The 118,089-nt window shown below is 36.7% G+C and overlaps 7 protein-coding genes and 3 pseudogenes across 10 annotated transcripts; 7 read left to right on the forward strand and 3 right to left on the reverse strand.

The window, feature by feature from the left end:
* Window positions 1-16,295: 16,295 nt before the first annotated feature.
* On the forward strand, window positions 16,296-17,421 carry LOC125203686 (benzyl alcohol O-benzoyltransferase pseudogene; annotated as a pseudogene).
* Window positions 17,422-29,287: 11,866 nt separating this feature from the next.
* Window positions 29,288-33,988, forward strand: LOC125206707 (benzyl alcohol O-benzoyltransferase pseudogene; annotated as a pseudogene).
* A 7,922-nt stretch (window positions 33,989-41,910) lies between these two features.
* On the forward strand, window positions 41,911-44,916 carry LOC125208220 (sucrose transport protein-like). Its single transcript, XM_048107799.2, has 4 exons — window positions 41,911-42,404; window positions 43,041-43,875; window positions 44,520-44,563; window positions 44,645-44,916. The coding sequence occupies exons 1-4, from the start codon at window positions 41,937-41,939 to the stop codon at window positions 44,816-44,818; spliced, it is 1,521 nt and encodes a 506-aa protein (XP_047963756.1). The 5' UTR covers window positions 41,911-41,936; the 3' UTR covers window positions 44,819-44,916.
* Window positions 44,917-46,000: 1,084 nt separating this feature from the next.
* LOC125207414 (uncharacterized) lies at window positions 46,001-51,141 on the forward strand. Of its 2 annotated transcripts, XM_048106742.2 has the most exons (14): window positions 46,002-46,413; window positions 46,704-46,793; window positions 47,122-47,183; window positions 47,729-47,829; window positions 48,285-48,374; window positions 48,584-48,706; window positions 48,780-48,857; window positions 49,121-49,206; window positions 49,418-49,466; window positions 49,706-49,762; window positions 49,880-50,010; window positions 50,089-50,172; window positions 50,325-50,394; window positions 50,595-51,141. In XM_048106742.2, the coding sequence occupies exons 1-14, from the start codon at window positions 46,154-46,156 to the stop codon at window positions 51,012-51,014; spliced, it is 1,701 nt and encodes a 566-aa protein (XP_047962699.1). In that variant the 5' UTR covers window positions 46,002-46,153; the 3' UTR covers window positions 51,015-51,141. The 2 variants fall into 2 exon arrangements, with proteins under 2 accessions (XP_047962700.1, XP_047962699.1); XM_048106743.2 differs by lacking the exon at window positions 50,089-50,172 and having other exon boundaries at window positions 46,001-46,413.
* Window positions 51,142-51,152: 11 nt separating this feature from the next.
* Window positions 51,153-52,659, reverse strand: LOC125207415 (GRAS family protein RAM1-like). The gene has a single exon (XM_048106744.2). The coding sequence runs from the start codon at window positions 52,601-52,603 to the stop codon at window positions 51,245-51,247; it is 1,359 nt and encodes a 452-aa protein (XP_047962701.1). The 5' UTR covers window positions 52,604-52,659; the 3' UTR covers window positions 51,153-51,244.
* A 4,089-nt stretch (window positions 52,660-56,748) lies between these two features.
* Window positions 56,749-59,748, reverse strand: LOC125203935 (putative phosphopantothenoylcysteine decarboxylase). 3 transcript variants are annotated; one of them, XM_048102451.1, is made up of 4 exons: window positions 59,600-59,748; window positions 57,894-58,241; window positions 57,382-57,447; window positions 56,749-57,273 (listed from the first exon to the last, which is right to left on the reverse strand). In XM_048102451.1, exons 2-4 carry the CDS (start codon window positions 58,236-58,238, stop codon window positions 56,983-56,985), a joined length of 702 nt encoding a protein of 233 aa, XP_047958408.1. In that variant the 5' UTR covers window positions 58,239-58,241; window positions 59,600-59,748; the 3' UTR covers window positions 56,749-56,982. The 3 variants fall into 3 exon arrangements, with proteins under 3 accessions (XP_047958408.1, XP_047958409.1, XP_047958410.1); XM_048102452.2 differs by lacking the exon at window positions 59,600-59,748 and adding an exon at window positions 59,099-59,234; XM_048102453.1 differs by lacking the exon at window positions 57,382-57,447.
* Window positions 59,749-61,903: 2,155 nt separating this feature from the next.
* On the forward strand, window positions 61,904-72,851 carry LOC125204773 (uncharacterized). Its single transcript, XM_089061256.1, has 5 exons — window positions 61,904-62,721; window positions 63,320-63,391; window positions 64,586-64,657; window positions 70,140-72,131; window positions 72,251-72,851. The coding sequence occupies exons 1-5, from the start codon at window positions 61,941-61,943 to the stop codon at window positions 72,634-72,636; spliced, it is 3,303 nt and encodes a 1,100-aa protein (XP_088917382.1). The 5' UTR covers window positions 61,904-61,940; the 3' UTR covers window positions 72,637-72,851.
* A 6,251-nt stretch (window positions 72,852-79,102) lies between these two features.
* Window positions 79,103-79,690, reverse strand: LOC125206708 (UDP-glycosyltransferase 75C1 pseudogene; annotated as a pseudogene).
* A 1,885-nt stretch (window positions 79,691-81,575) lies between these two features.
* Window positions 81,576-86,156, forward strand: LOC125204501 (uncharacterized). Its single transcript, XM_048103177.2, has 4 exons — window positions 81,576-82,470; window positions 82,788-82,862; window positions 83,462-85,450; window positions 85,562-86,156. The coding sequence occupies exons 1-4, from the start codon at window positions 81,615-81,617 to the stop codon at window positions 85,945-85,947; spliced, it is 3,306 nt and encodes a 1,101-aa protein (XP_047959134.1). The 5' UTR covers window positions 81,576-81,614; the 3' UTR covers window positions 85,948-86,156.
* Window positions 86,157-110,759: 24,603 nt separating this feature from the next.
* LOC148923703 (uncharacterized) lies at window positions 110,760-114,919 on the forward strand. The gene is made up of 4 exons (XM_089061588.1): window positions 110,760-110,765; window positions 112,366-112,506; window positions 113,085-113,535; window positions 114,237-114,919. The coding sequence occupies exons 1-4, from the start codon at window positions 110,760-110,762 to the stop codon at window positions 114,917-114,919; spliced, it is 1,281 nt and encodes a 426-aa protein (XP_088917714.1).
* Window positions 114,920-118,089: the final 3,170 nt, after the last annotated feature.

Below are 118,089 nucleotides of genomic sequence, written 5' to 3' on the forward strand. Positions count from 1 at the left end.
AGTAAACTTTAACTAAGAAAGCAATTAAGATTGTTTGTGCCACTCCGGGCGATAATACTACTACACTGCTACGATAACTGGCTGGAACGACGGACTGATGACTTCTCCGGCAAACTCTGGACGTCAAGTGACCATGGCTGTGGCGAGGAACGAGAGGTAAGATAATGCTGAAGGATGGATCTTCTAGAGAGAATTCTACTAAGTGTGATTGTCAAACTCCGAACCGAACTCCTTCTCTCTCTCCAAATGGCTCCTTTTATAGGGAGGCTTGCCCTTGCTTTTAGGGTAGACTTCTCCCGCATTTTGACCTTTTTGCCCCTTGTAAATTAATCATCCCAGCTATCCTCCTTCTCCATCTCGAGCCTTTTCTCTGGCATGCATTCTGGTCAGTATCGCACCCTTCTAGTGCCCTTTTTCACTTGCGTCACACGAATCGCCACCTACTGGCTTGGATCCTTCAATCCTGCACACTTAAGCAACTGTTTTGCAGATAATACATGTAATTCACGACATACTGACCAGTAACCAAGGCTTAGAATACGACTTATCACTTACAATTCACATATCAATACCGAGAATATCCAATGTCAACAACTCGTATTAAAATGTCAAAAACTAACAAATAACACTTACAATTCACATATCAATACCGAAAATATTGAATGTCAACAACTAACAAATAACACTTACAATTCACATATCAATACAGAATATCGAATGTCAACAACTCGTATTAAAATGTCAACTAACAAATAACACTTATAATTCACATATCAATAGCCAGAATATCAAATGTCAACAACTCGTATTAAAATGTCAACAATTACAAAATAACACTTATAATTCACATATCAACAACCAGAATATCAAATGTCAACGACTTACAGCAAAATGTCAACAGGTTTCACTAAAATAAATTCTCCACTTTCTGGAAAAAGGAAACACGCATGGGATGTTTACAAGATAAAGCATTAACTGACCACTACTGTGCGAGCTTTGGATTCCATACTGATGAGCAACAACGTTAAAAAAAAAGTAAGCTCATGAATTCTTCACAAAATCCAACTGATATAATGCGCTACTCAAAGAATATAAAAACACAAGAAATTTACAGCAAATTAAAAATATCTTAATTGACAAAACAATCACATATTGTTGGTGTTGGGGTTTGGTGCCCCTTGCACAGTGGAAGACTTGTACAAAACAAATAAATCAGATACGGATCTATTTGACCGATTATGCGATTAATCAACTCACATGTTAAACAGATAATTGCATGCTAGAACGCAAATAATTCATGCTTAAAGAAAGTAAATCCTAAACATGAATACTACGGTTTAAAGTTACCGATTTGATTCTCCAAAGAATCGACGATTGCTTGCGCCTTCTCCACGTGATGATTTTCAATCCTAGACCACGGATCTTCTGACTGGTTCCCGAACTGTATCTCGATATCAGGGTGGGCTGATCTTATCAAAATACTAGGACTTAAATAAAGAAGACAGAAGAAATCCTTTTGGGAAAAGGAGTGGAATTCGAAAATTCCTACAGCTGGGGAAGCTGAAATTTTCGAAAATTACAAATACTGAAATTGTGATAATTCTGTCTCCTTTATTCTCCTATTTATATTAAGTTCCTTTTGGGCCCAGACAGGGATCTATGGAAGGTTTTGGATATGGGCTCGCCCAATTAGCTTTTTACTAATTAAGTTCCTTTTGGGCCCAGACAGGGAGAACTGTGTGCATTCGGGCTTCTGGCTAGGGCTTCTTCTTCGGCCGGACAATTTCTGACATTGGCTTCCAACTGGTCAGTAGCTTCTTTGTGGCTTCGCCACCCTTATTCCTTCTTCTCCTTTCTCTTTTGTGGTCAAGTATCTGCGACCATTTTCTTCAATTTTTCTTTCTGTGGCTTCGCCACCCTTATTCCTTCTTCTATTTTTTTGGATCTGGAAACTTCAGATCGATTTTCTGCTTCTTTCTTTGCTTTTCCCTTCTTCAGCCGGTTCCTTTTTGTATGTCCTCCTGGTCAGTTGCCTCCTTGCCTCATGCCTTGCACGCACACAGTTCCAGTGGCTGATGGTTTATTTCGGGGTATAAATCAGGCTAGAAAGTGGGGTTCTAAGGGTAGTTTTTTTTTTTTTTTTTTTTTGGGGGGGGGGGGTTTCCTACTGCCTTCAGGGTTTGCTACACGCGGTCACCTTGCCCTAGACATCATGTGGTAGCCTCTCTTCTTTTTTTTCAGTATTTAGTGGAAAGTGGTTCCACCTTAGGCCTTTAACTCACCTTTTAAGAGGGCTTTCGTGTCTGACCTAAGAGTTGGGTTTTTCCTTCATACTCGCATCATCTATACTGACTAGGGGTTACTGGAGGGGGTGGTTTCCGTTTTTCGGCATGTCTTATCTCCCTCAATTCCCCTCACCGTCAGTTCGAGGCAGTTGAGTTTTAAGCCCATTCATAAAACATAACACATAATTCCTAGACCTAACAAACCCTAAAAAGAAACTAACATGCACTGACTCAATAACACATATATACATGTCATACTGGCCATTAGCTCCCCCCTCTCACTTCACAAGTGTCTGCCCCAGATACGGGCTGTGAAGTGAAAAGTGGGAATGGCTAGTATGACGGACACACACTTATAACAAACACATATTATATCTAAAAACTTCTCACACTTAGACTATGCAATAGGCTAAGTGGGAGAGTTTCAAATATAAACATAGATGTACAAAACAGAACAAAATATTTACAAACATGAAATATAAACATATAACCTCCTCACACTTAGACTACGCAGTAGGCTAAGTGTGAGGTAACATGCTCACGACTAAACACAAAGAAAAACATAAAAACCATAGCAAACCCTTTACTTCTCACACTTAGACTATTGAATAGGCTAAGTGTTATGAATGGGGTTTGCATACAATTAAAACACATAAATCTACCTATTTAATAAAAGTACGTAAACATAAACAAAAGAAAGACTTAAAAAAATAAAAAGAAAACTAACTGGTCAGTTGGGGGTGGTTCGGTCAGATGTTCCTCCTGCTCCTTCTTGGGGCAGGGTTCTGTGCAGGTTGGTCCGTTGGTTGTCATCGTCCTCCTCTTGCTCATCACTTTCTTTTTCCTCAGGTCCGGTGGTTCCAGCTTCTTGTCCTCCATGTCCGCTTGGTCCAGCTTCATTGCTTGCCTTTCCTCTTGCCAACTCCTTTAGTACGCTCTCCATTAGGGCTGTCAATTTCGCCATCTCTGCCCGCGATTGTCTATTCTCTCAGCCAGCTCAGTCACTGCCCTCTCCAGATTCTCTTGTCTCAGCCACTGCGCTTGGTCGATCGGGGCAGCTTGCACCTCCTGGGGTACTCCTTCTCTATAATATACCAAGTTGGTGCGGACAAAGAAGGGTACATCAAATAGGCCAGGAGCGTCGACCATGTACATTGGGGGCAGGTCCTCTGCCTCTGTTATGATGATGTTGTTGCGCACGAAAGCTCCTAGGATGTTGCAGAGGGACAAGTTTCTGGCTGGGTAGGTGGCTATTAGATGGCATTGGTAGGCTGTCCAGAATCCCAAGTGTAGTTTTCTTCCACGCTTAGCACACCACACTAGGTACAATTCTGTCATGGACGTTCTGGCGGCTGAGTTACTCTGCCCCAGCAGGTTGTAGCCTAAGTAGAGCTGCACCAACCGTAGCATGGAATTGTTGAAGTGGGTGGATCTGGATTTTGTGGATGCGAACTGGCCAGCATTGGGGTGGGTTAACTCCTCCCAGGCTTCCTGGGGCTCAAACTCTATATGACGCCTCGGCACCCCCCTCTCACGGCTTCTCCAGTCCGGCCCTATAGCCTCCTCCAGGCTACACATTCCCATTCTGACAGTCCACTCTATCAAACTCATCGACAGTTCACCACCGAATATCCTAAAGGAGATTGACACCTCGTCTAGGTCTGTGGTTACTTGGAACCTAAACGTGGTGAAGAACTCCTTCGCTAATCTCACAGATATCTCTGGGTCCCTATTCTCTAGCAGCCATTCAAAACCCAATGCTTCTATACTAGCCAGGAAGGAATCACGAACAGACAACTCATCCAAAGAGGGTATATGGAGTACCTTTCCGCATTTGACTTGCTTGCTACTGTCATCCTTGTCGTCAAATGCGTCCTGAAGCTTTTGGGTGTCGAAGTGTTTCATGTCCTCCATAAGCTCATCAGTGAGCGTTACCCTCCACCGCCGGTATACAATCCTCTCTACCGGAGGGTGGACTAGTTCAAAGTGGTTGTCTGGGAGCTGCTGCTCGTGATAGTCTTCTCCTTCCAGAGAGATATCACTCTCTAAGTCAGAATCCTCGCTGGAAGTGTAGTCTGTGTCGCTTGATCTCTCTTTCTTTTCTGGCTCTCTAATCACTATGCTTGCATTGGCAGTGCGCTGCTTCTTCTTTACTTGTTTCTTCTTGACAGGGGCTTTCCCCTTCCTCTTCCTTTCTTGAATGTACTTAGTCTCTTCGACATCCATTGCCTCTGCTTCCTCGTCGACTTGTGTTGAAATGTCCTCCTGGGCGGTAGGCTCGGCCGCCATGCGGGTACTAGTATCACTCCTTGCTGCCTCCTCCCGACCTACTGACTCTGATGCGAGGTCCAGACCCTCAGCCACCTTATCAGTATTTTCCTCCTGGTCAGTCGGCGTTGTTGATACTGTCCCTATTGCCAATTGGGTGTCCTCCTGGCTAGCATTCGAGGGCTCCTCCCCAGGTTTTGTAGGAGTAGTTTTCTCGGCATCACTCGAAATCTCCACTGCATCTGCGGCGGTGTTTGCTCCTGCCTTGTTGGACGTCCACTTTCCCAAACATCTCTGTGACACTCTTTGGGGTTTCTGCCTTTCCGCCTTGGGGTCGTTCTTCAACACTAGCCTCCTCTTTACTGGTTTGGGTTTAGTCACCACTGAGGCTTCCTCTTGAGTTGTTTCTGGTTCTCGTCTCTCCTCTTCAAGTTGTTCGGCTCTTTTCGGTTGTTCGTCTGTTTTCTCCTCTACTGACTGGTGGGCTACCTCTTCCGACCTTTCCGCTTTCTTTGTTGCCTCCTCATTCCCTACTGCCTGGGATGCGAGGTCCAGTACCTCAGCCACCCCTTCAGGGTTCACCACGATTCGATCCCCTTTACCCAAAACCGCTTGAAATTCTTCCTCTGTCATTATCCCTTGCTTCCTGGCCGTTTCGTTCAGATCTATCTCCTCCTTCTCTGCATCGATATCTGCTTCAGTGGCCCTAATCTCCTCTGCTTCATCCTTCTTGCTCTCGCTTGCCTTCCCTCCACCTTCCTTATCTTCCGTTTCTCCCCAGTTGGGATCTTGATAGGCGGAAAGAGGGCTGACGTCCAGCGGCTCTGTTTGTTGTGTGGGAGAAGGGTGTGAGGGTTCTGCTTGTGCAGCAATTGTTGGGGAAATATTTTCGGACGTCGGAATTAAGGTTTTTGGGGTGGTGGTGGGTGGATTTTCTGTGGTTATGGTTGGGGTAGGGTTTGATGCCGCCGGTACTCCTCCGATTAAGCCAAATCCGGCTAGGGTTGCTGCCCAGTCTCTGTTGGGGTCCTGTTGGCTTAAAAACGCTGCCAATGCGTCTAAAGAAACCATCGCCGAAGTTTGTGTCGTCGGCGGTGGTTGTGCTTGTTGTGGGCTTGGCGGCCTTGATTCGGCTGCTGTCTGGGGTTCAGACGAGGCCCCGCCGGCGGTAGATGCTCGGTTGACGGTTGCTTTTTTCCTTGCCATGGTTGTGCCGGTGTGGTTTGCGGTAGTTTCTGTAGTGGGTGGTGGTTTTTCGGAGTGGGTGTGGTGGTTGTGAGAGAGAGAGTGCAGGTAAGGGTTTGTAAAGTGAAGGGGAGTAGGCGGTGGGGTGTTTTATAGAGGGGTGGGCAGTTGAGGGTTTTGACCGGTTGTAGGCGGTCGCTCGGTTGAGACGCTTCGTGTGGGAGGCGGTTGTGCTTGCTGACAGCCGATTGGACGTTGCTTGTCACGTCCTTGCCTCACGCGCCTCCCAGCCTCTGCACTCGCCTGCAAAGCTGCAACACAGCCAAAATTCAAACTTTACTCAACTCTCTCTTCTCAATTAGCTAGAAATAGAAAAGGTAGATAAATGGCTCTTTAATATAATTCAGAGTTTCACCCAAGTGGCATTCTCGTGGTCAGTACGAACTCCGAATTAATATTTAAGATTCGAAAAAAATCTTTTTGTTGTTTTTCTTTTTTTTGACTTAAACTAAAATAACAATTATTTACAATATTTACATCCTTACTAAGGGTATTTGAAATTTTACCTGGTCAGTAAGTACAATACTATGCTGCTGACCAAGTGAAACTTCAAATCCCTTTCCTACTGGTCATTTAGATGCTCTTAAAATGTAGTGGAATTTCTTCCACTACACACACCTCTTCATTTTCCCTATATATTTTCAATCTATGTCCATTAACGACAAAAGGTTCGGAGTTAGGGATACTACCTGAAATCTCGACCGCTCCATTAGCACGTAATGCAGTGATAATATAAGGTCCTGCCCATTTTGATTTGAGCTTCCCAGGCATCAGCTTCAATCTTGACTAGAAGAGTAGTACTTTCTGGCCAACTTGGAGATCCTTGGTTCTCAGATTTTTGTCGTGCCACATCTTTGTTTTCTCCTTGTACCACATGGCTGAGTCGAATGACTCTAATCTGAGCTCTTCCAGCTCCTGTAGTTGTAGCTTCCTTTCCTCTTCACAGGCCTTAGCATCCACATTAACCTGTTGTACTGCCCAGTATGCTCGGTGCTCAATTCCCACTGGCAAGTGACACATCTTCCCAAAGACGATGCGGTAGGGGACATCCCTATAGGAGCTTTGTATGTTGTCCGATATGCCCACAGAGCGTCTTCCAACCTCATGCTCCAATCTTTTCTGGAGGGGTTGACTGTCTTCTCTAAAATGCTCTTTATTTCCCTGTTTGAGATCTCTGTCTGCCCATTGACTTGGGGGTGGTAAGGACTGGATAGGCGGTGATGAACTCCGTACTTCTTCATCAATACTTCGACCGTTCGGTTGCAAAAGTGAGTCCCTTGATCAGAGATGATTGCTCTTGGTATCCCAAACCGGCTGAATATATGACTCTTGAGGAACTTGGTGACTTCTTTGGATTCACAAGTGTTTGTGGCCTTGGCCTCTATCCATTTCGACACGTAGTCAACTGCCACTAAGATGTAGGAGTTTCCATAAGATGAGGGAAAAGGACCCATGAAGTCCATACCCCTGATGTCAAACACCTCACAAACTATCACTGGAACTTGCGGCATTTCATCCCTTGCGGAGATTCCACCGGTCAGTTGGCAACGGTCACAACCCTTGCAGAACTCGTATGCATCTCTATTCAGGGTTGTCCAGTAGAATCCGCTATCTAGCACTTTCCTAGCAGTCTTCCTAGGTCCGAAATGCCCTCCACATGCCAAGGAGTGGCAATGCGTCAGTACATCTCGTTGCTCCCAGTCAGGAACACATCTTCTAATGACCTGGTCTGCTCCTGTCTTCCACAAGTATGGGTCATCCCAGAAATAATACCTTGCCTCGCTCTTGATCTTCATCCTCTGAGCCTTTGTTACGTTTGGTACCATTGGCAGCTCTCCTGTTACCAAGTAGTTTGCCAAGTCCGCATACCAGGGTTCCTGTCCCACTTTCTCCATACCCTTGGTTGTTGCGTCCTGACCAGTAAGTCTCATCACTTCTTCCCAATTGATCTTCCTTGCGGAGAAAATTACTTCGCATAAATGCTCTTCCGGGAATCGATCCCTTACATCTTCACTGTTCCCTTCTTGTATTATTCTGCTCAAGTGGTCCGCTACCTTGTTCTCAACTCTCTTCTTGTCTTCTACCTCCCAGTCGAATTCTTGTAAAAGCAGCACCCATCTGATTAGTCGAGGTTTTGACTCCTTCTTCGCAATGAGATACTTGATCGCCGCATGATCAGTATAGACGATGACTCTGGATCCCAGTAGGTACTGCCTGAACTTCTCGAATGAATAGACAACCGCTAACATCTCCTTCTCGGTGGTGTCATAATTCCGTTGGGCTTGATTCAGGGTTTTTGATGCATAGAATATCACGTACCTTTTTCCGTCTATCTTCTGACCCAGCACGGCCCCCACTGCATAGTCACTAGCATCGCACATCACCTCGAAGGGGTGATCCCAGTCAGGAGCCTGAATGATTGGTGCAGAAATCAACTTTTCCTTAAGGAGGTTAAAAGCAGCCTTGCAATGCTCATCGAAGACGAATTCCACCTCGTTCTGGAGAAGTCTGGTGAGTGGTTGGGCAATCTTGGCGAAATCCTTGATGAATCTTCGATAAAATCCCGCATGGCCAAGGAAACCTCTTATTCCTTTCTGATCAGTAGGGAAGGGTAGTTTGGATATGACATCCACCTTAGCTTGGTCCACCTGGATCCCTTTTTTCCGACACCACGTGTCCTAGGACAATTCCTTCTATAACCATAAAGTGGCATTTCTCAAAGTTCAAGACCAAACTCTTTGCTTGACACCTTCCTAGCACCATATCCAAATGTCGCAAGCACGAGTCGAAAGAGTCTCCATAGACGGTGAAATCATCCATAAAGATCTCTATACAATCTTCAACCAAGTCCGAGAATATGCTCATCATGCACCGCTGGAAAGTACCGGGGGCGTTGCATAAGCCAAATGGCATACGCCTATACGCATAGGTTCCAAACGGGCACGTGAATGTGGTCTTATCCTGGTCCTCCGGGTCCACATAGATTTGAAAGTATCCACTGTACCAATCCAAAAAGCAGAAGTACTTCCTCCCAGCCAGTCGCTCCAGCATTTGATCGATGAATGGCAGGGGGAAGTGGTCCTTCCTGGTTGCAGCGTTCAACCTTCGGTAATCTATACACATTCGCCAACCAGTAACTAGTCTGGTGGGCACTAGTTCATTTCTCTCATTCTTAATCACCTGGATCCCTGACTTCTTGGGGACCATATGGATTGGGCTAACCCATTCACTGTCTGGCACCGAGTATATAATGCCCAGTGAGAGCAACTTCAAGATTTCCTTCAGTATCTCTTCTCGCATGTTTGGGTTCACCTTTCTTTGAGCGTCCCTATGCGCCTTGGCTCCATCCTCTAGCCTAATGTGGTGCATGTAGACGTCCGGGCTTATACCTATCAGGTCCGTAAGGCTCCATCCAATAGCCTTCTTGTTTTTGCTCAGCACGGTCAGTAGTCTTGCCTCTTGTTCTTCAGTCAACCCGCTGTTGATGATTACCGGGAATGAGTCTTCCTCCCCTAGGTAGGCATACTTAAGGGTTGCCGGCAATTTTTTCAACTCCACTTGCGGGGGTAGTGTGTCTGTAGGTAAAGGGTTCTTCTTTGAATCCTCCTCTTGTTCCTGTTCAGCATCTGATTTTTCCTCCATATTGGCCGGTACCACGTCCCCTACGGATCCTGCTAGCTCTGACTTCTGACAGAATTCCATAATTGCTTCCTCGATCTCTTCGTCAGTCAACCCTCGGCCACTGATCAGATCACACCATGCGGCTGCTTCCACGTCAGCCTGGGCATACACATCCAAGGCTTGGAGCTTTTCCTGCAATAATTCGGTCTCAAGAAATTCTTGGACTAGGGGGTCAATTACATCAACATAACATAGATTTTCAGAGTCTATTGGTCTCTTCATGGCTTCGTTGATGTCAAAGACAAATTTCTCACCATTAAAGTCAATGCATATTGTCCCTTCAGCCATATCCACAATTGTCTTAACCGTTCTTAAAAATGGTCTTCCTAACAATATCCCGCTAGACTCCCTAGCTTCTGCTTCACTCATTTTAATGACATAAAAATCAGCGGGATAAGTAAAGTTCTGTATCCTGACCAGCACATTTTCTAACACACCCTCAGGATTGATACATGACCTATCAGCCAATTGGATTAACACCCTAGTATTCGACAATTTTACCCCCTTTAACCGATTATAAATGGATAATGGCATAACATTGATAGATGCTCCTAAATCACACATTGCATGCTCGATTTTCACATCTCCAATCGTTATGGGCAGGGTAAACATACCTGGGTCGGCTCTCTTGGGTGGTAGCTTCTCCTGTACAATGGCCGATGCTATTCCCTCCACCATGATCTTTCCATCTTCCTGAGCCTTCCCGGCTATGAACTCCTTTATAAACTTCCCCAGAGGGGGCAGTCTCACGGCTTGGAGGAATGGTATAGTGACATCCAGCTTCCCAAAGATCGACATGAAATCCACCGGGTTTTCTTTCTTCCTTTTCGTCACAAACCGATATGGGAACGGTTTTTCTCCCTTAGCCTCTCCAGTCAGTCCTTGTGGAATTCCCTTTGGCTCCTCCTGGGCTTGAGGTTCCGATGTGGGCATTACTCCTCCCGGTTGCTCATTCCCAGGTTGTGTTCCTTCCTCCTTTCGTTCCATGGTAGGCTTCTCGCTTAGAAAAAACGGATCCTCCATCTGAGGCAGAGGCCTCTTGAGCTCTTCCGCTGGAATGACGTCGCTCAGCACCCTTTCTCCATTAGACTCCCCAACAGGGTTCTTGAGCTGAGGTCCATTATAGGCTGTCCCGCACCGCAGTGTAATCTTGCTCACATTTGCCTTCTCAGGTACATGGACTGTAGATGGGAGATTCCCTGAGTTCCCCTTCATTTCGCCCACTGAGTTAGCGAGCTGGGCCAACTGCCTGTTCATCATATCCATATTTGCCCTATGCTCCTTCTGGGCACTTTGCATTCCTTGCATTGTTTCATTACTGGACTGCAAGTCATTTTTAATGCTTTGCTGCGAGGCAAGCATTTCTCCCATCATGTCCTCCACGGACTTCCTCGACCTGTTTGGGTGATGGAATTGGCTCGAGCTCTGATGCTGGTTATACTGAGGTGGTGGGTTTGACTGGTAGCCTGAGAAATTCTGTTGGTTTTGGTTCGGTGGGTACTGGTTATACTGGGCAGGAAGGTTATACTGGTCATTGTTGTGCTGGTACTGACCTTGGTTTTGGTGGTGGGTGTTATGTTGAGGCCCTGGGTTAAATTGGTGCTGGTTCTGGTTTTGATTGTGGTTTTGGTTTTGGTAGTTTCGCTGATGGGGTGGCACATAGGTAGGGTTCGGGTTCTGGTTTTGAGAGTTTTGGTTCTGAGGATGCTGGTTTCTTCCTACCCAGTTAGACTGGTAGTCAGGGTTTGTTGGTCCGCGGTTGGGATATTGGTTCGGCTTGGGGTTGGGTTGATTTGGAGCTTGATTTTGATTCTAATTCTGATTCCCATCTCTCCATCGGAAATTTTGGTGGTCCCTCCACGGTGCATCTCTTTGTTTCCCCGGAATCCAATTGCCGTTGGAATTGTAGTAACCTGCGGCATTCGCTTGCTCCACATCCGGCGAGTTGTCCGGCTGATCATACGGTAGTGCTGGGGCTTCTTGGCCTCTAGTTGGAGAAGGTGGTGGAGTGTTCTGCTTGATTGCAGTCAGCAGTTCCTTCTTCAATTCCTCCATCTTCAAGTCCATCCGTTTCTCCTGGTCAGTAGCCGAAGCACTCGCTACCCTTTCTCTGCTGTACCCATCTCTCGCGTTGTCGTACGTCTTCTTTGCATTCAACAGCTTGCGTAGCACCTTTTTGGCTTCACTCACTCTCAACTGGGTGAAATCTCCTCCAGATGATGAATTCGCCAGATCCTTGGTTTCCTTGTTCATCCCCTCATAGAAGGTGTGGTGCACCTCTATCTTCTTCATGCGATGGTTGGGGCATGACTCCAGAAGGCTCATGTACTTCTCCCAGTACTCGCTCAGGGTTTCATCATATTCTTGCCTTATGCACGATATTTTCCTCTTCAATGCACTTGTCTTCGAAGATGGGAAAAATTCGGCTAGGGATGCGGACTTGAAGTCGGCCCATGTATTGATGGAGTCGGCTGGCAGGCGCATGAACCAAGTGTTGGCCTCTCCTTATAGGACAAAAGGCAGGGCCTTCAGTCTGTAATCGTCCTCGCTCGCTCCTGCTGGCCGCCTCTGTGCCTTACAGATTTTGCAGAACTCATTTAAGAATTCGTAGGGTCCTTCATAACTCTTCCCACAGTAAGTCGGTAGGATTGCAATCACGAGGGGTTTCACATCACAGGCGGTCTGGCCTGGGGTGACCACTATGGCTTGTGGGGGATCTCCGTCAGCATGTGCGGTAAGTGTCGCGAGCTCGGGATCGTCCTCACCATGGTCAGCCATCCTCACTAGTGTCCTTACTGGTTGGAGTGGAAGCTCCGGGAGCTGGTACTCTAGCTCCTCTTTTTCTTCGTCGCTACTCGTGCCCAGGTTGGACAGTGCTGTCGACAGGCCAGAACGAGTAGTAACGAGTATTGTTCCTCTGGGAAGTATCCTTGGTCTCCACTGGCCAGGAGCCGAGCCACTTCTCATAAACTGAAAACAAAAAGAAAAGAAAAATTATAATCAGTATGTACACCAAAAAGATCACACACAATAACAGGTATGAACGCCATCCATCCCCGGCAACGGCGCCATTTTGAAAGGGTGTCAAGTCTGGGTCTTATGTCCTCGATGGTTTCGCATATGGAATTGGAGTGTATCCTACTGATCAGGAAGAGATTCCCGACCTAGCTGAGTCGTTGATACGACGACCGAGACCTGACTTCAAACAAATTTCCTCAACCCACTTTTACTAATTAGTATAGCGGAGGTAAGGGTCGAATCTCACGAGGATGGACACGTTTAGATAACTGTGGTGACTTTCCTGGGTGTTTGGTTAGCTACCACGCTTGGATTGAGATTTACCTAGACAGGAAATAAGGTAGTACTCTACTGACTAGTAGGCGGGAAAATAACAGACATGTGGGAGTGTTCGTGAAAGTAGGGGACAAGGTGTATCAGAGACATGTGGAAAGTAGACAGTTACTAAAAGAGGAAAGTTAGAGAACAAAGTGTATCTGATGGTTGGGGGCTTTCTGACAAGTCTGGATAGTACCTCTGAAAAGTAGGGAACAAAAGTAAAAAGTAACTTAAAAGCAAAAGTAGACCAAATAAAGTTGATTTTGACGTTTTCTTCCTCACCAAGTATTGACGAAAATCATATGAACACAGACACCATAACTAAACTTCAGATTCATGCATTCAAACTCAAGATCCATCGATTAAAATGCTTAAACTTAAATTAAACGGTAACTGCAACTTTACTTCTACTGGCTGACATGCAAGGTGATAATCACGGCGCAGAAAGGAAACTCATGCACGAAAATTTGACTAACTTAGCTACAACTTCAAATCAACAACTCCCGAATAGAAAACACTTAGAAATTGAAAGCAATAACTAAATCTAACTTCCCTAGGCAGAATGAAGCAAACTCAAACCAAAGTGACATGGAAACTTCATAACGTAAATGTTGGAAAATAACAAAGTACTTCAAAAGAGCAACAACGATGAGTGTTTGCAGAATAACTAGTTGATGAAAACAAGTAAACTTTAACTAAGAAAGCGATTAAGATTGTTTGTGCCACTCCGGGCGATAATACTACTACACTGCTACGATAACTGGCTGGAACGACGGACTGATGACTTCTCCGGCAAGCTCTGGACGTCAAGTGACCATGGCTGTGGCGAGGAACGAGAGGTAAGATAATGCTGAAGGATGGATCTTCTAGAGAGAATTCTACTAAGTGTGATTGTCAAACTCCGAACCGAACTCCTTCTCTCTCTCCAAATGGCTCCTTTTATAGGGAGGCTTGCCCTTGCTTTTAGGGTAGACTTCTCCTGCATTTTGACCTTTTTGCCCCTTGTAAATTAATCATCCCAGCTATCCTCCTTCTCCATCTCGAGCCTTTTCTCTGGCATGCATTCTGGTCAGTATCGCACCCTTCTAGTGCCCTTTTTCACTTGCGTCACACGAATCGCCACCTACTGGCTTGGATCCTTCAATCCTGCACACTTAAGCAACTGTTTTGCAGATAATACATGTAATTCACGACATACTGACCAGTAACCAAGGCTTAGAATACGACTTATCACTTACAATTCACATATCAATACCGAGAATATCCAATGTCAACAACTCATATTAAAATGTCAAAAACTAACAAATAACACTTACAATTCACATATCAATACCGAAAATATTGAATGTCAACAACTAACAAATAACACTTACAATTCACATATCAATACAGAATATCGAATGTCAACAACTCGTATTAAAATGTCAACTAACAAATAACACTTATAATTCACATATCAATAGCCAGAATATCAAATGTCAACAACTCGTATTAAAATGTCAACAATTACAAAATAACACTTATAATTCACATATCAACAACCAGAATATCAAATGTCAACGACTTACAGCAAAATGTCAACAGGTTTCACTAAAATAAATTCTCCACTTTCTGGAAAAAGGAAACACGCATGGGATGTTTACAAGATAAAGCATTAACTGACCACTACTGCGCGAGCTTTGGATTCCATACTGATGAGCAACAACGTTAAAAAAAAAGTAAGCTCATGAATTCTTCACAAAATCCAACTGATATAATGCGCTACTCAAAGAATATAAAAACACAAGAAATTTACAGCAAATTAAAAATATCTTAATTGACAAAACAATCACATATTGTTGGTGTTGGGGTTTGGTGCCCCTTGCACAGCGGAAGACTTGTACAAAACAAATAAATCAGATACGGATCTATTTGACCGATTATGCGATTAATCAACTCACATGTTAAACAGATAATTGCATGCTAGAACGCAAATAATTCATGCTTAAAGAAAGTAAATCCTAAACATGAATACTACGGTTTAAAGTTACCGATTTGATTCTCCAAAGAATCGACGATTGCTTGCGCCTTCTCCACGTGATGATCTTCAATCCTAGACCACGGATCTTCTGACTGGTTCCCGAACTGTATCTCGATATCAGGGTGGGCTGATCTTATCAAAATACTAGGACTTAAATAAAGAAGACAGAAGAAATCCTTTTGGGAAAAGGAGTGGAATTCGAAAATTCCTACAGCTGGGGAAGCTGAAATTTTCGAAAATTACAAATACTGAAATTGTGATAATTCTGTCTCCTTTATTCTCCTATTTATATTAAGTTCCTTTTGGGCCCAGACAGGGATCTATGGAAGGTTTTGGATATGGGCTCGCCCAATTAGCTTTTTACTAATTAAATTGAACCCACAATTTAATACAAGCTTATATTGGAATATTACGAGCAGCCACTACAGAAGTAATATTGCACTCCCCATCCAAATCCGAAATTACAAGTAATCCGGGTTTCCATTATTTATATTATATATTTCCCGCGCTTAATATATAAATGTCCATTAATTAATTAATGTCTGCTATGGACTTAATTAATTAACATCTTATTAATTCCAAGAGTGGACTTAGCAAGAAACACTTATTTATTATTCATAGAGTAATAAAACTCCAACTGGCCAGTTTCCGAATAATAAAACCTTGTTCAAGCTCCTCTTGAGGACATTATCAAACGAGACTCACCTCGCGTACGATTCAACATAATAGCAATTCTAGCACCGCTAGATATTAATCACCACTACCCAATATATCAGGATTATTGGGTTGCGAAAAACCCGCACCATTTGATAAGTCAAAGTAGTGCATAATCAATACTGTATGCTCAATGCTAACGTATGTAGATTAAGAAATAGTTATTTATCAAGACCTAGTCTTTCAGTAGATAGCATAAAGACACGTCTTGCTGTTAGATCCATTCAGTGCTATACCACACCAACGTCATCTTATTTCAGTAAGGCTTAGAAATAATCGGACTGACATTGCAACCTTTCACGATAGGTAGTCTAAGCCTATCTGGGTTGTGAAATTCTTCTTTTTCTTTTGCAAAGCATTGCATAGAACCGACTGTGTTACCTTAAAGTGGACGACGCCCACAACCAGTCTACTAAGCAAAAGACTTAGACTTTGTTTGCTTCTTATACATTTAAATGCTTATAAAACATCTTATAAATGCATAAGCAAACACAATGTAATAATATACTGATTCTATTCATGCGAAACTGCTCGAATAATACTGAATCGGGTTAAAAGTGGATTATAGAGTTTTACGTATACAAGCAAGATTCTATTCGAGCGAAACTGCTCGAAACATGCTTTTCAGTATACCAAACCTAACAGTTGGAATAGTGAACTTAGACATATCTTAGATGATTTAGTTGCTTCTAATCATGAAGATCATCAACTCCACATTACCATCATGGTAATTGATCGAATAAAACTGTTTCAATCACACAATGTGCGACGGTATCGGCCTTTCCCAATTTATGTCCGCTGTGGGTGAACTTACTCGCGGGGCGTCGGCCCCTTCTATTCGACCAGTTTGGGACCGACATCTTCTCAGCATCGCCCAGCCGCCGCACGTGTCGTTCGCACATCGTGAATATGATGTCGCAACTGGTACAAGTGGCAGAGCCCACGTCCCGCTCGATCAGATGGTGGAATGCTCCTTCTTTTTCGGCTCCACCGAAATCTCCGCCCTACGCCGCAGCCTACCTCAGCATCTCCAGTGCTGCTCCAAATTTGATATCGTGGCAGGCTGCACGTGGCGCTGCCGGACAATCGCTCTCTCTCCCGAACCCGACGAAGAGATTAGATTCATAGGCATTATGGATAACTGGAAGCAAATACAGCCACCGCTTCCGGTGGGGTACTATGGAAACGTTTTAGCATTTCCGGTGGCAGTGACAACTGCTGCTGAGCTGTCAAACAATCCGCTGCACTACGCGGTGGAGTTGGTGACGAAGGCGAAACGTGTAGCTACAACTTATGAGTACTTGAGATCCGTGGCTAGTCTGATGGTGATGCGAGATCGCCCTAATTTGACGGAGACGAACACTTACATGGTGTCGAATATTATGCACTTAAAAATAAAGCAAATGGACGTTGGGTGGGGCACAGTGGCGTACGGCAGGATCTCTAAAGGAATTTTGTGGCTTACCGTTAATATGCAAGCAGCTTGGTACATTGGCTATAAGGATGGTTTCGTGGTTCCGGTTAGCCTACCGCTCAAATCCATGAAAGTCTTCGAGAAACATCTTCGAGTGATGATGACTACCGCTCCAACACCTTCGTCTTTGTGATACGCCAACAGCTCAAGCGTCCTCAACATGGCCCGTGTCTCGGCCCCAAGCGCCTTATATGTTATTTCTGAGTTGGTTAGGTTATTTTATCTTATAATTTGTAGTTGAATCATCATATTGAGTCGAAAGTAATTATAAGAGTCGGTTCTTTCCCGGATCATAAAAGAGAGTGGAACTGCATAGGGTCAAAAATAAATACTATATAAATATGTACTCCCTCTACTGTGCACTTTTGTCATTTTCGTTCGTCCCCCATTAATTATCCACTTTCACTTTTAATCATATATGGTAAGTAGGTCACATATTCCACTAACTCATTTCACTCACATTTTATTATAAAACTAATATATAAGAGTGAAACTTATATTCCACTAACTTTTTCAACCAACTTTTCTTTACATTTCTTAAAACCCACGTCAGAACTAAAATGGACAATCAAGGGGGGACTGAGAGAGTAGATATTTCTGAATTTACTTCTATTATGGTGCTAAATAAATATTTACTTCTATTATGGTGCTAACTAAATACTCCCTCCGTTCCGCGTTAGTAGAGGCGTTTCATTTCGGCACGGGATTTAAGAAAAACTGTGTTATGTGGGTTAAATAAAGGAAGAATAAAGTAAAAAGTGAAAAAAGTAGAGAGATGAAGAAAGAATAAATTGGGAGAGAGTAAAGTAAGAGATAAGACTCAACTACTATGGAACGTATCGAAATTACAAAATGACTTAACTACCGCGGAACGGAGGGAGTATAAAAGTACTCCCTCAGTCCCCCATTAATTGTCCACTTGGGTTCCGGTACGGATATTAAGAAATGTGAAGGAAAGTGGGCTTAAAAGTTAGTGGAATAGGGGTCTCACTTTTACTTATTGGTTTTATAGTAAAATGTGAGTGTAATAAGTTAGTGGAATGTGAGGCTTACTTACCTTTTATAATAAAAGTGAAGAGGAACAATTAATGAGGGATAGACGAAAATGGCAAAAGTGGACAATTAATGAAGGACGGAGGGAGTAACACTTTTATCTCTGACTTTTCTCATTCCTGTTACAAAGGTTCTGCCACCGCCTTCACTAAGGACAACCTCTTGTTGCCCTTCCCCCATCTTATCATTCTCCGTCGATACCCGTTGACACATTTTCCCAATTTTATTTTACTATAAAATTTATAGGAATATATAAAAATGGCTCCACATTCTATAATAAAAATTGTATATAAAAATGTTCCACGTTCTAATACTCCCACCGTCCTGCTTTAGCAGTCCCGGTCTTCTCTACATTATCCTCTCACTAAATTTTACCATTTCTCCACTTTTACTATTTATTATCATTTCTATAAAACGAGTGCACAAAAATAACTGGGACTATTAAAGCAGGACGGATGAAGTAACTTTTCACTCATTTATTTATACAGTCAAACAATTTCATAAAACTATTATCGAGTCAAAAGACTCAAAACATATCTTTAAATGGTGAAAAAAGTTGTGATGGGATTTGATTGGAGAATCCAGATACTTAAATGACATTAAAATTAATTATACGGGTATAGATACCCTACGAGTCCTCTTTTAACTGAGACCATTGGATTAAAAAATGGTGTAGATCTATTCTTTTGGTGTATCACCTGGTAGTTACGAGAGCAAGAAAATATTATATCATGTCAATATATTTTTGAAAAATAACATAGTAGTGTCTTTTTAACGGATATTGTAAATTGCTGTGATTCTCATTAAAATTACGAATTTTTACCTGATATTGATGTTAAAGAGAATTAATATGTTTTACATTATAAACTAATATGATTTGATTAACATTCACAATTAGCTCCTATTATTTATTTTCCAGCGATTGTGTGACCCTTATTTAATAGAGTGACATTAATATATTTCAGATATACTGATCATGTGTCAAGGTCATTGCATTTTCCATCTCCGCTTTAATTTGAAAAATAAATAGCGCTTTAAATCATAATTGTCCCACTTAATCAGCGCAAATAATTTGTATTGAACAATTGTGAATGTTACTATTTCCTCCATTTGATATAGGGGTGTGCATTCAGGTTTCGGTTCGGTTTATCTCTCAAACCGAACCGAAACCGAAAAACCGAAAACCGAACTAAAAAATCGAATTGAACCGAAAAAAACGAAGAGAGATTTTAAATAAAAAACCGAAAAGCCGAAATTTTAAGAGAATTAAAAAAACCAAAAAAACAAGAAAATCGTAAAAGCATTTTCATGATATCTAATAAATCCTCAGCAAACTATAACAAGTTAAATCCTTAATATCCATTCAATACTTCCAACTTCTAAGTTTCAACCACTAATTGGGATTTCACTACAAGTCTTCAATCTTGAATAACTTCCAAGTTTCAATTCTTGCTCAACTTTGGCTCAATCTTTTGTCCATAGTTAAATCTGAAATATAAAATAATCTCATAAGTTATTGATAATGAGATGAAGAATTCATGAATTTCCAAGAAAATGGTATAATAATAAAGACTAAAGGGCAGAAGGGTTCAAAAAATTTAAATATCAAAAATTTAAAATATGGGGCAGGGACGGCCGATCTGGATTGTTTAATACAATGATAATTATCAATTCCACCACATATGGAATGCATCTTCACTGATTGAATATCTGATTAATACTTTCGATACTCATTTTCAAATAGTTTAATCGTTGGAAAATAAATAGTATTAACGTGCATATTAATGACTAAATACAAGAATTTTGGACATATTTCAATTTTGCACACTAAATTGAGAGCTTTGAAGAAATACACAAACTTAAATGAAAAAATCCTAATGCAATTTTGTAATACAGTAAGTAGGAATTAAAAAGATGAGTTGAGTTGTTACCTTCTTAGGGTGTCTCCGGTGGTGCCCCTCCCACTAGGACTCCACTAGCCCTTCCCACAAAAACTGTCTGCCACGTCAGCACTAGCCCTTCCCATTCCACTGCCACATCACTAGCCCTTCCCACTGCACTAGCCCTTCCCACTAGCCCTTCCCACAATTAAATTAATTCACAATTAAATTTAAAATTCACGGAATTAAAATTCGAAACGAGTACGAACGGGAAATACGAATATTTCATTAAAAAAAAAACATACATCATTTGAAAAAAAAAAATTGCATAGTAGATAGAAAAAAAAAACCACATCAACGTGCACCCCTCCGCTTCCAAACCTCTTCGATGATATCCTCCTGAAGTCGAATATGGGCATTTCTTTGCTGCATGTCGGCAAATGTGCGCAACCGCTCAACCTCTCCATGAGGTACCCCCATGTTCACATTCGCGGTGGCCATGCCGTGGCTTGGACCGGCACCTGTGTCATCTTCGCTGGTCCACTGAGTTAGTTCGTCCCCTTCACTTTCGACAATCATGTTGTGCAAAATGATACACGCGTACATGATGTCGCCGATGTTGGGAATATACCACTGCCGTGCCGGACCCCTCACCACCGCCCATCGACTCTGGAGCGCACCAAATGCGCGCTCAACATCCTTGCGCGCTGCCTCCTGTCGGGTCGCGAAGTAGGACTTCTTTGGCCTGATCGCATGCTTGATCGTCTTCACAAAGACGGGCCAGTTTGGGTATATCTCATCCACCAAATAGTATCTCATGTTGTGCTGGTTGCCGTTGGCGACGAAACTGATGGCTAGACCAACTCCATTGCACTGATCGTTGAACAGGGGCGACGACTGGAGGATGTTGATGTCGTTGTTCGACCCGGCCACTCCAAAATAAGCATGTCATATCCACAGCCGGTAGTCAGCTACAGCTTCAAGGATCATCGTGGGATGCTTGGCTTTGAAGCCGGAAGTGTGTATCCCCTTCCAGGCGTCGGGGCATTTCCTCCACTCCCAATGCATACAATCGATGCTGCCCAACATCCCAGGGAACCCGTGCACCGACCCGTGCATATTAATCAGCCGCTGGGAGTCTTCAGGGCTCGGACGCCGAAGATACTAATCCCCGAATATCGCTCTAACGCCCGCGCAAAACTCCAACAGACACTCGACGGCTGAAGACTCCCCAATGTGGAGGTACTCGTCGAACATGTCGGTCGGGCCTCCGTACGCCAGTTGCATGATTGCGGCCATACACTTCTGTATTGGCGTGTGTCCGGGTTTGCCAGCCGCATCCTCCCTAATCCTGAAAAACTCGTACCTTCTCTCTAATGCACCAACGATATGCATAAACAGAGGACGATGCATCCTAAAACGTTGGCAGAATAAGGCATCCCCAAAACGCGGCTGCGGAGCAAAGTAGTCCTCATACAACCGAATATGTGCAGCAATGTGGTCCCGGGGTACATGCCGTCGGCGATGGATCGGCCGAGGTACCGCCGCCGCCGCCTGCTGCCGCCGCTGCCTCTGCCGGAGCAATCGATCAATCGCCTCTGGCACAGCGAAATCCAATTCATCATCACTATAACCGTCATTATCACTAGCGCCTCCGCCACTACCACCCGCACGACTACTCGCCATTATACGTAATTGAAAAAAGAGGTTAAGAGAGAGAAACTTGTCAACACAAGTGGTGTGAATGAAATGAAGTTGGGAGAGCCCTATTTATAGAGTTTTTTTTTATAAAAAAAAATTAAAAATGTTGGACGTCCGACCTTCGCCACAGTGGCAGACGTCCGGTCGGACGTCGACGCGAGGGGCGAGCCCATCGCAAGGGCACTCGGGACGGGCGTGGGCGGACGTCCCGCTCACTACGGTGGACGTCCGGTCGGACGTCGCCGACGGGCGAACGGGACGGCCGCCGGTGGAGACACCCTTATGGAGGCGGCGTGGATGGCTGGAGGGCGGAGGCGACGACGACTGCTAGAGGGCTGGAATACCGCTGGAGGCGACGGGCTGGAGCACGGGCTGTACGGCTGGAGGGAGGAGGCAGTGGGATGGATTAGAGATAGGAGATGGGTTGTAGGCTTGCTGGCTTGGAGAGAATGAGAATGGAGGCAGGAGGAATTCTTCTAGGGTTAGAGATTGAAGAAGGAGAGAAAGAGGCAGATTCTTTTAGGGTTACAAATTGGGAGTATATATATGGAGTATAATATTATATTAAAATAAAATTCGGTTTTTTAGTTTTTTTTCCCTGCCGAACCGAACAAAACCGAAAAACCGAAATTTTCATAATTTTAAAACCGAACTGAACCGAAAAACCAAAAAAACCAAACCGAATTTAAATTTTCGGTTTGGTTCGGTTCGGATATTCGGTTTTCGGTTTTTTTTCTCACCCCTAATTTCATAGTAGTAGTCTAGTAGAGTCATTTTTCATTTGCATTCCATAGTAGTAAAGTCATTTCCTTTTTAGCAAAAGGTACTCCCTCCGTCCCACAAGAATATTCATTTTTACTTTTGAGTCCGTCCAATAAGAATATGTCATTTCTAATTTTGGAAAGTCTTTTCTCTTGGGACTCATTCTCCACTAACAATATTTTAATTACTTTTTCTCTGTACCTCTTTCTTACTTTACCAATTTTACATTAGGGTGTCCACAATAGTTTGGACACTCCAAGGCCAAGCCACATTTTTTTGTCCACATCCACAAAAAAAGTTGTCCACCCCAATATTGGACAAGCCACAACCGCAAATCACATTATTTTTTTCAATTATTGGTATATTTTAATTCATATAGAATAAAAATTATCGGACTATAATAATTAGAAAAAACCGCATAATTTAATAAAAAAAATTTAAAACTAAATCTTCGTTGTTTATAGATAGGGGAAAATTATCGACATCACACAAATAACACCGTGAACGCATATCATGATGTGCCCCCTCCCCTACGTGCCCAGATCTCTTCAACCAAATCCGCCTGGAGTGTCGTATGTGTTGTTTCCTTCCGCATGTCAGTGAACCGTTGAATCAAGTATTGATTAGTACGTGGTACACCCTCTTCCGGTGCCTAGTGCTCTGCAGCAAACCCTTCATCATCTATTATCATGTTGTTCAATATGATACAAGCATACATGACGTCAGCGATATCATTTTCGTGCCAAACTCATGCCAGGCTGTATAATGGACCCATCGCACTTGGAGCACACCAAAAACTCGCTCAACATCCTTCCTAGCAGCCTCTTGATGTCGCGCGAAATAGGATTTCTTCGGACCAACCGGTTTCCAGATTGTCTAGACAACCACAGGCCAACGAGGGTATATCCCATATGCCAAGTAGTATGACATGTTGTACTGCGTGTTGTTGGCCATGGATCTAACCTCCAGACCATCGCTCGTCCACTCGTCATTGAAGAGATGTGACGACTGTAGAACATTGATGTCGTTGGGCGACCCTGCGACACCGAAATACGCATGCCAGATCTGCAACCAGTAGTCAGCAACGGCTTCGAGTATCATCGAGGGGTGTTTGCCTTTGAATCTAGAAGTGAACTGCCCCTTCCAAGCCACCGCACAGTTCCTCCCATTCCCGGTACATGCAATCGATGCTGCTCAGCATCCCTGGGAAACCGTGCACCCTCCCGTGCATATCTATCAGTCTCTAGCATTCCACGGCACTTCTGGTACGTCGACAGTCCGAGCCAACTGTTGGCATCACGTCGGAGGGTCAAGCACCTGTACCGCCCCGCCGATGACATCGCTATTTGGATGAAGAGCCGTTGCGTCATTCTGAATCATCGACGGAAACTTTTCGGCAGATAACGGAGGTTATCGCCAAAGTAGTCTTCCATTAGCTGTTGGTGTGCCTAGCATGGTGACGCCGGATTGTTCGCCGATGATGGATCGGGCAAGGGACCGCCGCCGCCTCCTGCTCCGCTTCCTCCTCAGTCCGGCTGCACCACTTCAACCAGTGCATCAAACGCCCCATCGATCAATTGTTGATACTCCTCGTCGCTATCCATTTCTTTAAAGTGGAATAGAGAAAAATTTAGAAGAATGGAAATTGGAATGGTGTGAAAATAATGAGAGGAATGAGTATATTTATAGAAAAAAAATATGAAAATTCAAAAAAAAAATGATTTATAGGGAGTCGCGGGCAGAGCTGCGGCCATACACCCTCCCCCCAGCCTTCGGTTTCCACCCCTATACGGAGCCGCGGCTCCCTATTGTGGACACTCATAAAATCTGTGCCGTATCCAAAGTACATATTCTTTGCGGACGGAGGGAGTAATACATTTTCTCATTCTTATTTTTCCATCTCTCTTACTCTATTCTCTCTACTTTTTCCCCCCTTCTACTACTTTATTATCTTTTTATTTAATACATTACATATTTTTCTTGAACTTCGTGCTTAAAGAAATGTCACCATTACTTGGGAATGTGGAAGTATATATTTTGGTTTAATTCATCAAATTTAAAAGTTGTGGAATAAATGTTTTGGTTTAAATGATAATTATCCCTAAATAATAAAGTAACAATTTAACAATCTTGAATTTTGGAACAATTTACTCAATTATTAAGAACAAATACTCCCTCCGTTTGCGAATAGGAGTCTTGTTTTTTTTTATTTTAGTCTGTCCGCAATTAGGAGTCCCGGTTCACTTTTACCATAAAAGGGTCTCACCTTCGACTAACTCATTTCACTCACATTTCATTAAAACTAATATATATATATATATATATATATATAAGTGGAACCCTTATTCTCCTAACTTTATTTCACCCACTTTTTTAACATTTATTCTAATCCGTGTCGCAAAAAGTGTGATTCCTAATAACGGACGGATGGAGTATAACTGAAGAATAAAAATACACATTAATGGGTGTGGTTCTTTTCATGCGTTAGTTTACATTTTAGGAAATTGCTCTTTGTTGATATTTGAAGATATGTTCAATTGTAATTGTAGACTAAACATATTATACTTATTTTGGGAAATCTCCCCCAATTTCTCTATAAAACCCCTTATTCTCCCTCTACTCCTACATATTCTCAACTTACCACATTGAAAGAAAAGAAGTTTATCAGATCTTATTCATCAAAGAGTGATTGACTCGAAATTTATATTCGTTTGTTTTGACTTCACATTTTTTATACTATTTGACTAATCACTTGTAAATGTCTCAACAACCTCAAATGAATCCAGTCAAATTAATTTAGTAATGCTTAGCGTGTATAAATGAATCCATTTCTATGTGACGAAGGCCGGTAGGTTTCTAGCCGAAGATGGCATTCCAGAGGCCGGAAACAAAAAATCATCATGCATGAACCAAATTTATAAGGAAAATCAATAAAAAAATTAATTAATGTTGAATGAATGTTATACTACCGGGTCTTTAATGATTTTCCTGTTTCTTTATTTGGACATATATCCATTATATTGTTTTCATTTTATAGAATAATATCGAGTGATTTCTGATTTACGAAAAAATAGTATTTAATTAGTTCCTAGGTTGAAATAAAATATGACTTCATCTTGCGTTAGTAATAAGTAATACTCCCTCCATCACCGTTTAAAGACTCTTTGACTTGACACGAATTTTAAAAATATACTTGATTTTATGAAAAAAAAAAGTAAAGGAGAAAGCAAATGGAACGTGAGACTCACTTAAAGTATTAGTTTTATATTGAATTGTGAGTGGAAAGAGTTGGTGGAATATGAAGTCCGCATACTGAAAGTGAAATAAAGTAAATAATTTTATAAATCGTGGACATCCAAACAAAATAGTTCTTTAAATGGTGGAGAGTAGGGCTGGCAATTTTTGGCACGACACGATAACACGACACGAACCCGCACGAAATTAATGAGCATGTGTCAAAGCTTATTGGGTTTGTGTACCTATCGTGTCGACACGATAACGACACGAAAATTTCGTGTCGTGTTCGTGTTACACGTTAAGTATATTATAATATTATTTCGTGTCATGTTCGTATCACACGTTAAGTATATTATAATATTATTTTTATTTATTTTAAAAAATTTAAAATTTAAAATTTCATATTAAAAATAATATTAATATATTATAATAATATTATTATAGTGTCGTTATTGTGTTGTGTCATATATGTGTTGTTATCGTGTCGTGTTGACCCGGAGTGGTTCTATCGTTAATGGGTTCGTGTCGTGTTAGTGGCGTGTTCGTGTCTGAGGGTAGTGGGTCGTGTTTGTGTTCGTGTTCGTGTTTGGAGTTTTCTTAACGGGTCGTGTTCGTGTTTTTTGTTATCGTGTCGTGTCGTTATCGTGTCGACACGATAACGACACAATACGCACGATTTGCCACCCCTAGTGGAGAGGGGGAGTACCCCTATGGTTTTTTAAATAGTGGAGAGAGAGAGTACTCCCTATGTATCTAATCTCTTGTTTTTAGTTAAACAACCTCTTTTTGAGTAATTTATGGTTGTTCGGTTTGTAAGACAAAATAATCAGGAAATTTATTCTTGGATTAAGGTGTGCAACAAAATAAAATTATATAAAATCTCGTGCCGAAAAATAAACTTTTCATATTTAATGTGACGGAGGTAGTAGATCCTGATCTACAGATAAGTAGATCCTGTGTGTGTAAGTTGGTCAAGCGGTAGAGAGGTTAATGCCTGAATCCAAAGGTCTCATGTTCGAGTCATCCATGGCGCGACCTTTAAATTAAAAGTTATTTAACCATCAAAAAAAAAAAGTAGATCCTAATTCCTAGGCATGTTCCTATGGATCAGGATTACCTATAATCCTTTATAAGTTTAACTTCTTTTAGTTTAATGAGGACAAGGCATGTTGGTTCCGGAGGGTAGAGTTGCAAGAAACACTTTTATTTCTATTTAATTCTCTCTAATTTAAACATAAAATTAATTTGTACTCTCTCCGTCCCACTTAAGATGACGCGTTTCCTTTTTAGTTTGTTCCAAATAAGATGACACATTTCCTATTAAAATATACATATCTTTTTCTCTCTCTATTTTACTCCATCCGCCCCATAGAAATAGGTCATATTACCTTTTTCGTCCGTCCCATAGAAATAGTCCATATCTATTTATGAACACTTTTTTCTCCTTTTTCCTTTATCATTTATAAGCCCCACAATTCACTATACAATTTCAACTACTATTTCTACTTCTCTCTTATTTTACCAATTATACATTAAAATTCGTGCCGATCCCAAATGGCTTATTTTTATGGGACGGAGGGAGTAATACTTACATCCATATTTTCTATATTCAATTAAACACATTAACCAATAACTTCTAAAATCTGGTGTCGGCCAAGAAATATTTTATCTTAGCCGGGACGGAAGAAGTATAAAATAACATGACTCACAATGAAGGGGTCAATCTTCCTTGGGATAGAGGAAGTATATTGAAGTTTAAAACTCTTGCTTTTTATTCTAAATATATATGCTTTGATTCATTTCTTAATAATCTAAATTAAATTTTGGGTTCTCTGATCGAAGATGCATAGAAAAATTATCGAAATGGTACTGTTAAATTTCAAATGATTAATAGCAGATATGTATTGGTGGAAAAATAGATACTCCTTCCGTACCTTAAGAAAGAAATTTTTGAAACGACGCTGATTTTAATGTAAAATCGGTAAAATAAGAAAGAGATGAAAAAAATAGTGTGTTTGTTGAAAATGGGTCTCACGTTATTTAAGAGAAAATTTTTTTCTCAAATATAAAATTTCTATTTTTAGGGAACAAACAAAAAAAAGAAATAGTTTTTATTTTTAAGTGATAAAAGGAGTATTATATTGTATATTTGGTATTTTAATGTGTTTTATTCGTAAAGGAAGAGTATTAATAATTAATACCCGTAATATATGACGCCAACATTGTCATTTCTTGATATTGCCGATTCTTTTGATACTAACATTGCTTCTACATATAATCATGCTATGTATCTGGTTCAGAGCCTTTGTTCTAGTGGCAAGAAACTTAGACATTATTGTACGAGGTGTCGAGTTCGAGCTCTCTATTTAAAAAAAAATGTAATGCAATACGGAAAAAAAACCATGCTATGTATCTCTAGCTAGTTTTGTTCGTCATTATCTAGCTAATTTAATCCTTCGCACCCATTCATTAATGCTGCAGTATCAAAAGCCCCACTTCGCCACTTATGGGTACCAATAGGACTGTCTATATATATATCAACTTTCATTGTCTACTATTCTACTAAGCTAAATTAATTGTCTCTCGTGTAATCAGCATATATAAGGTTGGCAAAAAACGGCCATTAAAAATTTCAAAATGGAAATTATCTACTGTCAATAATGTCCATTTTGAAGCATCATTGTCAAACCTAAGCACGTCCAATATTAATTACTTTATCCGTTCCACGAGTCATTTCATTTTCTGCACTCGTTTTCAGAAAACGATACTCCACTAATAATTAGTTAATGTGGAGAGAGAGTAAAGTTAGTAAGAGATTAATATAGAGAAGAGTTTTATCTACCGTATTTTCTTTCCTCATTTTAACTATTTATAATTATTTTTTTAAAACGAGTTCAGAAAATGAAATGAGGTAACAGCCGTTGTTATAAACTAGAATTATTTGCTCAAATTATATTAATAAAAGAAGAAACCATAATATCTTATGAATTAACATAATTATGACCAAGATAAGTAAAAATTTTAAAAAAACTAGAACAAACAGTTCATTATAAATTTATTTGAATTGCAAGCATAATTGCAGAGAATTTAAATTTGAAACTCAAATCTTAATTTTTTTTAATGATTTAACTATGAATACGTCTAAATTCAAATTACCCGATTTAATAAAGAAAGAAACATGAAATAGGGGTATAATCGAATGAAAACTCTAAATATTGTACAAACTCCAAACTATTATCTTGACCATTGGAAAATGTCAACTGATGACCAAATCATAGCAACAAAAAATGTTAACATAGTATCAACAGTTGATGTTGTGATATTGTGTTGAAACTGTATTGACATTTTTTGTTGCAGTTATTTTGTCATCTGTTGACATTTTCTAGCGGTCCAGATCAATGTTTGGAGTTTGTACGATATTTAGAGTTTGTATTTTATCACTATCCACATGAAATAACATTAAAATATTTAGAGCTGACAATTTTCGCACGCCATGAACATACACAAAATTAATATATCTATATGTATAAAAATGAGGTAGCTAGGGCATTTGCCCTTCTCATCATACACTAGCTCCAACCTATAAATATGCTTATTATGTTGGTTTGTTCCAATGCATAGACATGTAATAATGGTTTTTACCAGAAAAACACCCGAGCTTCTTTGTCCAGCAGAGACCACACCGCATGAATTCAAATTTCTCTCTGATATAGATGATCAGACCATCCTCCGATTGTATGTCACAACAATAAATTTCTACAAAAAGAGTCCATCCATGGAAGGGAAGGATCCAGTGAAAATTATTCGTGAGGCTATTGCCAAAGCCTTGGACTTTTACTACCCGTTGGCCGGGCGGTTGAGGGAACACACTGGTCGGAAGCTCGTGGTCGAATGCACTGGCCAAGGGGTAATGTTTACCGAGGCCGATGCGGATGTGACGCTACAACATTTCGAAGAGGATGGCCTTTATCCTCCCTTTCCTAACTTGGATGCCATTACTCTTGATGTGCCAAACAACCAAGGAATGTTGTTTGATATTCCACTTATTTCATTCAGGTAAAATAATTACTCCCTCCATTCCACAAAAAGAGTTACTCCCTCAGTCCGCGAATAGAAGTCCCGTTTTTTCATTTTTGTCTGTCCACGAATAGGAGTCCAGTTCACTTTTACCATAAATGATAATATGGTCTCATCTTCCACCCACTAATTCATTCCACTGACATTTTATTTAAAACTAATATATATAAGTGAGACCCTTATTCCACTAACTTTTTTCCATCCACTTTTCTTAATATTTCTTAAAACCGTGCCGTCCATAAATGGGGCTCTTAATGCCGGATGAAGGGAGTATAGTTTATCATTTCTATCCGGCCCATACCAAGAGCCCTATTTCACTTTTATCATAAATACCCTTTGTCCACTTTTTTCATTTTTGTTTGTCCCCTATTAATTGTCCTCTTTCACTTTTGCCATAAATAGTAATAGATCTAACATTCCACTGATTTATTGGGTAAAGATAAATTAACAAAAATTATATATACAAAATACCCTTTAATTTAGTTCTATTTTTTAGGATATAATTTTATGACTAATTTATCCTTATTAATGTTGGATATATTTTTAACTCTATCAGTTTAGTAAAGTATCATTGATTTAGATTATGAATTATTTATGGTAATACTAATTAACACACTACATAATTAAAGTACTATATTTAATTGTTACTAGTACTATATAATTTATTAAAGTACGATATATTTTTAAAAAAAAATTATATTCGATCATTTTTATACTTTAGTATCTAGTTCTTTTGTCATTTGTATTATATTTTCATAACTTGTTTGATTATTTTTTGTTAATTTTTTTATTTCAAATGATCATACGATATAAATCATCAATGTTGTGACAGTAAAATAATTTAATATACGAAAAAAATAAATTAAAATAATAAAGCATTTCCATATTTGATACGTGGACAACATGAGAAAATATTATACCAATACTGATTTAACATTTCTTGCAATATCTTTTAATTTTTATATTATTTTTCTTTAATACTATTTTTCCTTAGCTTGTTCCCTTTTTTATTATATATCCAAAAGCAGATATATGAATACTTTTTATTTTAATTTGCTTTTAGTGTTGAGTATTTTTATATTAAAGAAATATTAATTATTATTTCTTTCTTAACTAACACGAAGGGTGTTTATAGTAGAAATTAAGTACATATACAAGTAGTTGCATTTATATTTTATAATTTTAAGAATTATTCAATCATGAAATAGTTTGATGCCTATAAATTTTTTTAACTTATTTTTTAATATCATATCTATTTTAATTTCATTGCATGATTTTTTATTCTGGACGTAGAGAATGAAATGAAAAACGACTTAATGATAATTAATTTGTTGAATGACGGTACTCATAAATTAAGTACATATTCTTATACTACTATAATTTTTATAGTTTATAGTTTTTATTGTAGTCATTTTACGATTTACAAATTTTCGATTCGAATGACTAATATAGCTTTAGTGTATTTTTCAGTAGTATATATTGAATTTATTTATGTCTCATGTTTTTAAATAATGTTGAGTCACTAGAAAATTGATTTAATGATTATCGGTTAGACGGATGACAATAAAAGATTAAATATATATATCCATATAATTTTAGAATTATTCAATAATAAATTAGTTGAATGTGAATGACTATTATTGTTTCAATTTAATTTTTATAATATTTACATATAAAAGTTAATTTTATTTCATGATTTTTTAGCCAAGAAGAGTACATAAGTAAACTGACTTTATTATCATTAATTGGTTGGATGCTATCACTAAAAAATTAAGTATATGTATATTGTAGTTATTTTTATAATTTACAATTTAAGAATCATTCGATTTGAATTATTTTATTGTTTTAATTTATTTATTACTATTACGTATCAAAATTATCTCTATTCATGATTTTTTAGTCAAGATGTAGAGTATGCAAATAATTCGACGTATTGATCGTCAATTAGTTGGATGATAGTACTAAAACAAACTATATACATGTAGTATTTTTATAATTTACAATTATTATAATTATTATAGTTGAATGCGAATGATTATTATTTATTTTTATTATTTTAATGTAATTTTTGTTAATTTTTTATGGTTTTGAGTCTAAGATATTGAATATACAAAAAAATCAATTTAATGATCATTAACTAGTTTGATGGAAATAATAGGAAATTAGGTAAATATACATGTGGTTGTTTTGTAAATTACAATTTTACAATTTTACGATTTACTAATAAGAGTATTAAAATAGTAGGATACGAATGACTGTTAGTATTTGTTAGTTAATATTTACTTTTTACTGTTTTATATTCATTTCATAATTTTCGAGTAAGGATATACAATACTCAAAGAATTCGACGTAATGATATTTAATTAGTTGGATGATAATCGTACTAATTAATTAAGTATATTTACAAATAGTTGTTTTTATAATTTATGTAATTTTTATTACACAATGAAATAGTTTGTTTTGAATAAATATTAATTATTTTAGTTTATTTTTTATTACTGATTAATTGTAATAATAATTTTCAATTAGGTGGATGACAATACTAAAGTCTAAAACTTTAAATACATTATGTGACTTTTTTTAGTATAACTACTAGTAACATTTTACATGTTAATGTATTCATTAGATTTTATTGCATATGGTATTTGAGTGTCGGGAAAATAAAGAAATTTAATATTCTTCAAATACTTACCCATTATTTATAAAAACGTACGGTGAAGAATGTGATAAATTCAACTTTTTAGTTTTGATTTATCTATAATTACGTAGCTTTATGAAAGAATGAATATCTTTCCTAAACGTGCAATCTTCCTAAATAGTTATAAAAGGGTAAATATGTAATGTATAAACTATTGTGAATGGAAAATATCTAAAATGTCCAATTTTGTATATACAATTTTTGTTAATTTATCATTATTCCTAATTTATTTCACTCACATTTTATTGTAAACCAATAAATAAAAGTGAGACTCATATTCCACTAACTTTTTTAACCTACTTTCCTTTACATTTCTTAAAATGTGTGTCAGGACCAAAGTGGACAATTAATGGAGGGCGGAGGGAGTATTAAGTAGGTCCCACATTCCACTAACTCACTTCAGTCACCTTTTATTATAAAATCACTATAAAAAAAGTGGATCTCATATTCCACCAACTTTTCCAATATATTATTCTTTACATTTCTTAAAACTCGTGTCCACAATAAATGTGACTAGTATCGTGGGACGGAGAGAGTATCATTTTGATAGGGAGGAGAATGTTGCTACTCCTCTTATCACCAATTGATTTTAGGTCGAAAGTTGCCGTTCTATCATCGTAATTGTCGTTGATTAAATACAAACAATTGAATTTGCAGGTTACAAGACTAAAATGTGGTGGATTTATATTTTCCAACTGTTTCAATCACACCATGAACGACGGTATCGGCCTTTTCCAATTTATGTCCGCCGTGGGCGAACTTGCTCGCGGAGCGACGGCCCCTTCTATTAGACCAGTTTGGGACCGACATCTTCTCAGCGCTACCCAGTCGCCGTGCGTGTCGTTCGCACATCGCGAATATGACGTCGCATCTGGTACAAATGGCGGACCCCACGTCCCGCTAGATCAGATGGTGGAACGCTCCTTCCTTTTCGGCTCGGCCGAAATCTCCGCCCTGCGCCGCAGCCTGCCGCCGCATCTCCAGCGCTGCTCCAAATTCGACATCGTGGCAGGCTGCACGTGGCGCTGCCAGACAATCGCTCTCTCTCCCGAACCTGACGAAGAGATTAGATTCATAGGCATTATGGATAACCGGAAGCAAATAAAGCCACCGCTTCCGGTGGGGTACTATGGCAACGTTTTAGCATTGCCGGTGGCAGTGACAACTGCTGCTGAGTTGTCAAAGAATCCACTGCACTACGCGGTGGAGTTGGTGACGAAGGCGAAACGTGAAGCTACAACTTATGAGTACCTGAGATCCGTGGCGAGTCTGATGGTGATGCGAGATCGCCCTAATTTGACGGAGACGAACACTTACATGGTGTCGAATATGATGCACGTAAATTTAAAGCAAATGGACGTTGGGTGGGGCACAGCGGCGTACGGTGGGATGTCTAAAGGAATTTTGTGGCCGACCGTTAATATACAAGTAGCTTGGTACTGTGGCTATAAGGATGGTTTTGCGGTTCCGGTTAGCCTACCCCTCAAATCCATGAAAGTCTTCGAGAAACATCTTCGAGTGATGATGACTACCGCTCCAACACCTTCGTCTTTGTGATACTCCAACAGCTCAAGCGTCCTCGACATGGCCCGTGTCTCGGCCCCAAGCGCCTTACAAGTTATATCTGAGTCGGTTAGGTTATTTTATCTAATAATTTGTAGTTGAATCATCATAATGAGTTGAGCGTAATTATAATTTATAAGTGTCGGTTCTTTTCCAAATCATAAAAGAGTAATCTTTCAATATGTAATACTCCCTCCATCTGCCAACACCTGACACTACGTTTTGTCGTTTCAGATTGTTCACCATTTAACGACACATTCACATTTTCCTCTATTTTACATAAAATTTATAGGTATATATAAAAATGGCTCCACATTCTACTATAAAATTTGTATATAAAAATGTTCCATATTCTTTCTAATTATATTTTCACCATTTCCTTCGTAGAATTAACCAATTTCTTAAAACTATTACCGAGTGAAAACATATCTTTAATTGGCGACAAAAGTTGTGATGGGATTTTATTGGAGAAACCCTGACCTGAGATACTTAAATGACATTAAAATTATTTATATAGGGCTTAGATACCCTAAGAATGGACGTACTAGTATAACAACTAATTTTAAAGTTACAACTTAGATCCAATCTGGTGCTGCTATGTGTCACAAAAAATGTAATATTGTAAAAACTAAAATGCAATATATATTTGTAGAAGCTATAAATGAATATCGGCAGATTGCATTTTTGTTATATGCAGATTGCATTTTTTATTGTTGAGTTTTGCATTTTAGATATTGACTGTTTAATTTGCATTTTATATATAGACGGATTGCATTTATATATGTGAAAATGCAAAACTTAACAATATAAAATGCAATTTATGTGAAAATGCAAAACTCAGCACTATAAAATGCAATTTACCTACAACTAAATGCAATCCGCAGAAATGCATATATAACTAGATTGCATTTTTGTGTTTAAAATATTGCATATTTTGTGCCACATGGCAGCACCAGATTGGATATACGTTGTGATTCTAAATAAGGGACACCCTAGTGCTCCCCACCCTAAGAATCCTCATTTAAGAGAGCCGTAGAGTGAATCTATTCTTTTATAGTTACGAGAGCAAGAAAATATTGTATTATGTTAATATATTTTTGAAAAATAACATAGTAGTGTCTTGTTATCCGGAAGGGATAAGCTAAGTCATTTTATAAAACATTTGCTGCTGCACTAATACTCCCTCCGTCCCGCTTTAGGAGTCCCGGTTGAGTTGTGCACATGTTTTAAGAAAAAAGTGTTTGAATGTGTAATAAATAAATGTTGTAGTGGATGTTGAGACCCACTTTTAACACTTTTTTATTAGTTGTAGTGGATGTTGGAACCCACTTTTAACACTTTGTAGGTATTTTTTATTAATTTATCTCAACCGAAACTCCTAAAGCGGTACGCCTAAAATTGATCAACCGCATTTGGGCATTTGAACAAGAATTCACGGTCCGATAATCCGTCAAGACTGGTCCAAGACTTTCCAACCAAGGTAATCCCAACACTACGTCGAGGTTACATACATTTAACCCATATAGTGTAGTTTGGGGGACTCCTAAAGCGGGACGGAGGGAGTAATAAATTGACATGTGAACATTCTTTAAAAAAATAAAAAATAAATTAAATCCTGCGTGGCATCTCTTCATCGGTCACTCACTTTCATTTCATCTTCCCTTACAACTCTATGCATCTTCCTCACAAATCTCTTGCTGAATTCAACTTCATTTTGATATCTTCCCCACAAATCTCTCTAAACCCTGCGGTGCACCTGCGGCGGGGAGGGAAGTTGCAGTCCAAGCGTCCAACTTCTAGAGAGCAGACCAAAACTTAAGGGTTGTGATAGATTGGGGATCGGAAGAAGTCGTCGTTGGTGGAGGCGAGGAGGGCGAGCCTCTCAGGTGACTACGGAGGATTCCACGGGGATTCTCGGTGTGATGAAGGGTGCCGGAAGAAAAATCTGAGCAACCAGTTCAGGCGGGTGGTGGGGCGAGCGGCTGCTATTTGGTGGAGATCGAATCGGCGAGACGAATTGCAGGTGATTCGAGAGGTGGTGGTGGACTGGAGGAAGTTATCGGCGGGGAGAACGTAGATTGGAAGGGGGGCGAGAGAGAGGCAGAGGTGGTGGTGCTTTGGCTTTTTACCGGCGGCAATATGATGTTCAAAAGGTTGGAGAGTTGTGGGGAAGTTGAAATGAATGTTGAATTCAGCGAAGTGTGTGACAGGAGGAAGAGATTATTGGTGTAGCAGCAAATGTTTTATAAAATGGCTTAGCTGATCCTTCTGTTTTTCCACAGATATTGTAATTAAATTGTTGTGTTTCTCAATAAAATTACGAATTTTTAGCTGATGTTGATATTAAAGAGAATTAATATGTTTTACATTATAAACTAACTAGTATCATGCCTGTGCTATTGCACAGATTAATATATTTTTAAAATATTAATTTTTAATTATTTTCATTAATTAAAAAATATTATAATTTAATTTTATTAGTAAAAATATGATTAATTCTATTATTAATTATTTTTTATGAGAAAAAAATATCACTGCATACTTAAATTTTATTAAAAAATAATTATTTTAACTTTATTTCGCATAATATAATGTTTAAACATTAAATCATGGAATCATGGAGTAGAAAGATAAATCTTTCACAATAAAGAATTAAATACAATGGATGATTACTCATCATTTTTAAAACTTCTTTATAAACTACATTAACTTTAAAATTAAAATCAATCTCCTCATTTTAAACTAAAACCTTCAATCATTCATAATTCGTCACTCTTCAACAGTTATCATAGGTAAAATAACTCATTTGTCATCTTTAAAGCCGCCCACCTCACCCAAAACTACAATAAAATAAGGAACAAAATCAATTTGCAATGCACAAAATCAATAATGAATATGTATTAAAACGATCATCGGTAGAGCAAAGCATAAGATGAAACCCGTGAATATACACAATCGAACAATTCACACCACATGCATTCGATGAAAGGACAAAAAATATTTTTATTTTTAGAATTCTAACCTAGCCATTGTCGTTGCAGACTCCCTTCACTTCACGTTATTTGTTTCTCCTTACTTCTTCTTCCCTTAATCTTTGTTGAAGAGATTAAGGTTGAAACACATATTTTTTAAATGATGCAAATCACCGATTAATGCGAAGAATCGTCATATGCTCATATAATATGAAGCTTCTTCCAATAGTAAGAATAAAAACACCAATTCTCCATTCTGCATAAAAATATACTATCTGAGTGTATGATTGAATTTGTTGCTACCAAATACTCCGTATCACATATTTATAGCCTATGTAATAATATGAGAGAGTCCCATTTTAAAACCGTTTCACTCCATTTAATCACAACCTCCCACTCACTCCACTAAATCACATGTTTTGGCTTTTAAATTATATATATTTAATTTAATGTAAAATTTAAAATAATTACATTTGAATTATAATTGATTTACATAAATACATCCAAAACTTCCCATTTATATATTGTATAGATAGGATTTGAATTAATATTCACAATTAGATCCTATGATTTATTTTTTGGCGATTGTGTGACGCAATTTAATAGCGTGACATTAATATATTTTAGATTTTAGGTATACTGATGCGTCTAGGTCGATTGCACTGTCCACCTCTGCTTTAATTTGGAAAAAAGAGTTGTGCTTTAAATCATAATTGTCCTACTAAATCAGCGCAAAATAATTTGAATTGAACAATTATAAATGTTACTATTTCCTTTTGTCTGTTTAGTAGTATAGTCATTTTTTCATTTTGGGCAATTCATAGTAATAAAATTATTTTTTTTAGAAAAAGTAACACATTTTTCTTAGTTTTACTTTTTCACGTCTCTTACTTTATCATCTCTATTTTTTCCTCTCTTCTACTATATTATCTTTTTATTTAACACATTACACACCTTTTAATCTTCATGCTAGAAAGAAATGTCTTTACTACATAAAATGAGGAAGTATAAGTTATGGTTTAATTCATCGGATTTACAAGTTATGTAATTGACTCGAAGCCAATTAAATGTTTTGATATAAATAATAATTATCCCTTAATAATAAAGTAACAATATAGCAATCTTGAATTTTGTAACAATTTAATAAATTAGAACAAATATAACTGAAGAATAAAAATACACATTAATGTGTGTGGTTCTTTTCATGCGTTAGTTTACATTTGAGCAAATTGCTTTTTGTTGATATTAGAAGATATGTTCAATTGTAATTGTCGACTAAACATTTATACTTATTTTGGGAAATCTCCCCTAATTTCTCTATAAAAATTTCTAATTTTGTGTATCTCATAAAACCCCTCATTCTCCCTCTACACCTTCATATTCTCAACTTACCACATTGAAAGAAAATAAGTTTATCCGATCTCATTCATCAAAGAGTGATTGACTCGATATTTAAATTCGTTTACTTTGACTTCACATTTTTTATACTACTATTTGACTAATCACTTCTAAATGTCTCAACAACCTCAAATGAATCCTGTAAAATTAATTTAATAATGCTTAGCGTGTACAAATGAATACATTCCTATTAATTTGGCTCAGAAATTGAAAAGACCAAATTAATTAAAGAGGGCTAATTAAAATTTGAAGGTGAATACATATGATGGTGAGATGATAAACTAGTTAGGTACTCAAACTCTTGTTTTGCCAAGGCTGACGTCTAGGCCGACGACAACGAGAGCATGGTCGGGGCCAAAATGCCACTCAAGACGATGGACGTACATCGCTCCGGTGACAAAGGCCGGTAGGTTTATAGCTGAAGATGGCATCCCAAAGGCCGGTAGGTTTATAGCCGAAGATGGCATCCCAGAGGCCGGGAAAGAAACAATATCTTCATGCATGAACCAAATTTATAAGAAAAAAATAATCCAAAAATTAATTAATGTTGAATGTTATACTACCAGGTTTTTAATTACTTGCCCGTTTCTTTATTTGGACATATATCCATTATATTGTTTTCTTTTTTTATGGAATAATAATATCGAGTGATTTACTGTTTTCTGATTTGCAAAATACTATTCCCTCCATCCATTTTAGAAGTCCCGATTTACCGTTTTGGGGTGTCCCACTTTAGGAGTCTCAGTTGGAATATTTCATAAATGGTATTAGGCCCTACATTCCACTAACCTTTTTCCACTCACATTTTATTTCTCCCTCCGTCCCGTCTAAGATGACACATTGCTTAGCCGGCACGGGATTTTAGGAGTTATTGGTTAAAGTGTTTAATTGGAGAGAGATAAGGTGGATGTAAGTATTAAAGTAGAGATATAAAGAAAGATGGATATTTTAATAGAAGTGAGAAAAAGTGGTTGAGTATATTAATTGGAGGAGAAAGTTACCAAAAAATGAAATGTGTCATCTTAGTTGGGACAAACTAAAAAGGAAAACGTAACATCTTAAGCGGGACGGAGGGAGTATAAAACTAATACACCCTCCGTCCTGGCTAAGATGACAAATTGCTTAGCCGGCACGGGATTTTAGGAGTTATTGGTTTAAGTGTTTAATTGGAGAGAAAGAAGGTGGGTGTAAGTATTAAAGTAGAGAGATAAAGAAAGATGAATATTTTAATAGGAGTGAGAAAAAGTGGTTGAGTGTATTAATTGGAGAGAGAAAGTTACCAAAAAAGGAAATGTGTCATCTTAGTTGGGACAAACTAAAAAGGAAAACGTGTCATCTTAAGTGGGACGGAGGGAGTATAAAAAAGTAGGACCTACATTCCAATATCTTTTTTCACCCACTTTCCTTTACATTTCTTAAAACTCGTGCCGAACTCAACCGGGACTCCTAAAGTGGGACGGAGGGAGTAGAGATGCCCAAGGTTTTCGGTTCCGGCGGTTAACCGCGAAACCGTAACCGCCAGTTCCGGTTCCGAACCGGAACCGTGACTTTTTCTTGAACCAGAACTGCCATATTTTGAATCGTGGGCCGGTTCCGGTTTCAAATTTTACGAACCGAAACTGTGCCGGAACCGTCGGTTCGGACGTTCCAAACCGGAACCGTGAAAAACCGTCAGAAAACAGTAAAACCGAGCCGGAACCGCGAAAAACCGCCAGAAACCGGTGGTTCGGGACCGTGAAAAACCGTAAAAAATAACCGAAAAACCGACGGTTCCAATCCGGAACCGGAACCGCCGGTTTTTGAACCGAAACCGGAACCATGAAATAGCCTCACGATTCGGTTCCGGTTCCACATTTCCCGAAACTGGAACTGCCGGTTTACGAACCGTGGGCATGTCTAGGAGGGAGTAGTATTTAATTAGGTCCTAAGAAGGGATGATTGTGGATAAGTTCGAATAAAATCTGACTTCATCTCCTAGTGATAAGTCATACTCCCTCACTCGTCATTTAAATTTTAAAGATTTTTTGAGAGTTTTAAAATATTATAGATTTTATAAAAAAAAATTAAAGAAAAAAGTAAGTGGAATATATGGGATCCAATTAAAATAGTTTTATATTAGATTGTCAGTGTAAAAACGTTGGCTTAATATGAGTCTACATACTAAAAGTGAAATAATTAAATGATTCTATAAATCACGAAAAATTCAAACAAAATGGTTTTTTAAATGATTCCTCCATTTCAAGAACCATTTTGTTATTTGAGACTATCCATAATTTAAAGATTTATTTACTTTTTTTATTTTTAGTATGCGGACTCGCTGCATTAATTTTTACATTTACATACTAAAAATAGTCTCATATTCCACCTTCCGTTTATTTATTTTTATAAAGTTAAGCAATTGCGCAAAACCGTGCCTGAGTCAAAATTACCCATTAAATTGTGAAGGGAAAGAGTACTACCATTATAAACTTCCTATTACTAAATAACAACAATATTATCTTAATTACATTCCATTCCCGCTCTATCTCCATCATTTATCTCATCCAATCCAAATCATGTATACTGTACAATCCTTAATTACTCATAATGATTTCTGGATTAGGATAAACTCTTGGGCATTCATACACAGTATGTAAAAATTTATTTATTAAAAGCAATCAAGATTATTTAATATTCCTTCCTCCGTTCCATAAAAATATAGACAATTGATATGTTACAGAAATTAAAAGAAAATTAGTAAAGTAAGAGAGAGAAAGAGAAGTATAGTTAAAATAATGTTAATGGATAGTATGACCCATATTATTAGTAGTGTATAATAATAGCATAAGTCGTAAATAAATCGATATATGTATATTGATAATAAATTGATAACTTTTAATAAAATGAAATACATATATTTTTATGGAATGGATAAAAGTGGAAAATGCACATAAAAATTAATAAATGGATACGGCCAAGAGGGAAAAATAAGAAAGTAAACTGTCAATATGGATAGCATTCAATTTCATCCAAAAGTATACTCCCTCCGTCCCAGATAATTCGTCTCAGTTTTCCATTTCGGTCCGTCCCACATAATTTGTTTTACTTCATTTTTACCATTTTTGGTAGTGGACCTCATATTCCACTAACTCATTCCTACTAACATTTTATTATAAAACTAATATATAAAGGTCAGACCCACATTCTACTAACTTTTTCAATCTACTTTTCATTACAATTCTTAAAACTCGTACCCGGTCAAAATGACTTTGACCTGAATTATTCGGGACGGAGGGATTAATAAGTAAGAAATTCCTAATTCCAATTTACTAAGCAAATGACAAGATTTGTAACAGTCATCAGATGCTGTCTTTAATTCCAGCTTATCCACAAGTATTCTCTTTTTAACCGTAAATAGATTTCACATTTAATTAAATTTAATTCTTTATCCATTTTCCAATATGTCGTTATCCGCCAAAATCAGTTATAAAACCCCAAATCACAATTCCGTTTCACTCCCATCAGAGCTCACTCTGCATGCATACATAAACATAGAGAGAGAAAACACAATCTAGAGAGAGAAACAGCAGAAAATGGCGACTCAAATCGACGGCGCCGGCCCGTCTTCGCTGGAGATTCAGCAGTCGCCGCCGCAGCAGGGAAAGGCGCCGATCCGAGTGATCATCGCGGTGGCGGCGATAGCGGCCGGAGTCCAATTCGGGTGGGCCCTACAGCTCTCCCTCTTGACCCCTTACGTTCAGCTCCTCGGAGTGCCCCACACTTGGGCCGCGTTCGTGTGGCTCTGCGGCCCGATCTCCGGCCTCCTCGTCCAGCCGATCGCCGGCTACTACAGCGACCACTGCAGATCTCGATTCGGGCGGCGCCGACCTTTTATCGCCGCCGGAGCGGCGCTCGTCGCCGTCGCGGTTTTTCTGATCGGATTTGCGGCGGACATCGGGGTCGCGAGCGGCGACCCACTCGGGAAGGCTCCGAAGCCCCGGGCCACCGCCGTGTTCGTCGTCGGATTCTGGATCCTCGACGTCGCTAACAACATGTTGCAGGTGAATTTTGAATTCCGCAATCGAATTCCCCAATTTCTCCCAATTTTTCAAAAATAGGATGCGTTTGATACCACGGAATATAAGGCAGTGGATTTGGAATTAGAGCCAATTTGCTCCAATTTTTCAAAATTAGGGTGCGTTTGGTACCATGGAATTGAGGGCTTGAAATTGGAATTGGAGTTCCAATTCCAAATCCACTTTTGGACATTACAAAAATATTGGATTTAGAATTGAATTGCAATTCAATTATTCCAATTTCACAATTTGAATTTCATATCATAAAATTTCACTATATATCCACAACACACATTTCATAATTCCAAAATCCAAATAATCATAAAATGTCACTATATATCCACAACACACATTTCACACACTACGCATATTTCACAGCTAGTGTGTAGTGTGTGAAATATGTGAATGTGAAGTGTGTGTAGTATATGTAGTGTGTGAAATATGTGAATATGTAGTGTGTGTATATTTACCAAATATGTTAATTCAATTTCATATCAATTCTTCATTTTACCAAACATAGGATTCTCCAAAGAATTTAAATTTCAATTCAATTCCAATTCTGTGTAACTAACGGAGCCTCAGAGTTTTGTAACTGAAATTTCAATTTTGGAACACACGCAGGGGCCGTGCAGGGCTTTGCTAGCGGATCTCTCGGGCGGAGAAGCGCGGAGGATGAGCACCGCAAACGCGCTCTTCTCCTTCTTCATGGCAGTCGGAAACGTCCTCGGCTACGCCGCCGGCTCCTACACTCATCTCTACAAAATCCTCCCCTTCTCCAAAACCACCGCCTGCGAAGACTACTGCGCCAATCTCAAAACCTGCTTCATCATCGCCATCTGCCTCCTCCTTACCACCACCGTCCTCGCCCTCCTCTTTGTCACCGAATCCCCCCACCAACCCGCAGCAGCCCCAGATCCCGCAAAGAAGAAGCAGATCCCCGTGTTCGGGGAGCTATTCAGCTCGCTGAAGGGGCTCCCCCGGCCAATGTGGATCGTGATGCTCGTCACCGCATTCAATTGGGTCGCCTGGTTCCCTTTCCTCCTCTTCGACACCGATTGGATGGGGAAAGAGGTCTACGGCGGCACAGTAGGTGTGGGCACGCTCTACGATCAGGGCGTCCATGCTGGCGCGTTGGGGCTGATGATCAACTCGGTCGTGCTGGCGTTCGCCTCGCTCGGGGTGCAGTTTTTGTCTAAGGGGTACGTTGGGGTTAAGAAGATTTGGGGTGGGGCTAATTTTCTCCTTGCAATTGGCTTGGCCATGACTGTGGTCGTGACCAAGTCCGCCCAGGGCGCTCGCCATCATGGGCCCGATGGCGTGCTACTGAAGCCGGAGGCTGGGGTTAAGATTGGGGCTTTGGCGATCTTCGGGTTCCTTGGAATCCCTCTGGCGGTCACTTTCAGTATCCCTTTCGCTCTGGCTTCGATTTTCTCTAGCGATTCCGGGTCCGGACAAGGTATGCACTCTAACGATGCGCATGGTCGTAATTTATTATCGTATGATGGTGCATTTTATATTGTTAAGTGATTTAAAATCGCGTGATTGTGTATTAGGTTAATATGTACTGATACACAATCACGCGATTTTAATTCTTCTAAAAATAATTTTTCATGAAAAATATATAGTCATGCATTTGTGCAACAAAATCATTTTTTCTATCTTGGTGCATTGCAAAAAAAATTACATTTACTAGTGAAACCATTCTATTGTATACCCTAAACACAAAATATGTCATTTAGATTGAGAGAATGGATATGTAGATAATGACATGTACTAAATAAAAATAATACTTGTATGAATAAAATATAGAGATCGTAGCTGTTGTAACATCATTATATTTTTAAATATAATAACGTTACACGATATAAAGATATGTATTCTGATTCAATTTCGTGTAACGGTGTAACAGTAATCCAATTACAAGATTACTTGATTTGAATTATTTTTCAAAAAAATTTCCCTGAAGGGTATATTGGTGTATGTTTACACTTCTATTATTTCCAGCTTGGTAATAAATTTTCTTTTATTTTATTGATTTACAATGCCATCCCATTTTTTTTAAACTACATATATATCTAATCAAATCAAATTCTTTTGCAGGTCTATCACTTGGACTTCTAAACCTTGCAATTGTTATTCCACAGGTAACTAATGAAATTAATTATAAATATATGTTGATTACCAAGTTGTTTTCATTAATAGTTTTTGTTCATCCATGTATGCAGATGTTTGTTTCTGTTTTGAGTGGTCCATGGGATGCCCTCTTTGGCGGCGGAAACATACCGGCATTCATCGTCGGAGCAGTGTCCGCAGTCGTGAGCGGTATTTTGGCCTTTACGCTGCTCCCGTCGCCGCCTACCGGTGCCTTGACAAATTTGAGTGGCGGAGGGGGTCACTAGCTACCAAATTCAGCATCTTATGATCCTTATCAATCATCATTCACCTTCAAATTAAATTGGGATTTTTAAATTTTTTTGCCCAAATTAATTTTTTTGGTCCGGATTATTTTGTACACGCTAAGTGTAGTTGTTGTGATTTAACATTTTTTTTTCTATTATCAGTGATGAAGGTGATTGTATGTGATGCGGATGCCTATTATTAAATCTTGGTGTCTTAATTTATCTTTAAATTATGTCTCTCTTTAGTTTTATCAACAATATTGAGTCAATTTCTTTTAATTATCATGGTTTACATAATTACATTCTGCCTTAAATGGCTATATTAGAATCTAAAATATTTAAATTATAGTAGTCATTTTCATTATTAGTTATGGTTTACCTAGTGTTCGACCAAAATATTAGATCCAAATTTATTTTATGGCTCAGTCTCAAATAACTCTATGAGAATCGATATCTTCAATATTAGATCCAAATTTACTTTATGTCTCCCCTTGTGTTCGACCAAAATATTAAACATTTAAGTAGTACAGTACAGTACATATTAAAATTGAGTAAATTTCTGTAAACAAAATTATGCCAAGTAATTGCTAACATTCCATTTCTTTTTCTGAACTAAAATACGTTATAAATTAATTAATATATGAATATGTTTTTCATAACGTTTATGTAATAAAGAAAGAAAAAATCTGAAAGCAATAAAAATGATCCTTAAACTTATCTAATTTTCATTCGTGAAAATTACTCACTTAATTCAACTCAACATCAATCATCATTTTTTCAGGATAGGCTAAACTAAATAATTACTACTACAACCCAAGGAAAAAAAAAGAAGATTAATAGGTATCCATAATAATACGACTATAATGAAAAAAGCTGGTTTATTAGTACTCCCTGTAAAATTGTAAATTAATTTTTGTGAAGATATGTTACGTAACATAACAAATAACAGTACTAGAGTATGGTTATTTGTTTCACTTTTGTGCATAAAATTATAAAAACAAAAACGTAGTATTATAATAATATAATGTACACATTTTAACATTAAAAACTTAATTTTCATATAATTATAATCAGTTCGAAAAATCATCAAATCAAATAATTTGTATACGTAACCTTTTATTCCCCAAGTTGCAATTGTAAACTACTGTAGACAAAGCCACCGCACCAAGACCTCATGTTTATTACCAATCTCACACCGTCAACACTCACCGTCGCAACGCAGAGAACAAAAACGCGACATAAAATCTCAAATTCAGCAAAATAAATCCGACCCACTTCCCCAATTTTATAGAATTCGCTTTTGTTTGATTAAAAATCGTAGCTTTTGTCAGCTCCATGGATTGCTCCGACGCAATTCTGGAAAGTCCAGCTGCTGCTTACGAGCTGCTTCTCAAGTCGGCCATCGCGATTCCCCTGTCGCATTATTTGGCGGCGGCCCTTTTCTCTATCATTGTCTTCTTGTACAATTTCTTGGAATTCCATTTTTTTCACGATTTTCTCACTGGATTTCGTGGGGCCCCCATTTCTTTGACGTACAATTCGAGCTCGGAGATTTATCATGGGGTTGTGTCGAAGTGCCCGACGCTTCACGGGAGGTAGTGTCGAAGAAATTGTATGTTCACATCAAATTTATGATTTTGTAGTGATATTTGAGAGCCTCAAACTATGCTTATTTTGATAAACTAGATAATTGAAGGTAGCATAAAGTAAGAGGGATTAAAAAGGTTGAGTTTTGCCAAAAAGGGAAATGATCTATTTAGCTCGGGACATTCCAAAAAGGAACACGACTCAATTGACTTGGGAATCGGGATGGAGGGAGTGCTTGATTTAGGTTGTTTTTTTTAGCTAATTATCTGCCGTATAATTTCTCTTTGTGCTACAATAGGTACTTGGCTACACCGTGGCTCTCGAGCCCGCATATCCAAACATCTTTTCTGAACTTCTTTGGGAGGCCTCCGGTGTTCACATATAGAAGGTGAGGTTCTTGTAATGTCGATTGTAAAATGTTTTCAGCCATTCACTTTTATAAGTTCATGCGAAGTTATGCTTGACTATGTGGAGAATTGTCATGTTCAAAGTAATATATGTATGATCGGTGGAATTCGGATTTCTTGAGATAAATTGTTATTTTTGAACAGTCCATTTTGTTCCAGTTGCATTCCTTGCTGGAAAAACAGAGCTGTGAAATCATCTGTTACTTCTTCAAAGATTAAATATAATTAGTGGATTAGGGATTTTTGGTTTGTTGATATTGTACATAGATGTGTTATTTTTATTCACCTGATTTTTCTGTGTATCTTCAGGCAGATGTTTCATGCATCTGACGGTGGAACTTTTGCTCTCGATTGGCTGTTGCATTCTGATGGTAAAGATATCACACCGAAGTGATTAAGTGAAATTGGCTGAGGCACGTAGCAAAACATGGCACACACAATAGTTTACTGTAAGAACGTCACGATGAATTTTGTGGATATCCAAAAAACTAAATGGCATATAAAACTTTTATATGAATAGTTCTATCATTACATGTTCCATGTTCAATTACTATGTCTCCTTGAATTGGATTGCTATTTAATCTAAACCCATTTTGGTTTTTGGGAGTTTTGGCTTTTAGTTAGTTACCTCTATGGAATTTAATTACTGCATCCTGCGTTGGACCTTTGGTTATGAAATTTTTCTCTCAAGCATCATCTTCTGAGTAAGGCTATGAATAAACAATGTAAAATACTATAACTATTAGATGATGGAGAAGAACTATCTATTTGTAGCGCATGAAATGCAAGTTTCTTTTTCTTGGAATGTTTCAAAACTTTTGGCTTGTTGGTATGTTTTGGATAAGTGTCTTGTTTCTTCATTTTCGTTGTCGAATTCTGTTCGTCCTTTTTGATATTTTCCTTGCTTTTGTGGCAGTTTCTGGCGTAGCTGTTCAAAATGATAATGTCCTTGCAAAGGACGACGCAACTCCTATTGTTATTATAATTCCTGGACTAACAAGTGATTCGGCTTCTCCTGTAAGCCAACAGTTTTGTTTCCGCAGTTTACAAGAGTCATGCATCCTATTAATCATCTAATTTTCTTTTTATTGTATAAAATCAGTTATTTGAAGTATTGCCTCTGTCTCTGTCTTTGATATGTGAGTATGAATCTTAAAAAAATGTGAAATGAACTCCAATACACAGCAAAAGAAAATGTATCGCATAGCCATACCACACTTGTTTTTGGTTAATTTGTGTCATGTTTGCCTTTAAGTTGAACCTGAATCTATCAACAGAAGTTCAAGATGATATTTTAAGGGGAAAATCGAGCTTTAGCTTGATCATTGCAGTGTGTACATGCTATCCAGAACATTGATATCTTTTGACATCAACTGGGTATTCATATGATAGATTGGGACATTATGAATTGGTAAAGAGTTGTTTTTCTCTACAATTTTTATGTGTAATTAGCTACTCCTCTATGGCTGCAGTACATGAAACATATCGTCTTTGGTACTGCAAAAAATGGATTGAATGTGGTTGTCAGCAATCATCGAGGACTGGGTGGCGTTTCAATTACTGTAAGTACTAAGGATGGAAGAAGTCAGCAAAATAAGCAGAAGAATGACTTTTCAATTGCACTTAATTTCTCGAGCATTTGTTTTTATTATGTTAAAGTGATAGCATGTTTTAATTTAGACATGGGCATATTTCATCTTTGGAAAATCCATCACTGTACATTTGCTCTCAATCATTGTATACCGACTGATATTAATTCGTAACTTAACAGAGTGATTGCTTTTATAATGCTGGTTGGACTGAAGATGTACGTGAAGTTATAAACCACTTACATAAAGAATATTCTGCGGCTCCGTTGTTTGTAGTGGGAACAAGTATCGGTGCAAACATTCTGGTAGAGTTCTGCCTTATGTCTTCATGCTTACAATGGAATGACAATGTTGATCGAGCATGCCCTTTGAACTAAGGTAAAATATCTTGGAGAGGACGGAGAAAATGTTCCGATTGCAGGTGCTGCAGCAGTTTGCTCTCCCTGGGATCTCTTGGTCAGTTGATCTGAACTACGTGTATTTGAACTAAAAATGTTTATTTAACGGCAATTAGACTTGGCCTGAGAGTACTCTGATCAGACAAATTATTGTGATTTTACGCGAAAACTCTATCAACTTTGCTGAGTGAGCTCAAAATCTGCGTATATAATATTTTTCGAACTATATCCTAATAACAGACTCTTTTTCCTGGTGTTAACATTTTGTTTTGGTTATTTAGTTTCATATTCCAATTTTTTTTTCCATTTTCTACATTTCAGATCAGTTCCAGGTTTATATCTCGAAGGCCTATTCAAAAGTTATATGACAGAGCTCTTACTATTGGTCTTCAAGGCTATGCGCAGCTGTATGTTGCATTGCCTTCTTACATAATTCTTTACTAATATAGGCAATTGAATAATTTGGGAATGCCAAAATTGATGGACTTAAAAATTGAAATATGGACGGCTTCCATACTCTTACATCTATTTGTTTTCCATCATGGGTAGGTTTTTCTTTATATGTCGAGGACTGTTATTCTCTTAACTAACTCAAGTATGTTTGCTTGCATTATGCAGACATGAAACTCGTTATACTCGCCTTGCTAATTGGGATGGTATAATAAAGGTTAGTCTTCCACATTCTTGCCTATTTGTGAACTGTACACGTCATATTTTTGTAATAATCATACGAAAATAAGTAACTGTATCGTTCTCAAGCTAGGATCTTAATGAATGTTAATTGAGGCTTGATGCTAGAATCTTACGTAATAATGTTGAACTACTTTTGTTCGAACAGTTTTACATTGAAGTAATTTAGTGTTATTTAGCGTTTTCATTTGCCGATGATACCTTTATTATATGTAGTCACGAACTGTTCGGGATTTTGATACCCATGCCACCTGCCTAGTTGGTAAATACGAGGTACCTCTTGTTCCCCGTTTCTGAATATTTGGAGCTTTTCAAATTTACTCCGTTCCTTCAAACTCGGCATAAATTCTACCTAACTAACGTATTGGAACTTTTTTATGTTTGCTCAAGACTGTGGATACATTCTATAGACGATGTAGCGGTTCTGCTTTTATTGGACAAGTTTCAGTTCCGTTGCTCTGCATAAGTGCATTGGATGATCCAGTCTGCACCAAAGAAGCCATTCCTTGGGACGAATGCCGGTAGAGTTGCTTATATTTTTCCATAATTGCTGACTTCCTTTCTACCGTTTATAGTGCTAAGATGTTTTATTATGGTAGAGCAAATAAAAACGTAGTCTTAGCTACATCTCTGCACGGTGGACATCTCGCGTTCTTTGAAGGCATAACTGTATCTCGCCTATGGTACTTCATTCTAACAATTTATTTTCTGGTCGAGTTATTTATAGCTTCTGAGTTACTGCATATACTAATTGAGAGAATCATAAAATAGCTACAAGAACATCGTCTTGTTCATTAGTGCAGTGTTTTGCATAAAATTCTTCTTCTTTCCACAGGTGGGTGAGAGCCGTTAATGAATTTCTCGGAGTTCTACTCTCGAGTCCATACATGCACAAACAGAACAAGGTGCACGGTCTTTTCGTCCATCTAATAGCTATCTCTGGTGTTTACTTTTGGTGATAAGAAAATAACGTCGTCTAATCAACCACATGCTTCGATAACCCGAGCAAGTTGTGAGCTTTATTGATCATCTGATCTCTCAAACATAAAATATCAATCTTATGATGTCAGTAATCAATCCCCCTAATATGTTCTCATGATTGCAGGCGGAAAGTGCCGGGCCTCATTCTCCTCTTATGCAAACTTCGATCGATCAAGGTCCCTATCTCAACCTGACTGATGGAATGGTGGCTGCAATGGGCAACGAGCACATAGATGGCGAGGAGACGCCTGAAAATCACAGTCAGACTGATCAAACAGTTCCAGTCACCGACAACCACGTCTCTAGTGGAAGGAAATCCCATTTTGCTACCAATGATGCTCAATCCTCTGAAGATGATGGTGGTTCGAAGGGCTCAGGGATCATTCAGAGATGCTTGCACCAACTTTCGCGTCAAAGTAACAAGTCGATCTGGCTGCTTGCTTACATAGCCATCATGTCATCTTGGCCCCTGGCTGGGGCTGCGCTACGTTATCTCCACCGAAAGAAATTGATGAAAAGCTTACCAGGAAGAGGATCGAAATGATCGGACACAGCCGTTGTGCCGCGTCTTTAACAAGTAAAATGTGATCTCCATTTAAAACTTTTTGAAATATGAAACTTAGGCTCTTTATAGTTAAATAAGTTTAAAGGAAAGTTCTCTTCATTTGTTATGTTTATGGTTTTGGCTTCATGTCTTTCATATTTGAAGAAACTTTACACTAAAAAAACAGAAAAAGAAAAGAACTAAAGAATTTCATTTCATACAAGAATCTATCATACACCATTACACCAAGATGAGGCTGTAATAAGAATCCTATCTTGCCATCCTAGGGAGATTGCTTTGCCATTCTCTCTTTCAAAAACTCTAAAACCACCATTTTCTCCATCATATTTTACAGGGCAACAATGGCTTCTGATTTTCAGCAGCAACTTTGCCTGCATCACAGCCCTGCAGCTCTGCTCAACTCCCACAAACCCCCTTCTCTCCATCCTCCCATTCCACGTCTCCATCTTCTCGAACCTTGGACAGCTCTCGCTGTCGTCTCTATCGTAGTTTATAACACTCCTGATCTCCCTCCCTAGATGATCTCTCTCAATGCTCAGCCTCTCACCGCTCTCTAATGGAAGGCAGTCATCTAGTGAATCGAAAATGGCTGCGAATTGATGCAGAGACTCCATGAATCTAGGCAAGAACTTGTTGCTGGTGCACTTGCCTTCGTGCTCAACTAGAACGATGATCGAGGGGTTAAGAGAGTAGACGTAGGATAGAGTTTCGGTGATTTTGGAGAGGGTTTTGAGTGAAGTCAGATGGAATACTAAGTTGATAGCGATTGTCTCGTTCTTCCTCGTCCTCACCTTCGCATTCTTGGATCCTCGAACAAGGCCATGGAACTCGAAAACGAGGTTGGGGAAGCCTTTTGCGAAACTGACCAATCTTGATTCAGTTTCTTGAATCTGTTCCATGTTCCTACCAAAGGCAGTGAGCTTTAGAGAGATCTTGTTTGTTGGGGTGGCGTTTTCTGATAGGGACTGCATGAGGGAGGGCCATTGGAAGCCGTAGGAGACGTCGAAATCGAGCACGTGGAGAGCCCTACCGCCCTCTCTCTCGAATGCTTCGATGATGGCTTGGTTGGCCGTGAAGTGAGCAAATTGGTAGAACGGCGAGACCTTGTAGAGGGACGTGAATGCCAGGAACTCCTCCTCGGGCGAGGGGCCCTTCATGATGGCATCGTAGAAGGGCGATTTCCGGGTGAGGAGGTGGGCGAGGAGGGCGTCGGCGAAGTAGGCCGCAACTCTTTGGACGGAGTCGCCTCTCAAGGAGACGGAACGGTAGAGTTGAGCGAGATTCTCGAGGGCCGAGGCGGCGTGGTTTTCGTTCACGGAGGCGGCGGCGACGAGGAGCGAGTGGATCAAATGGAGGCCTTCGCCTCCGTTTGATCTCTTGTTGTGATCCGTCTTTAGCATTGCCTCCCTCGTTTGGAGGAGGTCGAAGATCTTGCCCTCCTCGGGGATTTCATAAGGCAAACTCGGGATTATAGTCCTTTTCCTCTTTCCCTCGCGGTCGTGGCCCGGGGTTTGGGAGAGTTTGAGGGTCAAGAAGTCCTCTTGGTCCATGATATCCATCTCCAACATGAGAAAGAAAGAGAGAGGTTGGTTTTTTAGAGAGAGAAGGAATAAAAGTAGGAAAGGGAGGGGAATTTCATGGGAGAATATAGACAAGATGATTTAACTTCAAATTTGAATTAGTTCAATACTCATACGTATGGTGATGGAGAAAGAAAAAGAATATCTTTTTGGGCTTAAATTTCAACGTTCAAGGTCAAGAATTGGATTGCATTTTATTCATTTATTTGTTTAATTTTACCAAAATGGTATTTTGTTGTGTTGGGGCAGTTCGGATAAGTCAAGAAATGACATGTATATATTTGCTGTCGACAAATAAAAAATAAAGAAAAATTGAAGCATCTAAATATACTAACCGTCGGCTTCGAGACTTTGTCCAATTTGTACAAAATCTCATGTTCCAACTTCGAGATTCTTTCTTTCCTAAAAGAATTGATAAAAACTAAAAAAACCTTCTAGATTCTATGTCATTTTTATGCAAGTTTATTTGACTTTCCGTCGAGAAAAGAGTAGTTGTCAGAAGACAACAAAAAGAGGTTGGAAAGTGCTACAGAGTTTGGTATTCTCTGTTTGACTATAATGGATATCAAATGGACCTTTTTTTATGCGTTTTTGATATAGCTACTGTTTTTTCCATGCATATAGATGCCAGTTTTGGGGGGCCCACAATGTGGCGGATTTAGGTGGGGTTGAACTCGAGTCGATCGACTTTACCGCCGACTATCTATAAGTTACATCAAATATGACTTCGGTTAGAGTTCACTCTGTTCGTTGTCTGTCATCCATTGTTAGCGACGACTTTCTTCACTGTGTCCGATCCTACAATAAGTGTGGGGTATATATAGAAAATTATTATATTACCTAGTTAATGTGAGCATTATACTGTGGGAAATGTTATTGTTTAATATTCATGATATTAATTGTACAAATTACATAAAACTCAAGAATCGATTTGATCTTTTATTCATTTTTTTGAAGTTATAGAAAATTTGTGTAAATTGAGATTTGATTTTTATGTAATATATACGTAAAATGAACGGCATCAACAATAATTTTTAATATATATTGGAAGCAAACTAAATGGATAAAAAATAATAATAACAACATGGACTAAACTATGTAACATACTATTTGTATACTGTTGTTTTGATACTCAAATATTCGCATGAATATGGAATATGTCTTTGTCATTAGCGTTGAGGGGAGATTGTATTGTAGTTGCATAATATTGATAGAAAATAGTCAAATACTATATAATAAAAGATCCAACTATCCTTTTAACTATAAACTATAAGAGCTCGTGATCCAGCACAATGCTAATTAGAAGTCCAATATAATTATTTGACAATCGAAAGATTCACAACTTTTGGAAGTTAATGTTTCAAATTATGTATTTGGAGTTATATGTATACTTAATATTCTTCACTTATATTTTTGACTATATGCTTAGAAAACAAGCATATATTTGGGCATGTTTCATGTCCGAATTAGAGTGTGTTAATTTTCCATTGACATTCATATATAAACTATATCTAAATTAATTAGTACTACAATTTATTTCAATACTCATTCGATTAATTTACAGTATAAGTAACTAATCAATCCTAGTCATTTGAGAATTGAATATTGTCTTGACATGTAGAATAGAGGGTGGAGCCCGAACTTCCCTTTCTTGCGGGAGAAAATAAATGACGCATTGAGTGAGAGGCTTGAACTGGTGGTATGAAACCACACGGTGTGATCAATGTCGAACTAGTTTTAAAGACTGAACTAGAGATCAAATCTTGTCCAACCATTTTTATTGTAAGGCGGTTGACAAAATGCTTGCCTTGGATTGATGACTTATGGGTCACGAAATTGATTAGTTTAATCACTTATTAAAGGCCTACTTTAAGAAATTATGAACTTTTATCTCATAGTTAATTTATCACAAAATCGATTTTCTATGTAATTGATTATAACTTTATCTTCTGTCAGCATTTATTTATTTTCAAATATCAAGAAAATCTAGAAGAGCAAACGAATACAAATGTTGAATATTCCTTGATCTAAATTGCCGTTTGAATGAAGCAATGCATATAAATAACCTTAAAAAATCAAATGTGAATGCAGCTTCAAGCTCGCACGTGACGTAGATTTCAACGCTATTGAAGATGATTATAGATATTCATGATTTGATGCTGTCGGATTGGAATCGTCGGTTTTGGTTAAGCGAAAGATAGAATTGGACCGGTTTTAAATTTTTATATCGAAATTGAATCACCTAAGTCACGGTTCCAGTTATGGTTTTGAACGAAACCATGATCAACAGTTTGGTTCTCAGCCGAACCGCTGAATCCGGTTAAACGAAAATCTAGGATCTAGTTCCGGTTCAAACCAGCGGTTTTATATGGTTATTCCTCAAAATTTTCTTGATTTTTGCTCTTTTCCGATTTTGAATCGAAATGTCACAAAATTTTAAATTGAATTTTCTAACACCCGATTTACGGTTCTGGTTCTAGTTATGGTTAGACTTGACACGATCAATGGTCTGGTTTCTAGCCGAGCGGTGTAATCCGTTTGAGCCATGCATCTCTATATTCATGCTCAATGCCGGCTATCAAATTATTTGAGAAAATTTATCCGTGTTGTTTGGTATTAATCCGGCATTGACATTTAGGTGAGTTGGTTGTCCCTTTACAAATTCGAGGATCTATAAAATTGCAAAAGAGACAGTGTTTGGTTTAGTGTGGTGTCCCACCTCGGCAACAACTTGAAAATCATTTTAAGAATGTCATATATATGTTCTTTATTAGTTGTGATTAAGGAACTTGGTGTCCAACTTTGTCAGAAAGTGGATAATCTTGGGCAGTGACAGATTCAAGAAACAGAACGCATACTCATGGTGTGTAGCTATTGAACGCAGAGTCGGTGGTGGCCTGATAGATGTTCTTGTGGGCCGACTGGACCGGACCGGCGACCCCACCTCCGTGACCTTGGGTGTAGATGAGGACAAAGTTGTATGATTTGTTGGGGGTATAAATCCTATTACTATATACTCCCTCCGTCCCAAGGAAGATGAGTCCTTTCTTGGGCGGCACGGGATTTTATGCAGTTATATTTTGTGTGGCAAGAGGAAAGAGTAAAGTAAGAGAGAGGGAATAAAGTAGAGATAAAGGTGTTTCCATTTTAAGTAATGGGTCATCTTGATTGGGACAAACCAAAAAGGAAAGTGGATCATCTTCAATGGGACGGAGGGAGTACATGAATAAGACAAACTATATGTTAACCAGTGTCTTAATCACTATAAGCATATATTTCTTTGATTCTTTTCCCTTGGACTAAGAAATGGACATTTGGCAAAGTTCATAATATTCGATGCATGCATGGTTCATATGTATATAAGCCAAAAAAGTTGTTACCTGCAATTACGAAATGCATGTAGATATATAAATATTTGTTGGCGCTGAAAATCTTAGGTATTGCCGAATGCGACTAGTCCTTTAAAGAGTAAAGTAGTTGTAGTAAAAAGTAAGGAAGACACTTAATTGTGAAATGATGAAAAAAAAAAACTTGTGACACTTAATCAAAGGTGGATAGAGGGAGTAATATATAAAGCGAGTTACCTCAATACTTGTTAAAACAGATTTCAACATATGTAAACAAGATTTGAACACAGCACATTTCAACAAGATTTGCAGGAATTTAGGCCTAAAATCAGAGGATTTGGAACAAATTAGTGAATTACAACCAAATTAAATTGATATTACTATGTTATAGTTGCATAAAAATGACAAAAGGGCACATTTTTTTTACAGCAATATGTGAATAAAAACTACTATGTGGGCTGGCCCATTTGTTCATATTGGTACAAAATCTTGAACAGAACATGCTTTGGGTTTTCAAATTATTTGCTTAGGCCAAGAATATAAAGGAAACTTCCATTTTTTTTTTTGTACTAATTTTTAACGACAAAAACCATTCCATATATTTATCCACATTAAGATACAATATCTGGAACAAAACTGCAATACATGCCTATAAAAATATTCAATTTGATGGAAGACATGATAGATAAAAGGTTGCTAAAAATGTTACCTAAGATTCAAATGAACAAATTTATGGAAACTGCATCACAACAGCAGATAGATATGCATCACACATGAAAAGTCATATAAAATCAATCTATGGCCTATGCCTTTTGACAATATGAATCTAAATCTCTCGAATAACTGTGGCAAGTAGAGAACATTATAACAACATACGAGCACGCGATTTCGAATGGCACACACTAAATTCCTAATTAACAGATCACAGTTTTGACAAACCACACTACAAGTAAGAAATTGTTCATGACCTAACAAACTTGAGATGGTATTTCCTCATTGAAATGGATGTGATATATCAGACTAAACATTGCTACCACCTGATTGTTCTCGAGACTCATAGAATAGTCTTACATTGGAGTATATTAGCGAAGGCTCAGCCATTGCGCCATTGCCATAGTCTCCACAGGCCAGCCTCTTCTTCACCGGGGGGATGAGTGAGATACCAAGATCGTCTATCGCCATGAGATGGCGTTCAGTGAAAGGGTTGTCCCACATGAGGGTGTTCATGGCTGGCGCTACGAACATTGGCTTATTGTAGTCCCATGCCCGGACAATGCAGGTCAACAAGTTGTCACATAAACCTCCAGCAATCTATTTAGGATGAAAAGTAAAAAAAAGTCGAACAAAGGTTAGTCAAATAACATCTTTGGGCCAAATTGCAAAAATGGGTTGACCCTCAAAATAATTCAAAAAGCTGACCTTTTGGAAAAGTTGCATCGGGCTCGAAATACTCATGTGGAAGACCCAAAACCAATGTGGAATTATCTGTTCCACCCAAGCATCAAAACGATGGTGATTTCAGGCCTTCCACGTCTAAATATTGAGCCCATAAAATACAGGCTTGGGCTTTAATTGCAACTTTTTCAAAAGGTCTATTTTTGAAATTTGACCAAAGATAGGGACGTAAAATACAATTAACTCTTATAAGAAAGATAACAAATAATAAATAATACTTGTATTCTTAAGAAATATCCATAGCCTACAATGAGCTCCCAAACATTCGAATTGAAAAAGGTCATTTTACTTTTATCAACAAAGTCTATGCAAAACAAGTTAAATCTTTTTCCCAAATGATCATTCAATATGGAAGTAACCGGCTGTTTATCAGTTAAAAAAAATAACAAGTGTAACAAGATTCTTTAAGATATCGTTAGTAATGGATGGGTTGCAATGTTAACAAATAAATTTAAACAGCCTACATCGTGGCTTACCTTGGCAAGTGTATTGGCAGACAAAGGTGCGATGACCATGATATCAGCCCACTTACGCAACTCAATATGGAGCACATTATCACCTATCTTTTTCCAACTCGACCATTCATCCTCATCCGTGTAAAGATCTACATCTTTGGGAAGAGCTACCCTGTCTACAAAATGGAGAGATGCCTGGGTAGCAACAGCTTTCACTTCCGCCCACTCGGAGAAACAATGACAGAGATTAGCAAACTTTATTGAAGCGACACTTCCACTGGCAGCAAGCAGGATATGAGGTCTCCTCACAAAATTATTTACTTGATACAGATTCATGTCTGCATTCTCAGGTTCTACGTGTGCCATATCCTGTTCGACATTGTCATTGAGACATGGCTTGTGTTAGGCAGAAAAATTTAGTCATCACTACAAATACTAAAGATGTATTCACACATTTCTCAGCTGAATAAGGGGCGCCATTTCAATCTCTTATTCATACAGGACGAGAAAAAAAGAAAAACAGTAACAATACAATCTACCTTAGCATAGTCTATTCTATTCGACTAAAAAACACTCTGATAAAGAGATGAACAGATTTTCCATCCAATAAACAGGAAAAATGCCGAGAAAGAAAGATTGCAGACCCTCTCGATGTTTCAACAAAGATAACATACATATCCTGAAATATTGAGAGCTGGTTCTATCATCTGCAATAATCATTTTGAACAGTCCACAACTTCTTATTCTATAAGACTACAAACATTCAAAGAATCAGCAGTCAAGATATGCATTATTTCCTACAAACGAGAAGTGATTTACCAATATTCATAGGTTAAAATTTCTACATTGTGGCAAAGGATTAAGGGATCGCAATATCAAAAACTCCAAACTAATAATTAAACCAACAGATAAACAGTTACACGAAAATAGTAGGTGAATTATGCCATCAGAGAAACCAACAAGAACCACAGTAAACTGAAACTGATAATTCAATGGAATCAAGCTACCGAAACCGCAGAAAAAGTTAATTGACAATTCACCAAACAATTCTCAAATGCATACATCGCCAGATACAATCATACAAGAACCAGAAAAAAAAATTAAAAAAAAAAAAAACAAAAGTCAAACAACCAAATGTTCCAAAAATTCATTTGAACCCAGAAAAAAAAAACCAGCTAGTACAAGAAATCAAGAAATTTTTGCAAAGAAAAAGGAAGTCAAATTACCTAAAATCGAGATGAACTGCGAGAACCCACGGATGAAATGAAAGTGAGGTTGCAAAAGAAGAGGGAAACCGAAGTAGTTGGGTGTATGATTTATAATTCAAAATTAGGCGATATGCATTTAACTCTATTTATTATTTATGAAATAATTTATATGCTTGCTATAATGATTGAGATCGTCTCATAAATCAATTAAAACAGTAATCAACTGTAGCATCAAAGTTTTTTATTCAAAATTGACAATATTCGGTTAAACAGATTCAGCTACAGTTATCCGATTACCATAAATTTTATAAAAAATAATGCGAAAACCTGAACAAGCATTTCATCGAACAAATTATGTTTAGTGAATAGCGATTTCTCAAATACAAATGCAGCAAACAACCAGCACTTTCAAAAATCGACTATAGAATTACTCAGGCAGCCACAATAACTCAAACAACGCTGAAAAACGAATGAAATTCGAGCTCTCTACATTACGAAAATTCGAGGCAAACGACTAACCTGAAGCGCGATCAGTGGCGGTAGCTGAATAGCTGAGTGCGGCGACGGTGGTGGAAACTGGAGGCGCGCCGGGCGTGTCGGATTCGGCGGTGTTCACCGGCGACGGCAGTGCAGTGAATTGAGAGCTCCGTTTCAATGAATCGAATATATCTGTCGGTTATTGGATAGTACCGAACCCGACCCGATCCGGTTTGGGAAATGGAGAATATGGAATATTTAGAGGGCCCAATTTGTAATGGGGCTTGCAAATCTTCAAAGCCCAAAACCTTGATAATAATAATTAATAAGCCTTCTGCAAATTCAATCATGTTTGACTAAAATTGAGAGTTGTATGAGTAATTGTTTTTAGAAATATATAATATGAATGAAAGTGTTGTTGAGATGGAAAAATTGACGGTCTCCCAAACATAGTCCAAGTATGTTTGTTATGTTAAAAAAAATAGTTCATTTTTATTTATAAACATTGTCTTATACTCCCTTCGTTCCATGTTAATAAAGATATTTCTTTTAGCATGGAGTTTAAAAATAGTGTGTTAAGTGGACGGTGAATATAGTAAGAGAGAATAAAGTAAAAGGAATGCTTACACTTTACCAAAAATAAAAATGTACATTCCGGCCCACCCATTTGTGCAGGGTCGTGTTAATGTGAGTGACCCAATTCTAATATGCATTTCATTCACGGCTTAAAGTTTCACTTTGACTTGTGTAAAAAAAATTGAGTTGAAAATTTTAGTTGAATGGAATTTTAATTTTATATATTAGTTTTATAATAGAACGTGAATCTAACTGGGAATATTAACCAAGTGGTACTAGTTTATAAAATTATATTGTTATAATTTACAATAGAGGCCACAATAGTTAGCTCATCACAATCAAGCAATACGGTTGGTCTCGTTGCGGTCATCACACGGCACATATGTGTACTTGTTTTTATGTGAAAATATAATTGTATTTTGATAAATTTGAAAGTTACAAGTTTGGAATCGAATTAAACGCATTTTGTTAATTTAACCAAATTACTATATTTTACATGTATTTTTTATCTTATATTTCTATTTAATATAATCTAATCAGTGAACTTTCTAGTTATTATCAAGACTATAGTTGTACCTAATTAGGGTATAAAATTATTTTTAAGAATTTATTATCACTTTATCAAATAATTTTTTGAAAAGGGTTGAAAAATTCAAAAGTAGGATATATGATTCTGATTTTTTTTTTTCATTTTTTAGAATAATTACTATCAAATATGATGTATTATAATATATAGTAACTTTTCAACGTATATTATGGTCTGAGATAATTAAGTAGTATATATTTCAATTACTATTATGATGTATTATAACAAAAGAATTCAACACAAAATGAGATTGAGATTGATGCAATTGTGTGTGGAGTAGAGCTATATTGAAGTAGTCTTGAAAGCATATAAATTGTATCCATGCATGCCATTGGCTTTGGCTTTGGCTTCACTCTACCCGAAACAGACTCGACCTTTGTTTGTGGAAAATTCATAAAAAAACAAAAGATGATATTATAGCTACCATACATACAACTAAAAGAAGTTGATAGATTGGAAGCTAAATATAAATATTTTCACTCACAATAAATTAGATTAAATTAGTTTTTTTTACTGTACAAATTACTCCCTCTGTCCCATTAGAAATGCAACGCTTTCCTTTTTAGGTTGTCCCACTAAAAATGAAACATTTCTTAAAATGGAAACATCACTCTCTCTACTTTTCTCTCTCTCTTACTTTACTCTCTAAATGTTTCATATTTATTGGGACGGAGGAAGTAGAACTTAAGTACACACCCATTGGTAGGAGTGAATGATCCTACTAACTAAACTACTATTTGTTGTCATAAGATTAATTAGATTTGGGTAGGATACTTGTTCTTTTAACTAATCTAAAATAATTGGACCCATATTTCCTTGAGTATTATTTTTTTACTAAAGTCCAGAATTGGTTTCGTATATTTGTTAAAAAAACTTTTTGGTTCTACACATTAAGTCTGTTCACTTCTGATTCTAATCAATGTGTTTTTCATTCATATTTTACGATTCAGTCAGAAATTAACTGTTCATGTCAATTTTCATTTAATTCTCTTCAATTCTACTCCAATCAACTTTTTGTTTCTAACATCAATATATTCGAATATATTTTCTTTTCACTTAACACCCTAAACAATATCTTCCAAAATCCTGCGGCATTCCCAAATTTGACATCTACTTCGGGATAGAGGGAGTAATTTTTAAAAAAACTTTGAGGCTTCCCTTCTGTATATATATAGTCATTTCCCTACCTACTATTGTTACACAATAAAAAAAAACTCTCACATGAAACCATCCATGAAGATTTGCATGTTTTATTTAGGTGTTTTGTTGTTGATATCAAACTACTTTTCCCTCACCACTTCCAAATCACTCTTCAATCTCACCAATGATCAATATGCTCTCACTGTCTTAAAAAACTCCATTGTTTCCGATCCTAATGCCATCTTGCATACAAATTGGTCAATTCACACTCCCATTTGTGGATGGATTGGTGTCTCTTGTGGCATCAAACACAAAAGAGTAACTGTCCTAGACCTTTCTAGCTTCGAGCTCCAAGGCACCATCCCTCCACATCTCGGAAACCTATCGTTTCTTCGAGTTTTAGACATCAGCTCCAACAGTTTCACGGGCGTCTTACCATCTGAGCTGTCTAAGTTGCGACGTTTACAAGTGATAAATGTCGAAGCTAACAACTTCACCGGAGAGATACCATCTTGGTTCGGAGCCTTATCTCAACTCCGGCACATGTATTTGAATAACAATAGCTTCTTCGGCAGAATCCCTTCTTCTCTATTCAATCTCTCGAGGCTTCAGAGTCTGAATGTGAGCTTCAATACTCTCGATGGAAGCATCCCAAACAACATATGCAATATTACTTCAAGATTAAGAGAATTCAATGCCTTTGGGAACCGACTTGAAGGGGAAATTCCAAGAAATATAGGCAAATGCAAAGAGCTTGAGGTGCTGCAATTGCAAAACAATAGTTTTAACGGCGATATACCAAGTGAAATTGGGAGTTTGAGTATGCTCAAGGGTTTGATTCTATGGAAAAACCAATTCAAAGGTACTATATCGCAATTAATTCTTCAAATACACTCTTTTGTTTCACATAATAATTGACTAAAGGCCATTTGTGGTCCTAAAACATATAACGATTTTACGATTTTAGTCAAAATAAAATTTATTTAAATTATTTCATCCTGAACAAATAAAAACGGTATGATTTAGTCTATTTTGGATGGAGCCGTCAAATTTTTAACGATCAATGACAATTAAGTGAATTTTAACTGGATTAACAACTTTTAATTAGAATATTTAGGACCACAAATGACTCCAGTCTACTTTTAATAAAACAATAACAAATGTTAGGTTATAATATTAAAAGAAAATGGAGGGGTCTCCTACTTCATATTCTAATTAAAAGTAGTTAATCCATCAAAATTCACTTAATTGTCATTGACCATTAAATATTTGATGGCTCCATCCAAAATGGACTAAATCCGGACCATTTTTATTTGTTTAGGATGCATTAATTCAAAAGATAATGTTTTGGACCAAAATCGTAAAATCTTCGTATATTTAGGACCACGGATGACCTTTTAGTTCTATATAATTCAATTGCCATTTCATGCATAAATCGTTTGATGATTTGATGTTTTCAGGTGGAATACCAAAGCAATTTGGCAACCTTACTTCTCTGAGAATGCTACACCTTGGGTATAATCAATTGACAGGCATGTTTTCGAATTGAATAAAACACCAATGACTTCTATTTGATGTTTAATTAAGTATGCATCAGTACCTTTGATATAAAGACTTTTATGTCTTATAAACTTTTTTAAAAACATCTCTTTTTCGCAGCTCAGGTCCTTTTTAAGGGTCTTCACAAAATTACATTTTAAATTTTGAGCATAAATCGAATTTAAAACTATTACAAATCCAATATGTAATTCTCGTAAATATTCATTTAATAGCCAAAGTCACAATATTTTCAGGCAATTAATTGATTTCTTAGGATTTTATGAATCGTTTTTAATGTTTTTTCAGGACTTTATGGATTGGTATTTATTTGTGTTTTCATGATTTTGTAATATTCTAGTTAATCGAAAGTTTTGACTCTACTATTAAGTGAACAATATCTATATACTCCCTCCTCCTATTATAAATAATTAATTTTTGTAAGAATGGAATTTAAGAAAAACAATTTTTATCGAGATTATTAATATTTTTGGTACAAGAGTTAAAAAAAAACAATATTCATTGAGATTATTAATTTTTTTGATACAAGATTTTAAAAAAAACAATATTTATTGTGTTTAGTGGAAAAAAATAAGGTAAGAGAGATAAAAAGAAACTCCCTCCGTCCCATAGATAAAAAGAAACTCTTCTCCGTCCCATAATAGATGACGTACTTAGAAAATATTATATTTATGTCAATGTGAGAGATATTTTTTTTAATAAAAGAAATGTTATATCTTTTGCGGATAAACTAAAAGGAAAGTATGACATTTACTATGAGACCGAAGAAAGTGTTAAATATATAAAATAAAATAAGAGAAAATACAAAGGTTACTTTTTTGCTAAAAATTAAGACTAATCACTTGAACATAAAGAATATATAATCAGAAGGGATCACCTCATACATAGCATAATACATTTTATAATACACTACTAAATATTTGGCAAGTATATCCTATTTTATGGTAAAAAAGTTATTTCTAAAAATTATTTCCTTAACTTTCTCACTGCTACTATATCTAATTAAAATACTTTTGTTGTTTCATGCACTTTTGCTTATTATATTAATCAAAGAGGTTACGTATGTTGTTAAAAATGTTTAATAAGTCAAAATTTATTTATTTCAAAATATTTATATAAAAAGATTAATTTTTTTTCAACCAAATTACAAAATCACCCAACTTTTTCAGGTGGAATATCAAAGCAAGTTGGGAACCTCACTTCTCTGAGAACGCTAATCCTTGCGGATAATCATTTGACAGGTATGTGTTAGTTGAATGAATATAAGAGAAAAGATAAATTAACAATAATTGTATATACAAAATACCCTTTAATTTAGTTTCCATTTTTAGAATATAAATTTATGACTAATTTTTCCTTAGTAGGAGTATTTAATGTTGGTCGTTTTTAATTCTATTAGTTTAGGAAAATCTTGTTGATTTAGATTGTGAATTATTTATGACAGTATTAGTTAACACACTACATATTTAAATTCATGTATTTAATTATAAAATCATTACGATCATATTTAGTAAAGTGCAATATATTTTAAAAAGAAATTTATATTTGGATCATTTTATAATTAATATCTATTCTTTTTTGTCATTTGTATTATGTTTTCATATTTTGTTTGATTTTTGTTTTGAGTCTAAATTAGCATGCCATATAAATCATCAATGTATACGATGCAATAATTTTATATAAGAAAAAATAAATTAAAATAACAAAGTATTTTTATAATTGTAATGTGAACTACAGAAAAAGATATTATAGCCACAATGATTTAGCATTTTTCATTTATTTTTTTATTTTTATGTTATTTTCCTTTATACTATTTTTTTCCCTTAACTTATTCCCTTTTTCATTAAATATTCAAAAACAGATATATGAATGTTTCATAATTTATTTTATTTTTAGTGATGAATATTTTTATATTAAGAAATAACTAATGATATTTTCTTTCTTAACTAACACGAAAGGTGTTTATAGTAGAAATGAAGTATATATAAATGTTGTGGCATTTATATAATTTTTTGGAATTATTTAATCATAAAATAGTTGTTTTTATAACTTAAAACTTTAAATATTATTAAGTAATACTCCTATAATAATTGAATGCGAAGTACTATGTTTATTTCCTCGGACGATTCACATTAACGAATTAAGTTTATATCCACATAGTTGTTTAGCTTTTATAACTCAGAATTCTACGGATTGCTCAGTAAAATAATGGAATGTGTGAATGCCTAATATTATTTTATTGGATGATAACATTAAAAATTTAAGTATATATACATGTAATCATTTTTATAACTTCAAATTTAAGAAATATTTAACTATAAAATAATTGAATGTGAATTACTAATATTATTTCGTTGGACGATAACACTAAGAAATAAGTCATGTACTCATTTTTAGAACTTAAAATTTAAAAAATAATTAAATAATAGTATAATTGGATCTAAATGACTATAATTATTACGTTGGATGAAAACACTAAGAATAGTATATATCACGTTTTTATAACTTAGAATTTTAAAACAACTTAATATTAAAAAATTAAATATGGATGACTATGATTATTTCGTTGGATGATAACACTAAGTATATATGTACATAGTCATTTTATAACATATAAATTTTAAATTATTAATAATAAAATAATTGAATTATAACTACTATGATTATTTCGTTGGACAATAACACTAAGAAATGAGTATATAGATATGCAAGTCTTTTTTATAACTTAGGATTTTAAGAATTATTTAATAATAAATTAATTGGATGTGAATGACAATTATTATTTCGTTGGATGATAATATTAATAAATGAAGTATATATATGTAGTCATTTTTGTAACTCATAATTTTTATAGATTATTTAATATTAATCTAATTAGATGTGAATAACTATAATTATTTCATTGGATGATAGCACCAAGAAATTAAGCATTATAACTTTAGAATTTTAAGAACTATTTAAATAATTGAATGGGTATGACTATAATTATCTGGTTTGATGATAATACTAAGAAATTAAATATAGATAAGCAATCATTTTTATAACTTAGAACTTTATGAATTACAAATAATTGGATGGGAATGGATTATTTCATTAGATGATAACACTAAGAAATTAAGTATATATACATGAATTTATTTTTATTACTTAGAATCCTGAAGATTATTTAATAACGAAATAATTGGATGCAAATAATTGTTATTTTATCATTAGAAAAGGAGTAATACTAAAAAAATAAGTATATATACCTATATTCATTTTTATAATTCAAATTTTTAAAAATTCTTCCCTCCGTCCCAGATAATTCGACACAGTATTCCATTTCGGGCCGTCCCACATAATTTGTCTCATTTCATTTTTACCATTTTTGGTGGTAGACCCCATATTCCACTAACTCATTCCTACTCACATTTTATTATAAAACTAACACTTTAAAAGTAGGACCCACATTACATCAACTTTTTCAACTTACTTTCTATTAGATTTCTTAAAACTCGTGCCGGGTCAAAGTGTCCCAAATTATCTGGGACGGAGGGAGTATTTCATAAAAAATAATTTGGTGACAATGACTATTGGATGAGTGAATTTAAAAATTAGAATTTTATTAATTTTAAGGAAACTCTAACTGTTAATTTAGTGTTTGAATATTATATAAAATTCTCTATTTTAGAAGGTAAGTCAATTCAAATTAATACTAGTACTAGTATTTTACAAATTTGAAGAAAGCCAATCTATAATATCTTACTAAATTATTGTAATTTTAGTATAAAATTTATTTTAATTTATTCTTATTCATGATATTCATCCAAAAATTAAGAAATCATGAACCATATGAATCTAATTTGTAGGGTAAGGGGAGAGTTTAAATTTTGATGAAATGGAGAAAAAATATCCTCAATTCTTGTTAACGGAAAAATAAATTATGCAACGGCAAATCTACAAAATTAATGTAATACATCATTTAAATGGTTGCTTCATATACATTTAAATGTTTATAAAACATCTTATAAATGCACAAGCAAACACAATGTAATAATATACTGATTCTATTCGTGCGAAACTGCTCGAATAATACTGAATCGGGTTAAAAGTGAATTATAGAGTTTTACGTATACAAGCAAGATTCTATTCGAGTGAAACTTGCTCGAAACATGCTTTTCAGTATACCAAACCTAACATGATCAGAATCGAAGGACCCGGCTGTCTATGTCGGTCTCGGCGGGCCCCAACAAGACGTTGCTCCCACCATCTGGGCTCTTGGTAACGGTATGCGATCCAGTGGTCGGCGTGGAGGCTGGTCCTGCAGCCAAGATTGTGATTACGACTGCGAGACCCTGACAGGAGTCGTAATCGCACTCCCGGCATCCGTAAATCTGAACTGTGGAAAGGTAGTCGGGGTAGTCGGCCCTAGGGTTTGTTGAAACCTTGAAGAAAAGGGCGGGAGAGACGTATCCCCGATGAGTGGTCCCACCGATGGAGTGCGTGTGTATGTAAACATCGGCATGGGGTCAGTAGTCCGCGTCGAATAGGGAATAGAGAAGCGCAGCGCCGCCAACGGTCGTATCTGTTTGTTTTATGGAGTTACAAGAGATAACCGGGCGTAATACAACCCAAGAAGGAATACAGAAAAGAACTGAAACGAAAATTACAAACGGAAATCGAAACTATAAACCGTAGGAAAAGGAAATAGCCGAGTCGAGGAGGCCTCTTTCCGCAAGACGAGATACGCCCCGGTAGTGCTCTTCGGATTGGCGTTTCGTCTCCAAAGATAAAAAGGCTGCGTCTCTAGTGAAGCAGCACCGCTATCAACAGATCTCCGGCGAATTGGATGGAGGGGAGAGGGCAGAGCTTCGACAGAAGAACAATGCAGAGGGAGGAGAGAGTGTATGATGCAGAGTGAATTCTAGTTTCTGTGTAGAGAATGCTAGAATGACTAGCCTATTTATAGGCTCAGTCCACTGTAGGGGTCAACGCAGCCTTGATGGCTGTCATCAATGCCAGACCATAACGGTCGTCGGTTACGAGCTGTAACGTTCGGGCGCTACGAGCCGTTACACGCTCAGAGCTAGAGAGGTTGAATCTAGACGCTTTTAGATTCTGTCATGACGTGGACTGTCTGTCACGTGTCAGCCACGTTGGTTTACCTCGTCATACTGTCGAGGTGTCATCCCGCTTGGCTCGCTGACGTGGAAACGGTGGTGATCTAAAAAGAATTAGACCCTAGACCCACTAGCCTTGGGCCAAGCCCACGACCAGGCCCAATGAACAGCCCAAAGACCATCCAAAGATCAATTGCCAAGATCCAAGTCCAAGGACAAGGGCAAGGGCAAGGGCACGGGCACGGACACGAGCACGAGCACGGGCGCGGGTGCAGGCTGGGGCTCGAGGCTCGCGGCTCGCGGCGGCGCGGATGGGGCGCGCGTGTGCGCGCGTGTGGGCTCTCACAGCCCATCTTAGTCCACTATAATTATTACATGTAATAATCCTTCTTATTAAATACTAGTTTAATAAGGTTGTAACTTCCAATGTGGGATAATTAACTCTCTTAATTATTCCCTAAGCTTCTCTCATAGCTCATTAAGTTTTGCAATTTTGCACAACTTTAATCCATTATTTCTCACTCACCGGGAATTGGATTTGAGAAAATAAATATACCACGGTCATCTACTCCGGACGTAGATCGACGCTATATCATTTAATTTCACAAAATTAAATGTCTCGTTGAAATTATAATTTAGTCAAAGTCCATTGACCGGCATAGATTCCAACAGTATCCTGGTTGACGCGTCGCCGAATCCCAAGTCCGGCCCGTCCATCTGTGTCATCAATTCACTGATTGCGGTGGTAAGTTGCTCTAGTTGGGAACAGTCACTGACGGGTCTGGGCCGCCCCCGACAGCAGTGGAACCGTGGTGGTGGCGATCGCCTCAGTGCGGCCAATACCTGAATTGGGTACAACCATCTTCGAGAGAGTCACGGTGGAAGGAAGAGAACAGGTGAAAGCACCCGATGATACGATGGTGTATCGTATCGGTTTGTGGCGACAAGAAATCGCCGGATAAAGGGTAGGTTCGTTCGCGGGATTCCCCCATCGAGCAGCCTAGGGTTTCGGCCAACTAGGGATGGACAAGAAGAGAAAGTGTAGAAAATGAAGATACGGAAAAATTAGGTAAATTCTGATGTATTGAATCTTGAGGTTTCAATGCACAGAATCCTTATTTATAATTCTAAGGACCCTAGGTTTGGTTAGACTCGGTCATTCCGAGAAATAACCAACAAGAAAATCCGAAACGGAGCTTATAATTTTCTCGACTCAAAAGTTCCAAAAATAGACAATCCAACAATAATAATAAAAATAATAAAAGGTAAAAATACTATGCTAACTAGAAACAACCAATTTGGTTTCTTCGGCTGCCTTGAAGATCTTCTCGGTTCCTCCCTTGCGGTGCCTTCCTCGTCGCTACTATCCTCCGGTGGCTCGTCCGTCACCTCCGGTGCCCCTTTGGGTTGGTGCCGTATCAGTCCTACACATTTTAAGTGTGTTAGTTTTTGATTTTGAACATTGTAAAATATGTTTCGGTCTATATCTTATCTCATTAATCAAGTCAAAACCTAGTTAACAATGAAGTTTTGACGAAAATTTTAGATTTTATTAAAGTTAAATTAGCGACTAACATCTCATTCCCATTAAATTTGATGTTTTCAATTATGTGTTATATGGCAGGTAAATTACCAGAAGGACTATTTAATTTCGCTTGGCTGAGTTTGCTTGCTGTTCCAAGGAATTCCCTATCTGATGCTATTCCACCACTCATCTTCAACATATCAACCTTGCAAACATTAGACCTTTCATACAATCAGTTTTCAGGTAACCTTCCTTCAAACATGGGACTATCACTTCCCAATCTCCAAGTCCTTGCTTTACAAAGCAACAAACTTACCGGCCCCATTCCCGCCTCTATCAACAATGCTACTCAGCTTCATATCTTAAACTTGCAAGTGAATTCATTCAGTGGCTCCATTCCCAGTTTTCCTAGTTTAAGGCTCTTAACCATGTTTGTACTCAGCGAAAATAACTTGAGTGCAACCCCGGAAATGAAATTTATCTCTTCATTAACTAATTCCCAGCACCTAAAGGTTATTGAAATATCAGCCAATCCACTATTGGGTTGTGTTCTACCAAATTCCATAGGAAATCTATCCAAGTCCCTTGAGCTTTTCTTGGCGCACAACACAAGTATGAAAGGTGCTATTCCTTCTGAAATAGGAAACTTGACCAATTTGATAGTTTTATTTCTAAGTGAGAATCAGTTGAATGGATCAATTCCTGCAACTATAGGAAATTTGAAGAAACTTGGGAGATTAGACCTTTTTTGGAATCAGTTGCGAGGATCTATCCCCATTGATCTTTGTCAAATGAGTGAGTTAGCAGAGGTGTACATTGGCATCAACGAGCTCGAAGGTCCAATACCAGAATGTTTGGGTGGAATGCAATCGCTGAGAGTGATTCGATTTGACTCAAACAAGTTGAATTCCACCATACCTTCCAATTTCTGGAATCTCAGAGACCTCATCTTTCTAAACTTGTCCACAAACTATTTGAGCGGTCAGATCTCACCCCAAATTGGAAAATTGGAGGTAATCAACAATGTAGATTTCTCGTTTAATCAATTTTCCGGTGATATTCCCAGCTCAATCGACCGTTGCCAATCATTAGAATATCTAAATTTGTCGAATAATAACATCGGTGGTTCCATGCCTCAATCACTGGGAAATATGAAAGGCTTGACAACACTGGAATTATCTAATAACAGTCTTACTGGATTAATACCCAAATCATTACAAGATCTCAAATTCTTGGAGTATTTCAATGTGTCATACAACAGATTGGAAGGGGAAATTCCAAATGGGAGCTGTTTTTCCAGATTTACTGCTCAATCATTTGTGCACAACTCAGCTCTTTGTGGTCCAACAAGATTTGAAGTGCCGCCTTGTCCAGAAGTTGATGGAGGATCAAAATCAAAGGGTGTTGCTCGATTAATGAAGTACATTATGCCTCCTCTCGTTTCAGCTATGGCTGCAGTTATCATTGTAGTTATTCTCATAAGACGATGCAAGCCTGTGAAAGTGAAAATTCCAGTTTCGACTTCGTTGGGTAATCCTTGGAGAAAAATCCCATACATTGAACTATCGAGAGCAACAAATTCCTTTAGTGAGACAAATCTACTTGGGAGAGGAAGCTTTGGCTCGGTGTTTAGAGGGGTATTTGATAATGGACTGAATTTTGCGGTTAAAGTGTTCAATATAGAGTTGGAAGGAGGTAACAAGAGCTTTGAAACTGAAAGTAGAATACTAAGCACCATTCGACACAGGAACTTAGTTCGAGTTATTGGTTGTTGCACCAACATGGATTTCAAGGCTTTGGTTCTTCAGTTCATGCCGAATGAGAGTTTGGAGAAATGGTTATACTCGGATAACTATTGTGGTGATATTGTACAATTGTTGAACATCTCAATCGATGTTGCTTTAGCTCTGGAGTACCTTCATCACGGGAACACGTTCCCCATTGTGCATTGTGATATAAAGCCGGGCAATGTGTTGCTCGATGAAGATATGACTGCTCGTGTTGCTGATTTTGGTATTGCAAAGCTCTTTGATGAAGGGGAGGCCATGGTCCACACTAAAACACTTGCTACAATCGGCTATGCAGCACCAGGTGATGTTTTTAAAAGAATATTAGAAAATGGAGTAATTTTCTTTACTATGTATGTTTGTATATGTGGTAATCTTACATGACATGAAAAAGTTTTTTTATAATTGGAAACTTGTGATTAGAGTACGGATCGGAAGGAAAAGTATCCACGGGTGCTGATGTATACAGTTTTGGGATAATGCTATTGGAAATGTTCACGAGAAAGAAGCCGACAGATGATATGTTTGGTGGGGAAATGAGCTTGAAAGAGTGGGTGAGTGAAGCATTACAAGCCAATGACATCTATAAAGTATTAGCCCCTACTTTGCTTCTGGAACAAGATCGAAATTTCGATATGAAGATGAATTGGCTGACATTAGTGTTTGAATTAGCAATGAAATGTTTGGCCATTTCACCCGATGAAAGAATCAAAATGATTGAAGCAGCAGCCACTCTAAAGAAGATCAAAGCAAAAGTTGTAACAAGGGTGACCAAAAGGTATCATCACCATGCAACTACCATTACTTGAGATGAGGATTTTGTTATTAATGGTTGATGGTAGTCCTTTCTTTTTTTAGTTGTTCTTTGTAAATGAGTCGAGCGTGTCTTAAGCTCCTTCATGGGTTTTTCTTTGTTTGGTTATTTTCCCATGTCGTAGTCTTTGAACCAAATCGGGAGTCTATACAAAGGGATGTATCTTGCAAAAGATTATAATCATTTAGTACAAAATCTCCTTTCTCCCGAGCTCTAGCGTCTCTCGATTACTTAACTTATTATGGAAAGATTATGATTCCTTAGTGTTCCAAGAAGCAATCCAGCATCTCTCTGAAACTGCTCAGATCACCTCATTCCTCTCTGAACTCAAAAAAAGAATCCTTCTATTGCTATGGTGATGAAGAGACTGAATCAAGAACGCGATGAAGTGACGGTATCAATTTCCTTATTTCCTTCAAATTTTTCTTCAGTAATCTCTTAGAATGTTTAGTTTATATTTCCTAGTTTGATTATGTTAGCAATCTCAAATTAGTTAAAATTTTATTCAAAAATTCCGGGCTCATTTTGACAAGCAGGTTATGGGCGATCAGTCTATATAATAGTAACTTCTTATTCTATAAAACTACAACACTAACAACAATCTGCAGTCAATACGTGCATTTTTATCGCAATGAATAAAGCAACCACCATTCTCACAAATCAAGTTTAGCAATTCTCGAGCAAAAGAACACCTGAAAATGAAGTTAATTGGAACTAACCTTAAGCGCGATCAATGGCGGTGACTGAGGAGCTGAGGCTGGTGACGGAAGCGCAGGAAATTGATAGCTCCTTTTTTTTTTTTATTTAAATTTTATCGATTATTATGTGTCGGTTATTGAACTATAATACTCCCTCCGTTCCATAGTAATGGAGACGTTTCTTTTCAGCACGGAGATTAAGAAAAATTGTGTTAGTTGAGTTAAATAAAGGGAGAATAAAGTGGAAAATGAAAAAGGTAGAGCGATGAAGAGAGAAAAAAGTAAGAGAGAGTAAAGCAGGTGTAGAAAAATGTGTTGACTTTTACTAAAAAGGGAAATGACTCTATTATTATGGAACGTACCAAAATGATAAAATGATTCTATTACTATGGAACAGAGGGAGTACCAAATACCAACCATCGAAAAGGGCATAGACGGACCTCGACCCGACCCGGTTGGGCAATATGCTAGTGGAATATTTGGAGGCCCAATTTGGTATTGTTTTGGACTAACTAATCTTCAATGGCAAACTCCTTGTATTTTAACAACTTTGAATAGTTTTATTTTAATATGTTGAAAAAAAGTACAGTTGATATGAAAATTGTGATCGCATGTTTCAAGTAATTGACGCTTCTTGTGATTAATAACATTGCTTTATTAGTGATAAATAATTTTAGTTTATGTGCTTTGTTAAGAAATGGAGTACTTAAGAAATTAAATAAAAATCATATATCCTTACTATTCTTTTTTATTACTCTTCTCTATTTTTATTCTCTCTCACAGAAACTGGTGGGACAAGCTTTAGGTGTAATGGTAATATTTACCAACACTAGTGTCTAGTGATATTAGACCACAAACTTGAGAGGGGGCTGTTACAAATTGTAATGTTTAATAAATTGAGGTCACTTTACATTTCGGAATTCTAGTATGTATATACACAATTTTCTTTAATTTTTGTATTTTCTAAGCTACAAGACGCGTTGACATGGAAGTCTTCTGAGCAGTTTCTTGTATTGATTGTAATAATACATTAATGTATTTATATTTTAATAAAAAATAGTTCATTATAAACACTAGTGCCTTATTATTTTCTTATACATCAATTTATTTATAGGTCTATCATATGATCTAGTACTATTTTTTTCACCAGAAGTACATTTATTAATCATTATTAGAAATATAAAACTATATACAAATTGAGATTCATTCTCTACCCACGAATATATATCTCCTATCCGGCTATTTTTTATTAAAACTCATATTGAATTACATTAAAAATATTTCAAAGGGAATGAAAGAGAATTATTCTATACGTAAAAGCAACTCTTTGGTGGTGGCAATTTGATTTGGACAGAGAGGAGAGACGCATTGACATGGAAGTCGCATGGTCTTGGAGGATTGTAATTTAAATATTTCTCTAATTTATTAATCAATTACTAGTTTATAATATTGTAATTATTTTTATTAGAGGCCAACAATTCTTAATTTCATGTCGTATGCTTTAATCTCATCACGATCAATCAATAAGGACACCGTTGATATCGATACGGTCATCACATGCACGGCATATATGTATTATAGTTTTCAAGAGAAATATAATTTTATTTGGTTATTTGACCATAATTTACACATATATTTTTACCTTTTATTTCTATTTTATTACAATTTAGTTAGTTGAACTTTGTAGTTACCATTATCAATACTTTTATCATACTTATCAGGTCATATAATTATCCCCTTTTTCAAATAAATTTAATTATGAACAGTTCCATTTGATAAAAAAGTGTTAATTAGGTTTGATAATTTCAAAAGTAGGATACATAATTTTAATTCCTTTAATTTTTCAGAATAAGTACTATTAATTATGATGTATTATGATATATTAACTTCTCATCGTATATTGACAAAACAGGCCAACACAAGATTGACGTATTTTGTTTGAAGTAGAGCTATTTTGAAGTAAAAAAAAGGAGAGTTATTTTGAAGTAGTCTTGAAAGTATTTATGCATGTGATTGGCGTTGGCTTCGCTCACTGATACGAGCATATCTCCTAAAATATTCCCCATATCTATTATTTAGTTAGTCATTGATTTCTCATATATTTTCATATATTATTAGAATCTTTATTTTCTTGTTCTAGTTTATAAATAGGAGATATTGTATTCTTCTATGACATTGAAGAAACATAATTATCCTTTTATTTTATATTTATGCTTTTATCGTAACATTCCTGGTTTGATCGACCGGCAAAGCTCCGGCGACTACCTTTTATTTCATAATTTGACGCCGGATTGTTCGACGGGCAAAAGCTCCCGCGACGTTCGACGCGAATTATTCGAGTTAAGGAACTTCATCCTTAACAATTTGGTGCTTTCATCGTGATCTCTTCCTCCGAATCATCGTCAACATGTCGTACACCTACACTGGATATCAACTCCGGCCGGCAGATTACCACCCATGGCAGCCTGCATATCAACCCCCACACCATCCGATCAGAGCGTTAGATCAACAACCACCACATCCACAGGATGGGCGACTCCACCAACAACACAATCCCTACCAAGCCCGTCAGCCCACTTCATGGGATCCGCCATGGCTGCGCCAGGAAACTGCATATCAGCAATCATCGTCCTACGAGCCAGTTCTGTACTCTCCACCACCGCCCACTTGTTGGGACCCGCCGTGGTTGTGCACGCAGCAGGGATTCTCGCCGTATGATCAGCCACTGCCCCTTGACCCTAATTCACGTTGGAATCAGCACTGCATAACACGTGAAACAGCGGCGCAGCCGCACACCTTTGACAGTGGGTGTTCCACTAGACAGCCCACCTCTTGGCAGCCTTGTCCAGCCACCACCACGGCAAATCCGATTCTCACACAACTTCAACAGTTGTTGGAAGCGTGCTACAGGATGGAGTCTCGCCTTGATGCAGCTGACCGACGCATCGACAACATGCTTCCTCCCGAGCAGCCTGAACCTGCCCAGCCCTACGGCTCCCAAACTTTTGGGTCTGGGGACCTCGTTCAGCACCTTCCTCCATCAGGAAATAGCAAGGCTTCGCTCGAGCCGCCATACGCTACGTCGCAAAATACGCTATCAGCACTTCTTCCTTGGCAAGTGGAATATCGCTCGTCGGCTTATGCTCTGTCCAAGACTTCAGATGGGGATGTTTTGGAGTGTAATAAGAAAGAGAATTTGATTCTTAACTGTGATCGAGTCGAGGAAGGATTTGATGATTCTTCGGAGAATATTCTACATTCTTCTTCTCGTTTTTATGGCGTTGAAAAGGTTGATATTGATGGGAATTTGGAAGCACAGGAAGATGATGCGAGGGAATTGAAATCTGTAGAGGGAAAGAAGTCAATTTTGATTACAAAAGATAAATTTGTGCATGTGTGTTGAAGAAGATGAAGCTCCGCCTGATAATGGAGTTTTGAATCCCCTAAAGAATTGGCTCAAGCTACTACCTGATGGGAGTTTGCCAAGCATTAACGTCTGTGCTGCAATTCTGAGGATTTTCTTTGATCTTCTAATTAGTTTGGATTAGTTTGGTCAAAGAGAACAATTGAAGAAAAATGACCTTGGACATTATGTTTTTGTCTAAGCCGACTGAGGAGACCAGAAGCAACCAGAAAATTGCTCAAGAATTGGTTAACACATGGAGCCATCTAATTTTCAACAAGAGTCCTCCCTCGGTGTATTTTTATGGGAATAATGAAGGGAGACCATCAACCATTCGGTATGCGTTTGATCCAGGAGGAGATATCTTGCCGAAGTTGTTGTTTTCGACTCTCTTTGTTGTTTCGTGGTTTCCACCTTGAGGACAAGGTGAATTTCAACCGTGGGGGAGTTGATACGAGCATATCTCCTAAAATATTCCCCATATCTATTATTTAGTTAGTCATTGATTTCCCAGGATCTTTATTTTCTTGTTCCCTAAGTCAGAGTAGTTTATAAATAGGAGATATTGTATTCTTCTATGACATTGAAGAAACATAATTATCCTTTTATTTTATATTTATGCTTTTATCGTAACATTCCTGGTTTGATCGACCGGCAAAGCTCCGGCGACTACCTTTTATTCCATAATTTGACGCCGGATTGTTCGACGGGCAAAAGCTCCCGCGACGTTCGACGCGAATTATTCGAGTTAAGGAACTTCACCAAATTGCCCGCCGGATTGTTAAGGATGAAGTTCCTTAACTCGAATAATTCGCGTCGAATGTCGCGGGAGCTTTTGCCCGTCGAACAATCCGGCGTCAAATTATGGAATAAAAGGTAGTCGCCGGAACTTTGCCGGTCGATCAAACCAGGAATGTTACGATAAAAGCATAAATATAAAATAAAAGGATAATTAATTTCTTAATGTCATAGAAGAATACAATATCTCCTATTTATAAACTACTCTGATTTAGGGAACAAGAAAATAAAGATCCTAATAATATATGAAAATATATGGGAAATCAATGACTAACTAAATAATAGATATGTGGAATATTTTAGGAGATATGCTCGTATCACTCACCCAGTAAAAGACTCGACTTTTGTTTGTGGAAAATTCATGAAAAAACAAACGATGATATTCTAGCTACCATACAACTACTACAAGAAGTTGAATAATAGATTGAGAGCTAAATACGAATATTATTTACTCATATTCTCTCACCGATCCCAATAAATGTCTTATATCTTTTTATTTGAACGGTCCTCAATAATCTCCCATTTAACTTTTAGTCCCTCCGTTCCATAGTAATAGGGACGTTTTTCCATTTCCGTCCATTCCATAGTAATAGAGTCATTTCTCTTTTTAGTAAAAATGTCAACACATTTTTCCACACCTAGTTTACTCTCTCTTACTTTTTTCTATCTTCATCTCTCTACATTTTTCATTTTCCACTTTATTCTCTCTTTACTTAACTCACCTAACATAATTTTTCTTAATATCCGTGCCGAAAAGTTTTGCCTCCATTACTTTGGAACGGATGGAGGACTATTTTAATAAGTGGATTTCACATTATACTATGATAACATTCTCCCAAATCTAGTCAGTCAAAAATGGAACGTTTATTAACAGACATTCTCCCTACTCTCTCTTAGCAATTGGACAACTATCGAAACTTTCCCAAATCGCACTCATTGGCATCTTGGTTAACTCACATTAACTTGTTAGTGAATGTTGGAGGTTTGGCCATGACCTTCTTCAAACAGTGAGTTACAACCCACAAGTTCTATTTTCTTGTGGAATTTAATCCATCAAACTGAACAACATTCGAAATACTACACTTCCATCTTTAATACTCTTTCTGTTCAAAAAAAATAGTTTAATTTGTGGACGACACAAGTTTTAATCGGTGTGTAATCCTTTACACACCGATATTTTAGCGGCGAATATATTGTTACAGTTATATTCTACAAATAATGATTTTTTTGTAGTGAGAGAGAGAAAAAAAAAAGTAGATAAAATATGAAAGAGAAGAGAAAAGGTAGATAAAGTATAAAAGAAAAACTTTCAATTTTTAGAAATGAGATAATTTTTTGGACTAAAGTCCATTTTTGGTCCATAACATATGACGATTTTTTGATTTTGGTCCAAAACATTATCTTTTGAATTATTTAGTCCATCACAAATAAAAATATGTCACATTTAGTCCGAATCTAACAGAACTCTTTAAATTTAACAGTCAACATTTTTTAAATCGATTTTGACTGAATTAAGTTAATAATTATGTTTAATTAATGTCTAATATCTAATTAGGTTAGGGTTAATTAGATATTAGAAATATACCACCGACGACTGCGGTTTCGGATTTCTCAAAGAGGTCGGCGCCGAGCAACTTTTCCTCCGACGGAGCCTCTCCGCCGATGAAGGCGGAGGGAATCAACGGTCCGATTGCGATCAGCTCGTAACGGTCGAACACGGTGAGCGCTTCCGCCTCGAAGGTGTTCATGAGCACCTTGGGCTTGCCCGACTCGGCGTCGAGCAAGTCGAACTGCTCCTTAAACGCCGCAAACGCAAAATTATGCGTTTCCGAGGACGAAGGGAGGAGGAAGGAGGGAAGGTCGGTTTTGGAGAGCAGCGGAGCTCCAGGGATTTGGATTTTCCAACCTGAATTATCCGATTTCTCGGTGATTTCGTCGGAAAATCCGTTGAAATAGTGGTAGTATATGGTGAAGACGGTGGCGGGTTGGATCCAGAGTTCCGCGCTGGGGATGTGGAGCTCACGCGCCACCTTGGTCGCCCAGGGGAGGATGAGCGTGTAGACTAGGCACGTGACGGGGCGGCCCTCCTCCGCTGCGGCGGCGATGGCTTCTCTCAAGGCCTTGGAGCCGTTGCTTCGTATACTAGTCATGAATTTCTTGGTGTCGTAGCTGAGCTTGAAACCGTCGTCGAATCCAAGGAAGGTTAGGCCCTTTGGTGTCTGCCAAGCGCCGGCACACGGAGATGTTGGCGGCGAAGGTGATGTGGATCCCCAATTTTATTAGATAATAGATATTAGACATTAATTAAATATAATTATTAACTTAATCAGATTAAAATTGATTTAAAAATCGTTGACTGTTAAATTTTAATAGTTCTGTCAGATTCGGACTAAATGTGACCCATTTTTATTTGTGATGGACCAAATAATTCAAAAGATAATGTTCTTGACCAAAATAAAAAAATCGTCATATGTTATGGACCAAAAAGGGACTAATCTAACTTTTTTTGGACATCCCAAAATGACATTATTAGACTATTTTTTTACCGATGGAGGGATTATTTAAAAAATATAATTGAACCTAAAAATTGAACCTTTCCTTCTATATATAGTCATTTACAAACCCCTAGTTGTTACCCAAAAAAATCTATCACATGAAACCATCCATACTATGATTCTTTTTATCACTATACATCCTGTTGGCAATCGAAACTAGAAAAATAATATTCTCCCCGTTCCAGAGTAATAGAGGCATTTCGTTTTGAGCTCTCATTTTGAAAAAATGATAATAAATAGTTAAAGTGGAGAAAAAGTAAAGTAAGAGATAGAATAATATAGTGAATAGTCTTATCTACAATATTTTCTCTCTTACTTTACTCTATCTCCGCTTTAACTATTTATTATTATTTTTTCAAAATGAGTGCTCAAAACGAAACTCCTCCGTTACTATGGAACGGAGGAAGTATATAACTGTCCCACATCAGTGTCAAAAGAAAACTGAAACTAATATATAAATCTCATAGGCCACTCCTCCTATCACCAATCAGTTTTAGGATGGAACCCATATATTTCAATCACATCCTTTTAAAATAAAATATACTCCCTCTGTCCCATTAAAAATGCAACGTTTTCCTTTTTTGGTTGTCCCATTAAAAATAAAACGTTTCCTAAAATGGAAACAACTCTATCTCTACTTTTTCATCTCTCTTACTTTACTCTCTCTTCATTAACTCACAAAACAACACTACATAAAATCTCGTGCCGATTTCCAAATGTTGTATTTTAAATGGGACGGAGGGAGTACATCCTTAGTACCTTACTATGATTCTTTTTATTACTCTTCGGTATTTTTATTCTCACTCACATACTCACATATTTGACACAGAAACTAGTGGGACAAGCTTTAATTAGGTGTAATGGTACTAACACTAGTGATATTAGAGCACAAACTTGAGAGGGGGCTGTTGCAAAATGTTTAATAAATTGAGGTCACTTTTACATTTAGGAATTCTAGTGTTTTGTATTTTCTAAGCTACAAGACGCGTTGACATGGAAGTCTTCTGAGCAGTTTCTTGGATTGATTGTAATTGCAAATTTAAATTGTTTCTCTTAATAATAAATTAATGTATTTATTAGAGGCCATAATTCTTGAGTTCATGACTTCACTTCACAATCAATCATTAAGGTTGGTCTCGCTGCGGTCATCACACGGCACATGTATGCTTTAAATTCTGAAATTTGAAAGTTACTAGTTTGGAATCAAATTGATTATTAGAGTTGATAAATTCAAAAGTAGGGTATAGATAATTTATCTCCAACCCTTACCGAACTGATGGCTAAACAATTATAAAGCACTAAAATCCTTATCAAGAATTTATCAACATTCTTTCATGTCACTATTTCAAGACTCAATTTGATTTGATCCATCAACTCAAGCAACCACCAATGTGTAAATTAAAACATGTAAATGCATTTTCATTCAAATTCTACACTTCCACCTTTAATATTAATTTTTTTTTTTTGAACCTTTCCTTCTATAAATAGTCATTTCTATACCCCCAATTGTTACACACACATGAAACCATTAATGGAGATTTACATGTTTTATTTTGGTATTTTGGTGTTGATATCAAACTACTTTTCCCTCACCACTTCCAAATCACCCTTCAATCTAACCACCGATCAATACGCTCTAACTATCTTACAAAACTCCATTATTTCTGATCACCCAAATGCAATTTTGCATAAAAATTGGTCAATTCACACTCCCATCTGTGGATGGATTGGTGTCTCTTGTGGCACCAAACACCAAAGGGTTACTGCCCTTAACCTCTCCAACTTCGAGCTCCGAGGCACCATCCCTCCACATCTTGGAAACTTAACGTTTCTTCGAGTTTTAGACATCCACTCCAACAGTTTCACGGGCGTCTTACCATCTGAGCTGTCTAAGTTGCGACGCTTAGAAGTGATAAATATCGCAGTTAACAATTTCACCGGAGAGATACCATCGTGGTTTGGATCCTTATCCCAACTCCGACACATGTATTTGAATAACAACAGCTTCTCAGGCAGAATCCCTTTTTCTATATTCAATATTTCGAGGCTACAGAGGCTGTATATGAGCTTCAATATTCTCAATGGAAACATCCCAGAGGAGATTGGTGACCTTTCTTCACTGGAAAGAGTTAGTTTACGAGGTAATCAGCTGCGGGGATCCTTACCATATGCGATCTTCAACATTTCTTCGCTAATGACAGTCCATTTTGGAAGAAATATGCTATCAGGAAAGCTCCCAAACAACATATGCAGTAATACTTCAAGACTAAGAGAATTCACTGTTAATTGGAACCAACTTGATGCGGAAATTCCAAGAAATATAGGCGAATGCAGAGAGCTTGAGCTCCTGCAGTTGCAAGTCAACAACTTCAGCGGTATGAATATTTCACAGTTAATTCTTTAAATACATTCTTTTAGTATACTTAGGTGGTGTTCGGTTGTCATGACTAATTATCATGAGACTATCCATCTAGGATTAAGTTGTGGATTATTTTAGTTGGAGGGAGGAAGCTATAACTAATAATCATGAGACTATCCATCTAGGATTAAGTTGTGGGGGTCAATCTTATGAACCAAACATGATACATATTTAATCATGAGATTTAGTCTCGTCAACCGAACACCCCCTTAATATAGTATAAATGTCATTTCATATAGTATATCATTTGGTAATTTGATGATTTGATTTCAGGTAGGATACCAAAAGAAGTTGGGAACCTCACTTCTCTGAGAGGTGGGCTACTCCTTGATCATAATCACTTGACAGGCATGTCTTCTAACCGAACAAAAATCTTATAATTGCATAATGACTGATTAGAACTGTTTTATTTGATCTTGGCCACCATTAGAAACGGCTGGGTTAATAAAAATTGGTAAAGTAAAAGAAAGATAGAACAAAAAAGTATGTTAGTGGAAAATTAGTCTCATCTCATTAGAGAAAGTAAGAGAAAGATAGAACAAAAAAGTATGTTAGTGGAAAATTAGTCTCATCTCATTAGAGAGAATGAAGTTTTCTAAAATGAAAAGTTTTTATTTATAGGGATGGACCAAAAGAAATACAAAATCTGTTTTATATACATTCATAGCATGTTTGGTAGGGATGATTGTATTCTTTAGCTATACTAATTTTACTACTAATATTCAGTAGTGATCCAATATGTATTTATATGTTTAATAACCTGAGTCACAATACTTTTCGGCAATTTATTCATTTTTTGACAATTTATTGGATTCATAATAAATCACCTTGGACATCCAATCTTTTGATAGAAACGTCGTACCAACTAAGTGATATGTTATATAACCTTGCCACTATTCAAATTAATTTTCAAGGAAAAACATTTCCAACACTGTGGTATATGGCAGGCGAATTACCAGAAGAGCTTTCCAATTTGGCATCACTGAGTGTGCTATCTGTGGGTAGTAATTTCCTATCTGGCAGTATCCCACCTCTCATCTTCAACATATCAACTTTGCAAATATTAGACCTTTCATTCAATCAGATTTCTGGTACCCTTCCTTCAAACATGAGACTGTCACTTCCCAATCTAGAACTGCTCTATTTATATAACAACAGACTCGCCGGCCCCATTCCTGCCTCTATCAACAACGCTTCTCAGCTACGTGAATTAATCTTGGAAGCGAATTCATTCACCGGCTCAATTCCCAGTTTTGATAGTTTAAGGCTCCTAACCTTGTTAGCCCTCTCCAACAATAGCTTGAGCGCAACCCATGATATGGAATTTCTTTCTTCATTAACTAATTCTCAGTATCTGCAGTATATTGATATATCAGGAAATCCACTAGGTTGTGTTCTACCTAACTCCATTGGGAATCTATCCCAATATCTCGAGTATTTCTTGGCGCAACAATCCAATATCAGAAGTGCCATTCCATCTCAAATAGGAAACTTAACCAATTTGATTGAAATAGAACTTCTAGACAATCAGTTGAGTGGATCCATTCCGGCAACGCTAGGAAATTTGAAGAAACTTGGGGGATTAGCCCTTTACAATAATCAGCTGCAAGGATCTATCCCCCTAGATCTTTGCATGATGAGCAATTTGGCGGAGTTGTACTTGAACAGAAATGAGCTCGAAGGGGCTATACCAGAATGTTTGGGTGTAATGCTATCGCTGAGAGAGATTCAATTATCCTCAAATAAGTTGAATTCCACCATCCCTTCCAATTTGTGGAACCTCAAAGATCTCGTCTATCTAAACCTGTCATCAAACCATTTCAGCGGTAAAATCTCGCCTCAAATTGGAAACTTGAAGGTTATCAACAGAGTAGATTTATCCGATAATCTATTTTCCGGTGATATTCCCAACTCAACCGATGAATGCCAATCACTAGAATACCTATATTTGTCGAACAACAACTTTGGAGGATCCATCCCTCAATCACTGGGAAATATTAAAGGATTGACTGAACTGGATTTATCTAATAACAGTTTTACTGGATTGATACCCAAATCTCTACAAGATCTCAGATTCTTGGAGTATTTCAATGTGTCATACAACAGATTGGAAGGCGAAATTCCTAATGGGAGCTGTTTTTCAAACTTCACTGCTCTATCATTTTTGCAAAACTCAGCTCTTTGCGGTCCAGCAAGATTTGAAGTGCCACCTTGTCCAAAAGTTGATCAAGGATCAAAATCAAAGAATGTTGCTCGACTAATGAAGTACATTTTGCCTCCTCTCATTGTAGCTATGGTTGTTGTGATCATTGTAGCTATTCTCATAAGACGACGAAAGCTTGTAAAAGTGAGTGTTCCAGCATCGACTTCGCTAGGTAATCCTTGGAGAATAATCTCATACATTGAACTATCACGAGCAACAAATTCCTTTAGTGAGACAAATCTACTTGGGAGAGGAAGCTTTGGCTCAGTGTTTAGAGGGGTATTTGATGATGGACTGGATTTTGCGGTGAAAGTGTTCAATATAGAGTTGGAAGGAGGTAACAAGAGCTTTGAAACTGAAAGTAGAATACTAAGCACCATTCGGCACAGGAACTTAGTTCGAGTTATCGGTTGTTGTACCAACATGGAATTCAGGGCTTTGATTCTTCCGTTCATTCCAAATGGAAGCTTGGATAAATGGTTATACTCCGATAACTATTGTGGAGATATTCTACAATCGTTGAACATCTCAATTGATGTTGCTTTAGCTCTGGAGTACCTTCATCACGGCAATACTTTCCCCATTGTGCATTGCGATATAAAGCCAAGCAATGTGTTGCTCGATGAAGATATGAATGCTCATATTGCTGATTTTGGTATTGCAAAGCTCTTTGATGAAGGGGAGGCCATGATCCACACTAAAACACTAGCTACAATCGGCTACGCAGCACCAGGTGATGTTTTTCAAATTTCATAATAAAATAATTATTTTCTTTACTAAGTACATTTGTTTATATGTATTCTCACATGAATTGTGCTTTTTATAATCGTAAACTTGTGATTAGAGTACGGGTCGGAAGGGAAAGTATCCACGAGTGCTGATGTATACAGCTTTGGGATAATGATATTAGAGATGTTCACCGAAAAGAAGCCGACAGATGACATGTTCGATGGGGAAAAGAGCTTGAAGCAGTGGGTGAGTGAAGCATTGCAAGACAATGAAATCGATCAAGTATTAGGCCCTGCTTTGCTACCAGAACGAGATCGACATTCTGATACGAAGATGAATTGGCTGACATCTGTGTTTGAATTGGCAATGAAATGTTTAGCCAGTTCGCCCGATGAAAGAATCAACATGATTGAAGCGGCAGCCACACTCAAAAAGATCAAAGCAAGAGTTGTAGGAAGAGTGACCACAAGGTATCAACAACATGCAACTACCATTACCTGATATGATGATTTCTATTACATGTACGTCTTTTCGATTTTTTAGTTGTTCAGTATAAGTGAGACTGAGCGTTTTATAGCTCCTTCATGGGTTTTCTTTGTTTGGTTCTTTTCCCATGTCGTAGTCTCTGAACTAAACAGGAAGTGTGTATAAAGGGATGTATCTTGGAAAAGATAGCAATCACTTAATACGAATCTTTCTTTTCTCCTAAACTCTAGCTTCTCTCGATCTCTCTGCCCTATACGCCATCGGCTTTTTCCTTCTTTGTTACGTGCAGGTCTCAAGTTTCGACCATATCCCCTGCCATCAGTTATCAATTTCATTCGGGACCAGGTAGTGTCGAAAGAAATTGAACTGAGACATGTACCTTCAGTGCACCAGATAGCAGTTATATTTATAAAAAAATTAAGCTATCAATTCTTCTCGAAGCTGAGGAATAAGTTGGGAATTTGTCCTCTCTCCCTTCTTGACGTCGATCGTATTTGTCGGTTGGTACCGATCCCGGCCCGACCCGACCCGGTTTTGGAAATGGGCCAAATTTGGAAGTGTTTTGGACTTACAAATTTTCAAAGGCCCAATACATTGATAATGTTAAGCCCACTGCAAATTTTACCACTTTGTACTGTAATTTTATTTATTTATATTTATAGTGCGAAGCACTCTATCTAATTTTGTTCACTAAAAATGAACAGTTGCGTGAGTAATGTTTTTACAACTATAAATATTTTTCTAATGAATAAAAGTGTTGTTTATATGGAGAAATTGACAGTTTCCTAAAAATAGTCTAATTTGACATTTTGATATGTTCACAAAAATTAGTTCATTTTATTCGTAAATTAAACACTGCCCTATAACATTTTCTTTTTAATTCGGAATATTACATGAACTTATTTATAGTTCTATTTCTACCACGTGATTTATTACGTTTTTCACCAATAATATATTTCTTAATCATGAATTATTAAAATTAAAACTATATATGCATTAAGATTCTATCTCTACCCACCAATATATCCCTATTAAATATTCAACTACTTTTATTAACGTAAAATCAACTCTTTGGTGATGGGAACTTGATATATTTGGACAGAGAGATCAAACGCGTCGGCACGGATGTCTTATGTGCAGTTTCATGGATGGATTGTAATTTAAATGCTTCTCTGAATAATTTATTTATTTATCAATCAAGAACTACTTTATAAAATTATAATTACTATTATTGAAGGCCACAATTCGTAAAATTCATGCCGTATGCTTTAATCTAATCGCAAATCAAGCAATAAGGTTGGTCTTGCTACGGTCATCACACGGCATATATGTAGTATTTTGGTTTTATGTGTAATGTATTTTGATTAAATGCTATACATTCGAAAGTTGTAAGTTTGGAATCGAATCAAACGTATTTGGCTATTTTGATCACCCATTTACTACGGAGTATAATTTACTACTCCATAATCTATTTTATATACTTTAATTAGCTGAACTTTGTAGTCATTATTAAGATATTTATTGTACCTAAATAGATAAAAATTGACTATCTAGTGTTGATATGATTTATAATTTTGATATTTTTTCCCCTAAATTACTTGTGATGTATTATGATATAATATATAACTTCTCAACGTATATTTTGGTATGAGAAAAATAAGTGTATATTTTAATTACTACTGATGAATATTATCACAAAAGAGACTAACGTAAAATGATATAGAGATTGATGAATTTACGTGGGTGGAGTAGAGCTAATTTGAAGTATTCTTAATTGAAAGCATATAAATTATCGTATTTATGCATGTGATTGGCGTTGGCCTCACTCACCCGAAAAAAGACTCGACTTTTGTTTGTGGAAAATTCATGAAAAAACAAAGGATGATATTATAGCTACCATACAACTATAAGAAGTTGATAGATTGAAACCTAAAAATGAATATTTATTTACACATAATAAATTAGATTAAATAGTTTTTTTACTTACAAATTAGTAGAATGATCCTACTTAACTAAACCACAATTTGTTGTCATAAGATTAATAATTGTATAGTTATCGCTAATAGATTACGGAGTTAGGCGCGCTTTGAAGGATCCCGGTCCATTCCATCCACGTTTGCTAACCTTATAATCAAGGTGGCTCACTATGAAGGGTTCACGTCAAATTGTCATTTAACTTCTTCAAAGCCTCATTTTCTTGTATATTTTTTCTTGTATATTTTTGAACTTTGAATGTCTTTCCAATCTTTTTCATCTAAATTGGGAGGATGTATAATTTATTATGGTAACATTCCTCGCTCTCTCTTAGCAACTGACAACTTCCAAAACTTTCCCAAATTTGACTCTTCTTGGTCTAAATTACAATAGCTTCTCAGTTGGAGGTTTGGTGACTACTATCTTCAAAAATGAGTTACAATCCATGAGTTATGTTTCCTACATCTGTCTCTGCTCTTACTTGTCATTATCTAAGATTAAGCATTGAGCTCTATCTACTCAAGTGATCGAACAAAATTATTAAGTCTAGAAAGTTGCCCTATTTTCTTAATTTTCAGGGTTCTCTTGACTTTCACTATTTATTTAAAAATTAAACTAATACTTAAATTTATAAATTAAAAAATCAGATTACTTTCTCGTGCATAATCCTAGCAACAATTATGCCCTAACACTAAACTTACAACTTCTCAAGATATGGTTAATTCTAGGACTTATATACTCCTCACGTTCCACTATAAACGATTAATATAATTTTTTGGGACGTACTATAATTAGTCATTCCCTTTTTAGCCAAAACCGCACTTTTATTTATTCTTACCTCGTTCTCTCTCGAACTTTATATTCTTTCTTCGCTTTTCCATGTTCTCTTCTCTTTTACTCCTTCTATCACATGTTAACAGTCACTTTGGTGTGGGCATTTGTTTTAAGAAATGTAAAAAAAATAATGAGTTGGAAAAGTTAGTAGAATATGAGGACCACTTTTTTATATTGGTTTTATAATAAAATGTGAGTGACGTGAGTTAGTGGAATCTGAGTCATACTTACTCCCTCCGCCCCAACTAAGTTGAGTCGTTTCCTTTTTTGACAAAAAAAACATCCAATCACTCTTACTTTATTTTATTACCTTTATCTTTCTTCTTTTTTTAACAAAGTTTCTTAATTTTCATGCTCAAAAGTTGTGACTCAACTTAGTTGGGACGGAGGGAGTACCATTTATGGTAAAGTGAAATGTGACTGGCTCTCCACATAATTCTGTATGTATCTATGAGATCGAGTATATACTATTTTAACAAAAGAATCCAACCCAAAATGAGAGAAAATTCTTTTTTTGTTCTAGGGCACTTTAAACATTCCATGAACGGTGTATTTTCTTATTTAGCTCCCACAAAGGGAGTGACGCATGACGGACATGCGTTTTTAGACTTTCGATAAAAAAACACTTTTTTTTTTATAAAAGACGCATGAGCCACATGCGTCTCTCAACGAAATTAAACAACCTTGCACAGACCAGAACAAATCGCGTAAGAAAAAGAAGCCGCGAGTCTTGGACGATTACTTAAAAAACGCATGATGCTTATGAGTCTTACTTGAAAAACGCATTTTAAAAAATTGTTTTTTGAAGAGACGCATGAAGAAGATGCGTCTTACGGTAAAAACAAACGCATGTCCGTCATGCGTCGCTCCCTTTGTGGGAACTAAATAACAAAATACACCTTTTATGAAATGTTTAAAGTGCCCTAGAAAAAAAAAGAATTTTCTCCCAAATTGATAGACAGATTGATCGATACCCTGTGGAATGTGGAGTAGAGCTATTTTGAAGTGGATTTGAAAGCATGCCATTGGCGTTGCCTTCACTCACCAGACTCGACCTTTGTTTGTGGAAATTTCATGTCAGAACAACCGATGATATTATACAACTAAATGAAGTTGACAGATGGACAGCCTGAAGTTTGATAGATGGAGATGGAGTATGATTTTTTGGACTTAATAATCTTTTAAAAATTAACTTTTGGAGAGCCAGAAGTTGATAAATTTTAGGATTTAAAAAGTATTTCTTTTCAGTAAATAACAGTAATATTAATTTCATACATTAAGTAGTACTCCCTCCGTCCCATAAAAGTTGAGTCGTATTCCTTTTTAGTCCGTCCCAATAAAGTTGAGTCATTTTCTTTTTTAACAAAAGACAAAACATCTAATCACTCTTACTTTATTCCATCATTTATTTTACTCTCTCTTATCTTTCCTACTTTTTTCATCTCTCCTATTTATTTAATATAAATTCTTAATCTCCGTGCCCAAAAGTTTTGTCTCAACTTTTATGGGACGGAAGGAGTATCAAAATAATTAATTTTGTGCTAGGATACGATAAATGAGAGCAATTGGGAATACCGAATCTAATCCGGCAATTAACGAATTATGATTTGAGCTGTCCAATTTTTCATTACACTAGTGAGTAACAGGGTGTGTTATTTACGTCACTTTTAAATTGTTAACTGTAACTAAGCAATAGCCTTTGGATTAAATCAATGTATAAGATAATGCAACCACGAGTATCAATAAAGTGTACAATAAAAGTTAATTAGGGGTATTAATGTCAATTAACAAAAAGTTAGTTAGAAAATATCTCCAAATTTTAAATGATTATAACTATCTCAATTTAAATAATTTTTTCACACAACATATACTCCCTCCGTCCGCCATTAGGAATCTCATTTATTGGCGGCACGGGTTTTAAGAAATGTTAAGAAAAATGGGTGGAAAAAATTAGTGGAATAGGGGTCCCACTTGTATATATTAGTTTTAAATGAAATGTGAGTGGAATAAGTTAGGTGAAGGTGAGACCCTATTACCATTTACGATAAAAGTGAACCGGACTCCTATTCGTGGACGGACCCTATTGCCATTTATAAACTATTACCATTTATTTATTGAAGGCCACAATTCGTGAATTCACGCCGTATGCTTTAATCTAATCGCAATCAAGCAATAAGGTTGGTCTCGCTACGGTCATCACACGGCATATATGTATATATTAGTATTTTGTTTTTATGTGTAATTTATTTTGATAAAATGCTATACATTCTGAAAGTCGAAAGTTGTAAGTTTGAATCGAATCAAACGTATTTGGCTATTTTGACACTATTTTATACTCCCTCCGTCCCACAAAAGATGTCACACTTGTAAGACGACAGGGATTTTAGGAGGTTTTGTTTTGTGTGTTAAATGGAGAGAGAAAATATAATTTTTATATTCACGTGAGAGAGAATTTTTTCCAAAAAGGAAAATGTGACATCTTTTGCGGGACAAACTAAAAAGGAAAGTGTTACATCTTTTGTGGGATGGAGGGAGTATACTTTAATTAATTAACTTTGTAGTTATTATTATCTATATTAATTATTTTGTAGAATCTGTTATAACTATTATCGAATAATTTTTTAAAAGGTTCAATAGATAAAAATTGACTATCTAGAGTTGATATGGTTTATAATTTTGATATATTTTTTTAAATAACTACTGATGAATATTATCACAAAAGAGACTAACGAAAAATGAGATAGAGATTGATGAATTTATGTGTGTGGAGTAGAGCTAATTTGAAGTATTCTTAATTGAAAGCATATAAATTGTGTTTATGCATGTGATTTGGCGTTGGCTTCACTCACCCGAAAAAAGACTCGACTTTAATTTTGTTTGTGGAAAATTCATGAAAAAACAAACGATGATATTATAGCTTCCATTCAACTATAAGAAGTTGGCGTTGGCGTTGCATTCACTCACACGAAACAGACTCAGACTTTTGTTTGTGGAAAATTCAAGACAAAACAAACGATGCTTACAAATTACAACGTATGTACACACCTACACTCTGGCAAAATGAATGACCCGAAGTCCTAATGATACGAATCCGGGTAGAGCTAAACCAAGGAAAGTGAGGTGAAGGGGTGATGATGAGCCAAGCCGCAACTGGGGTCAGATTTGAGCAACGATTCGCCTATCCATATGATGTCAAAATGCTCTTCAAAGACCACCATTGTTTTCCTCATCGAAATAGTTTCGCGTGGGTATCTTGCACGACTCAATCGGAGCTTGGATGAAGAAGTTATGGTCGTTTTACGAAAGTCGCGCAGTCAAGCAAAGGAGGCTCCAGAAAGTTCACGCGGACGGGTGTTTCGTTGCATGAAAACACCCGACCGGGCGATTTGTGTCCGAGAAGAATTCAAAAGGCGGGATTTTGAATTATTTTAAGTGCCTTTTCATATTCTAACCCTAGTTTGAGTGACTTTTCATCTTCCAATCTCCCACATCTATTTACCTTTTGTATTTTTTGTAATAGATTAGAAATTAGATTGAGTTTAGAAAAAGAGTGTCTCCTTTGTGAGAGTCCCTCCCCATGTTGGGTGAGAAGAATGTTTGGAAAAATCCATGGCCAGGCTATGGTTACTTGGTGGTTGGCCTGGGGTTAGCCACTTGGTAAATTCACAACTAGCACCATGTAGCTAGTGGCGGAGCTTGAGAGAGAGTATACCCTAGGGGCCGAGCTCGAAAGAGTATACCTCTAGTGGCGGAGCTCGAACGAAAGTATACCCTAGTGTCGTGTAGCTAGCGAGTGAGTCGATATAAATGGTTACTTGGATGAAAGTTGCCAAGGGTTGCCATCATCTTTTTGGTGGAGGTCCTTCGGTCTTCAAGAGGTCATTTGTTCACTCCTCAATTTCTTCCATTTCGATCCCCCTCGTCCATTCTATTTTTGTTCTATCTTTTTGTGGGATGGAACGCCTATCCTTTTAGTGTAATGCTTGTTTAATGTTTGTTGTAATGTTGTTTATGTTGTTGTTGTAATGCTTGTAGTTTTAGTTGTGTTGCTTTTACAAGAACAAGTCTTTGGCTAATTTTGGAGTCTCTCATCATTTGGTATCGGAGCCAAGTTCTTGTTCTTGTAAAGTTTGTTGTTTTGTTGTATTTGTTGTAATAGCCCTAAAGAAGAATTGAAGAACCGGATTTGGGGACAAATCCTTTCAAAAAGAAGGAAAGGATGATGCGAATCCGGGTAGAGCTAAACCAAGGAAAGTGAGGTGAAGGGGTGATAATGAGCCAAGCCGCAACTGGGGTCAGATTTAAGCAACGATTCGCCTATCTTTATGATGTCAAAATGCTCTTCAAAGACCACCATTGTCTTCCTCATCGAAATAGCTTCGCGTGGGTATCTTACACGACTCAATCGGAGCTTGGATGAAGACGTTATGGTCGTTTTACGAAAGTCACGCAGTCAAGCAAAGGAGACTCCAGAAAGTTCACGCGGGTGGGTGTTTTGTTGCATGAAAACAACCGACCGGGCGATTTGTGTCCGAGAAGAATTCAAAAGGCGGGATTTTGAATTATTTTAAGTGCCTTTTCATATTCTAACCCTAGTTGAGTGACTTTTCATCTTCCAATCTCCCACATCTATAAATAGAGCCTTTTGTATCTTTTGTAATAGATTAGAAATTAGATTGAGTTTAGAAAAAGAGTGTCTCCTTTGTGAGAGTCCCTCCCCATGTTGGGTGAGATGAATGTTTGGAAAAATTCATGGCCGGGCTATGATTACTTGGTGGTTGGCCCAGGGTTAGCCACTTGGTAAATTCACAACTAGCACCATATAGCTAGTGGCGGAGCTTGAGTGAGAGTATACCCTAGGGGCGGAGCTCGAAAGAGTATACCTTTAGTGGCGGAGCTCGAACGAAAGTATACCCTAGTGTCGTGTAGCTAGCGAGTGAGTCGATATAAATGGTTACTTGGATGAAAGTTGCCAAGGGTTGCCATCATCTTTTTGGTGGAGGTCCTTCGGTCTTCAAGAGATCATTTGTTCACTCCTCAATTTCTTCCATTCCGATCCCCTCGTCCATTCTATTTTTGTTCTATCTTTTTGTGGGATGGAACACCTATCCTTTTAGTGTAATGCTTGTTTAATGTTTGTTGTAATGTTGTTTATGTTGTTGTTGTAATTGTAACACCTCTTACTCGATAAAGAAATCCACCGAATAAGTGATGTCACCATTTGATATCACGATTATTCAAACAAATACAATTTAACTGGTCTCATATCAATTCCCCATAATTTATATCAACCTTTATATGTAATCAAATCATAATAAGAAATTTATGTCTATTCACATCCTAGAATATATATCTGTAGCTACTTCAACCATTTAATAATATAATAACAGCTTATTCTTAAGGCTAATATTATCAATCCGTACCCCATAGATATAATTGTATAATTTCATCAACTTGAATAAAATAGTTATGAAAACATGACAATTACATATTATGATCATATATCCTACAACAATTTTAAGAATTTAATCACCATTCATTCAAACATGAGATGCATGAAACTTTCGGATTTCCAAACTCAATATTAAATCAATTTTGGGTCATATAAATAGACTAGGATCAAAGGTCTACCTCAACTCTGCATTATTCCGTCAATTACAATTTCGATTCACCAAAATGTTGAAAGAAATGCAGTAAGATAAGCTTGAGAATTGAAGCAGCTATGGCCGGTTTCTTCTTCCCCGGTAAAGGATTTGTGCCTTGATTTAGCACCATATTCGTGATACGTTGCTCGCTTAATCGGAAAACGGCCTTAACCTTGGAATTAAGGAGCCTACTTGCCCGTGTGTGAGATATGGAGGCCGATTCTTCTCCTTCCCCCTTTTAGTGATGGAAACGTGTATATATATATATATATGTGGCAACAATTCTTTATTTAATTATGTGGTTAGTATAAAGACAAGTGTCTAGTTATATATTACTACACATGGTTATATATTTTCCTGTAGATAATTCCATTTTAATTGACGTGTCATTCAATTTGTTTTCATAATAGTACTAGAATATTATCCACCTTCTAGACCATTTTTTCTATTTGAAGAATAAGTTGAGAACTAAACAATTCCTTAACTCCACTAAAACTAATCGGCACTTTTGTGGAGTATACAAGACGTATGTATTAAAATCAACAATTTAGGAGTATTGTTTCTAATTAATTTACATCATCAAAAATCATTTTAGTTCTCTCTTCACAATATTCCATACACTAATTTCAACTCTTAATACCAAAGACTTCCTATTTTTAAAATAAAGCTCAATCTCCATTAATAATGATCAGTTTTAATTCAAAATATGTATCTATTGGTCATAATCTAGATATTTCTTTATTGAAATAATAAATTTTATTTAAGCATATTTTGGGATGTTACAATTCTACCCCCCTTAATAAAAATTTCGTCCTCGAAATTTAACTAAGTCAGTGAACAGCAACATATTCCGCATCAAATCTCATATTTAACATCACATTCAATAACATATGTACTATATTAATTACGTCAATAATGTCACATTAACCCACAATCATATATTGTTTTATCAAGATCACATAAGCATGATGTTATCACCTATTGGACATAATTTAGTAGCATTATCAATTCAACCATCAGAGCAAAACTTGCATATTTCAGATGTTCAGACTTGATATTAGATTTCCAAAGTCAAAACAAACATATAACTATTCTCAAAGATTCGGAGCACCTTGGAGCATTTTATAATGAGACAGTAATTCATCACATGTCAAAATTTAGCAAGGTGCAATAAATAACAGATAATTATCCCTTCACTGTGCCTAGCGATAAGCGCAGATATACTAGCTAAGCAAATGCACCAGCAAGGACAGATCGAATCCTCCCATCATACCCAAACTTTTACGTATTAAAACTCAAGCAAAACTCGCTCTCATATTCCAGATTTCAAGGTATATCAGAATTATAACCGAAATTTCACACAATATTCTACCATAACACATGTATGATCACATATACTAAATCATGCATTATCATGTGTTTATTCTCATATGTTTTCACAAACATTATTACATAATTGCACATATATGCACCAAGTGTGCTAAGCAACTGACACGAGCACTTGGACTTAGCAAAATACCCCAGCGTAAGGCCTGATCGAATCCTCCACTCACACCATGCATCATACACCATTTTCTCCAATCACACCATTATATGTATGTCGTATAACATTTCCTCCCATCACATCATATCCCGTAATATTTCTTCCAGTCACACCATACATTACTATCGTATCCTTCCATCACACCATGTCAGATAGCATTTCTTCAATCACACCATATATCAATATCATTTCCTTCCATCACACCATGTCAGATAGCATTCCTCCAATCACACCAATATCAGATATCACAATTCATGTTTGTCAATAATTACCTCATTCTGTGATCCATAACAATTGTGCCCCCAAAGTTCATCATAGTACTCAAACCATAAAACTGCCTTAGCATATCAATCTCAATTTGTATCACACTTATCAACCAATAACAATATATAACTTAGCAACGTAATCTCTGAATACCCATTTTCATGTTTATTACACCATATTCATATTCAATCAGATTATTTGCAAGTAATTACATCAGTGGCATATTATAAAAAAAATTCGTTGACCTATGCATACCATTAACTTAAGTAAAATGAAAAAGAGTTTGAACGCATGATACCCTATACCTCATAATGTTCAAAAGTCTTGATTCACTATTCCTTTCAGCCATGCACCACTTTCCTTTCTTCAACTAATATTTGTAGTTTGTTCACCTTTATATCATCACACGCATATTCCACATCAATTTTTATCAACAAGACTAGGTATTATGATAACTAAAATTCTTTAGAACAACTACGTTTGCCTCACAAATATATGTAATTAGCCCCCCGCAAAAGAAGATTTCCAACCAAAAAAAAAAAAAAAAAAAGAAAAGAATAACCTTTAATTAGCAAAAATAATTTTATTTCTTCTTTCAATTTTTGGAGCTTTCAAAATTCACTGCATTACACTATCTTTAAATAATAATCTGTTTTTGCTCGGAGCAACATAGGAGTCGAGCCCTATACCACAAGAAACTCTTGATGTATAGTTTAATTTACAAAAAGGCAAATCCCAAAACTCCAAGGGATTAGGGAGTGATAAACGTTTTATTACAGCTTGCCATCTTGTGACAGATTCTGGCGACTGTTTTCCAAGAATTTTTTTATAATAGCAAACGTTAAGGAAATGAGTTGAAATTCTGAAGGGGCCTTCGTAAGTGATGATAATGTCTAAAGAAAATTTTATAATAGGATTTTATCAATTTGGGGTGACCGAAACTAACCGGTACAGCCCGGCAGGACGATATAAAGTACAAGTATTTCATATTTTGAGTAATTCCCTCTAACACTTCATGCTCAACAATATATTTGTGTACTATATTATTGATCAAGCAAGACATATTTCCCCTTTCTTTCTCTTCCTAACTCACGGACACTCTTCCAAAACATTAGATCAATAATCATCTTCTCCATAGTTCTTTACAGCCCATAACATAAGCTTCAAATTCTTCTTTCTTTCTTTCGTAAGTTCTAAACAAAATCATATTTACACCTATCAATCAGCATAATTCCAAACACAATTAAATACCCCAAACTCAGTTCTCTATTTCATCTCAAATTCGACTTTTATTTGCAATTCAAATTCAATTTACAGGTTAGAGACTAAATTATTGCCCAAACCAAGTAACTAGAACAAACTCACCAAAGCAAGAGTAGGTAAGTACTCAGTCCTATTCATTTCTTTCACAAGAGTTGAGATTCAACCACGTTGATTCTGAATTCAATAACAGAGGATAGCATAAGTGAGTTAGAATCAATAGTCACCTTAATTTCACAAGCTTTGGGATTGAGCATGTTGAACTTTATGCTTTAAATCCCACTTTCATGGAGATTGGAAGAGAAGGAAGATGGAGATAGGTCACATCGGACGGAGGAGGTCAGCGGCGTAGCAACGTCGTGCCGGAGAGGCAATAACAGCAACGAGTTCACATGATGGAGAGTATCTTAATTACTACTCCTCAATTATTAGCACATAGTACAAACTTCGATCTTTTAATACCTTATTTCATGCCATTAGATCTTTTAATACCTTATTTCATGCCATTTAACTATTAACATAAATTCAATTAACCTACTGACTGGTTAATCCCCAACTAATTATATTGCATTCGTTCAAGTTCTAGATTCCAATTCCATATTAAATAATATGGATGAATTTGATAGTCACATAAGTCATATATAATCACGGGACTTCATCATCTCACTCATTAACACATATATTCACATAATACTATCACATTGCATTAATCCATCCACGTATTCTTAGATACAACATCTCATATAATTATTTCATAAAACTTCATATAGCTTTAAATCATTTATAATTTCGTAAAACTTAAACCATAATTTGTCTTAACATAATAATCATATATCAACCAAAAAAAATGTGCTATGACTAGAAAGTCATATCTGATTTTCCAATTTCATATTTAACGCATAGCACCCATACTCGGTTATATTATTAATCATAGTTAAGTATATCAATAAGCATATAACCATTATAATTAACTTACATAAGAATATAAAGTATCAATGCATAGTACCCTACTCCAGTTCACAACATATCCACTTTCATATTATTATCACTAGAATGAAATTCAAGCAATTATGGCCCCATTATGTTCACTCAAATCGTATAATACAATATATAATTTATTAAGCATATTCTAAACACATAATCACATCTATCACACATAAGAGCACATAACATAAAAATCACATAGATTATTCGGATAAGAGAATGCTACTGAAACTTGAATTATATGGATTCACCGAATCTGCAAAATCACTACATCAGTCACATATAAGAAGATATATCTCGTACTTTGATAACTCATTGTCTTCACTATATGTAAAATCTCTTAACATAGTTAAAATAGGTATACATTAGAATATGCATCACTTCATCGATATAGGAAATAATCTAACATATTATGTAATATGTTATTAATCACATATCGACCTCATCTTGAATTTAGGAACGCCTAAATCTAGGCTCTGATACCAAAACTTGTAACACCTCTTACTCGATAAAGAAATCCACCGAATAAGTGATGTCACCATTTGATATCACGATTATTCAAACAAATACAATTTCACTGGTCTCATATCAATTCCCCATAATTTATATCAACCTTTATATGTAATCAAATCATAATAAGAAATTTATGTCTATTCACATCCTAGAATATATATCTGTAGCTACTTCAGCCATTTAATAATATAATAACAGCTTATTTTTAAGGCTAATATTATCAATCCGTACCCCATAGATATAATTGTATAATTTCATCAACTTGAATAAAATAGTTATGAAAACATGACAATTACATATTATGATCATATATCCTACAACAATTTTAAGAATTTAATCACCACTCATTCAAACATGAGATGCATGAAACTTTCGGATTTCCAAACTCAATATTAAATCAATTTTGGGTCATATAAATAGACTAGGATCAAAGGTCTACCTCAACTCTGCATTATTCCGTCAATTACAATTTCGATTCACTAAAATGTTGAAAGAAATGCAGTAAGATAAGCTTGAGAATTGAAGCAGCTATGGCCGGTTTCTTCTTCCCCGGTAAAGGATTTGTGCCTTGATTTAGCACCATATTCGTGATACGTTGCTCGCTTAATCGGAAAACGGCCTTAACCTTGGAATTAAGGAGCCTACTTGCCCGTGTGTGAGATATGGAGGCCGATTCTTCTCCTTCCCCCTTTTAGTGATGGAAACGTGTATATATATATATATATATATATATATATATATATATATATATATATATAGATATATATATATAGATGTGATCATATCATAATCCTCAAATCACATAATCACATAATAACTCTATAACTAAATCTGGACCACACATATTTGATAATCTTGTGGTTGAGATTCAAACTTAGATTTACTTCATAAAAAAGGCGCAGAGGGATAAAAGTGTAATTTCCTCATTTAATTTTTGAATTTTACTCTAAACACGCGATTCACGCTTTCATTCTGTTTGAACTCAATTCTCTCACCTTCATCTTCATCTTCATCTTCACAATTAACAGATCGATTCTCTCATCTTCATCTTCCATATTTCTCGCCTATTTTATTTCAACATCTCCAGATTTTCTTCGATTTGTTCATTATTCCGTAGTCTCCAGATTTTGTTTCCATATTTCTCGCATAATTGTGATCGGGAAGATGTTTTGAATTTTGTGTTCTTATTTTCATTGATTACCTCTTCAATTGCTGTGAAAATTTGCTTCGATGGAATCTGTAGAAAATAACGAAGATAACAATCATTATTGATTGTGTTCATATTCATGTATTGAATTTGATTTTAGATTAATATTAGTCGGATAAAATGATACTGCGATAAAATGATACTTTGGGCTGATAAAATGATAGTCATAGCTGATAAAATGATACTTTTCAGACGTGTCATAGCTGATAAAATGATAGTCCTAGGTGATAAAATGATAGCCATAGCTGATAAAATGATACTTTTTGCTGATAAAATGATACTTTTGGCTGATAAAATGATAGTCATAGCTGATAAAATGATACTTTTGGCTGATAAAATGATAGTCATAGCTGATAAAATGATACTTTTGACTGATAAAATGATACTTTTCAGACGTGTCATAGCTGATAAAATGATAGTCCTAGGTGATAAAATGATACTTTTGGCTGATAAAATGATAGTCATAGCTGATAAAATGATAGTCATAGTACTTGATAAAATGATACTTCTTACTAATAAAATGATACTTTTGGCTGATAACATGATACGTTTTAGCTGATAAAATGAGCAACCTTGGAACAAAGTTTCTACAACGGTTTACATCTACAAGGAAACTTCTATGACAAACTATCTTTGAAGAGGGCTTCCAAAATAATTTCAATTGAACAATACAGAAGAGTTCTCTTCACATTGAACAGACCTACAAATGAAAAGTCTAATCTAGTTCAAATTGAACCACAAACAATGGCAAAATAATGTTTAAAGCCTACATAAGTAAATGTCTACCAACAAAATCTATGCTGAAGTATGGTAATTAAAACAAGCGCTGAGTTTCAGTTAGAGATCCTATCATGCTCGCGCTTGGCTTCACCATCTACGCACTTCACCATCTACGCTTGGCTTCAACATCATCAATGTTCTTACCTAATAAACAAATGATTTCAGTGTGTTAAACAGTTTATGTAATTATATAAAGTCAAAGTATCATTTTATCCCATGAAACTATCATTTTATCCCATGAAACTATCATTTTATCAAGAGCAATTATCATTTTATCTTCTGAAACTATCATTTTATCAAGAGCAATTATCATTTTATCTTCTGAAACTATCATTTTCTAAATTTCAATGAGTTCAAAAAAGCAGAGAGGGCATAACTTGTCACTTAAGTAGAACAAAACACTATTCACAAATTATCATTTTATCATTTTCAGAAACTATCATTTTATGCATCCAAAGTATCATTTTATCAAGCAAAAGCACAATTTCTACATTTAAACAGATCATCCAAACACATAGCAACACACACACACACAAAAACACAGAGACACACACAACAACACACACAAACACAGCAGCAGTAGCCTCAGGACACACACACACACAAACATAAAGTATCATTTTATCCCATGAAACTATCATTTTATCTTCTGAAACTATCATTTTATCCCATGAAACTATCATTTTATCAAGGGCAATTATCATTTTATCAACTATCATTTTATAATATGAAACTATCATTTTATCCCATGAAACTAACATTTTATCTCCTGAAACTATCATTTTATCTCCTGAAACTATCATTTTATTAAGGGCAATTATCATTTTATCAACTATGATTTTATAATCTGAAACTATCATTTTATCCCATGAAACTATCATTTTATCAAGGGCAATTATCATTTTATCAACTATCATTTTATAATCTGAAACTATCATTTTATCCCATGAAATTATCATTTTATCTTCTGAAACTATCATTTTATCAATGGCAATTATCATTTTATCTTCTGAAACTATCATTTTCTAAATTTCAATGAGTTCAAAAAAGCAGAGAGGGCATAACTTGTCACTTAAGTAGAACAAAACACTATTCACAAAGTATCATTTTATCATTTTCAGAAACTATCATTTTATGCACCCAAAGTATCATTTTATCAAGCAAAAACACAATTTCACATTTAAACAGCTTATCCAAACACATAGCAACACACACACACAGCAAAACACACATAAACAAAGCAAAACACACACACAAACACAGAAAAACACACACCAGTAGCACACACAGCAAAATGTAAATCTAAATATATAGATTGTTCTCAATATTGTTATGCATGAATGATATTGTATAAATATAAGAAATATCTACACTAAAAAACTACAGAATCTAAAAAAATCGAGAAAATCTCCAGCAAAATGATAAATCGAGCAAAATCAAAAGTGAAATAAGTAATAAACTTCATCCAACCTTTCTTCGATGATGCTTGATCGTTTTCCTTCGACATTTTCCAGAATCGGATGATTTTTCCTTCGATTCGAAGGCTTTGAAACATGATTCAGAGGGTTTGATTGTGTGAGAAATTGATGCAGGGTTTGAGTCAAGTTTCCTTCTTTCCCACCAAATTTTAAAACAAAATGACAATTTTGCCCTTAATATGTCCGAAAATGATAGTTTTATTTGATAAAATGATAGTTTTGTTAGATTAAATCTAGACCACATATTTTAAAAATGTGTAGTGGAGATTTAGTTATAGGGTTATCACATAAATTGGGGTTATCATTATAATGCACCCCTATATATATATATATATATATATATATATATAGGGGTGTACTAGTATAACAACTAATTTTAAAGTTACAACGTACATCCAACCACGTGCTGCCACATGCCACGAAAAATGCAATATTGTACACAGAAAAATGCAATACGCATTTGTAGAAGCTATAAATGAATTTCGGCAGATTGCATTTTTGTTATATGCAGATTGCATTTTTTATTGTTAAGTTTTGCATTTTAGATATTGACTATTTAAATTGCATTTTATATATAGACGGATTGCATTTTTATATGTGAAAATGCAAAACTTAACAATAAAAAATGCAATTTATGTGAAAATGCAAAACTCAACACTATAAAATGCAATTTACATACAACAAAAATGCAATCTGCGAAAATGCATGTACAACTAGATTGCATTTTTGTGTTTAAAATATTGCATGTTTTGTGCCACATGGCAGCACCAGATTGGATGTACAACAATTCTTTATTTAATTATGTGGTTAGTATAAAGACAAGTGTCTAGTTATATATTAAAGACAAGTGTCTAGTTATATATTACTACACATGGTTATATATTTTCCTGTAGATAATTCCATTTTAATTGACGTGTCATTCAATTTGTTTTCATAATAGTACTAGAATATTATCCACCTTCTAGACCATTTTTTCTATTTGAAGAATAAGTTGAGAACTAAACAATTCCTTAACTCCACTAAAACTAATCGGCACTTTTGTGGAGTATACAAGACGTATGTATTAAAATCAACAATTTAGGAGTATTGTTTCTAATTAATTTACATCATCAAAAATCATTTTAGTTCTCTCTTCACAATATTCCATACACTAATTTCAACTCTTAATACCAAAGACTTCCTATTTTTAAAATAAAGCTCAATCTCCATCAATAATGATCAGTTTTAATTCAAAATATGTATCTATTGGTCATAATCTAGATATTTCTTTATTGAAATAATAAATTTTATTTAAGCATATTTTGGGATGTTACAGTAATGCTTGTAGTTTTAATTGTGTTACTTTTACAAGAACAAGTCTTGGGCTAATTTTGGAGTTTCTCATCACCTAATCTATTGGTTAAAGGAGAATCATCTTATTAACTAAACTACCATTCATCGTCATAAGATTAATTACACAAATAATATACTTATAACTAACAAAAGTATAAATAACGTCCATGACCAATGACCATTTGAAATTCTTGATAAAATGTTAAAGAAATCTATATTAATTCACAGCTAATTAACAAGATATATATATGAACTACAATGTTAAGGAAATCTGTATTAATCTCATGATTTTTATGATTAAGTGTAAGCATAACTTTCTAATTGATTCCTGCAAACCAATTTGGCGGTAGTTTTTTTTTTTTTTTTTTTTTTTTTCAATTTGGATATATTATCCAAGCTTTGTGCAACAATTGTTAAGAGATGATTTCTCTTAACAAGATTCTGGCATCGCGGAGGCGATCGTCGGAGGGATAAAAGGTAGACGAGGTAGTCGCGAGAGCTTTGTCTTTCGATCAAACCAAGATCAATACCGAACTGAAATAAGCGATAAAAATAAGATAAAGGTAATTGTATTTCTTGATTGATTAATGAGAATAACAATAGGTCTTATTTATAACTATGAATAACCTAACTTGGTGAATAAGATAATAATGATATGGAGTCTTATTTATAATACTACTATGAATAACCTAACTTGGTGAATAAGATAATAATGATATGAAAAAGATATGATAAAATAACAATAGAGATATGAGAAATATTCTATAGATATATCCGTATCACATCTCCTACTGAATTTCAGAAAAGGCCGGAATTAAAATAATTGCTTTTCATATCAATGTATATTGATATTCGATTTCCCAAGATTAATCTGTCCTTAGATTGTCTGAAAATAAATTGGCTTTAGATTGCCCGAAATTAATTTCTTAAAAGGGGGAATGCTAAAACTTATATACCAAGACTAATCATACGTTAGATCCCTACCATTTTTTTTTGACAATATCTAACCCTTTATTGAATTGATGTTTAGAAATAAAACATTGCAGTTAAGTCCCTAACAACATTTTTTGGCATCTTCCATGGTTTAAATTACATAAAGAGAGAGGACCCATCATGCACAATTAAAATTATTCTCATTCAAATACTAGCTACAATGATCTTAAATATTTTGAAAAATACAACCTATTTCCTTCTATATGTACTCATCTACATACCCACAAATTTAACACAAAAAAGAACTATCACATGCAACCACCTATGGAGATTTGCTTGTTTTATCTTAGCGTTTTGGTGTTGATATCAAACTTCTTTTCCCTCACCTCTTCCACACCATTTTTCAATCTAACCACGGATCAAGACGCTCTCACTGCTTTAAAAAACTCCATTGTTTCCAATCCTAATGCCATCTTCCATAAAAATTGGTCAATTCACACTCCCATTTGTGGATGGATTGGTGTCTCTTGTGGTATCAAACACAAAAGAGTTACTGTCATAGACCTTTCCAATTTCGACCTCCAAGGTGCCATCCCTCCACATCTTGGAAACTTATCCTTTCTCCGAGTTTTAGACATCAGCTCCAACAGTTTAACGGGCGTCTTACCATCTGAGCTCTCTAAGTTGCGACGTTTACAAGTGATAAATGTCGAAGCTAACAACTTCACCGGGGAGATACCATCGTGGTTTGGAGCCTTATCCAAGAAAAGAAAAATGAAAGTGAAAAATGGTGAATAATTGGTTTTTGGTGAAAATGGTGCCTTGAATGTTGAAAAAGACAAAAGTGGAATGTTGATAGGTGAGAAGAGTCTAGACAAAGCCTAGAACTAGCTAAAATTGGGGAAGAAAGTTGGTGAAGTTGAATATGTCGTATCTTGGGGATTAAAGTCACTTTAGCCAAAAATTACCTCACCTATCCAAAGAGCCTACATTACAACCTATAGAGAAGACCTTTCGGACCTTAGATCTTTAGTCACACCGTAGTAGAGGATAGTGTAGATTTCGAGCAAGCCTATGGTAAACTATGCATGACTTGATGATTTGAAAGTTATGTCATGAGCCTATATACTTTGAGAGTGAATGAAATTTCTAAAATGCACATTGCATTTTCTCCTTGTGAGGGCAAATTGGCAAGGTTGATTACATGATAGTAGCTTGAAGCAATACTTTATAATGTTATACTTGTCTACGAGGCCATTGATACTTGTTGATTACTTTATTTCTACTGAGGCAATGATGACACTCCAACATCCTAACATGAGTTAGTTTTCTTATTTTCTTCTTCTTATTCAGGGACAAACAAGTGTTTAAGTTTGGGGAGTTGACAAACTCATAGTTTAGGCTTGTTTTATGGGTGATTAGAGAGTGCTTTTGATGATTTAAGGTGTTTAATATAGGTTTTTCACCACATATACACTAATTAGGCGAGTTAATGGGTTTGTCGTAGTTTTGTGATGAAATCAGGTTGAAACGAGCCGAAGCTGAATTTTGACGAGGATTCCAGAGAGAAAACCCGACCGGGTGTTTCCTATTTCCCGGAAAACCCGGTCGGGTGTTTTGCAGAAACTATGCGGGCTCCAGAAGAAAAACCCGACCGGGTGATTCCCATTTTCCGGAAAACCCGATCGGGTGTTTTGAAGAAGAAGTCGAGCTTCAGGGAGTCGGGTGTTTCGTCACTTACAGATCACCCGGCAGGGTGTTTTGAATAATTGCTCACTTAATCCTGATTTTCACTCCGAGTATAAAAGGGTTCTCACTCATTTTCAAACCCTAACTTCCCCCACTGGAAAATTGAGAGAGGAATCGAGATATTCAAGAGGATTGAAGGCAAGGAGGCTTCCATCTTCAAGAGATTGAAGAAGAAGACTCTCCCCAACATCAAGTCCACCTTAGGGAGTTCTATTTTTCATTCCGATCATGTTTTCCTTTGTTGTTCTTGTATTTTCTTTTGTTTTAGCTTCCACTATGAGTAACTAAGTCTTTATTAGGGATATTGGTGAACTTTGTATGGAATCCATGGGTTAAACCTTGATTTGTGTTTATCTATCTCTTTTTTGATGGTTTTGTTGGTTATTGAGTTTTTTCATTATCTAATTGCTTAGCTACCAATTGGATATTTCTTGTTCTAATTATTGTCATTGAGAAATGCTTGATTAGATTGTTAAATAATCAACAACTCCGTGCGTTTTATGTTATCGAGAGATGCATAGCTAGAGAGAGGGCTTGGGTCCGTAGGTCTTAGGAGTCGGTCTTGAAGTGTAGGGAGAAGACTCCTACATTAGAGGCCGATCAATACGTTAGATGCACTCGCGAGGGGGTCTAACCAATCAACCCGACTTTCCTAGCCACACATGAGACTCAATAGATGAGCATGATCCCTAGGTGACACCTGTGATCCATACCGACAGATCCATATCCCTATCTTCCCAATTTGTGTGAAAACTACCTTTTATTTGCTTTATTTTCCTAATTTGCTCTTATTTGCTTACTTGTTCTTTGTTCTTAGCTCGTAGTTTAAGAAAAACTAAAAACCCCTTTTATTAGTCTAGATAGTGTTCAAATTTGGATCGTAGTACTCAAGCCGGCATTTAGTCTTCGAGGATCGACAATTTCAACTTGCCACGTGCTACATACCCCATATACTTGTGGGTGACATATTGATTGCAAATTTAGCATGAGTCAATCGTACTCCATCTGTATCATTAAAAATGAAACGTTTTCCTTTTTTTATTGTCCATTAAAAATGAAACGATTTCTAAAATGGAAATAATTTTATCTCCCGTATCAATTCTCAAATTTTTGGACGGAGAGAATCTTAAATATATTTTAAATATAAGTATATTTATTTTTTACGATGTATATCGCAAATTGGGTATGTACCATGTATATGGTAACATACTTTTGGTATGTACCGTAAGTAGGGTATATAGTGAATTTCAGATATATCGCGGTATATGAAAATTTATATTGTCACCTTACAGAAAGATTTCTGTAAGATATTATACCGCATCAAAAATCAAGGTATACCAAAAATTTGATATTTTCCAATATGATAAAACCCATGTTTTAAAAACTGGACCGGACCGGCCGGTTCGACCAGTCCGACCGCGAGCCGGTAGGTATATTTATTTTTGGACGGATAGAATCTTAAATATATTTTAAATATAAGTATATTTATTTTTTACGATGTATATCGCAAATTGGGTATGTACCATGTATATGGTAACATACTTTTGGTATGTACCGTGAGTAGGGTATATAGTGAATTTCAGATATATCGCGGTATATGAAAATTTATATTGTCACCTTACAGAAAGATTTCTGTAAGATATTATACCGCATCAAAAATCAAGGTATACCAAAAATTTGATATTTTCCAATATGATAAAACCCATGTTTTAAAAACTGGACCGGACCGGCCGGTTCGACCAGTCCGACCGCGAGCCGGTAGGTAGGCCGGTCCGGTTCACCTATTTAAACCAGTGTGCTGTTGAACCGTTAAGAACCGCCTGAACCGGCCGGTCGGACCGGTCCGACATCGAATCGGAAATCGATTTTTTGTTTTTTTTCCAAAATTTTTTGTTGTTGAAATGAGTTGAACTCATGACCTCCACTCTAATTAGTAGAAGTTAAACCACTCCACCACAAGGCCATCTTGGGAAAATATAAACACTAAATATTCTTATACTAAATCATTAAACTTTTTGATAATGGATATACTAGTAGCCTCAACGATTGTTTTTGTGACATTAGTTGCCTTAATCTTAATGCTGGAAATGAAAGTGATTGAGATGATAAGTATTTTGTTTTGAGTCAGTAGTTTGGTATTTTGATAAACTCATATATTTTGTTAAAGACTTGTTGCAAGACTTGTGTAGCTATTGGTCTCATGTATTTTGGTTTTTGAACTCTCAAGTTTTAATGCAAGCTGACAAAGTGACAAGCATGGCATGGTAGTGCGTGGAAAAATCTTGATTGCAGTCCCCAAATATTTCATTTAATATTTTTATAAGGCTATTTTTTATTTTTATTCACATATGTTATTATATGTATATAATAATATATAATATACGTGTTTATTATTATTCCGGTTCAACCAGTGGCGGATCTAGGTGGGGTCGGCCGACCCCACCGCCAGCTCCGGTGAATAGCCTGAAAACACATTCAATCAGCCGCCGACCCCACAGTCTCTACATCTCCGCCCCGTCGTCAATATCAGTTCTGGCGGCTTAGAGAAGAAGGGGTTTTGTTTCCTATATTAGTTTTATATTAATTGGGTCTTCTTCATTACAAATTAGTTAAATCCCAATTCATTTTTACCTTGTATTTTAATATAAGTTCCAATGTTAAATTAATTCTTCATAACATTGAATACGAAAACTGTAGCATAAGTTTCAACATTAATATGATATTTTTACTTTTTCTATAAGGAAATTTTTATCATTTTCTTTTTTCAACTTTGTAGTAAGAGAGTACTAATCAATAAGTATTATTCTTTTCTCTAATCCGTAAATTCATTTTTATCATATTTTAAATAAACATAATAATTAATATACTGTTTATTGATTTCATTACTTTGCTTATCTTAGTTGAATATATTTTGACTTTTGGTGATTTTATTAAATATATCCAAACTATCATATGACAAATTTAATAATAAAATTATATTTAATTGTTTTCAGATTTTGAATACTCAGTTGAATCCAATTATCATGTACAGCATAACACTGTACATAACACAGTGCTATTTAAATTTTAATAATTTTTTATTTAAAATAATTATTTAAATATATATTTCCTAACGTTTCAAATAGTTGAAATATTTTTCGTTTTAGAATGTTCTACTATAACAAAGTCATTTTTTTTTAATATTCGCGTCGAAAGAATATGACTCTATTACAACAGAACATAGATATTAGTTATTTCATTTATTTCGACCTCACGATTATTAATTTCTGGATCCGCCATTGGGTTCAATCAATGGTTCGAACAGTGAACCGGTTGAACCAGTGAACCAGTAATGACCATAAGTCGCCGGTCAATTCAATTTTTAAAACATTGTATAAAACCGATATTACTGTAGTTTTCCTTACCCCTGATTTAATCTGATAGAAGGAAGACCCGCATTGACTGGAAAGTCTTGCACATGGATGTAAATCGTAAACTCAGTAGATATTTATACATGTTGTCGGTAGGCTTGTGACATAAAATGAATAAAATATTGCGTTGATATAAGTCTTCCTTGGTGGTGTTGGATTGAAATTTCAATGCTCCTCTTCACATCTCTCTAACTAGACCACTTTTGTCACATCATCTTTCCCTTTATTTTTTATGTGATGTCACAACTCACAATCTGTATGCCGGTTATCACGCGTGCATAAAGTTTTAAAATTTGTAATGAAATTAAATGAATTTGGATCATTTTTTGCACTATATCTCTTTATGTACGTAGTGCTACTATTTTCACTTTTTATAAATGTTTTTTATTTTTTCTTTTAACATTCAATATATATAACAGTACTTTATTAATTTACACTGTGAACTTACTTTAATTGCTTTGTGGAGTACCTAATTAATGTGTTGCCACATTTATAGATAATTAGGGGTGGCAAAATGGGTAGCGGGTAATGGGTAATTCCCATCTCGACCCGCTACCCGCCGGGTATTGGGTACCCGCTACTCGATGATGATGGGAAATAGGGCGGGATCGGGTAGTGTGTTTTAGAATTTTGCGGGTAGCAGGTATACCCACTGTTGGAAAAAGGAAGAAGAATAAATGGCCGCCCACATTTATTATGTGTAGAGTTCCTAGTTGTAGTGTGTTTCCAATACTCATTTATTGGTGTATTCAACGAGACTCAAATCTCCCTATAAATACTAGGGAGATGAGCATATCATTCTCATCAAGAAATACAATCTCTTTGCTTTCTACATCAATATGTCTATCCAATCTTTCTATATCTCTCTCGATTACCATCTTTAAGATGGTATCAGAGCAGGAAACGAATAAAAAACCTCCAATGGAGGTAAGCCAAATACAAAATCTCGAACTATTGATCGAGACAATCTCAAATCTAATTGATTTGTATAAAGCCAACAAAAACCAAACCCAAAATTCCTACCAACCAAAAAACCTCGGCGTAGGGTCCAAACGCATTGTTGAAGCAAAGACAACGGCGAACAACCGAAGGATTACTGCCTCAAACCTCGTTGAATGCAAACATGGGTATACAATGGTTTAACGCCACTGGCTATTGCAGCACCAGACACCAACGCCGGAGAAAACTGGTGCACTATTTATTAGCACTAAAAATACCTGCAAGCATACAGGGTAGATCTAGTATAGCTAAAGGTCAGTACCGGGATATCGAACACAGGGAATAAGATTGCAACTGACTACCATATACTAAGCATCACATACTATTTAGAGACACATAGTTTTTGGTTTGATTTTATAAACTAGACATAAAATAAATAAACAAATAAAAGAAAGCATAAAAACATATGATACAAAGCAGGCTAATGATGTAGAATTTTAGGATCCAAAACACAATCGACCTCCTTGAGTTACGGTCTCTAGAGTTATTAAGTCGGTCACTTAACTAGATTAAACCCCCTCCCGAGGTGAGAAATCCGTAGATTAGGTGTAATAATTGAAGTCCCCTTCTAATTCTTAGACCTAACTCCTAAAAGGTCGTTAAGACCAATGACCTTACGTGAAACCTCAACTCTCCCGAGTTCTATTGAATTAAAGTGCGAATTATCCTTTTTCCAAGTCAACTATTTTGTCTCCCGAGTACTCTAATAAACTCTAACATGTATTCAAGAGGTAGCTAATCAATTGAATATAGAAGGCACAAGGATAAATCAAATAACTGCAAGAGCTAACAAGGAAAATCAATTTAATATCTTCACCAAAATAATCCACAAAAGTTGTTCTACTCATAGACAAGTAAAACTACAAATAAAGTACGAGACATGAAAGAAATAGATAAAACCCAAGGTTGAATCTTCAATCTTCAGTCTTCTCTTGCCTGGATCTGCAGAGCTCCGCTCCAATGGAAGGTGGAGGAATATATGTGTGGAATATGAGATGGAAGAAGGTGTAGAGACAGAGAAGGATTTGAGGCTCTGAGATGAAGATTAAAATTAGGTTTAGAGGTATTTATAGGCTGGAAAAAGGTTAATTTTCGTGGCCTTCAAGATATGGGAGAGATTTGGCTTCCCAATATAATAATTTATTTTCTTCCGTGAATTTCCGCCTAAATTCCCGCCAGCTTTGACTGCATTGCGCAACGTTCGTAGAATAGACATAACTTTCTCCACAGAACTCTGATTAAGACGTGCGAGATATCCACGCGAAGCTCTTTCGAAGAGGAAGAGAATGATATGCATAAATCACTGCACTCCAAATCTGATGGCAGAATGGGCTCGAACAGAGGCTGCTGCACCTTGGCCTTTTTGCACATTTTTTTCTATCTTTTTCTATCATTTATCAACAAACACATCAAAAATACCAAATGTATAACATATGCAATTTAAGAACATAATTTGCATGATTGACATTTAAAACGAGTCAAATCTAGCCCTTAAAAACATGCAAAATCCGTGTTTGTCAAAAACAAGGGTGAACGGGTGGCTGCTGTAGTAGGCGACCAGTCTGCAGCGCCACCCGTCACAGACAACAGCAACGGCGGAAGCAGTAGCACCAGACGGCAGCAACACCCATCGCAGGCTAAAGCAGCGTCGGCGGTGGAGGCTATGCAGGTAGAAAGCCAAGGGTCGGCGGCGGAGGCTGTGCGGCGAGGCTGTACAGCGTCGGCGACGAAGACAAGGCGCCGCGTGGAGGAAGGCCGGCTGCCCCAAGAAGAAGCCGATCTCCCACTCCGTCAGAACCGGTCTCCAGCTTCCCGTCGGAAATCACGAATTTGAAGAAGTTGTGGTTGAGGCAGAAGTTGTTTTGATGGGGGCAGAAGCTACGGTTGAGTGGGATAACCCTCATCAAAAATTGCCAAATGCACCCCCAAGTCCAAGCCTCTCTAAAAAAATACCCCACTCATCTCTCACTTTGCAAAATGGTCTGTCCCCAAACTCTCAGACATTCCCAAAATATACCCCACCTCCAACCTTCTTCCACTATACATCCTCAATCAATCCAAAATTATCAAAAAATACCTCAACTGTCCAAAAAATATCAAAAAAGCCCCCAAATGGTCAAAATTTCTGAAAAAATCCCTCCATCTTTCGAAAATTCAAAAATTACATCCCATATTTTTGAATTTTAGCCATCCATCCGTGTATAAATTCTTTCCAGCCTCTTGCGTACTCATCATCCTCCCACATAGGACCTAAACTACCACTGGATTTTTGACTGTGGGGCAACCGATACCGTGTCCTTCGATGCATCCGATTTCCTTGATATCTCCCAGTCCACAAAAACTTCTGTTCAAACTGCCAGTGGGGAGTTAGCACAAGTGAAAGGGGTGGGCACGATCACTATCTCACCAACCCTTCACCTCTCGAACTGCCTTTATGTTCCGTCATTGTCCCACAAACTTTTTTCTGTTAGTCATGTAACAAGAGATCTCAACTGCAAATTGCTAATGCAAACCCGTTTTTGTATGTTACAGGATATCAAGACAGGGACGATAGTTGGGCGTGGCACTGAGCGACATGGACTGTACTACGTGGATGAGATAGCCCAACAGAGTACTGCGATGCTGACTCACGGACTGACTGACAGAGAGATTTGGCTCTTACATCGCCGGTTAGGACATCCATCTATAGGATATCTTCGTCTACTCTTTCCCGAGTTAGTTTCTTCTACACATGTTTTGAAATGTGAAACCTGTGTTTTGGCAAAAAGTCACAGACATTCTTTCAAATTAAACAATACTAGAGAAAAATCACTGTTTGCGTTGATTCACTCTGATGTGTGGGGTCCTGCCCCAGTTACTGGAGGACAAGGCTTTAGATATTTTTTGTTATTTATTGATAATTTTTCACGTATGTCTTGGATTTATTTTTCGGAAACAAAATCAGAGGTTTTTGAGAAATTTACTGAGTTCTATCATCTTGTCCAAACCCAGTATAACTCAAAAATTCAAATCCTTAAATCCGATAATGGGAGAGAATACGTGAACTCTAGGATGACATCTTTCTTCACTGAAAAGGGCCTTGTCCACCAAACTTCGTGTGCTTATACGCCCGAACAGAATGGGGTAGCCGAGCGAAAAAATCGATACATCCTTGAGATCACCCGTGCACTCCTTATAGAGTCTAGTGTCCCTAAATCCTTTTGGCCGGAAGTCATCGCAACAGCTGTTTTCCTCCTCAATCGTCTTCCCACATGAATCCTAAACTTTAAAACCCCCTTAGAAGTCTTCTCTTACCAAAACTCGATCCATCATCTCTCGCCCTTGAACCCAAAATTTTTGGGTGCACAGTTTTTGCTCACATACCCAAACATGACCGTGATAAATTCTCACCATGTGCAGTCAAATGTGTCTTTTTGGGTTATGGGAAAAATCAAAAAGGGTATATATGTTATGATCCGTCGACAGATCGCATGTATGTTACTATGAATTGTGACTTTGTTGAGAATGAATACTTCTATAGCCAATCTAGCGGTCAGGGGGAGAGTGAGACAGGAAGCCCAAACAGTGACGCACTAAATTGGCTACCTTTGTGGGGAGAAACCATTCAGGGGGAGGATATTCAAAGGGAAAACAACCAACCTAGCCTACCAGAGCCAAATCCTGTCACAGAAGTCGGTCCAACAGAGGAAGTTAGCAGTAACACCGGGCAGTCAGATTCCCAAGAACAACACATGCCACTTCAGAGCACTGCCAAGCTATCTGACCAGTCCTTGAATCCTGAGGTAAATACTTATGATCCCAATATTGGTACCTTACCTGAAACCACTAACAGTGACAGGGAAACCAAAAGCAATTCAGATACAGATGAGCCACCTACTGAACAAGAGACAGGGACGGCAGATTGCCTAACAGAAGTACAAGAGGCATTCCTCCTCGAAGATACTCACCAGACTGGAAGGAGCGAAAATCTAAATACTCTGTGGCAAATCTTACTCAGGTCCACCTCACCGAAATGGCTAGGGCATTCGAAGCTGCAATTTATGAAGAAGAAGAGATTCTGCAGTCCTTCGAAGAGGCAATGAAACATAAACACTGGAGGGAAGCCATGAAGAAAGAGATTGATGCCTTGATAAAAAATGAAACATGGGAGAAGTGTACTTTACCTCCAGGAAAGAAACCAGTTGGATGTCGTTGGGTCTCACCATAAAAAGAAGTGCAGATGGTTCAATCGAGAGATACAAGGCAAGATTGGTTGCTAAGGGATATACTCAGGTATATGGAATAGACTATGCAGAGACTTTCTCCCCTGTGGCCAAGCTCAACACAGTAAGAACTCTTCTATCTGTAGCTGCATGTAAAGAATGACCGTTATACCAGTTCGATGTTACCAATGCCTTTCTTCATGGAGAACTTGAGAAAAATAAAGAAGTATACATGGAAGTTCCCCCAGGGTTTTATGAAGAATTTGGAAAAGGGCAGGTGTGCAGACTAAGAAAAACCCTTTATGGGTTAAAGCAGTCCCCCAGAGTATGGTTTGGAAGATTTTGCCTAGCAATTTTCAAACATGGCTTCGAACAGAGCCATTAAGATCACACACTATTCCTAAAGAAGAGGAACGGCAAAATGACATGTCTAATCATATATGTTGACGACATGATCATAACAGGAGATGATACCGAAGAGATCCAAAATCTGAAGGAGAATCTGTTTAAGGAGTTTGAAATGAAGGACTTGGGAGCATTGAAGTACTTTCTAGGAATTGAAGTGTTGAGATCTAAACACGGGATATTCCTAAGACAGAAAAAGTATGTACTTGACATGCTAGTCGAAACGGGCCTACTGGACTGCAAGCCTGCGGAAACCCAATGATACCCAACCATGGGTTGAAAATTGTGGATGGAGCTAAACCTGCAGATCGTGAAAGGTATCAACGGTTAATAGGAAAACTCATCTATCTTGCTCATACTCGGCCCGATATCTCATATGCAGTTGGCATTGTGAGTCAATTCATGCATTAACCGCAGGAAGATCATATGAATGCTGTCATAAGAATTGTGAGGTATTTAAAAGGAACAACTGGTTATGGGGTATTCTTAGAAAAGAAAGAAGATTTGGAAATCGATGGATACACCGATGCCGATTGGGCAAGTAATCCAGTCGATAGAAAGTCTACTGGAGGGTTTTTCACCTTTGTTGGGGGTAACTTGGTCACTTAGAGGAGCAAGAAACATAAAGTTGTAGCCCTATCAAGTGCGGAAGCCGAATTTCGAGGGATTAGAAGTGGTTTTATGGAGATACTTTGGCTTAGAAGATTGTTAACAGAAATTGGCTTTCCACCGACACGGAGAAGTCAACTTTTTTGTGACAACAAAGCAGCAATCAGCATTTCAGAGAATCCTGTACAAGACAAAACATGTCGAAGTTGATCGACACTTTATCAAAGAAAAACTCGAAGGCGGCATCATCGAATTTCCATTTGTTCGATCTGAGGAACAACTTGCAGACATACTGACCAAGGCATTGTGTCCTAAAGTCTTCAAAGAATTTCTGGGCAAGTTGAGTATCGGCGATACCGTTGCTCAACTTGAGGGGGAGTGTTGGAAAAAGGAAGAAGAATAAATGGCCGCCCACATTTATTATGTGTAGAGTTCCAAGTTGTAGTGTGTTTCCAATACTCATTTATTGGTGTATTTAACGAGACTCAAATCTCCCTATAAATACTAGGGAGATGAGCATATCATTCTCATCAAGAAATACAATCTCTTTGCTTTCTACATCAATATGTCTATCCAATCTTTCTATATCTCTCTCGATTACCATCTTTAAGACCCACTACCTGCGCGGGTATACCTGTTAGCCCCGATAATACCCATTATTATTAGTATTAGCCATATTCCATCTTTTAGTACTTCATCCATTCCAAATTAATAGAGGTGTTTCAAATAGTTAAAGTAGGGAAAAAAATTAAATAGGTAAATAATAATAGCCATATACGCACTCATTTTGAAAAATTAAAATAAGAACGGAGAAAAAATAAAGTAAGAGAGATAATAATGTAGAAAAGAGTATTTATATTATTATATTTCTTAAATGAGTGAAGAAAATGAAATGCCTCTATTAAGGCAAAATAGTCAGAGTTTATAATCTAACTGTTCTTTTAAAATATTTTTATATTCCAACAAACATACAATTGAAAACTCACCGGAACTAGTTATAGAGTATTCCCTCACTTTTATTTTCAATCTATTCAACGTTTACCATTGATATTAATAAAGTAAAGTAGGGAACATTGACGGTTATTATGATTTTCAAATTTTTCAGAATTTCGGGTCGGGTACGGGTACCCGCAATGTCGGATACGGGATACCCGACACGGGTATTGGGTAATCCCGGTATGTCGGGGGGCGGGTATTGGGACAACCAATATGGCTATAATCGGGTACGAGTACCCGACTTGTCGGGTGCGGGTACCCGCGGGTAACCCGTTTCGCCACCCCTAAGATAATATTGGGTTTTATGTGTTAAAATACGATTATCCGAGTTGATAAATTCAAGAGTGGGTGGTATATAATTTTCAAATTTTATAGTTATCGCCAATAAATACTTCCTTCGTTCCATGAGTCATTTTTCTATTTTACGAAGTTTCAAGATAATTGTGTCATTTCTAATTTTTGGCAAAAAAAGTAACTTTCTCTTTTTATTTTATTATCTCTTCATCTCTTTTACTTTATTCTTTCTTACTTTATTTATCATCCATTTAATATACTATTCCTAAACTTCGCGCCGAAAAGTACACCTCGATTAACAAGTATACTACACATCCATCCACGGCCTCATTGGTAATAGACAACAAGAGCCTAAGTGCAAAATTTGTAAAATATAGGAGACTAGGAGAAACCATGGATGAAGTAAAATAACAAGTCACACTATAAGAAATTAATTTTTATTTATATTTGAAAATAGAAAAATAAAACTAGTATTATAATGAGTAAAGATAATTTTGATCCTAAATATATGACCAAAATACGAATTTGACCCAAATCATTCACTATTTGAAAACAGGTCCATAACAAATGAAAATGTCACCGAAGTAGGCCTTGTTTTGGACGGTTCCGTCAAAAAACTAACGGTCAACACTAATTGCACAGTAGCATGACCGTTAGTCTTTTTACGAAACCGTAAAAAAAGGACCATTCCGACAAGGATTTCATTTGTTATGGAACCGTTTTTCAAAAAGTGAATGTTTTTTACC

The sequence above is a fragment of the Salvia hispanica genome, chromosome 6 (assembly GCF_029641045.1).
Source record: "Salvia hispanica isolate PSC_SH4W2 chromosome 6, Shi_PSC_v1, whole genome shotgun sequence".
Classification (NCBI taxonomy): Eukaryota; Viridiplantae; Streptophyta; class Magnoliopsida; order Lamiales; family Lamiaceae; genus Salvia; species Salvia hispanica.

Coding starts and splice junctions, on each gene's coding strand:
- LOC125207414 (XM_048106742.2), top strand. CDS start 46,154: ATGGATTGCTCCGACGCAATTCTGGAAAGTCCAGCTGCTGCTTACGAG. Junction 48,707..48,779: donor GTATCGGTGCAAACATTCTG/GTAGAGTTCTGC, acceptor CTTTGAACTAAG/GTAAAATATCTTGGAGAGGA. Junction 50,011..50,088: donor ATTCCTTGGGACGAATGCCG/GTAGAGTTGCTT, acceptor TTATTATGGTAG/AGCAAATAAAAACGTAGTCT.
- LOC125204773 (XM_089061256.1), top strand. CDS start 61,941: ATGAAACCATCCATGAAGATTTGCATGTTTTATTTAGGTGTTTTGTTG. Junction 62,722..63,319: donor ATGGAAAAACCAATTCAAAG/GTACTATATCGC, acceptor TGATGTTTTCAG/GTGGAATACCAAAGCAATTT. Junction 63,392..64,585: donor TGGGTATAATCAATTGACAG/GCATGTTTTCGA, acceptor CAACTTTTTCAG/GTGGAATATCAAAGCAAGTT.
- LOC125203935 (XM_048102451.1), bottom strand. CDS start 58,238: ATGGCACACGTAGAACCTGAGAATGCAGACATGAATCTGTATCAAGTA. Junction 57,448..57,893: donor CTGCCAATACACTTGCCAAG/GTAAGCCACGAT, acceptor TGGGTGGAACAG/ATAATTCCACATTGGTTTTG. Junction 57,274..57,381: donor CGATGCAACTTTTCCAAAAG/GTCAGCTTTTTG, acceptor CATCCTAAATAG/ATTGCTGGAGGTTTATGTGA.
- LOC125207415 (XM_048106744.2), bottom strand. CDS start 52,603: ATGTTGGAGATGGATATCATGGACCAAGAGGACTTCTTGACCCTCAAA.
- LOC125208220 (XM_048107799.2), top strand. CDS start 41,937: ATGGCGACTCAAATCGACGGCGCCGGCCCGTCTTCGCTGGAGATTCAG. Junction 42,405..43,040: donor TCGCTAACAACATGTTGCAG/GTGAATTTTGAA, acceptor GAACACACGCAG/GGGCCGTGCAGGGCTTTGCT. Junction 44,564..44,644: donor TTGCAATTGTTATTCCACAG/GTAACTAATGAA, acceptor CCATGTATGCAG/ATGTTTGTTTCTGTTTTGAG.
- LOC125204501 (XM_048103177.2), top strand. CDS start 81,615: ATGAAACCATTAATGGAGATTTACATGTTTTATTTTGGTATTTTGGTG. Junction 82,863..83,461: donor TGATCATAATCACTTGACAG/GCATGTCTTCTA, acceptor GGTATATGGCAG/GCGAATTACCAGAAGAGCTT. Junction 85,451..85,561: donor AATCGGCTACGCAGCACCAG/GTGATGTTTTTC, acceptor ACTTGTGATTAG/AGTACGGGTCGGAAGGGAAA.
- LOC148923703 (XM_089061588.1), top strand. Junction 112,507..113,084: donor CGGCGGTGGAGGCTATGCAG/GTAGAAAGCCAA, acceptor CCTCCCACATAG/GACCTAAACTACCACTGGAT. Junction 113,536..114,236: donor TCCATCTATAGGATATCTTC/GTCTACTCTTTC, acceptor CACCATGTGCAG/TCAAATGTGTCTTTTTGGGT.